Source organism: Apodemus sylvaticus, chromosome 2 (assembly GCF_947179515.1).
Source record: "Apodemus sylvaticus chromosome 2, mApoSyl1.1, whole genome shotgun sequence".
NCBI lineage: Eukaryota > Metazoa > Chordata > Mammalia > Rodentia > Muridae > Apodemus > Apodemus sylvaticus.
Window position 1 is genome coordinate 121,536,704 of NC_067473.1, and position 129,547 is coordinate 121,666,250.

The window sequence follows — 129,547 nt, forward strand, 5'->3', positions numbered from 1 at the left end:
GAATTAAACTATCTGCAGCTGGGGGAAAAAAAATCACACCCCTGCCAGTGCGCAAGGCAAATCATAATCACCTGCTGTGATGCAACCTCTTACTTCACACCTGGGATTAGATCAAAAACATATTCATATAACATAACTGAGTTTTTAAAGAAACCAAAATTCTCTCTATAATTGGCTCTTACCAGTTCTGTGAAAGAAGTAGATGGAGCCATAGAGTAATATGGTAACAAGAGATGAGCTTCCATTGTACTTGCTGAGTGTGGTCATGCACACATTAGGTTTCAGACTGAATTTTAAATCATAACTTGGCTCAAACACATCTTTGTTCAGTGGGAAGGGAGGTGGTATAGTGGGTAAGGCCATACACTGAAGCTTGGTTTGCTCGACTTCTGAAGCATTGGTTGGTTGTGCGATGTACAGTCAGATGTTGTGAAGAAGAATCATATCCTTTCTGGTGACAGTGACAGCTGGAAGGGAGGCTGTGTTCAGTGCCTCATGGATTTATAAATCATACATTGTAGGTGTAATGGTTTCACCAGATTGAGAAAGCTGCTACAAGATTAGACAGGCAGAAGATCCTAAACAGCAACCATAGCCTTTCCTTGAGGTGGGTGAAACTTTAGGAAGTCTTTCCTTGGTCTAGCCTGTTGTCTAGACCAGTGGTTCTCAACCTATGGGTTACAACCCTTTTGGGGGTCAAATATTAGCCATCCTGCATATCAGACATTTATATTTCAATTCATAACACTAACAAAATTACAGTCATGAAGTAGCAACGAAGTAATTTTGTGATTGGGGGTCACCACATCATGAGGAACTGTATTAAAGGGTCTCAGGATTGGGAAGGTTGAGAACTGCTGCTCTAGACATTGCCACAATCCATTAAGAAATGTTTCTTTGTTGTTGTAAACAATAAATACAAAACTACCATGATTTTAATCCCATCAGCTCCCAAGTTGCCTGCTTAACAACCTTTCACATTTCCAATTTGCCTCAAGTACTGAATGACTCTTGAACAGTCTAGCTGACTGCTTTGGTGACTTCTCCTGTGGCTATAGGAAAATTTGGGGTACAATTTTAGTGGGCTGACCATTACAACCATCACAGCAGGTACCATGGCAGCAGGCAGGTATGTGAGAGCTTATATCTTGGTCCACAAGCAAGAGACAAGAGAGCTAACTGGGAATCAGGAGGGCTTGTGAAACTTCAAAGCCCACCTCCTCCCCCCCAGTGACACCTTCTCCAACAAGACCACACCTCCTAATCTTTCCAAAACTATTCCCGCTCCTGGGGGCCATTCTTATTCAAACCACCACACAATACATCATTAGAAAATAAGTCATTAAAAAAAAATAAAGGAATGTATACTAAAATATGTGACACACCCATGTCGGCAGAGCAGGAGCTTCCAAAATATGAATGATTTAGTTGGCCTGTGTGTAGTAGAGGGGTGAGCGAGATGGGAGCTCAGACAGCCTCAAAGCTGCTGTTGAAGGAGAAGCAGGAGGTAAGAAGGTGTTGAGACATCCCCCTGAGGAGGTCTGGATAAAGCAGAGGAGACTGTAGACAAACCGGAGTATGGGACCACAGGTCTGAAGCCTGAGCAGACTCAGTATTTGAGGAGCACTTAACCATGGCATATATTCAGGGCAGAGGTGGAAAGGGGGTACAGAAAGTTAAGGGGAGCCCAAGACATTGTCCCAGAGACTTGGGAGGGTGCAGGAAGGGTGGTCACCAGTGCTTGATGTTACTGAAATTGAAAGACTCGGTTTCTTCAAGGTGTCTGCTGACTTTGGGAACAGGGGGTCTTGAGTGAGAAGTACAAAGGGAGACTGACAGGCCAGAGTCAAGTGGCAGGGGGTGGGGAAAGAGGCCCGAGCTGGACCTTAGGAGGTGAAGGGAAACAGTCAGCAGGTGGCTTACCCAGAAGAGAACAGCAGAGGACAGGACTGAAACAAGTCCCTGAAACCCTGCCCCCTGCCAGCCCAGGGCTCCATGTAGCTGGAGCTGAGCTGGGACACACGGAGAGACTTGGCTGTAGTTTCTGCCCGGTGTGACTGCTCACGATCTTTGAGCATCTCAAAGATGGCTTTTTCCTGTTGGGTCACCCAATGTGTGTTGACCCCTGTATGCTGGGGTTGCTAGGGGTACCTCAATGGCATGAGAAAGTCGCTCCTGGAAGAGCGTAAGCTGGGTTGGGGCCAGTGAGAGGTGCAGCTGCAGGAGTTTCAGGATCTAGGATCGAGCCACACACAGGGCTCAGCTCTGCACCAAGGGGGGGCATATCTGTGGGGTCAGCGTGAATCTGATTCCTAAACTCCAGAACTCTGACCAATAGTCAACCTGGAAGTTACAGTTTCTGAAACCCGCAACACAGACTGTTGCTTTTGAAGAAACTGGATGTCTCTTAGCGTTGATAACATTACCATGACTCTGTTACATTCTGTCCCACAGGCTCAGTCAAAGGGTTTACAACAGCTTCATACTTTTCAGCAACTTTTCTCACATTCAAACTACTTCAAAATAAAAGGTTTAAGGGGCTGGAGAGGAGGCTCAGTGGTTAAGAGCATTAGTAGCTCTTCCAGAGGCCTGAGTTCAATTCCCACAACTGACTTTAACTCTAGGTCCAGGTTATCTGACGCCTGCCGGCCTCTTTGGGTACCTGTGGATTTGCATATGCACACACACACAAACAGAGAGAGAGAGAGAGAGAGAGAGAGAGAGAGAGAGGAAGCTTATACTGATAATTAAAAATAAAATGATGTCTAAGAACTAAAATAATAAAAAGTTTAAAACTAAAATAATCCAGACCTGCCAATTTATACCTGTGATCCTAGATACTTAGGAATCTGAGGCTGGGGAATTACAAGTTCAAAGCCAGTCTGATCAACTTAGCAAGACCTTGTGTTAAAGTGGGAAAGGGGGCCAGGGAAATGGTTCAGCAGATTAGGATGTCTGATAACCCAAGTTCATTCTTTGGACCTGTATAGTAGAAGGCAAGAACCAACTTCCACAAGTTCTCTAACCTACACATGTGCACTGCACCCTCTTCAAATAAACAATTGATGAACACTAATAAATTTTTAAAAATAATTTTAAAAGGCAGGAGATAAAGCTCAGTGGTCGAGTGCTTGCCTGTTGTGTGTGTAGTGTTAAATTCTATCCCCATTACTGCTAAAAATAAGTCCACAGGCAGATCTCTTGTAAACAGGGCAGCTGGATCCATTTTGTTAATTCCTTTTTTGCCCCCAGCCTGACTTTTGATTACTAACATGTGCTTATTCTGCTGTGGCTGTTTGTCTAAATACAATTCATCCTCCAGCTCTTGGTCATTGTACTGGCTAGTTTTATATCAACTTGATACAAAGCTACAGTTATTTGGAAAGAGGGAACCTCAATCGAGAAAATATCACACAAAGATTTGCTTGTGGTACATTTTCTTGATTGATGATTGAAGTGGGAGGGCCTAACTCAGTGTAGGTGGGGTCAGTGCCTGGCTGGTAGTCCTGGGAGCTGTAAGAAAGCAGACTGAGGAGGCCAGGAACCCAGCAACAGAAATATAACTAAGAGAAAAATTGGTACTAGCTCATGGGACATTGCTGTGACAGATATGTTTTTTGGAGCACAAGCCTGGCATATGAGGTTTCAGATGGAAGTTTGAAAGTTTTTCAAAGGCTGCCATGTGATTTTTGTTTTGTTTTGTTTTTATTAAGAATTTGAAGTTCTCAAAAACAAACAAGCAAACAAACAAAAATCTGGGCAGTGGTGGCACATGCCTTTAATGCCAGCACTTGGGAGGCAGAGGCAGGTGGATTTCTAAGTTCGAGGCCAGCCTAGTCTACAGAGTGAGTTCCAGGACAGCCAGGGCTATACAGAGAAACCCTGTCTCGAAAAACAAAAGGAAAAAAAAAAGAATCTGAAGTTCTGATTGTCTGGGACTGAAGAATTCACCATGATTAACAAGAGGCCAACAGCACTAAAGTGAAAGTTAGCTTTGCTGAGACAATTGATGCTGGCCACTGGGGCTAAAGAACCCACTGTGGTTAAAAAGAGACCAGAAACCCTGAGAATCATAAATCTTGGTGTATTTACTGAGGGTCAGCATACAAAAGCTGTGGTCCAAAGTGGACAAAGCCTTACCCGATATGTGAGAAGGTCCCAGGTGATGCTGTTCTTAAAGCCATGAAAGGCCATGCATGGAGAGCAGCTGAGGCTTGGCACCAGGAGAGGCTGGAGAGGCCACAGGTAGGTGTGCGGCCTCAGTAGCACTGACAACCCTGAACTGAAGGGGTCAGAGAGGGAGGCTGAGGCTTGGCGTCCTGTGGCGGCATTAGAGTCACTGATGGGAGCCCAGACGAGTCACTGGTGTAGGTAAAGCTAAATTGTAGCAGAGCGCGAGAGTGTTTTCAGATGTTAGGACCATAAAACAGCAGCCAAGGACGGCTGCAGCTGTGGAGCAGAGCACTTTCGAGACAAGCTCCCTTTGGAGCCTAGTGATTGTGATTCCCCCTGCGGCCCCCCCCCCCCCATTGCTTTGATGTGATTGTGTCTGTGCTTGGCTTTCCCTTCTAGGTGTGAGAAATATATTTTACAGAATCCCACAGTTAAGAGACTTTGAGATTATGGAGACGCATTGGAGACATTCAACTTTTAAAGAGATTTTTGGATATTTTAAAGAGCTTTGGATATTTTAAAGAGACTAGATGTTTAAAGGGTTTGAATTTTTAAAGGCTGTAAGTCTTTTTAAAGGTTGGGATGTTTTATACGTCATTATGATAGTAACGTTAAAATGCCATGTGGGGACAAATAAGAATGGGCCTGGTTGAATGGTTATGTGTTTGTGTGTCAAGTTGACAAAGGTTAATTATGCTGTCTAGCATATTGCACCAACTTGACACTTTGGGAGAGGGAACCTTGGTTGAGAAAATGCCTCCATCTGATGACCTGTGGGCAAGCCTGTGGTACATCTTGGTCGATGATGTAAGTGGGCCCAGATCACCGAGTGGGGCTACCTCTATACCTGTGGTCCCAGATGGCACAAAACAGGCTGAGCAGGCCACGAGGGGCAAGCCAGTAAGCAGTGTTCCTCCATGGCCTCCACATCAGCTCCTGTCTCTAGATTCCTGCCCCGGCTTCCCTGCATGATGAACTACAAGCTATAAAGTGAAATAAGCTAAGTCACTTCCTCCCCAGGTTGCTGTTGGTTGGTGTTTTGCCACAGTAGTGGAAACCCTAAGACACTCATCTCATTTGGTCTCTGATTACGCCTTCCTCTTGTGTTAGTTACTTCTGTTGCTGTAATAAAAATACCATGACAGAGGCATTTATTTGGGTTGATGGGTCCAGACAGTTAGAGCCCATAATGGAGGGGAAAGCATGGCGGCAGGCATGACAGCTGGAACAGAAAGCTGAGAACTGAGCCTCGCCCAACAAGAACCGCAGAACTTCCTAAGGCTTGTAACTCTTTGTTATTATGTTTCTTGTTTATTAGGATACAATGTACTTACCATAAAACTTGCAGTCTTGACAGTTAAGAGGTCAGCTGCAGGCCATCAACATTGTATAGTCACTTTACCTTCCACCTCACCACTGCTGTTACCCACCTCTTCCACCTCCCCACTACTCCCATTGCCCACACACCTACCATCATCATCCATCCCCTCTGTCCACGGCAGCCACCCTCCACCCTCCACCTTCATCCTTGTGCAACCCCAGTGGCTCCTGTCCACGTTCAGGAATTTTTCATGTGTAATCTTTAAGGCATTGGCATGGCTCCTTGGAGAGACCTTTAAAACAGAGGCTTCCCCGGTTGCTATGCAGCTCCTAGGAAGCTCTGTGTGCACTGTGGGCCTGCCTGTCTCAGGCACTTGTTTCTACTTTAAGGTCATGTGCAACTCTGCCTGGACAGGCCGGCTCGCCTTTGGCATCTGCAAAGGCTTCTTTCAGGGTTCTCTGCTGACATTTAACTCTTTTAACCCTGTTCGAGCTTCTCATGGCTTGTGCCAAGCCGGCCATATTCTGTCTCAGTTCCTTGTATGCTGCTGCTGTGTTGATGGTGTTTTGTGAATTTTTTGCTTGCAGTTCTCTGAGCTTCTGGGCTCTTTGGATTTATGCTTTGTGGGCATTGATAAACACATGTACACCCTTGCAATGAAATACTGAACACACAGACAAGTGAGTGTTTATAGCTCCACAGCAAGGTGGACACGGCCAAAAGAGAGAACACATCCCATGAATTTATTTACATACAACATAAAAATGCAAATGACTATACTACTGATAGGCTCTCAGATGTCTGGATATAGTACAGACAGGCTCATCACAGGCACAGGAGTTTCTGGCAGAAAAGGGGGAGTTTTCTTCCTGGAAGGTGGTGGTTTAGCGGGTGAGCACATCAGCTGTTTAAAGTCTGGAAGCAAACTGTTGCCCACTGGTATTCTGAGCAGCAGTTTGCACAGCAAGCCAGCAGGGGGAGCTTTTCTTGCTGCTGTGGCTGGGTGGCCTTGTCCAAAGGCTAAAGTCTGAGGCTGGCCTCTGTCACTAAGGATGGTCCTGGAGTCTGTCTGGTAAGTACCAGCTGGTCCAGGCCAGGGATAACTGAAACTTGAAGGTACAGAGGTATCATCTTTAGTATTGAAGTCTTTGAATCTATTTGTGTATGAGTGTTCATGTGTGAGAGTGTGTATCTGTGAATGTACATTTGTGATGTATGTTTGCATACATGCACGTATTTGTATGTGTCTGAAGCAGAGGCTTGGTGGCCTGGAAGCACCTTGCAGTGACACCATGAGTTCTGCTTTTTGAAGGTGGCCACTGCATTACTGGATACGTACATGGCCCTAAATGTTAAATCTTCATTGGGAATTTGCACTATAAGCCATGTGATTTTGCATCTTGTTTTTGAGCCCGCTTTTTACATCATTAGACACCAAGATGAAACTCCCGTCCCTGCCCCATCTTTGCCTGTATGAGAATGCCCTTATCTTTGTTTATCAAGTCTTTCTATGTGATGTCTTATGTGTGCCTCAGAATAGGGGCAGAACTGGCAGAGTTTGGCTCTCTGATCCAGCATAGACTGAATGCATTTCCAGTCCAAACCTGTCAGGATTTCATAGAAAGTTGGGTGGCCACTCCAACTCTCAACTTAAGGGTATTCCTCAAACAGGTCCTTGGCAAAGGAGACTCCCACCCAAACCTGTTGAACCCCACTGGAACATGGCTTGGAAGTGAATGCATACTTACTGTATACATATACGTTGCATGCACACATGTATGTAGAGAGGTCAAAGGCCAAAGACCAATTCAGGTGTCATTACTTAGGTATTATTTTCCAGGAACTCACCAAATAACCTGATCTGCTGACCAGTGAGCCCCAGGGACCTATGTCTTAGCTTCCCTGGCACACATCAGCATACATCAATCACATCAGCATACATGCCTAAGCCTAGGTTTTTTTTTTTTTTTTTTTTTGCGGGTTCCAGCTATTGAACTCTTGCCCTCATGCTATACAGAAAGCACTTTCCTGGCCGTGCATCTCCTGGTCCCAGGCACTCAGTGTTTAATGTCACTTAGTTTGGGGTCTTGATCAGAATTACTATGGCAAATTATGATAACATGCAAGCTAACCTTATAGTATTTGCAAAAGGCAAAAAGCAGTATTTGCCCTTTGATGAGAGTTGAGCATGTTTCTACTTAGACACAGCAGCTTGGTTGCTGTTTTGAGCTGTACACCTATTCTACTCTGGTGTCTTACAGTGTGTCCTGGTTTCTGGAGCCTGAAAGATATATTGGAAGGGATTTATTAAGAATTTGGGTTATGATGCTGGGGGCCTGCAACATCCCGTGGTCTGCTATGTGCAGACTAGACACCCAGAACAGCTGTAAATCACATGCCTGAGACCATGGGGAGCCTGAGGTGTGACCTGTATCCTGAGCCAAAGATTGGAGGCATTTCTGAAATAAAGTGCAGAATTCCAGATGCAAGAATCTTGAGTCTGAGGACAAAAAAAGTGTGCTCCAACTGAAGCCAGAGCAAGCCTCTTGCTCTATGTGGGCTCTGCTGCATTCAGGATGTCCATGGATTGTTGATGGCCCCTTGTCAGGGTAAGGCAGATCTGTTGCAGACTGTCACCAGGTCACAAGTTGGTTTCTTCTTGAGAATCCTCTCAGGCCACCCAGGAAAAATGAACCTGATTTCCTCAGTCCAGTGAAACCTACACTTCAATCACACATCAAAGGAGTGACCTGACTGTGCTAGTTGTTCACAGTACCCTCTGTTTCTTTACCTCACAATGCCAGTCTGTTTTCATCTGTGATGTGTTCTATTTGGTGGTCCTGTCCAGTTGATGCCCTCTTTATCTTCAAAGGTCAATGACTATTTAGCTTCTCTTAGTGAGGGAATCCTGTTCCATTCTTGCAATCTGGGCTGATGAGCCCTCAAGACAGTGGTTTCCCCTCAGCTTTATGTCTCCATTCCAGCTGTTCCATGGCTCCCCTTTAGACTCCAGTTACAGACTATTAGGCATTCCTATGTCTCAGCCATGCTCTGATCTCAGACTCCTCCCATTAGTTTGACTCTCTTGGATCCTTTCAGGTTTTTGTTGTTTTCTATTTTATTGGATTATTTTATTTATTTGCATTTCAAATGTTATCCCCTTTCCTGGTTTCCCCTCCGGAAACCCCTATCCCATCATCCCCCCTCCCCTTGTTTCTATGATGGTGCTCCTCCACCCACCAAACCACTCCCACCTTCCCATCCTGGTTTAATCCTCCTTCCCTTGGTGATTAGAATTGTTCCTGAGGTGACTGTATTTTTTCCTTCAGTTCTTACCATGAGCTTACCATATGACTGTTTACATGTCCCTGACTGCTTGTTTACTTTGGCTTCATGAAGGGAAGTGCTCTACTTACTTTTTCTGTTGCTGTGATAGGACCAAAAGCAACTTGGGGAAGTTTATTTCAGCTTACACTTCCCGATGATAGCCCATCACTGAGGGAAGGAACTCAAGGCAGGAAGTGGAAGCAGAAACCTAAGAATGCCTCTTAGGATGCTCCCTGGCCTGATTCCTCTTCCAGCTAGCCATCTTATTAAGCCCAGTACCACAGGCTTAGGAATGGTGCCACCCACAGTGGGCTGGGCCTTCCCATATCAAGCACCAATCAAAATAGTATCTTACAGACAAGGCCACAAGCAAGGCCTGGGCAATTCCTCAACTAGGTCCCCTCTCCTAGGTGACTCTCTAGGCTGACACCTTGATAATACCAGGTAGGTTACCTTAGTACCTCCCTCTTCATCTTATCCTTTCAGATAGGGTCTCTCGTTGAACACGGAGCTCACTGATTTGCCTAGGCTGGCTGTCCTGAGTTCTAGAGGTCCTCTTGTCTCTGTGTCTCTTCCCCTGCACTGCTGATGCCCAGCTTTCACATGCTTGCTGGGGATTTGAACTCAGGCCCTACAGGTGTTTGCATGTTTCTTTGGGTGTATAACCAGGCAGTGAGTACACTGAGAATGATCCCACTGTAAAGCTTGCTTGTGGAGGTCTGACCCTTCATCTTTACAGCCTCCTGATGAAGGAAGGCCCTTTCTCAGGTCGGTGCTGGCTGAGGTCGCTGGCATTCTCCCCGAGTCCTCTGGCTGTATTGTGCTGTTCATCCTGCCTCTACTGGCCTCAGGGGACTGTTTTCCCACTGGCCTGTGGTATTTATGACTTTTGCTCTCCTAAGTGCTGTGCATAGCTAAGCTGTACATGGAATTGCATGTTGTTTTCGCCAGGGTAGTTCACAAAAGCTGTAGGGAAACTCCAAGGAGGCCTCTGTTACCTGCTATGTTAATGTATGATCCTATATTCCCTGGCAGCTGCTATGAGGGTAACCTGTGATAACTGTAGTGAGTCTGTCTCTCAGACTTAAGTTGAATGTCTCTGGCTTTCACATTTGTTTTGTATTTTATTTTGTCTTATTTTTGAGATAGAATCTTGCTATGTAGCCCTGGAACTTACTATGTTGCCCAGGCTGGCAATGAATTCAAGGCAAACCTCCTGTCTTAGCTTCTTTCAAGATTTACAAGCTTGTGCCACCATGCCTGGATATCTTTCAGATTTAAATGGGAGTTTTTCTCTCTTATGTCCCTGATCATGTTGCTTTAACTGGAATAGAGGGAAGAAAAGCTTTCTCTCAAAGTCATGAAACTAAACACGAGGTATATAGTATATACTATATACTAGGTGATCTTCACAGTATATGCTAGCAAGGAACACCACTTCAGTTACAGGTCTCATGACATGGCTTAGGAAGAGCAGGAAGAGATGGGCTTATGAAGGAATCCAGAGGGGAAGGACTTGTAGGACTCAGAGAGGAAGGTTTTATAGGATCAAGAGGCCATGCAGAGTTCTAGGAATGGCTGTGTAGGCATCAGAGCAGTTGAAGGCAGCAGGTGAGGACTGCATACTTCTGGGGCCGAGTGGCTGGACCCATGTACAGCCTACAGCTATCAGATGGTCACAGGAACAAATTCCTGCCCCAGGTCTTCTGTCTTCCTAGCCAGGTTTCACACTGTCATGGTCAGCAGGGGCCGGATACACTGTTGGGGATGGTAACAGCGTAATGAAGGCCACTTCCTGAGCCTGTCTGCTAGTGGCGTTGACCCAACATCTCTATCTCCCAACAACAGATAATTTTCAAGGTCATTTTGTCCAGTCCAGCTCTAGGTTGGTCTACAGTCAGATACAGCCCTTGGCCCCAAGGGAGGTAAATGGCAAATACAGCTTCAGGAAACCTGCTCTGTAACTCAGCCCTTCCAGAGAGCCACAGGCTGCAGCCTGGTCGGATCTAACCTGGGAGAGAACTGGAATGGCCTAGAACAGACTGCACAGCTCACTTCCATAAGGATAAGTGTGGTAGTTTTGAAGGAGATCAACAAAGGGTGATCTGGGAAAGTCCCACAGGGAATTGGACCCTCACTGGGAGTTGAGTGTATTGGGTAGAGATATCCTGGGTCAGGAAATGAGAAACTACACAAGCCAGCTTTACACATCACACTGACCAATGTGGAGGATGGGCAGTTTGTCTTCAGCCTCTTCAATATTTTGGGACTGAGATAGCTGGGATTTTCTTTCTCTTTTCCTCATATGTTGCTCTCAGCCCCTGGTATTTCCTATTAGCCATCTCTCCTCTAGCTCAGTGAGGCCCCAAGCCTCAGTATTTGCTGACATGGACATGATGACATCGCTGAACACTCCTGGCCCTTCATTTAAGTCTCTCAGGAGCACCCTTGAGATGAGTTCCTTAGGGGTCTTTGGGGGAAGCTGGGTCCAGAAAGGACAAGCCTGGTCACGTCATCTGGAGACCAAGCCCTGCTGACCAGAGTAGAATGACCTGAAAAAGTGACCCTGTGAGTGAGGTTCAGGATTTATGGGATCTCCCAGAGGACCCCGGGGCTCAGTGATACTTTGGCTGGGTCTTCCTCACAGTGCAGATAGCAGTCACCCACCTCCCCTACCACAAAGCGACAGGGTGGCTCTCATGTCTTTGAACAGCACAGATGCAAACCCTGATGCTTAACCCTTTAAAAACCCAGAGGCTTTAAAATGTGCTAGAGAGCATGCTCCACATCAGGCAGCTGGGGACAATGATGGCACATTAGGGTGAACTTTATTTTCACATTACAACTCACTTGGGAGCTTCAAAAAATACAAATCCACAACTTCACTCTTGTCTCTGGAAAGCCCTTTGTGATGCTACCAGCTGTCTCCCCTAAGGTATCCCATCTGTCACCAGTCCCACAGACGACCAGAATAACTCAGGCCATTAGTGAAGGCCCTAAGTGTATCCTGACAGTGGTAAACGGAAGTGTAGATACTCAGGGCCTCTGCCTCTTCTTGTCTCCCCTCTCCTCAGTCAAGGACAACAGTGCCTCAATGCCATAGCTGAATAACAGGCAACAAGGGACACCAGTATGTTAGTAGCTTATGCTTTCCAAGCTAGTTCTGCTGTGCGACTTGCAGGCCCAGGCACATTCTATGAAGACAGGTCCCTGGTCTGTTAAACAATACAGGATCACAAGGTCTCATCACCCTGACCTGATAACCTTTGGAGTAAGGAACTCAGAGAAAGCCTGGTCCCTAGAACCCACCCACAATCCTTGGCTTGTCTCTAGGACACATGGAAGGTAGCATGGGAGGAGCCCAGAGCCCTGGCTAGCCAGGAAAGTGCAGGAGACTGTGGAGAGAGGGAGGCCCCATTCCACCCCACCAGATAAATAGGGCCTTCCTTTGAGTTTGTTCCCGAGTGATGTCCCTTCAAAGGGAGTATGTCTTTTTCAGAACAATCTCAAGTTCACGGTTGACTTACCACTGGCTCAGAAGAGGGTGAAAAAAAAAAAGCCGGCATATTTAATGTTAGCACTCCAACTATTTGCCAACAGTAACACTGGTGTATTTTGTAAATGTACAATACAGAGAGCACAGCCCCATATGACTGGTGCCAGGTCACATGCAGCACAGTTCCCCTTCCTTGTCAGACAGTGTTCTTTAACTGAGGACAGACAGTGCGTGGAGCATAAGCGAGGGACTCGGGGCACTGTGAAGCAGGCAGCTCCTCGCCAGTTGGCCCCAGTCAGGTACACTATGGTGATCAGTTCTCTTTCTGTGTAGATGACTAAAGATGAGCCATGCTGACAGAGGATGGGGAGGCGGGTCGAGCCACTGTGACACAGAAGGCTGACCTCTATGTTGCAGGATTTGCTCTCTGCAGAGATACAAAGTGCTCAGTTTGCAGGTCTGCTGGTAGGTGACCTCGACGATGACGACACGAAGGGGAGGGAAATAGGTGACCCAAGCAGGCCAGCAGAGTGGTGATGGGCCAGAGAGGGCTCCTGATCTCTCTTGTGGTTGGGCAGGCCTCGGTGGCTCACAAGGTCCTAGACGCAGCCCACGGTCAGGCGACAGCTCCTTCCATTCTGAAAGGGCCTCTGCGCAGGCAGAGGCCACAGGCAGTCCTCGGGTCCTAGGCTTAGGAGCACAGCACTGGAGGCTGTGGTGGCTGGAAGGGCTGAAACTGTAAAGTACAGCCCATGGGTGACTCAGGCACAGGAACATGGGCAGCATGTGGCTCCAGGGGAGTGCATGGTGTCACACATGGAAGCGACAAGAACACAGCTGAGGCATGTGGGGCCTGGCAGCTCACTGGACCATGAAAGGCAGTGGGGGCTTCACCTGGCCAGGGCCAAGCACTCATTGGCCAGGTGCAATGATGACACAGGGGTCACGAGCACATGGCTGCATGGAATTACAGTGATTGCTGTTGCCACTCAGAACACAACACGGGACACACACACCGCCCTGGGCCGCCCAGCGCTCACGCCACCCGCCTGCTGGGGCTGGGAACTGGATGAGGGAGTTATGGAAGATGAGTGGTCGTTGTGTTGGGGTGGAATCCCTCTGCCACGTGGGCCCTGGGAGGGAGGACTGTGGGGGAGGGGAAGCGTGGCTCACCATGTACAGAGGGAAGGAATGTAGAACATGGGAGATCAAAGTTATGGCAGCCAGTACAGTGTCTAGGGAATCTGTGGGGCTGAGGTCCTGAGACAGCCAGTTCTAGACTGGCTGCCCCAAGTACTAGGATAGAGTTGACTGCACTTTGCCTAGTTGCTTACTGGAGATAACAGCAGTTATAATACTGGTTACTTAGAATAGTACTCTGTTAATAAAATAAGGGGCTATACAGAGCAGAGTGGGGATTAGACAGTCAGGTGCTGTGTTACTTGGCACAGTGAGTCATGAGCGTGTAAGGTTTCAGCCAGGCTAGAGGGAATCTCTTCGTATGAAAATATGGAAGGATCTGGGTTTGTTCTAGCGGGGTTTTTGGTCTACTCACACATGTATCTAGATTGACTTCCTGTCACCTAAGTGGCAGTCCTTAGGAGGTCCCTAGTGCTAGCTTTGTGGATGAAATGCTTATCTTCCACGCACAAACACTACCTATACAGTATGTATATATATATTTATATATTTATATATTTATATTATATAAAGTTTACTTACGTATTTTCATCACCCATATCAGGTCTACTTATTATTATTATTATTATTATTTTGCCCACTGCCAATAACAGAACATTAACACAGCCACTCTAGGGGTTGGTTCTGTTTTGTCTGACTTTTCTATCTTATGTTTTCTTTGCTAGGATGGGTTTTCAGATGTGTGTAGAGTGAGGGGCTGAGGGCTGACAGGGTGAGAGGCAGTTCCACTTCTCCTTGGTCAGCGCCATGTCAAGGCCAATGGTGGCTGAGGCCCAGCCTTGGGCCAAGGGAGGACTGGGGGCCAGGGCTAAGCCAGAGTGGGAGCTCTGCTCCATGGGAGGCAAGCCCACGGGCCCACCCAGGCCATGCGGGCAGAGGGAGTGGAAACAGTGGTGCCTTGGGCTGGTCTGAGGCTGGTGCCTGGTAGGCCTTTGTGTGCCTGGTGTGTGGGAGGCGGCTGCCTAGGCTGTCTACACAACTGTGCTGATGCCGCTGGGCTTGGCCTTGCTGCTGGTGGGGGGCGGTGGGGCAGGGGGCTGCCCATGGTGATGGACTGCGTGCCCTGCATGACCAGGGTGAGCTGTGGGCAGAGGCGGGTGGCTGTGCACATGGGCCCCATATGGGGGGTGCCCGCCGTGTGGGCCATGGTGGTACTGGTGGGTGTGCTGCAGGTGGGGGGGTGGGTGGTAGTGGTGGTGGTGGTGATAGGGCGGTGGGTTCTGCTGCGCATGGCAGTACTGAGAATGATGCCCATGCAGCGGGCCTTCTGAGGGCCCAGGGTGATGGGCATGAGGGGGTGCTGGGGGAGGGGCTGAGGGTGGGTGGGCCTGGGGAGGGGGCTTCCCTCTCCTGCTCCCAAACAAAGAACCCAGGAGAGAGGAGGAGTTAGGCACGGGCTGGGGGGGGCGAGATGGGCACTCTCGTGTTGAGGTCGCTCTCCGGCGCATGTGAGGACTGCTAATGATGGAGCCCTAAAAAGGAAATTCATAGAAACCAAAATTAAAAGATCTCAAAGCACACAGGCCAGACCAAGTTTTCCAAATTCAGAAGTCACCCACTGAACTGCTAGGCCCGAGGGTAGGAAGGATGCGGGCTCAGCCTGTGCGGAGGCAGCTGGGGGCTGGTCCTGATGGAGGTGAGGGGCATCTCCTTTCTGTGAAACAGCACAAGGATGCTTCTGCACATGCTGTGCTGCTGCCAGACTGAGACAGCAGCCCACATGACCGTAGGTAGGTGTTGTGAGCATGTGAGGCCAAGGAGTGGCAGTGAGTGTGGAAAAGGAGTGAACCTAGTTCCTAGAACATTGGTTGGGCCTTAAACTCTCCTGGGTCCTCTGCCCATGTGCGGGTCCAAAGGTGTCTGGGGCATCAGACAGGTAGGACCCTATAACCTTATCCTTGGGGGTGGGGTGGGGGTGGTGGCCTAGGACTTTCCTTGCAGCTGCCTGTTACAAACCCAGGAGGAGTAAAACATCTGTAGGCCGAGTCAGGGTGTGGGCAGCAGGAAGCAATGGGGAGTGGGGGGTGAATGAGAGCTCATGAAATCCACACTGACTCTTCCTTTCTCTCAGAAAACTCCTCCTGTGAACTAGCTAAGCGATCCCACTGTGTCCTGACCCCAAACACACAGCCAGTAAAACTCCAGGAAGGAAGCGATGGATGGCGGAGCAGAGGGACAGGAGAGTGGGGCTAAAACATCCAACAGTGAGAGCTGAGGATGAGTGAGGGGCGGGTGGCGCTTGCGCCCAGGGCAGGACCTGAAAGCCAAGACGATCATCATGCTCAGGGACCACAGGGCACAGGGGTTAAGTGGAATGAGAACACAAAATCCATACCCTCCCTCTCCCCAGCCCTTGGGTCAGAACAAGCAGTGAGAGGCATGGATGCTTCTAGGCAGAGAAGCTGCATGCAGGGCGGAGGCAGGCAGGGCGGGAGGGCCAAACCTGTGTCTCTGCAGGAAGGGGAGGGAAGAGCAAAGAAAGACAACATAGAAACCAAGGGTGGGTGACACGGGTGGCAGCTGGACCGGGTGGCGGGTGACACGGGTGGCCAGCTGGACCGGGTGCTTCCTACTTACTTCCATATTGCTCTCTAGCGATCCCGCACTGCTGCGACGCCCTCGCTTCCCTGCCCAGAACATGCAATACCAGAGGTTAGACACGCACACCAGGCCTGGTGCCACTGCCACCTGCCGCTGCCGCTGCCACTGCCCAGAGCTGGGGCTGGCCCATGTGTCTGCCAGGTTACGGGCTCGAATGGGCTCAGTGGGGAGGCTGGCAGCAGTGCAGTGAGGAGTTTTAAAAACAATGGTGTGAACAAACGCTCGGTAAAAGTGAGAAAATGTTTTTAAAACTAGGTCCAGCTTTGTACTGCTTATCCTGACCTGTGGTTTTAGGGGAGGGGTCTGATGTGCGGATGTGTGTACCACCACCTCAGACTTCTGCCTGCTCACCTGACTCAGTGCAGCCAGCCTCTGATGGGGTCTAGGGGTACAGCTTCTACAACAGCACAGGCCCCATGACCCCCAGTGGACTTCATATATGTATATATATATATATATGCATATCCACATGCATGTTCACATATATATATTCCCCTCCTTGCTGTTGGGGGTAGAGCAGTTGGTCAAGGGGAAACTGAGATTTGGGCCACTTGTCCTCTGGGGCTGTGGTTTGGTTTGTGCAGTGTGCCCTGGTTCCTGAGTACAATGCATTCTAAGTCCAAAAGTGTCTACAAGGACACAGCACATAGTAGGTTCTCATCAGAGTATGCTGTTTATGTCAAAGGGAGGTTGGATCTTCCAGTAGCCCACTCATGCCTCTCCTTGACTTCTTGCATGAGAATGGAGAGGCATGGAGCTGCGCTCCCTTCTGGATCTCCCGTATGCTTCTGTGGGTGTAGCACTGGCTACGAGTTGAGCGTCACTCTGTACACGTCGGAGGGAAGCATCATGGCAGAGACAGTGTTGGTGGGCACTGGAAGATGAAGAGGCTGCTTTGTGCCCCTCAGGCCATGGCCTGTCACCAGAGCCTGAGAGTGCTGCTCCTCAAAGGGCTGGACGACACTAGAGTATCCGGTGGAGACAACCATGGGTCTTCACAGCCTTGCCATGACCACTGAGGACCAGCAGTGACAAACAGGGGTGGAGGAGGAGATCTAGTTCCTTTGCCTACTGTCCCCAAGTCCCGGATTCATGGGAGAATCGGAGTCAGGGGAAAGCACTGCAGCGTGTAGATCAGCTACTGGGCTTCCCAGGGAGATGGCCTTTTCCTTTGGTGAGAAAAAAGGTTGCTTCCCCATTTGCAGATACAAAGAGGGTTCCCAGTGAGGTCCAGGGACAAGCAAAAGTAGACTTTGAGCTGCAAAGACACTCCCTACTGCTTAGGCTCTTGGACTCAGTTTCCCCATCAGTGATATGGGTATTTCCTGCCTCTAAACTGCTCTTGGGAGGCCAGGATAGTGTTGCACCACATAGACATGATGAGTGTCCCCTCTCTGCTGTTATTTTTCAAACAAGCTCTCAAATTCCTCATGCCTGGGGCTCTCCAGAAAAGACTGGATGGCTTATATCCTGCAGCTCAAACTGGAGCAGGGAGAAGTGATACTGCCCAGTGGGAGCTAGTTTCTTCAGTTCATCTTTTCCACTTCTCAGCTCTCTCCACAATCAATCACAGAGCTGGGTGTTCACTGCTGCACCTCACACTCCTGTTCAAACATTCAGGCCAATGAGAGCAAGGCATGCTGGGTACAAAGGCTCACCCCCTGGTCCACATGGTTCATCTGAAAGGGTCTCATATGGTCCTCAAAGCCTGGCTGCATTTCAGAGATAGGATGAACTCTCCCTGCATTCTGGCCCTCAAACCTCACTCACTATTGAGGACAATGCATTGAGTTGTCATGGTAGCTCGGGAAACTGAGAGCAAGGATTGCCTGCTCAAGGGTGGTAGCAGCGTACGGCATAGGCTTCAGATGCTAACTCCTGAACCCATGCTGCCCAGTCTTTGGCTGAACACCGTGCAGTAGGAGGTGAGATAGCTGTTCAGTGCCACCAGTTCTCATAGATGGACTGCCCTGGTACAGGATACGAAGCCTCTGGGATTCCAGGGATGACTGACCTCTCTGTGGGAACTTGGTGCTTGTCAATAGCCGGGTAGGCCATGCTGGGCACGGCTACTACAGCGTCTGCTATGACAGGCTCTGGCTCTTGTGGCCAAGGGAAGAGGACAGTCTTAGGGCTGGGTCTCCTTCCCTCTCCCAAAGGGAGGTGTTTATGGATGAGCCTGCCTGTGGGCCATCCCAGGTTCTTGCTGGGCTTAGGCCCTGTCCATGGTGGACAGGATACTGCAGATGAGAGGTAGCTGTTCTCAAGGTGCCCTACCTGACGAAGGCCTGCATCTTCATAAGAGTGCACCTGATTCTCAGCACCTCAGACTTTGCACAGTGGCAGCTTTGGAGAGTGAGGAAGATTTAGCTGCCTGTTGGGGTTCCACTGCCCAGGCCAAGCACCTGCCTCTCCAGGTACCCTGCCAACGTCTTCCAGGGTAAGCTGCTGCTTCACTGGGCATCACAGGTGGTCTTGGTCTGGACTCAGATGCCTAAGATCCCCTCTGAGTTTTTTTGTCCCTGGAATCCTTGCCTCTGAAATTCAGAGAACAGCTGCATCAAGAAGCTCCATTCTTGCAGGGATGCAGCCAGGGCATCCCCGAGCCTGCTGTCCTGGGCCTCAGTCACAACAGGACCACTGCACAGACTCAAACCATCCCAGGGCCCAAGCAGTTGAGTGACATGGCTGGGTTGAACAGGCCACTGGGAAGCTAGTGGTTCTCAACCAGGAGTGACATGACACCTGGCATTTCTGGAGATGCAACAGGTTGTCACAACTAACAAGTGCTGCTGGCCTCAGTGACCCCAGGCACAGTGCAATGGCAGGCAGTTATTAGCCCCAGAGTATCTCTAGTGTCCAGGTTGAGAAGCCCTCGCTTAAACCCTCATGCTGGTGGTGAGTGTCAGATTCTCACTATGGAAAAAATGACAAAAGCAAAGAAAACTCAAAAAAGGAGAAAACAATTCCTGAGAAATGAGGAAGCAGTATGAGGCAGAGCTGTGGTGGGAGGGCAGGCAGGGAGTGCCGGGCAGGCTTGGAGGGCCCCACGACAAGCCCAGGTCACACTGCTCCGTGCATACTGACTGGCTAGACACTTGTGGTAGGTAGCTAAGGGGCTGCTGCTCTGACAGCATCTGTTTCCTCTCCAAGGCTGCATGAGACTGAAAGCAGCGTCCCTAGCCTCACAGTACTCTCTACCTATAAGAAATCTTGGAGGCTTGTGGGTTCCTGCTCTCTGGGGTTAAGTGGCTGGCACCAGATTAAACCACAGAAACAAGGGAACATCGCTGACAGTGAGCAGCCTCTACCGTGGTTATCCCCACACCTGGGAGCTAGTCACACCTCCTGCAGCAGTGGCTTTGGGATAACAGAGGCCTGGGAGTCTCAGGAATGGAGCTCTATAGGAAGCAAAATCAAGACTGTAAGTGGCAAAGGGAGTTCCCAGCGGCTCAGTGGGCTTCGCTCCGCCTCATTCATTAGCACAGAACACACAGCAGCAGAGAGCACTTGGGATGCACCAGCCTGACGCTCGTAGCCTTAGAGCAGTTGGTGCAGGGAAAAGCAATAAGGACCCTGGGAGAAGTAGGGAAGTGGGGTGCCATCCCTGGCTGTCTTGCACAGACTGTCCTGTAGACACTTCTGTGTTCCGCTACCGTCCTGGAGTGCTCATGGACTTCCAAGAGCATTGCGTCGATGCCTGAGCAGCCCTTTCCAGCACCATGTGACTGCCTGTACGCTAGGCCTCAGTCCTGCATGCACCAGCTGGGAGGGTGCTTCTCAGCCCGGCTCTTACCCGCTTCTGAGAGGTCTCTCAGTGAGCTGCTGAGGGCGCTGCGCTTGAGGCCCTCGCCACTGGCATAGCTGTCATCCAGGCAAGCCCTGCTCAGTGTCCCGTTGCCTGACTCCTTTTTGAGGCTGGAGCACTGTGACATGCTGGGCCGCACGACACCTTTCTGCTTCTCGAGCTCCGCTGCAACAGAGCAGGAGGAACAGTGAGAGGCAGTGGCCACTGTTTTGGGCCCTCACTCCTGGCAAGAGGGAAGGAGATTCCTGGGAAAGCCAGGGCATGATGGCATTCTGGACAGCGCCTGGGGACCAGGCTGCCTGTGATAATGAAGACTAGCATTTAGGGCCCCAGAAGGTTGCAACTTGGGCTGGATGGAGAGAATAGCGGGCCACCCCTATTTACAGAGGCAGAGGTGGAGACAGTGTAGAGACCTAGAGCCAGGATCCTAGCAGTTACTGGGCTAGAGTATGAGGATAAAGATTAAATGGCATAAGCCAACTCCTCAGTGACCAGAAATAAGGGCCAGGCTCCCCAAGCCCATGGCAGGGGCAGGGGTGGGTTGGGGAGACAAAGACCTGGATATCTCATTGCTGGGCCTCCAGGAATCCTGGCACCAACCACTTCTGGACATTGTCATTGCCACAAGACAGGAAGGTTCCCTGGGAAGACCTCTTGGGACTTATGTGCTATGGAGTGCTTCTCTGTGTCTTTCTTGGGACTTACACTCTATCCTGTGTTTCTCCATCTCTTGCACTTCAGCGACAGACTCCCGTAGGTCATCAGTGAACTTCTTCCGGTCCTGAGGATTGGGAGCGTTGAAGTTTATTAGCACTTTGATATCTGCTCCAGGGACAGCAGACGTCAGCCGGATGCCATTGGGATAGTCTGCAGGGGAGGAGAGGAAGGGCTGTGGAGTCAGCAGTCACTATGTGGTTCACTGGCCAGAGAGTGCGGTATGCACTGGGATGGGCTCTGAAGCAGGCTCTGCAGAGGCAAAAACCATAAGCATGGCCTCTTCCTGACATGGGCAACAGCCTGGCCTAAGGCCTGTGGCCACTGCCAGGTACAAAGTCCTGGAGGACAGTGGCATTCTCAGTTTGAAGGGTAGGCAGTACTGTGTCCATATTACAGAGCAGGGGTTGGTCCCAGGGTAATGAACTCTCAGCTTCTGCATGTCATCAGCTATTAACTGAATGCTTCTCTTGGACATGTCGTAGATACACCCGCTTCTGCCGGTTAAAACCTGGTCCTTAGCAAAGTACCACTCCATTTGTCTAGTCTGAGTGGGAAGGAGTCTGTACCCAGAAGGCTTGGATCCCAGCTGAAGGTGACAGGGCCAAGGAAAGAAACATTCCCTGTCACAACCAACAGGTCCTAGGAACTCACACTGGTTCTCGAAGAGCAGGACCTGCATGCCGTAGAGGGAGAACGACTGCCGGAAGCTGTATGTCACTGAGTTCTTCTTCTTCTGGAAGATCTTGGTGACCTAAGGCAGCAGATGTGGAGCTGAGCTGCAGTGTTGGGATGAAGGCTGAGGACCCCATGCCACCTTGGCTGGCACCAAAGCCCAAAATTGCAGATAGGCACCCAAGGCAGGGTGGTGCTGGCCTCAGAGATCAGGGCTTGCTCTTTCAGGGACTGCTCCTAAGAGCAAAACTGTTTTCTCCAGGCTACCAGATAGCTGGAAAGACCACATGTGGGAGGCTCTCTGCACATGAGGACACTCAGAGCTGGGGCAATTTGTTCAAGGCTTTGAACCTTCATGTCTGAGTGAGGTCTCTGCCCTTCAAAGCACGCATTGTTACCAAAGAGACCAGATGCCAGCCAGTGGGGTAATTGTACTGGCTACCTTATGACATGATGACACACTAGAGTCATCTGAGAAGTACCTCAAGTGAGAAAACCCATTAGAGTGGCAAGTCAATGGGGCATTTTCTTGATTGAAGTGGGTGGTGCCAGCCCTGGGCAGGTGGTTCTGGGTTGTATAAGAAATGAAACTGAGGAAGTCAGTAGGCAGCATTTCTCCACGGTCTCTGCTTTGTTTTGGTGCCCGCCCTGACTCCCCTTCATGATGGACCATAAGTTAAGCTACACCCTTTCCTCATCACACTGCTTTTAACCACGACATTTTTCACAGCAACAGAAAGCAAAAGATGTGGGGCACTTTGCTGCCAGCTAGGGAGTGTGTGGCCTGCTGAGCAGGGCAGAGTCCTACATTGCCAAGTGGCAGTGGTACACACTTAGGAATAGCACACATAGGTTACCCTAAAGCCTTAGAGGTTTTTTTGTTTGTTGGTTTTTTCGAGACAGTGTTCTCTATAGCCCTGGCTGTCCTGGAAGTCACTCTGTAGACCAGGCTGGCCTCGAATTCAGAAATCCACCTGCCTCTGCCTCCCAGAGTGCTGGGATTACAGGCATGTGCCCCCACCACCTGGCTTAAGTCTTAGAGTTTTATGAGGCAGCAGAGTAAAGCCAGATATAGAGTCCTACAGTATAGAGCACTCTGGAGTCGAGGCCCCTGGCTGTTGACATGGCTATGAGTTAGAGTTTCTCAAAATCAGACTCTAGGCCAGTGCCCTTGCTCTGGCATGGTCATAAAGACATCGGGGGCCCCCAACACCACCTCAACACCACATACCACCAGGAGGTCATTGAACAGGAAGATCTCTCGCTGGTGCAGTCCCAGCTTCTGGGGCTTATTGGGGTCAGGAACTTCAAAAAGCCGGCAGTAGCAGACCAGCCGTCGATGGGGAAGAGAGAGCACCTGTGCAGGGAAAGACACCAGACCATGGTCACCTGTCCCCAGGGACATACTGAGATTCTTAGCTCTCTGGGCAGGACTTAGGTTGCATTTGCCATGCTCCCTTCCCATGTGTTCAGCTGGCTCCCTAACATGTCACAGAGAACTCAGTGTCAGAGTAGAAGCCATGTGTTCTGACTGCCCCACAAAATACCTTTACTTATCAGCCCTCTTTCTGCAGACAATCTTCCCAGAGTCCACCCTAGATGAGAAAACTGAGGCATGCAGAATTTAGAGTAGTTGGTGCTGCAGGACACTACAGAGCCGTACTCTGATTTGAATCCCAGGGACATTGCTCAAATCCTACTCCTCTGGTGCCGTCTGATGCTTCTAGATAGCCTGAGCCACTCTGGGGATCTGGCCAGGGCCTTGTCCTGTGCTTTGCACACATGCTGCTGTAAGTATTGCCATTGGGTTACAGGAGCACCCCACAACTGTACCATAGCCAACCTATCATCATCCTGGCTCTGGGCAGTCTGGGATGGTGAGTGAGTGAGTGAGTGAGTGCATGCATGCGTGCGTGTGTGGTGTGTGTGTGTGTGTAGTATGTTGCCCTGAGAGGACTGAGGACAGGTAGCTGGGCAAACTGGAGACTGCCAGGCATGTACCTGCTTGCATACTCAGGGACATGAGTAGCCAAACATGGGGAGGCTGGGGCAGTGGAGGTATGAAGTGTGAGGGACAGAGCTAGGGCAGAGCAAGAAATAATGGAGAGGGGAGGGGGGAGGCAGGAAAGCCCCTAGTGGCTATAAAAATGTCCTTTCAGGTACACTGGCTAGGTCCCAGGGTCAGCAGGTTACCCGCAGGTAGAGTCAGGACTCTGTCTGCTTGCCACTGTCACCGTCCTTGTATGGCTAAGATCTCAGGACCCACAAAGGTGTGAGGCTGGGTAACTATGAAATTGAGATTAGGCTCTCTCTGGAAATGAACGTGGACTCTGTAGCAGCCTGAGGCATGGCAGAAGAACTGTAGATTGGGGCATCAGAAGAGCAGAGTACTCACACAGCCAAGACCATGATGCAGGGATCCAATCTATAAGAAAAACAACACACAAGTAAACTGATGTTCCCAAAGGTCGATCCCCACCCTCCACAACATCAGCTTTCTCTTCAGCCACAAGGGTGCCCAGGAGTACTGCCCCCAAAGTACTGCTGTGGTCTCCTAGAGGGTCTAAGGGCATCCCTAGGCCAGGGTTGAGCAGGCAACAGACCACATGACACTGTGGCCCATTAGCCACTTGAGGGCCTAATGTTCTCAGGTAAGCAGCTACAAGAGGAATTGCTTAGAAAAGCTCCAGCCCAGACTGGGCCGGCCCTTGCAGTGGCGGCAGAGCTGACCCAGGATTACACTGAGGGGGAGGCACACTGCGTACCGGCTTCTTGCCCACGATGAGCTTCTCAACCTTCTGCACCTGGGACACGTGGTCCTCATTGGTCTTCAGTTCTCGCTTACGGATCCTCTCATAGATACCAATTAGCGTCTCCCGGGGAATGTCTTCACCGTCATCCACACCTGGTCAAGGGACAGTGATCAGACATGAGAGTGGCTAGGTTTGGGCAGTTATGGCTCCATGCAGCCTTGGGACCCCCGGGCAGACCTTAGATTCATATGTTTCTATCTGGAACCAGCAGACACACATCTTCCTGGTTTTCAGTAGAGCCACAGCCCTTGCAGGGCCCCAGTTTGGGTCCCCTTAAGTTCTTCTGCCAGAAGAGGGCTATGCTACTTTCTATAAGCTATGCCCACAGGTCTTTGTAAATATATGTCACCAATGAAGCAAAGGCCTGTGACAAGGCCACAATGGTCCCAATTCCTTAGAGGAGTGTGATACTCAACCTTTCTAATGCTGTGATCCATTATTACAGTTCCTCATGTGGTGACCCCCAACCATAAATTTATTTTGTTGCTACTTCATAACTAATTGTGCTACTGTTGTGAATCATAACGTAAATACTGGACATGCAGGGTATCTGATATGGGACCCCTTGAGGAGTTGGTTGAGAACTACTGGCCTAGGGTGTACATAGGCTATGCAAGCTGAAGTGTGAGTCAGGCTATGGAGCACTTGGAGCTAAGCCCTGTTTATGTCCCTTCCTAGCTCATACCTATAGGTAAGTGACCCTCTCCTGTGTTTGGTGTCCTTCGTATAGCAGGTCACCAAGGGCATCAGCAATACTTGGGCTTGTCACAGAGAACAAGAGAGACTCCTGGTATATCTATGCAACCTCCATGGAGCTGTGGCCAGTCATCTGTGATGATGCCATCCCATGGCAGAGGCCAGCTGTAACTGGACTACTACAACCACAAGCACATAAACCACCTTTTTTACTATAGTGAAAATTTAGGGGAACAGAAACCCTGAGGAGAGCAGGTTCCCTGTGGCAAACTTAGCCCCAAAGCCTACACACGACCAGGACTGTGAGGACTCAGGCCATCCCACCACAACTATCACTTTTATCCCTCCTCTCCACTGAGGAGCTTGTCTATGGAGATGGGACACATGCCAGCCTATGGTGGCATTACTGATTCCCTCTCAAAGGCTGAGAGACCCAGGATCTGCTCGGACATCTTACTGTGTGCCCCACAAACAAGGAGCACAGAGGTACAGTGTGATGAGAGAAGACACTTTCCACAGATGACCTTCGTGGAGGAGGTGTAGCATGGGGAGACTTTTCAAAGATATAGGCTGGCAAGATGGCTCAGAAGATAAAATGTGCCATAGATTTGGGGAGTCAGAAGAGAACAGACTACCCCAAAATTGTCCCCTGTCTCTTGGCCTCAGGACTGGGAGCTGGTTTCCTCCTATTGCCTCTGAAATGCTCTTACATATGTCCACACAAATACATAAGGTGTAATTTGAAGACTAACACAAGAATAGACAGTTTTTAAAGCAGTTTTACATTCGAGGAAAATTTAGCAAAAGACAGGGAGGTCCCTAGAGCTATACACAGCTTCTTTGGCAAGATCCCCAGGAACATGCTTTTTTAATGGCCATGACCTTTACCAAGTCTATGGCTTACACAGGAGCTCGGTTTTCGTGCTTGGCTTCCAATAGTCTTAGACAACTTGCTGCTCTTCCAGAGGACCCAGGTTCAATTCCCAGCACCTATCTGGTGGCTCACAACTGTAACTCAGTGTACGTGGTGCAGACATATGTACAGGCAAGACATCAATACACATAAAAATGAATATATTTTAAAAATAACAAAAAGCCCCTGATATTAGACTGTCACCAGAACAAAAATAACAACAATAACAAAAAACCCTGACATTGGCCTGTCATCAGAATTAGGCCATTGCCTCTAAATTCCTAGTTCCCTCTATCCTTCCTTCCCAAAGCCTTGTTCGGCCAACTTTTCTAGTGTTTCTCAGAAGCCACAGATAGGTTGGCAGGTGGCCTTCTACACTGGTTGCTTTCTTTTGACATGTGATCCTTATCTCCCCAGACCCACAAATGGTTTCTGTGTGCTGACCAGAAATGCTCTGTGAAGATGTGCCTGCATTCGCCCTTTCATTATGGCTCCTTGCTACTGCTTGGTGTAGTTATGAGTAAAGAAGCTCTAAGGTTGAGCTGCACAGATGGCTTAGCGGTTTAGAACCCCTGCTGCTCTTGCAGAGGACTTGGGTTGGATTCCCAGCACCCACATGGTGGTTCACAATCAGCTGTAACTCCAGTTCCAGGAAATCTGATACCCGGCATCTGACCTCTGAGGGCATCAAGCACACATGAGGCACACACACAGACACACACAGGTGAAGCATTAATATATATGAAATAAATTTAAACTGTGTTGCATGGTGACCCAGGAAGGTGTCAGTGCCTGTGTAACTGAGATGGCTACACTATATAACTTTCTTCTGGTGATGTATATCTAAAAGTGGAAAATCTTAAAATTTTAGCTAAAGGGAAAGACTGCAAGCTGCTAATAAAATCCCCTTTGAATATATATGTGCATCCATCCATCCACCACCACCCCCACCCCTGGGGTCTTCCTGCTACTGGCACTGAGCAATGTGCCAAGGAAACATGTGCTGCAGGAGTTCCTCCTTCAGAAAGCCCCCTGACTTACAGTCCTGTCCCCTGCCAATCTCCTGCCATGACCCTGGGCCCATCCCTCCCTCTGGTGCCCCTCTGAACCAAAGGCACACAAGTTTCTGGCTGAAAGAGAGAGGGCTAGAGCCGATGGTGCAGTAGCCAACCAGGGACTGGGGTGCTCAGACCTGCGCTACCTAGAGGGATTACAACAGTGGTCTTATTCTAAACAGCTGGTCCACTGTTTTGGGAGGTAGGGGGTGGGGAGACGGGGAGAGCCTTTAGCACCGTCTTGAAGGTAGCCTGACCCTCCTAGAGACTTCTTCCTCTAGGTAAATCAATTCTGGCTTTTCTACTAAGGGTCACATAGGATTCTGTGATGACAAAAATTGGTCTAGCAAGAGAGGGCTAGGGCAAACAAGGCTGGGGTCATCAGAAAAGGCAGCCACTAGCACCCTGGCTTCTGCCTCACCACTTGGGCCTCAGGAGGGTGTCCCCTGAACTTCTGCCTTCGGTCTCCCTCCTGGTAGCACAACTCCTTAGGAATCTCAAGCTTCCTTGGTCAACATGCAGCTCAGGAACTCATGCAATGAGGACTCTGCTCAGTAATCTTCCCTCCTTCCATAAGACCTGCAGGAGCCATTTAGTATGTATGGAGTGAGCTAGGGCCACTTCCCAGGGAATGTGGGGATACTCCTAGCCTTCCTGCTACAGTGGTCCTGCCAGCAGAGGGTGAGTAAAGACACTGTAAAAGCTTACAGGAACTGGAGAGCATTACCCAGGGGCATCCTCTACCTAGGGGGACAAATAACAGAGCCACAGTTGACAATCATCTGATCAAGTGTAGACCAGCTCTCCTCTTTAGATAATCCATACACTGTAGCCCCAGGGATGTTCTCACCCATAGCCAAAGGCAACACCTGTCCCCTGGCATTCAACATCCCTGCTTCCTGGACAGTACATGGGATTTCTGACTACTACCTCCATAAACAAATACCAGGCACAGGGGCCTCCCTTTCAAAATGCATCCATTAGGTAGACTTCCACAAAAGGCAGGTCCTCTCTGCCCTTGGAGCAAGTAGACACCGGCTTCCCTGTGGTGAGAGGCATGCGTGGCACAGGCTGCACTCCACTCTGTTGAACATATGTTGTGCTGCGCTCCCTGAAGGGCCCTGCGTCAGACCCACCAGAACCCAGATCTCAGGTACAAGTGTCACCTCTCAGTGTGTTCAAGGGCTCAGGGCAGAGGGAAATAGGGCTAGGCAGCAGTGTGTCCTGCTCCTGGCTCACCTCGGAGGTTCTTGACAAAGTCCTCTAGCTTCATTTTGCGCTCTGGCTTGACATTGGGGCTGTACATGTCTGTGTTGAGCAGGATGATGGCGAAGGCCAGGATGAAGATGGTGTCTGGGTTCCGGAACTGTCGCACCACCCCAGGGTTGCAGACACAGTACCGCTGGCTAGGAGGGCAGGAAGCTGGTCAGGGATCACCTAAGCCTTGCATTTGTGCTATCTGCTAGTCAACCCTAACCTCTGGCCCTGCTGCAGCTCCTCCCACCCTCATCCCAATAAGATTGCTGGCTGCCCAGAACAGACCTCCCAGCGCACCTCCCTGAGATCCAGTTCACCCATGGGAGGGCAGGTATAGGAGGGAAAGCTATGTCTCTCATTCTCTTGCCTGCAGTGGGGATGTCCCAGTAGGCTATCTAGAACCACAGGGAAGAAGCCAGCTTCCCTTCACTAAGGCTTCAGCGCCTGCCTGAGTCCTGTGCTGTCTGTCACCAGCTGACCCAGTGTGCCACTCACTTGTTGTGTCACTGGCCACCACAGCCATCCTTCTGACAGCCTCTCTACTGGAGACCTCATGGAAAGGCAGGGGCAGAGCAGATAATAGCATCTGTATGCAGCATAGCTATAATCCAGCCTTCTTCAGCCAGGCCCAGTTGAGTGCTGCTCCCTTCAGGAAGCTACCCTGGAGTGGTCACCTTCCACGTCCTCACTCCTCCTGACCCCACTGCTACAGCTGGGTAAGCAGTGGACAGGAGTCTATACTCAGCCTCAAGCACGGAGGCCCCAACATGGCAGGTCTGCACACTGTCCCAAAGGGAATGACTACAACTTCACTGTCATGTGCGGTATGGGATAAGTGGGCCCCTCCATCCTACACCCCTCTCTAATTGCTACTATTTCCCCCACCTCACAGGTAGGAGAAGGGAGGCACAGAGAAGTAATCTGTGTAAAGTCAAACGGCAGGGATTTGAAGAGTACCCCAGGTCACATGGCTTTATAGCTTATATGATGGGTCACCAGGAGACACTGTACGCCTGGGGATGGGAAAATGCCTCCAGAAAGCCAGCCAACCTTGAAACAGTGAGCAAATGCTAGCAGCGGAGACATTAACCTATGAGCCTCAGTTTCCTTATCTGAAAAATCAGAATAAGGTCTGTCCTTCCGAAGTACAACTGCCAGGAGTCAGGAGTCCAGCCCTGGGACACGGGGAGCCAATTATGCATGGACGGCTATCCTGCTGTGGGCCTGTACCCCTGCAATGCTACGAGGATCACGTCCCACGTTACCTCACACATGGCCTGACCTGAATGCTTCGATGAGTCGTTCCACTTTCTGAGCCTCCCCCTGGACGCGGATGTGTGCCTGGAACTTCCGGAGGGCTTCATCTAGCTCCATGGCAGAGAAGTCCATCTCGTCCACAACACAGCTGGAACACAGACGGATGGCCTGTGAGAGCAGCCAGGCCCAAGGAGGTGACACATCCAATTTTATCACATGGTAGGGACTGGACCTCAAAGAGCCAAGGGTTCTTTAATCTATGGGGACAGACAGACTGCCTCTGGGAAGCCTGCCCCTCAGATCCCCAGGCTTCGGAGGCATCTAGAAACGCTGAAGTTGTAGGAGGCATATGTTCTGTGCATGTAAGCCATTCTCTACCAGGAGCTCAAAGGTGGGGCTCTTCTCCAATAGAGAGAACAACAGGAGTTCATATATCCTCCCATAGGTACACAGTGGATGCCCATGAAGAGATAGCCCTCAGGTGCCTGACCAGGATGTGTACCCGGGCAGCAGTCTTTCGCTCATGAGGAGGGAACATGATTGGCAGGGGCCTCTCAAGAGGCAGCTTGGAGATTAAGCCACCCTAGTGTGAAGGAGCAGGGAAGGAAGGGAGACAGGTACACCTTTAATTCTGTGATGAGGCTGAGTAGAGAGAATGGGGTCTGGGAGGCATTTCCCAGAATGGCTTGGTGTCCACAACACCTCTGAAAGCAGCTGTACCTACAAAGCTAGAGTTTGTAGGACTGTTGTAGCATCATTAGACTGGAACTTGTCTCCACTCCTGGGCCCATCCCAGTGCCCAAGGAGAGCAGCAGACAGTCAGAATCTGAGCAATTCAGCTGCCCTCCAGGAGGCCTAGGAGGCGGGCTGGGGGCCTGGCTACTTCCTGAGGCCAGAGCTATTTTCTAATGGGAGGAGAACAATGCAAGGATTTCCTGAGAGCAGAAATCCAGTAGGTGGGGATGGGTAGTGGGGCTACAAGCTGTGGCAGTGGATCTGCTTTCCCTGCAGCTTGCTCTCCGTGCTGACTAGTGAGAGGAAGGGGAAGAAACACATGAGGACCCTTGGCTAAGAAGCATCAACCTTCTGCTGATGCTTGTTCTATGCCAGCCTCCACCAAAGCTTTCATCCTTTAAGTGTCTGGCCATGCCTATGTGCACATATGTAAATGCAGAAAGGGTTTCTGCATGAGTGCATGTGTGGGTGTATTTGCACCCAGGCCCACACCCTCAGACCTTGTATCCTGTGTGAAAAAGGCACAGTCCTGGCCATCCCTTACATGGAGAGGCTGGGGCAGTAGTCCTTGCCAAGCTGCCTGAGACCACAGTACGGGACACCTACTGCAAAACACCAAAACTGGTGACTGTTCCATCTCTGCTTCCTAGCTGCTGCTATCCCCAGCGGAGCATAGGGCTGAGTACATGGCAGGGATGACCATGTGTACCCTCCGCAGTCCTGAATTCTCCCCTGGGCTCAGCATCTCAGCATTCCTGCCAGTTGTAAAATCCAGCAGAAACAGGACTGGGGACCATCCTAGCAGAGGTAGCTAGCAGGCCATCTGCTCTGCGATCCTACTACTACCCATCAATATATGTCAGGAAAGAGACAGTGGAGAAACTCGGGGAGACAGTAAGCCCTGGGCAGCACTGCTCACAATAGAAGCAACTGGAGGATATCCCAGGAGCCCACCTCTCTGCTGCGCTTCCCACAGTCCAGTGTGACACACTCTAGCTTTCAGGGATGTGGGAGTGTGGTTGAGTGCTGCCCACTGGGGAGATGCGTTATGGGTCAGGCACGGGCAGGGCTTTTTGTCTATGTTGGATGAACAGTTGTCAGGTCAAGATGTCCACAAAGATGTGGGTCACTGAAGGTCGTATGTGATGGCAAGAGGCTCTGGGGATAGTGGATGGAGAGACTGTGAGAGAGCAGTGAAGTTTATATTAGACCCAGCTGGTTATATGTACCTTGCAGGGTAGGGATGTATGGATTGGCATGGGGTATTGTTTTGGGCAAATAAAACTGTGTGACAGCCAAGGGTTCAGTTTGGGGGGGGGGGTCTATTTTTTAGGCAGGTCTCTATACTCCTGGACTCCCCAACCTCAGACTCACCAACTGTGGACTAAAATAGTTGGAAAAAAACGAATTTTGTCCATGGTGAACATACACCTCGCTTTTGCCATTACTCACTAAACCTTACGGTCGGTATACACAGTCCACAGAGACGACTGGCGTCCTATGGGGATGATCAGTAACTTTGTTTGACAAATGAGCATTTTAGGATGTGCCCTGAGCATCTTGGGGTTTTGGTCTCTGCAGGACCCATCCCAGAAAAGCCCCAGCAAACAGCATGCCTGACACCATGCATGAGTAAATGTAGGTGATGGGGTATGTTGGGGACTCCATGGCTGAGAGCATTTTGTGCATGTGGAATGGGGCCCTGACCCCCCAGACTTACTCGAGAACATCACGGTTGAACTGCTTCTGCCGGTTTCCCAGGAACTCACCGATCATCTGGCGGCTGAGACCCTTGCGCTGCAGCAGGAAGTGGGCCACTCCCACTGGCGTGTCGGGCACGAAGCCACGCTCAATGAGATACTGGATGCCCTTCTCAGGCTTCCTGGGTGGAATGGACAAGAAGAATGCTCAGTAATGACCGCTTGACCCCTGTACCAGGGGTAGGAGTGGGACTTGTAATAGGTGTTCCATATTCTCTGTTTATCTACACCAGCCCCTGGTCCTTGATCCCTTCTATGCGGCATGGGTGCTGATTTCAGAGTTCAAGAATGACATCCTACCTTGTCTGGTTCAAAGCCCTTCACCCAACTGCCCAGATCCCATACTAGCACTGGGGAGGCCTCTGTTGGGGCTGGAAACATGATTCTCAGAATTACCTACAGACAGCAAGCTTGAACCACAGTGTCAGATGTGCTGCCTGTTCTTCCACACGGAAGCTGCTACTGACAGGTAACAAGTAGGGATCCTAACACCTGGCCATGATTACTGTGTGCAATCCCTGTGAGGACCCACCTATACCAATTCAAAAGCTGTTCCTACATATAGCTTAGCATGACACACACACACACACACACACACACACACACACACACTCAGCTGCATGACCTGCCTAGGTATAAGAACAGCTTATTCAAAGCTAGGGGTAGGAGGAGCCCCTGAGGGTAAGGGAGGCACACCAGGGCCTCAGCTTGACAGAGTCCCAGGCTTTACTAGGCTGGAAAAGCAGGAAGCAGCCTACAAAGACAACTATAGCTCTTCCCGGATGGGTTCCCTTTCTAACTTTAATGTATATGCGCGCATTCATCCAATATGTGCCTAGCTGACACCCCATAAATCTGGACCTTCCAGGGTGTACAAACAGAAGACTTACTGAGAGCTCAGTGGAGGAGGGGGAGGAAGAGGAAGAAGAGGAGACAGAAGACTGCCACAGTAAGGAAGGGGAGTTACCTAGAGGTAGCCACTGGGACTAGAGAAAAGGCTAGTAAGCAGGGGACTTACTCCTGCCTCAGCCAGAATTGGGACTCCAGCTTTGAGATTGCTGGAGGCCTGCTTCTGCTCCTCTTGCCAGATACTGCAGACTTGTACTGTAAAAGGATACCCCAAGTTATCTGAGAACTCTAAATTGTATGTCCTCTCATTGGCACCTAAAGCCTACAGTGAGTGACTGGCATGGCTCAGGGGGCTGGGAGCCTAAGTGGGAAGAGGCCCTTGAGTACAGCAGATATGATCTTTCAAGGGAAGTCCTAGGGATACTTTCTAGGCAGAGGCTGCAGAGGTTTCTAGGAGGGGTTGCAAGCTGAGGCCCACAGGCTGTCCCAGATGGGCTGGCAGTGGGAATTGGGGAAGGGGAGAAAAAGGGTAGTCTCATCAGATGAATGGGCATAGAGGCCTGCATGCTTGGAACAGGATGTGTAAGGGCCAGTTTCTAGAAGGTTCCTTTGGCTAGTCTGAGAGGATCAGAGCCAGGGTACTATACTACCAAATCAGGGGTGCTCTAGCACCCAGTCATTGAACAGAGGAGCAGAGGGTGGAAGACAACTTGGTTTCTGCTGCTGTGAGTGTATGTGTCTTTGTAAGCTTGTGTGTGTTGGTCGGGGGTACAGGCAGAAACGGGCAGGCTCATAATCCTTGACAACTACTTGTGACCTAAGCCCAGGGTAGGAAAGACTGACTCTACATGGATGTCAAAGAAAAGAGGAAGCCACAGTCCCTGAGGCTGAGGAGCAGGGATTAGTGTAAGCCACTTTGAGCTGTGGGTAGACCGAGGGGACAGGCTGTGATGAGGGGTAGCTTCAGGGCTCAATGACAGCCTCTAAGAGGCTTCCTGCAGGAGTGACTACCTCACACTGGCCTCCATGCAGTGGGACAGCCATTTTGCTGGATATGCATGCTGTATAATCCCTACTATAGACAGCCTTGCAGTTCTTCCCCCATGCTGAGTGAGGCAATTCCCTGCACTATGCGGACATGGTGGCCTCTATTCAAGCTTCCCTAGAGAAAGAAAGCCATGGGCCTGGTTCGATCTTTGAACTGTAAGCAGAGGGAAGGTTCTGGTTATACAGCCAGATAACAGGAAGCCTGGGCTTAAATCTCAGTTCCATTTACTGGCTGGGGACCCTGAGGCAAGTTACTTAACCCTTCAGGGACCTTTGTATCCTAGGAATGCCTGGGTCACCTGGAAAGAATGAAATAGGAAGTTCAAGCCGGAAGCTTCCATCAAGTCCCTGGGAACTGTGCAGGCTGTAAGGAGGGAACAGGCCAGGTCTGAGCAGGACCGACCAGAGGAACACCACAATAGCCTAGACAATGTATGGCTTCAAATGCATGGTTGGAGAGACTGGGACCTTCTGAGAAGGAGCTGCATAGGAAATTAGGAGGGTTCCTGGTAGAGGGAACTACTCCCTTTAGAGACAACAAAATGAGGGACCAGAAGAGTCAAGTTACTCAGCTCCAGGGTGCCCAGTTCTGTTGTCTTAGGAAGCTTCCAAGCCTCCCTGAGCCACCACCAGACACCACAATAGAAAGTCAGCTCATACTGTAAGGACCCAGCAGCAGAAAGTGTTGGTTGGCTTCTGCCTCTCTGCCTCACCGCTACTTGTGGGTCTGAATGGAGAGGTCTTTCTGAAACAGGCAGGTGAGCAGTGAGCTGACTCACAGTTCCACCCAGTTGTCTACTTCCAGCTCTGGCATGACTGCTTCCTCTGAGTCTAAGCATCGTGTTGATTCAGACTCAAGTGTGACTACACTTCCCTCCACTGGTCTCTCTGGTCTCCTGTCATTCAGCTACAACCTTCAGTGACACCAGCAGCTAAGGATGGCTCTGAGTGAGGACAAGAATGAGACTGTGAAGTGACCTTACAGAGCATGAATGTTCATCTGCCCTCCCACAGCCAGCTGCACAGGGCCGAGATAACCCTCCAAGACTGAGCTGAGCCCAACAGCAGCCACCCATAGAACCTTCTGGATGGCAGCTGCAGGCCAGGCCTTGGCCCCTTTGTCTCAAATTCTAAGTCCTGGGAAAAGGGACCCACACCCATTTTTCAATTGTGCCAAAACTCAAACATGGGAATACACTCCAGGTCTTGGAGTAGATCAGTGGTATAGATGATCCCCTTCTGCCTGGGGTTTCTGGATTCCTGCCCTCTCCTAGAGCTGCCTACCAGATGTGCAGCTGGGGCCTGGACAGGGGCCTGAGAACACCAGGAGGTGGCCTAGACTCCCTAGAGAGGCCCTCCCAGTTTGCCTCACTTTCTTAGCACTCCTGTTTCTTTTTTCTTTTTCTTTTTCTCTGGCTCTCTAATTGTGGGTCACCATGCAAGACTCTGCAGACCCCTGGAGGAATGCTCTGGATAGGTATCTCACTTGTTAGGGAAATATTAGGACCTATGTGTCCTGAAGGGTTCTCAGAAGGGGTGCAGGCAAGGGTAGGGCCTAGAGGGATGGCAGTAGTAAGAGAAGGAGACCTGAGACTCTTGGGAGAGTCCTAAGCAGTGGTAGAAGAGACAAGCAGAGGGAGTGAAGTCAGGGGGGAATGGAGGTCGTTGGATCTCATGGATAGAGACACAGCATAGTATTGGAACTTCTGAGGACCAGTGAAGGCCTGGCTCAAACTCCAGGGCCCTAGAGCAAAGCAGTTATAGTCTAGGCAAGGCTACCAGGGCTTGGGTTCTCAGATCTACCCCCCTGGAGGGGCCCTGGGATTTTGTGAACTAAACCTGGAGCTACCAGCCATTTCTGAGATCTAGAGTTCTTCCCCTCATCGATGGAAGGGCCCTAGAAAGGGAACAAAGGGCTCTAAGATTGGCAAACAGGTTATGGCTTGTTTACCTGGCAAAGTTACAGCAACTCAGAATCTCCAAGGCACCCTGGCCTGGTATCATGACTGAGTGAAGGAAGAAACTGAGGCTGAGTGCCTGCTTTTTAGGGGACAAGACAGGCACCAGCCAGGGCCTTGGAGTCTATTCCACATGGAACCTTACTGGATCCTGCCAGTGCCACCAGCTAGATCTCAGCTGCTGCAGCTGCCTTTGGGCTCTAGACTGTTTCACAGCTATGCACCTATCCTGATCTCCAGTAACCACATGTGGCTAGTGCCCCAGGAGAGCCAAGTTAATTTTCATTAGTTTTAATTAATAAACACCCCTAGGTTGGGCCTTCCAGTCTTGTGTCAGGCAGTATAGAGGGCTGTCTTTCCAAATTCATCTCCAATATGGAGGTGGCTCCAATTTCCCCAGAAGGCTCTCAATGTGTTGATTCTAAAATTCACGAGGAACAACTATCCATGAAGAGTGTGACAATGGAGGGGTCCTTGTCTTGAAATGTCAATGACACATGAGGGGCTAGGGAGACAGCATTCATACACACATATAAATGGGTACACACATTTGTGTCAGCACCTGCACACTCATGATACACACATGCACAGCAGATGTATGGAAGTGTAATGGTGATAATGAGGGTTGGTATATGGCTCAGCAGTGAACATTTGCAAATGGGTTCAGTCCCCAGCAAGGCAAAATAATTAGAAGAATAAAAAACAAGACATAAAAAGAAAAAGCAATTTCAAACACAAAGGTACTGATGACTACACTAAATAAAATTAAACATTTCCACTAGATAAGAGCAGTGCAGTTAAAGCTAATTAGATTCTTCACAGGGTCCCTTTCATTGTGTTCAAATTATATCTAGAAGAAAAACCCCAAGAAAAAGATAAGGAAAATAAATAGCTAGCAGGGGACACACTTATAATTTTGAAAGAGTCATCCTTTAGAAGGCCTCATAATGGCATACCCTAAAACGTGGCAAACACTCAACATCAGGAGGCCAAGGCAGGAGGGTCATAAGTTCAAGGCCTGCTGGAGCTGTACAGAGAGTCCCAGGCCAGCCTGAGCAATTTAGTGAGAGCCAGTCTTAAAATATGAGGTCTGGGGATGTAGTTTGGTGACAAAAGTACTTTCCCTTGGCCCTAAGTTCAAGACTTAGAACTAAAAAAGACTGCAGTCAATGAAGAGCTGACAGCAAGTCACCTGGAAAGTGTGCCATAAAAACCCACAGGACGGGGCTAGCTTACTCAAATCAGCAGAAAATGCCAGTTTACAACAATCCACATTCTGCCTGGAGGAAGTAGGGCAATACTAAAAGGAGTGGGTGGGGAGCAAGCACTGTCGGATTCAGGGGTGGGAAACAGGTATAACCCCTTTTAAACATGAACTTGACAGCTCTGATGCCAAATAACATCTCTACCCAGGAGCCTGGAATTCCACTCAACTGTTAGCCTGAGAAGGCACTGCAACAGATCATACATAGTGTCATGTTTCCAGAGACATAAAGAGGCTGATGCAATGGCCAAATAAATAGGACTCACTAGCCAGCCAGCCTGGCTAAATCACGGACTTCCAGGGTAGAGACTCCAACTCAGAATCATCTAGCATAGGCCAAAAGTGAAGACAGGCAGGTCAAGTAATAGCAATGCATATGTTTGTCCTTGTACTCTTCACATACCAAGCTTGTATGCTTACAGTCTGGAAGGAGGCGACATCAACGCCAGCCCTGTCTCACACATGTGGAAAACAGAAGACAGGCCCACAGACAATAGGACCTGGATGGGCTTAGGGAGATAGTTCAGTCATCAAAGAGCTTGCTGTGTAATTACAGGGACCTGAGTTTGATGCTCAGCACCCATGCAAAAAGCCGACTATCCCAGTCCTGGGGAGGCAGAGACAAGAGGACTCTAGGGCTCACTAGCCAGCCAACCCAGCTGAATCACTGACTTTGAGGGTTAGTTAGAGACTCTATCCCAAAACATAAGGTGAAGAATAAAAGACACGTGACACCTACCCCAGTCCCTACAAGCATACACAAAGGCCAATGCTGGTTGGTCAAGGAGATTGGTTTTTTTTTTTGCCTCCTGTACCCTACTGTTGTCCTCCACCATTACCCCCATTACCCAGGGCTGAGAGTAGTCCTGGAGCAGGGCAGTGTGTAGGAATAGTAAAGCCAATGTAGGACAGATGGACTAAGCAGGACACACTCGTCAGTGACCTGTGGGCTCTGGCTGTAGCTTGCACAGTGGAGGGTTGACTTCTACAAGCAGCAGGTCACAGGTAAGGGAAGAGGTTACAGGAGCTCCTCTCTTGGTAAATGTGAGGAGTCTAAGACTCAGCTCCTAGAGGCCTCAAGGAAGGCTACACACTACACCTTTCCTACCAGACCCCTCTTACCCCACTCCATCTGCACTAGGGAGCTCAGAATCATGTTATCCCAGTTTTGGAGGAGCTGCAGGAAACAGTAAGGTGTAGCTCAGATGTGGCTGGCCCCTACTGTGCCCCACTACCCTCCTGTGGCCTTTCTAGGAAACTACTAAGGTGCATGCTTGTAACCAGCAGGCAGGATAGTCGCATGCTTTTCATGTCCGCGACCCCCAGGGAGACCAGGCTGGCTTCTGATGACCCCAAATCCCAGAGGCCCGAGAGAAGGAAATAATGTGAAATCTCAGGTTAAACAAGAGCTGCCAAGGTCCCCTCAGAGAGTGTGCTCAGCCCTCCCCACTTCCCATGCTATTTTTGACCCTGCTAAGAATAGCTTGCTTTAAATATCCATCTCTTACCATGGCGTGGCTCTCAGGGCTCAGGGCTGCCCGCTGCACCTTCCCTGAGCCCCTCCAGAGCAGCCACACAAAGGACTCAGTCCACAGCTCCCTACCTCACCTTTTCCCCAGCCCCTACACAGACTTGCCAGCAGCTTGTGCTTCACATCAGCCCTGAACCCTGGCACTTGAGGCTGAGCCAGCTACAGGACGTGTGGACATGATGGGTAGAGATTTACCACAGAAAAGTCCCCATTTTGTTGTCTAGCCCACGAGTAAGCGGCCCTTGAAAGGAGCTGGGTCTCCTGGGATTTAAAGCCGCTCTAGTCATAAACACAGTGCAACATACTGCCTTGGCCTTATAAAGGCTGCCTTAAACTTCAGCCTTGTAAGAGTGTGGGTAGAGGCTCACAGTAGGAGAGAGGATGGATTCACCTCTTGCCAGCCCTGCCTGGGCCCAGGGGTGTGACTGTGAAAGCCCATGTGGGTCCTTCCTCCATGCATGAAGGGGGAACTCACTTGTTGAAGAGATTTAGGCCAATTCGATAATGCCTCTTACGAATGACATCATTGCTGAAAGCTGGCGAGTCCCAGCTGTTGCGGGTCTCCTTGTGGTACGTCTGCTTGCTGAGTGTCTGTTCCCGCAGGCTGTCCCGTGATGAGGACTCAGAGCTGCAGTTTATGGTGTCATTGGAGTTGGAGGTGCTGTTGATGCTGTCATTGTCCCCATCTGAGTAGTCAGACTCAGATTTGCTCTGCCGGTTGGCTGAACCATTGATGGCTAGGTGACTCTCAAGAGGTCTGGGGGGCCGAGGTCGCAATTCAGGTTCCTCCCGGGGGAGGCCTTTGGGGGGGCCACCGTGGGGGCCATGCTTGGGGCTGCCCTGCTGCCCACCGAGGCTGCGCTCATAGGCACTCTGCCTCTTGAGTGAGCTGCGATCCGAGCGGTCACTGAGTTCCACGGAGCTATCACTGGGGGGCTCAATGGTAAGCAGGGGCAGGTGCTCCACCCGCAGCCGGGGCTCTGGCCGCTCCAGGGATGGTGTGCTTCGGCAGCTTGTGTCTGTGTCAGCCTTGTCCTCTTTGTGGGCCAAGGCCCAGTAGTCCTGGACTGCACCCCCAGACCTCAGTCGCAGGTCTGACTCTGTGCTGGAAGGCCGATCACCAGCCTGTGAGAGTGGTAGAGGTGGTGATAGTTCTTCCTCATCAATGTAGAGGGTGACATCACTATACGAGGCTGTCATCTCATCCAATTTGCGGTGGTCCATGCCATGTAGACCTGGTTTGGGCTCAGTGTCCCGAGCCCGGGCTGTGTCTGAGGCTGGTACCTCCTCACTGTGTAGGCTGCGGCAATTGAGGGCATCATCAATGGATTCAGCCAGGGACTTCACCTGCCTGGAGAAGGCATCCTCCAGTTCCGTGATGGCATCTGCAAAGTCATTGGAGGGGGCTGGAGACTTGAGGGCTGGGTCACTAAGGTCTCCACATTCTGATGGCACCAGGGCCCCCAGCTGGGATCCATCATTGGTCACAGAGACCTGCTTTCCCTCAAAGTAGGAGCTGTGCACCTTCTCGGGGCCCTCGAAGGAGAACTGCATCCTCATGTTGGACAGCACAATGCGGCGTGACATGCGGTTCTCCGACATGGAGCTGCGCAGGCGCTCAAAGTTCTTGTTCATCTGGTACTGGCGGAACGCCGTCTGGATGGTGCGGGCTGCATGGCGGGTCACGAGGCGTCCCCCATACTTGCGTTCTAGCATTTCCACCTAGTGGGGTAAGAAGAGAAGAATGTGGGCCCTGGATGATGGCACAGAGATAGATACCTAAACTCTTTTATGCTCCATAGGGATGTAATCTAGGATGTTCTTACTGTATCCCCAAGTTGTTTAAAATAGCAGCTTGGGGGCTGCTGAGGGTTTTCAATGTCAAATGGGATAAGTGCCAGGATAAGATGAAGTTGGGTAAAGGTGGTGGTGGTGCACATATGCTGAGCATCCTAACACTTCTGGTCATAGAACTGTGGGCCCTGGATGTTTTCTGAAGATGCATCTACAAATGTCACCTGCAGAGCCTGAAGCATGAGCAGGTCAGAACCTTGCCAGGGGCTTGGCTTGACCCTGGCTCTGTCTCTCATCAGCTCTAGATGAGCCTTGGAACCAAAATGCTCCCCATTTCCTTGTCTGTGATGCAGGGCAGCAGTAGGACCCACTTTCTAGTGCTTTGGTTAGTTCATAATGGTGAGCCAAGTGCTTGGCATAGGCCACAGGCAGATGGCTAAAGACCTCAGCCCCATTCCTAGGTTATAGTTGTGAGGTCTCTGTCCTTGCTATACAGATGGCTGAAGTGCTAGGGGAAGACTGGCAGGGCTGGCTATCCTTTGCCCTATAGCTCTGAGTACAGATGGGTGCACAGCTCTGAGGGCAGGGTTTTGAGGTGGGAGGGGTGTTGTGCATGCTCTCAGGCACCTCAGCACAGCATCTCTCAAGAGTCACCCACGGCTTCCTGAAGTCTTAGGTCTCACAGTCTGCCCAGCCTGAGGGCTAATCCTGAGTCCCGATCCTGGGTGAACAGGAAACACACTCCTTCAGCTACAGACTGGTCTGTAGGAATCAGCAATCTGTTTCTGGCTGCTGGGGTAGGGCTTTATCTAATCGGGAATGGGGAGAGGATTCAGGTCCCCAGAAGGAGGTCAAACCCTGATTCCACCTGTCTGGCACTGTGGGCTAGCATTTCATCATGTTTGGCAATGCAAAAGGGTGACATGCAAGGTCCCTGCCCTGGGGAGGTAGGGAATATGTAAGGTTAGACAGATGCAGTCTGATACAGAGCACCAGAGACACAGAGTAAGGCCAGGACTGTGGTCCAAGTCTGGGAGCGGTCCCTCTGCATCCCATCTCAGGGGCTCCAGAGACAGCCACAGAGGTTCTGGATTTCTTTCTCAGAGATGGCTGTGCTGCCATATCAACAAGCAAAACTACTACTGGCTGAGTGGTCACTGAGTTCAGGGTCAGGAAGAGACCCAAGCTGATCCTAGGAAACCCTCTTTCTTCTCTCAATGCCCTGCCTAAGAAGGCCTTGGCCTGGAATCCCTGCCAAGGGCTTAGAGACACCAGAGTCACCAAAGTTTACTCCATGGCTTTCCCAGATGTCTGGTCCTTGGGGACTAGACCACCGTCCTTCTTCCCAAGTTTCCTAAGTTTGTGTGTACCGTGTTGGATGATGGCTCATTAGGGCAGAAACGGGCTCTGTAATGAGTCACCAAAGAAAGCCCCTCTCTGTCCCTCCCCAAAGGGGATTTGCTGACCCAGCTCCACTCTTTCTTACTCTTGAACTCATCATAGCTACTCTGCCTTCTGTTCTGGAAGTGACATGAGGCCCCGTCTATAGCTCTTACAGGACCTAGAGGAGGGAAAAGCAAGTAATCCTTGCTACCCCATGGGATGTGAGGGACTAGATCACACCCTTACACAGTTCTCACCTTACCGAGGGACTCCACTATTCCTGTTCTCAGATGACAGGGCTCATCTCTATGGGCTTACTTGCTGAGGAGTCTCTCAAAGCAACATGCATGAGAATCCAGAGGACTTGCCTTCCACAAAGCACAAGTGCCACCACTCAGACCTGAGGTCATTCCCTAATCTCTAGGCTGGCTTCTTGCTCGGAGACAGGGAAGGACAAGGGCAGAGGGTTGGGTTAAGGAGAATGTACCTGACTTTTCAGTGACCCTACCTTCCTCTCACAACTCTAGTGTCATTTATTCCTCCTTTCGCTTTGTTTGCCAGGAAGCTCAGTGTAGCATGGAATACGACATAGCTGCCAATCTTAACTCCTTTTGCCTGCTCCAACTCTTCCCTGCCATCTTTTTTGTATCTCACACACAAATACATAACAAGAATGAGACACCAAGGTCATTCTTGTCCCAGAGCCTTGCTTGGCATATACTGTTAGCTCTCCTCCAGATGCCCAGTTTTCAGGCCAGCTACCTTTATCTGATACAGCAGCATTCAGAGTCCCTCTACTACTTCCTCCAGAATTGTAAACCCCAGGGTCTGTGTCACCTCCCACAGTGAAAACATCTTAACTGCTGACTTGCTTGTCCATGCAGCCCAGGAATGTTGCTCAGGTACAGCAGCCTCATTGCAGGCTGTCCCCATCCTATTATCTGGCACGAGGGGAAATTTAGCTATGGGTGGAATGACGATGAATAGCTGCATGTTTGTGGCATGTAATCACTCCTACAGCCTGTATGCCGTCTCAACACTACCCAATTCTATTTCATGGTTCTGTGTGGATGACTTCTACAACAAACTCTTCAGGGACCACTCTAAATTTTGGCAGATCTGAGAAACTCAATGGAGGTCTGGCAAAGCAATCAAGAGCCACAGCTGTCAGGGAATACCTGCTACCAGTCTCCTGGTGAATCTCAACTAACAGGAAGGAGGGTAAGCATGTGAGCAGAGGGGAGCAGGGGTACCACCACAGGTATGAGAGTTCAAGACTGAGGGACGTCTGCCAAGAGAGATCCACCTGAGGGCACCCCATCATGCCCTGAGGAAGGTGGGGCTGCATAAGTCTAGACTTCTGTGTCTTCAAGAGCAGAGGCCCTTGGAGAGCAAATGGAACCAAGTGGTCCGCAGACAAGGGTAGGGGGAGAGCACAGCATCTGTGGGCAGTGGGAAGTGTCCTGGTGTTAGCCCATGGGGCTGCCTGGGAGGCATGGGAACCTACTCAATAGAACAAAGTCCAGGGCTATGGAATACTGACCAGATGTTCTGTTTGTTCCTACACATCCCAGCAGTTCAGGATCTCCTGAAACCTGGCATTGCCCAGAGACACAATCAAACAATAGGCACACCAGCCGGTTCACTACTGGGCACCTGCACCATGAGGATTTGCTCTGCTCACAGCAACCCCAAAAGTGGGTTAGGCCACCCGATCCTTGGGTCTGAGGCCCGAGGAAGAGTTGCAGCATTCAATGCAGACATCTTCTAAAGCATAGATACTGTGGAGCCATAGCCACAGGGGAATATAACAAGTAGCCCCCCTTCCTCAGGCCTTTCTTGGACCCTTAGAACCTCCATGGCCACCTTGGCTACCTGTGTCCTGGTGTGGGTGGGCTGTGACACTCAGATACCCCACACAGGCCCCATACCCTGCAGTGAGGGATATTGAGACCTACAAAGGCAAAAATTGAAGAAGACTCCATATAAGGCCCCAGAAAGGATGTCAGTGCCCCTGACCATCAGTGTAAATCGCTTCCCACATTTCAGCAGAATTGGGCTAGAAAAGGCCCTGAAAGAAGTGGAGGCAGGGATCCCCTCTTCCTCAGATGTGCACACCAGCTAGTATCTGGAACCTATCACCAAGAACATCAGGCAGCTGAAGCCTCATGTCATTTGGGAGACCATGGATAGTGGGCAGGGACCCCTGCCACCTACCTGCTTGTCTTGCAGATCTGAAGAGAGCTCATAGCTCTCAGAGAGTGACCGAGAGCGCTTGATGGCCTCCTCCTCAGCCTGCTTGCGCAGGACTGAGGTTGAGTGCTGCAGCCGGGGCCTCCGTGTGCGCTGTTGTGATCCTGGCCCTGCGTACAGCCCATAGGCACCCACTGATGTATGCTCGTAGTGGTCTGGACTCAGGCTGGAACCAGGTACCAGGGGACCCTGATGGTAGGCTGAGGGGCTGTCCAGCGATGTGCCAGTCTCACTGCTGGGGGCCTCGCCCTCAACACTGCAGAGGAGAGAAAGAAAAGACACATGCTGAATGGGAACACAGAACCTGGGGAACAGGGTGACGAAGTTTCCCAACCCAGGTAGCCAGGGCCCTACAGAGCCCTTTGTTCTCCATCTTCCTGGAACTTCTCAACAACTTTCCTGTTCTAACATCTGGTATACTGTACTGTAGGGCTGGCTTCCCAAACATATCAGCCCTCCAAAGACAGAGGTTTTGACCCACTGTGCTGATGCCCCTCAGCACTTAGAACAGAGCCTGGCAGTTCTATGTGCTCAGCATGTTTTAAATAAACAAGATCTTCACCTCTCCTGCCACTTGAATTAAATGTAGGGCTGGTTTTATGTACCCATATTCTTATAACCATATTTAGACAAAGGATTTTTTTAAAAATTATTTTTTCTTTATCTTTATCTTCTAAGTGTTTTGTCTGCATGAATGTGTGTCTGTGCCTGCATATCTCCAGGAACTAGAGTTAGTTATAATAATAGGCTACCATGTGGGTGCTGGAAACCGAACCCAGGTCCTTTGCCAGTGCAAGTGCAAGTGCTCTTAACAGCTGAGACATCTCTCTAGCTCCCTGGAGATTGTGTCATCAAAATGAAAGACATTAGGGTGGACCCTAGTATGACTGAACTGGTATCCTAGGAAGGTGAATGCAGGATATAGCATGTACAGGGAAAGACAGTTCGGCCACACCTCCACTGCAGACGGGCAGCCTCCAGAGCCTGCAGTTGAGGGCCTGCGAGTGAGGTCCACCTCTGGCACCTGTCACAGTTAGCTTAGGAGCAAACATGACATGATAAAAATATTTCAAATTTTAATACTCCCTGAAAAGAGGAACTGTAACTATCTCCCTGCACAGATGATGAAACTGAGGCCCCCCATAAACACTGTGCCAGGCACCACAGGCAGAAAATGGGTGCCCCTTCACCTCACTGCCTGTCACCCCACAGAGCACCTTCATGCCAAACAGGAGCAAGGCCAACTAATGGGGACAGAGGGACTGGCTGCTGACTCATCCTAGCTCTGGGCCTGGAACATTCTATTCTGCACAGATACTGTTTTCCTCTGCAGTTGCTTTTCAGTGTGGGATGAGGAGAAAAAGGAGACACTGATTTGAAGAGTTTCTAACATAAATCCTCATCCTTTGCCAGGCTTCCTGGCCCTGTGAGACCAGACACCGGGTGCTGGCAGAACTCTAAAAGGCCTGTAGTCCCTGGGGCAGGGTGGAGGGTCTCTCGAATGGACACAGAGAGAAGAAAAGAGAAGGGCCCCACCCAGGCGGCAGTTCTTTCCAACGTCTGCTTTTCAGACCAATAAGGAATGTCTGCCCTAAGCAGCCTGGCAGACAGGCTGCCCCTGCCCAGTTCTGCTAGAGTCCTGTTGTTTATACTCCAAGGCTAGAACAGACTTCAGACTTCAGGGGGTCCATCCCAGGGTGGGGCCTGTGGGAAGGAGCCTGATGCAGGGAGGACCAAGGCTGCCAGGGCTTAGACTCTGAGCACTCTGCACCAGGGACACCAACAAATCTCAGCACCTGCTTTCTGGCTCAAAGCTTAGAAACTGGGCTTCTGACTGCCTCTGCCTCCAGGGACAGACAATTGAACACCCCACCCCCCCAAAATGCCCCAGTGGATAAAGTATGGCAGCAGCCAGTTTTTGAGGAAGACCTGGATCAGGAGTTGGGAGACATGCCTTACCTGGCTCTGTCTATAGGTTTTGAGTAGTATTAGCAGCTTAGTCTAAGAAACACCACCCTTTAAGGTTCTCTGGCTACCACAGAGCCACTGGGATCTATGTGTGTAGGCAGAGACTGGTAGATCTGAAAATTCTCTCACAGTTTACTGAAGCTTTACATTACATGCTCAGAACTTCAACCAACTGTCATGAGGGGGAGTAAGTCCCATCAGAATTGGGACACACAGGGTACAGAACAGCAGCTTCCACTGGGAAAGCCCACCCTGGCTCTCTGACACCAAAGCTGTGCCCCACTTCACCCAGGTCAGCACACACAGGGATGTATGCCCCTAAAATGAATGTATCTTCCAGTCAGGGTCTACTTCTGTGTGTACTGAACTGGAGGAAATATAGCCTGTGCCTTTTGTAGGGACTTTCAAACCAGCTGAGCACTGAATCAGAGGTAGACAGGCAGTCAACACCATCCCTGGAGAAGAGACTAAAGCCCCTTGGTGGTCAACAGGCTACACCAGAACCACAGGGGTTTAAGTCAGAGAAGAATGGGCTAGGTCTGGTTCATGATGCTATCCTTGACCCTCAAGCCCAGGGTGGGGAGCAGTGGCCAGAGGGATTCAGTCTTTTGTCTGGTTCTTGAACAGCTTTAAAGGAAGCCATTTTGTTCCGGTGGATGGGGAGAGAGCAGGGTCTAGGCTGCCCGAAAGCCCAGGAGTGCCAGCCTACTCAGTAGGCCTTAGCTTGGGGCAAAGGAGCTAAGGTCAAAAACTTATCCCCCAGCTGGCTTTGCTTCCATGGGTGAGACATCAAAGTGGGTGCCTGCCCTGGAGGGGAGCATCTTCAGGATGGGCTAGGATGAAAGAAGTCAGGGACAGACAGAAGCTTTCTGGAGCTGTGTTACTGTTCTGGGCAGTTTGGGGCCAATAGGTTTTCAGATTGTGCTTGGGACAGATGGAGGGAGGGAGGGAGAGAGAGAGGGAGGAAGGGAAGAAGGGAGGGAAGAAAGGAAGAAGGGAGGGAGATAAAGAGGGGAGCAGGAGGTCTCTCCAGAGCTTTCCCTATGAGAAGGAGGGGGTATGGTCACCAAAAAGCAACTCATCAGTGCTTCCTTCAGAGACAGCCCAGCCTCACCCAGCTGGTATCACCTTCTTTCACATCTATGTGAATGGCAGCCCTGGAGATGTGTGGTGGGACAGACAGACTTTTGACAATCCAGAAAACACACACACAGCAGATAAAGGTGCTTGCTTGCCAGAGCTGACAACCTGAGTTTGATGCCCAGGACCCACACGGTAGAAAGAGGGCCGACTCTCCCCTAAGTTGTCCTATGATCTCCATACACATGCTATACCATGTACACACACACACACACACACGAAAATAAATGTAGTTAAAAAAAAATCTATATCTTGCTCTGCCACCACCCATGACAACACAAATCCAAAGCCACACAGTGTCAGACACCAGCAGAGGCTTTTCTTGTTCAGAGTGTTTCTGACTTGAGAGGCACAAAGACAACGCTCCTAAGTGGAAAGGCCCATGCTGCCAAGGCAATGAGCAAAGAGAGGCGGCCCCACTGCTGGGGTGGGCATGAGCAGGGCTGTCTCACTCTACCCTGGTGGACCCCTGACATGCAGGGAGGTATCCAGGATGATGGAGCTTCTTCATGAGGTTGGTTCAGCTCCACCACACATTCTTTTGCGGGTGCTGGAGGGTGGGCAAGTTCTGTCCCCTACTACAAAATAGTCACAGAGGCTCAGAGTGTCCTGGGAGATAGCTGTTTGTACTGAGATTTTTTTCCCCACTGTGCACTGAGTTTGAGGGGTACTTCCACTTATGATATATTTTTCCCAGAACATCACCATGCTGTAAGTGGATGGGTATTTTGTATGTCAGTCTCCACCCAGACCTGGGCTGGCACCTCTTCAGCCTTCTGAGCCCTGGTTCTGTGTCTTACCCTCCCTCTACCCAGGTTCATCTCCCTAAATCCAGGTCTGTCTGATGCGGCTGAACGCTTGAGAGTGTGTCTTTGTTGATACCCCTCAATTTACCACATCTCTTCCAGACTCCTAGACGACAGGCAGATCAAAGACTGGGACGAGATATGCATTCCACATCCCCGAGAATTCCTAACTGTTCAGTTTCTAGAATGTTCTATAGCAATTAGGTGGTTGTTGCCTGTCACATGTGTCAGATGTTCGTGGTTCAACATTCATTCTAGGCACATGCTAAGGAAAGAAGACCAACACACAAAGGGATAGATAAAAAGATTTTCACAGAGCTGTGGTCTCTAAAGCACACAAGATTAGAAATAAGTCTAGTAGCCCACCTAAAAGGGACTGATTGCAATTACTTTTAGACCCACACACAGGAAGTAACGTCAAGATGGGGATGATTTGACCTGACAGCTGTTCTTGTGAAGAGACCTGGAGAAGTTTCAACTGACTATAAGATTGATGTGAGCTGCACACAGCTGAGGCCCTGTGCCACAATTGACAGAAAGCCAGGAACAAAAAATAGCCCTGGGGCAGTTGTCTGATCACAGCAGAAGCCTCTGCATCTCAGAGCTAGGCTGGAGGTGGCAGACTTTTCATCTTACCCTTTCCAGCCCCCTGCAGACATTGCTAATCTATCACCAACTCCCTCCTGCTGATCTTGAGTGGAGCCTCAGCTGGGTTCCACAAAGATTCCCTATATTTGATCCTAGCTGGCATGAGAGATAGACCCTGTGGGTTAGACCCAAATTACTGCAAGCTGGGTCATCTGGGCAGGATAGGCCAGAAACATCCCCTCTCAGGGTATATGATCCTTTGCTTCAGTCCTAAAGGTTGATAAAATGATTTCTCAGTGGGAACAAGAAAATACTATGTCCCATGTAGTATTGAGAATGGAGGTGGTGGCATTCTCCTTCTGGAGGTATGTGACCTGCATGGGTCATCACCAGGAGTGGGAAATATTGCTTGCCTGACTAAAAGTCTCCCCAGCCCTATGGGACAAGTCTCAATCTGTAGCCTTTAGTTACATCTCTTGGCCTCTGATCACTGTGCTATCGTCTGATCTCAGTACCCAGTCCTTCTGGAGGCCTTGCCATTTCTCACCTGTACAGCAACTGGGTTGTGTGCATGTGTGGTTCTTCAGCAGATGGCGAATGAGCTCCCATGCTCAAGGAGGGGTCATGGTGACTAGGCAGGCCTGGTGTCACTATGGTCAGGGGCATGCCCTGCCCCTGAGCTCCCTTCCTATTTGGGGACTTCAGGCTGACTCAGAAGGCCAGCTTTCCACCCTCTGCAGTCTCAATAGTTTTTTCCTTACAAGAGATCGTCTGTTAGTTTTGTAGACCGAATGAGGCAGATATCATACAAGAAATCTCAGAGTCCCTGCTGCCCCAGTGCACAGGGCACAGGGTAACTGCTTACTGCTTTTCTGCTTGCACACTGCAGCTGTATGACATGAGTAGGGATTGTGGGGTCTCACTTTTCCATTCCAGTGCCAAAGAACAGAGAGTGGCTGTTGCTGCACATAGCAGTGTTGATACAGAGCCATCCTGCATAGAGAGGGTTCCACTCATAAAAGAAACACCCTTTCTAAAGGCTAGTTACTCTTACTCAATGAGGGAGGGCCCAGCTGCCTAGAACAACCTCACGAAGCGGACCTCTGAGGCCCTGTCTACAGGTCACAGAAAAAGTCTGCATGTCTGCACTAAAAAGCTCCAGGGGACACGAGGGACTCTGACTAGATCCCAGAGGCATCTAAATGCTGCATCCTGGATCTGGCCCTGGCTCTAGTTCTAGCAGTGTGTGAGTCTGGGTACAGGCCTTGGTCTTTTTGTCTTGGATGTCTCTAATTATGGCCTGTGAAGTCATGAATGACTTTTTCTCAAGAAAAATGTTAGACAAAAGTGGCTCCAGGCAACAGTGCTGGCATAGTAAAAGAAGGGACCTGCTGGTAACACCAGGACCAATGACGGCGGTGGTGGAAGAAGCTAAGGTCTATATACCTAGGAATGTTCCAGGCTTCACATGTAACTCAGCCCACTCTCCCATCCCACACAGTAAGACAAGGAAACCAAAATTCAGGCAGGCTGGCTTGGGCCCAGCTCTGACCCACATTCACTTGGTATTTCTTTGTTGAGAGTGAGGACCATTCACGTCTTACCTGAGATGAAAAGGCACTCACTGGTCCTACCCATACCCATAACCCCCTCCCCACATATACTGCCAATCACCTAGAGAGGACTTAGAATATATAACCCAAAGACAGCGATATGGAAAGACTCAGTACACTACGATGCTTGGGGAACAAGGAGGTGACACATCCTGGGGAACCACCCTCTTCAGAGCAGGCTGGGACTGGGCTAGAGGACCCATGCTGTCTGGGAGACCCAACTATGGTTAAACACTCACATTTAAGCGAACTTAGACCAGATTCTAGGCAGTCTGCTCCTGCCAGAGCCAAACAGCCTCCTAATATGTGCATGCCTCCTGTGGCTTCCCAAAATGAGGCTGGAGTAGGATAGGCCAACCAGTCCTAGGCTCCTCCATGGCTCTTAGCTGCTTGAGTGGCATTAATCAAGGTTGATCAAGGACAGGGGACAATCTTGGTCTCTTCCAGGGCTGGGGTCCCAGGTGCTCAATCACAGCCTCGGTTGGTTGGGTGGGCTTGTTAACACAGACCAGGGCAGAGTCTGGGGAGGAAGCGAGAGGGCTGTGTCCTCTAAGCATGGGTAGGGCTGGCACAGCTCTAGAGGGGAGGCTATCATATTAGATCTCAGTAGGGCAGTTCTGGAACCAAGGGGGCAGGGCCTATGTGACAAGTGGCAGGGGCAGAAAGGAGGCATCGATTTGGAGGGTTTGCTGGAGAGGGGTGGGCACTCACAGGGTTGGAAACATTAATGAGTCTCCTGAGTGGATCTGGTTTAGCCTACTCCTGGGTAGGCCAGAGCTAGCTTAGTCTAACCATTGGCACACACTGGCTTTCCATTCTGTGGCTCACAGAGGCTTCAGATGAGTCAGGACTTTAGTCATGGCAGTCCTTAGTCCTTTCACACTGGAATGTCCCCAGGCTGGTGTAGCCCCGGGAGCAAAGTGCAAAGATACAGGGATTGGGTAAGGGAAAAGAAAGAGGTGGGGGGAGCCACTTTGTGACAGGCCCTCAGCCCCATTGGTAAATGGTTTCTGGACAGGACTATGCACTGCTGGTGATGGAGAATCCTTATGGACCTGAGAGTCCCTCCTAGAGTGGAAGGAAGGTCCTTTAAGTCTGACCCAGAAGAGCTGGAGTGAGTAGAGGGTAGAGGGCAGAAAAGGAAGGTATTGACACATCCAAGGGGATCTAGGCAAGGGACCAAGCGTCTAGAGAGTCCACGAGAGATCAGAGTATAAGCCCCGTGCTCAAAGTTCTAGATGCAGCCAGGTCTGGAACATAAAGGCTATGGTGGTGGTGGTAAGGGCTATTGAGACTACAAGAGTAAGACTTAGAGCCCCAGTCTTCATGGGGCACATGGGCCCTGACAAACATTCAACCAACATCGCCAGGGCTCCAGCTAGGTAACCAGAAGCATAGCTCTCAAAATGAAAGTTGATAACAAGCACTTCTAACAGTGCAGACACTTCCCCAGGAGGGCTAGATGGAGGTGGAGTGGGGCATCAGGTAGCATCAGATTTCTGCTTTTATCCTGTTCCCAAGGTTGCATTAATGAGAACACAAATAATCAGAAGACCCAACAACCCAGCAAGGCAGCAAGGCAGGAGCCCTCAGAAACAGGGGTGGAGCTATATTCTACTCCTCCCACCTGCAGGAGGGCAGTTTATCCTCTTGGTCATTCTCTCATACACATTTTCCCTTGCCCATCTGTTGGCAGTCTTAAAGCAGAGCCAGCTCTGACCACTTGGCCTTTTCACAGAGCCTCTCCCATAGGTCCTACAGAGCCTCCTGTTACCTGCCCCCTCTCTATAATAGCAGTGATATATTGTCAAAGCATAGTTCTAACCACATGGCACCTCACCTCCCGCCTAGGTCTGGGAAATCATGCTATCACCATGACCCAGGAAGGCTCACAAGGTCTAGCCATGCCTCCTGCCCCATCTCCCCAGGACCCAAAGGACTACCAATCTCAGTTTAATCCCACTAAATCTCCTGGCTATTCATCTACAATCCAGCTCCTACCCAGGATCCTTTTTATATACTATTCTGAATGGCAGCTGCAGGCCCTAGTAGGGTGAGGAGGAGGAATGGGAGCTGGAGGTATTGGTGGGAGACTGTGGCTAAGAAAGAAAATGAAAGATTAGGTGGGAGTCAAGGTACTGGATGTCAGGCAAGGCAGTGATTCTGACACTGGTACAAGAGACAGAGGCAGGAGCAGCTTCAGGAGGAGTTGCCAGAAGCAGGGCTCTGAGCAGGACTGGGCTCTCTTTGGCCAGCCAGCTGCATATTCTTCCACACCACAACAATCCACAGCCTGAACTCTACACTGCGCAGCTCAGGATCACTTTGGCCTATGTTTGCAATACAGAGTACGGTCTAGGACTCATGTTTTCTGTGGCCAAAGCATCCTGGGCACTTGGGAAACCTTGGGGGGCTACTCTAACACAATCCAACCATCACCTTCATGGAGATGGAGCCTGGCTCCAGTTTCACAGTCTTACAGACATGCTACTGGTCCCAACTGGAGAAAGATACTCTGCAGCCCTGCTCCAGCCCACAGCCTGTGGCATTCTCTGACTGCCTGCACCAGACTGCCAGAAGCCACCTTTATATATGTAGAAAAATATGGGTCTCCAAACAATGGGCTTTTCAGAGCAGTGGCTATTTTTAGAGCTCTGCTTACTGAACTAACACTCAGCATTTCCCCAACTTGTCAGCTGCTGCCCAGAGCCAGGCAGGCGGCAGGCGGCAGGAAAAGCAGAGGTCAGGATCTAGGGGCTTCTTGAGCCATTTGGGAGCCATTCTGGTGTGCAGACACAGATATCAGTTTGGGATTGCCCCAGGCTAACAGAGTCATGGCCAGCAGTCGGCCCATGTGTCCCACCCAGTTCAGCAAGAAACCTGCCCTCCTGACAACAGTTCCATAGTCCACTGTGCTCTGGGTTGGAGTTGTATATTCAGGATTGAATACCAGCTTTTTCTGCTCCTTAGTTTCCCTTCCTCATGTAGGGCAATGCTGCTCCTCTGTGACAATACAGGAGTTGGTGAGAGTGTCTGGGAGCCCAGAGGGCAGGCTGAGCAGGTACTGTTTCTTCAGTGTCCTAGGCAGCTGACCTCCCTGTTCATCAGTCCATCACCATAGGGAAGGAAGAAAGGGCTCCGTGTCCCTTGACCCAGACCCCGCAGCCAGGTTCTCACAGTGTCCTGTCCTATCAACAACGTGTTCTAGAAGACTGGTCATCCTTCTGGCCTCTGAGACAGCCCTCCCTCCCACTGTAAGCAGGAGTGGGTACATGGGGTAGGGAAGTGGGGCAGAGTGGACTGTCCCCTGGCTCTGTTTGAGTGGCTTGCTCCCATAGAGTTCTGAGCATCACCCTAGGCTTTGAGCCAGCCCCAGACATTGCAACCATCTACAACCCCATCAAAAGGAACACAAGGGTCTGGCTATACACAAACAGTCCCTAACCCAGGGCCAGGGAAGGCCTGGCACCCACGTGAACAATGCAGGTGTCTTGGGAGCCTAGCCATGAGAGTCCTATCAGCAGCACACAGGAGTGAGGAAAGTAACACCTACAGTTACCATTGCTTGGTCTCTCCCCAGGAGAGCATCATTAAAGGGCAGAGGTATCCATTTGCTCAAAGACAACCCCAGTACCCAAACAGGGCTGGGCATAGCAGGTGAAATAGATAATGAAGCTGATAGTGAAGGACTTGAGTAAGTGAGACCAGCCAACCCAGAGTCCAGTGAACAGGTAGGGTTAAAGCCACATGGAGGTCAGAAAAGACAAGGATATGGTTTGGTGCATTCTCCCTCCCCCACCCACTGTCTCTCATGGGTGACAGTAGGAGGGAGGCTTGCAAGTCACACACAGGCTAGGAAGCTACATTGTGGAAATGCCATAGACTCCACATAGGCACAAACTCATAACATCATAGTATAGTTTCTGGGGCTCAACTCACCAGGTATGGAAGACAACAATGCAGAAACACCCTTTGGGACACACTGGGATCAGCTTTAGGGCCACTGAATCTGCCCTGGCCCACTTCTCACAAATCCAGGATGCCTATAGAAGTTATGCCTTAGCAGGCCAGACAAAGGCAATAGAAACAGAGTCCCTGCCTGACACAGGCTGGCCACCCACACCCTCAATTGGGAAGAAAGCCAGCTGGCAAAAGGGACAGGAGGCTGGGGGGGGGGAAGGGGAGCAGAAGCAAACACCCTGCAATCAAGCCCTGCCAGACCTCAGTCTGGCAAGGTGTCATTCACACAGTCACCACTATCATTCTGCAGAACACCCCATCATGCCTGAGGATGCTGCCCCACATCCCAGGACAAGAGTACCAAATAGGCCTAAACTCAGGAAAGCTTACATTAATGGTCCACTGTGGGCAGTCTTTCCAGAGGCCAAGGCCAGGATAAGGGTAAGATCTATCCATGTGGATAGGCTGGGCAGTCCCTGCTCCTAGGAAGGCTCTGACAGCACAGGGCTCTTATTCCAGAACAGATTGGCAGTATGCTGTGTGGTCCCCCATGATGTTTTATCTTAAAAATTAGAATAAACTAGGCATGGTGCTACATGCCTCTATCTCAGAACTTGGGAGTCTGAAGCAGAAGGATCACAAGTTCAAGGCCAGCCTGGGCTATAACAGTGAGCTCTTGTCTCAACCAACCAACTAACCAACCAACCAACCAACCAACCAACCAATGGGTAAACCAAATAAACAAAGGAAAGCAAAGAGTAAGTTGACAGCATTTTAACATCTAGAGACTGGATACAACAATTCTGACTTCTGAGAGGGGACAACCACTAAGAACCCAGCCACCTGGGCCTACAACCCAGGGGTGGAAGCCGCAGCAAGCTCTAGAGTGCTTATACTCTGCCACAGTCCCCACCAAGCTCATCACTTACCCACACTAGCCTTCAACTCTTCTCACACACACCCTTCCTGTCTGTTGAGGAGATCTGTGTAAGGCTGAAATTCAAGGGCCACTCCTCATTCCCAAGAAGCCTCATTTACAGGGCAGAGTCACCAGGGCAGAGCTCTACAGGGATGGTGGGGAGTTGAGGCCTTGCCCTCAGTGGGTCCTCAGAGTGTGATTTTGATCAAACTCCACAAAGGTCACCTCATACTGACCACAACCCACTTATAGTAGGTCATGAGAACCACTATGCCTCTGTCAAGATAGAATGTAAGAAGTCACCAGATGGCAGTATTTACTTCAAACCATCAGGGTGTCTTGCCTTGCCCACTGAGAATGTCAGCCTTGGTTTAGGATGACATCTCATGGCTCCAGAGGTACCCAGGGCTGAGCTGGTGAAGTGCTGCAAGACCTGAGGCAAGTGACCACACCTCTCTGTGCTCACATTGGCTGGTACCCCTAACTACTGGGAACATGCAGTCAAGCAAAGACAAGCCTTGCCAACAATAGCTCCCACACTGGGCTATCCAGCCCTATGCCACTGACTAGAGAAGGGCACAACCCTAGGGCTCTGGTTCCACTTGTCCAAGGGAGAAAGGGGACATGAAGAATGCTCCTGGGCCACCACCCAGCTGAACCCTTGATGCGCCTGCAGCCAGACACATCTTGGAGAGTTGGGAAAACTCTGTTCACTTCAAATCACCCCCTGCTGGGTCCAGGGGCAAAGTTCCCCACAGTCGCCCCTATGTTCTTATCTAGCTCTCCCCCTCCCCTCTTCTTGCTTTCACAGACCACTCCCTGCAGTCCGCCCTCTGCCAACTCACCCCAGCTAGCAGGGCGGCTCTTGTTGGTTTTGAATGCACAAAGATGACCAGAAGCTTCCGACCCTGGGGCTTGCTCGGAAAGATTTTTCAGAATACACATACACACACAGAGCCAAAAAATCTTCCCGGCTGAGCCAAATTAAATACAGAGTCCTCTAGTTATTTCCATACGCACAAAATGGACTTAAATAAAGCAGCTCTCTGTGGTAGGCTCCAGCAGACAGGGCCAGGCTGGGCCCAGGGACACCCCAGGAAGGCCGGGGGGGGGGGGGGCACAGGCTGGGCAGGCAGCCCTGGGGAGTATGGGCTGCGCCAGGGAGAAAGAAGCCTGTATGACAGGCAGCCTCTTAGCCTACCCTGCTGCCAGGAGTACACAAGTAGATGGCAGACGTGGGCAGAAGGAACAGTAAAGTATTCCTGCCCCACCTGTCACATGGGCATTCTACCATAGTTAGCTTAGAACTGACACACAATGACTACTAGCACCTACAAGGAGAAGCACCTGGATATTGCAATTGGTAAACTTCTAAAGACACATTGGTCGTCTTTCTTCCCATTTTGTGGAGGAAGAAACCATGACAAAGAGCAGTGAAAACTTAACCAAGGCCATAGGCTTCCCAGAAGAAAGGGGGACTGCGTCAACTGAGATGTAGACCACCTCAAGACTAGGCTGTCTCTTGTTCCCTACCTAAGTCACCTGAGTCCCTCTGGGGCCAGCCCACTACTGCTTGCCACTCAGGGCAGAGCAGCCATCAGGACCTTATATTGTGTTTTCAATCCCCTGAGATCTTCACATGACTGCAAGCCCAGAAGGGCACTACCCATGACTCTCCACATCACTGGTACACAGGCCCTCTCCCAGTGACTACATACTCTTCAGGCAGGGATTATGATCACAGATCAGGAACTGGGGTCTCTGTGGGCCTGTACTTCTCAGCCATAAAGTAGGAATACCGGTCAGGTGCAGTGGCACATGCCTTTAATTCCAGCACTTAGGAGGCAGAGGCAGGTGGACTGTACACACAGAGGTGAGTACAAGGCCAACCTGTTCAACTCAACGGTGAGTTCCAGGACAACCAGAGCTATGCAGTAAGACCCTGTCTCCAAAACAAAACAAAACAAGGTGGGAATGACTACACAGGGCTTAAAGATGATACATACACCTACAATCCTCAACTGGGGCCTGAAGGCGCTTCTGGGAGTCTTGTCCCTGCATCACACCCTGGCAACAGGCGAGAGGTGATGAGCAGGAGGAGGGGTCGAGGAGGGGAAGCACCGTGTGGAAGCAGCAGCATCCACACCCAGGATGGAAGTGGAAGTCTGACCTAAGAATGCTCCCTGTACTGAGACAGAGCCAGAGGCAATTTGGGTCTTTTCTAACCAAACTTGATTGAGTCCTGTCCCTTATGTACCAAGAACGGATGTGGTAGGCATCAAGGTTAGTCATAAGACATTCATAATAATGACAGCAACTAACATCTGAATACCTTCTATGTGTTTGGGACCTATTACTATATCCTAGGCTCCAAACATAGCACTGAGAGCTAGCCAACTCCCAAAAGTGCAGGTCAAGGGAGGTGTCAGGGAAGCCTTAGTGGGTCAAACTCAGACAGCAAGGGGCTAAGGGGCAGTAGAGTTGAGAAGGGAACAGAAAACTCCAGGACTTGAGCTGTAGGTGCCCACTGGACTCCCTGGGAGAAGTGTGGTGTTAACTGCTGGGATGAGGTTGAACGGGAAACAATGGAGAAAGGAGAAAGGGGCTGAGCAAGGGCTGAAGACCCTGACACTGAACCGCAGCATGTCAAAGGAAACAACAGCTAAGCTAAAGGGAAAAAGGAGACAGGCAAAAGTCACAGCCTGACTCAGCACGCTGCACTCATCTGAGACTCAGAGTGAACGGATCTCATGGGAGAGGCCAAGAGCCCATTTCTGTTTTGTTTGTTTTTGTTTTTTTTTGTTTTTTGTTTTTTTTTGTTTTTTTCCAAGACAGGGTTTCTCTGTATAGCCCTGGCTGTCCTGAAACTCACTCTGTAGACCAGGCTGGCCTCATACTCAGAAATCCGCCTGCCTCTGCCTCCCAAGTGCTGGGATTAAAGGCGTGTGCCACTACTGCCTGGCAAGAGCCCATTTCTCTGGTCTCACTCTCAGAGGTCCTCAGGTGACAGCAAAACCAAGTCTTACACACAACTGATGAGTGAGCCCCAGCACAGCCTCTTCCTAACATCAGGCATCCCAAATGGGTCAGGCATCAGTATATCACTAACTAGGAGCCAGCCCAAGCCCAAAGTTCTTAGAATAGCCAACATGGCCAGGGGATGTGCAAGGCACCCACCCCAGGAATGGCATATCTCTGAAGCCAGGATAAGGGTGACCATGAGACAGGTCCCAGATTAAAAATCAGAGGAATTTGCTTGAAAATAGTCAGTAGTAATAAGATATATATAAGTAATAATATATATATGTGTGTGTGTGCATATATGTATATATATATGCACACACACATACATACATGCAGGCAAACATATATACATACAAATAAATCTTTAAAAAATTTTTCTATATAAAAGGCTAAGTTAAAGGATTTGCTATTTACATAAGGACTCTTGCCCTCTGAGTGCAATTTGCCTCAAAACAGAACAAACTCAAAAGTACACACACTTAAGCCCGGACTGCACAGAGTGGCTCTCAGCAGGCCAGGGCATATCAGCAAAAAGCCATTCTCCATTCCCAATTCCACCAGGACTTACTCTTGGAGACCCACTGGGAAATTACACCATGACCCAGTGTGATGACTGGACTCAAGCATTTGAGCAGGAACCACAGAATGTCTAGCTGGCATTGAACTCCCACTACCTGCCCGGACTGATTCAGCTTTCCCTCTTGTTATGGTGAGTAGAGAGTTGACCCTATTCTGTCTTGAAAGTTATAGGTCAATCCTGAAAAACAACAGGTAACTTTCTGCAGCTGGCAAATGGGTCCAGAAAGGCAAGACCACAAAGGTACCCAAAGTTCCTCTATCTTCTGCAAAGTGGCAGTGCACCCCAGCACCCATTCCATGGGTGAGCTCAGAAGCCCTGCACTGTCAATGGGGCACTGGGTGAGCCCAGAAGGGTCCTGTGCACTGGTCTCTCCATAGCTGCTACTTCTACCCTTCTGACCATCTTCACCCAGGGTTCTAAGCCTGTATGCCATATCCCCATAGTGCCAGAGGTTCTCTCATCAACCATAAATGTTTGCCTATACAAAGCAAAATGCAGTTCTTCCATCCAGCCTCAGTTTCCCTGCCTGTAAATTAGAATGATGGCAGCAATTCCACAGTGTTCATGGGCAGTTCCAGTGTGTGTGTGTGTGTGTGTGTGTGTGTGTATTTGACATTAAAAGGCCCTGGAGTGCAGCTTCTGTTGTTCTTATTCTGTTGCCTGGACACATCCTAGTCACAAGCCTGAGCTAACATCACACCCACTAAAAGTTATTGGGGTTTGTCTAAACTCAGCACCCTCTTCTTTCCTGTTGTTATAGACTGGGCACCTGTTGTGTGCGATACCCATGTTGCCTCTGCCTGCACAGTTCGCACTGACAGATAAGGCAGCAGCAGCTCAGCACAGTGAGCACTTGTCCCAGTAGCACATCTAAAACTGGGCAGATCTGGGACTCTGGCCAGGTTCCTCCAGCTTTCGTTGCCATCCCCTAGCTACTGACATCACTTCCAATCTAGGGTGTTGGTAGGGGTGGTTAAGGAGTTCCTCTCTCATTTCTCCCTCTAGGACTGAAGCTAAGCCCTGAGCCTGGGCCTCAGATGCCAGAACACACTGGACCAGAACCACCAGCGTAGCTCAAAGCTCCATCCAACACAGGCTATCCACTAAACCCAAGGCCCCAGAGCCCTACTCCATCTGCCTCTGGGCTGGACACTCTCCTCAAGGTCTGCAGTGCCCAGTATCCCTGGCTTTCAGAATCTGCCTCATAGAGCATGCAGGCCAAGCCCCCCTCTTCACCCTAGCTGAATGGCAAGTCACCTTGCTGGGCACACCTTCCAATCTGTAGGCAAGGCAATTTCCTTTCATCTTTGCAACTATTAACAGCACTAAAAGCACAAGAGCCTGTGGACCTTCATCACTTCCTACTGGTCTGCCCCATTCCCACTCTGCCTTGTCAAATACACAGCAGTTCTTGGGCCTCTCACTGCTATGTCTGCATCCCTCCCTCTTTTAAAACTAGTTTTCTCCGTGGCCAGAAAGTGAAATTAATTGCTCCTGTCCAGCAAGACATTTTCCCTGATCAGGCAACACAGTCCTGTTTTAGTGTTGGGGAGCCACACCAGCCTGAATACTCAAGTGTCACCACCTGTCAGCACTGTGCACCTCTACACACTGGCATGTGAACTGGTGTCTCGTGTCCTCACAGCTACCCCTCAACCACCTGCCATCATCTACATTTCTTAAGTGGGGAACAGAGGTATGAGATGTGATTAAGTCCCAGAGACACCAGAGAGCAGAGCTGAGGCTACAGGTCAGGGCACAGGTGGGTGGTCCAGTAACACCAGAAAGGCTGTGGATCCTCATCTACAGGCGAACACAAGGGTCTTCACAGAAATGGAAACAGAAAGCCAAAGGGGGAAATCAACAACCAGTGAGAGCCAGGCCTTTCTAGGTGGCCTTCTCCTGAGGGAGAGGTAACCTTCAAAGCCTATTAATAAACACACAAACAACAATAACAAAACCCATTAGAATAAATGACAACTATAATCACTGCCTACTAACAGCTTAGTGGGACTACAAGCTCTGGTCCAAATGCTCTGCCTGCTTCTGAGTGCCCACACCACCCAGCTTCCAGTCAAAAGAGAAACAAAAGTACCAGGCACTTCTTTTAAAGAGGGTTTCTAGGAGAATACATTTAGGTTGCTGACAGAACCCAGCCCAGCCTGGGCAGTCAGCAATTTGGGGGAACCCTTTCTGTGTGTGTGCCTGAGAGGCTGCTCCCAGCTGGGGCCTCTTCTAAATCTTCCAGTTTATTAACCATCCTCCTCCCCTCCAGGGGATTAAGTTCACCGCCCACAGCCATCTGTCCTTTCATGTCAGAAGCCATGGCTTTCCTCACTGTGTGAAGCCTGCACTGGTCCCTCAGTGAATCAGTCAGCTTTTGTCCCTGGCCCCCAGGACCATACAAAGCTAGAGCTGGGGCTGCACACAGGATTAAAGTTTGTTTGTTTGTTTGTTTGTTTGTTTGTTTGTTAAGTGCTACCTACATACCCCTGGTAGAGTCCAGAGAAGTCATTCTTCTGTGGGGAAGGGGACACCAAGAGAGCCTGACACATTGTCACTGACAAGGGAACAGGCTGGAGCACTTGCAAAAATTTTGGAAATCTAGACACCAGGGGATACCAGATCTATTTACACTAGTGACATTTTGCCAGACATGAGTTACCCCAGAGGAAATAGATCCTGGCTGTGGAGCACACAGGCCCTGAAGCCAGGCAGTCAGGGTGCAAATCCCAGCTCAGCCCTCCCTGGCTGGGGATTCTGTATGGCTTCCTCTTTCTATCTGAAATGAGGGATAGTACTGTACTCCTAATTGAAAACACACACACACACACACACACACACACACACACACACCACTGCTATGCACAGCCATGTGGCTATGCTGTGCTGACCTTTGAACAGAAAGGAAAAGTGATTCCAGTGAGACTCCCAGTTTTGTAAACAGGAGTCTCATGAAAGCTCTACAGAGTGCCTTCAGTTCAAACTGAGCTGTCACTGTGTCGAGAGACCTTGCACCAAGAGAACAAAATGTGAAGGAAGCCACTTCCATGATGAGCAGAGCTGTGGCCACGTTCAAATGGCATAGACAAACTCTAAGTGAGTGGCCTCATAGAGTATTCCCACGTAGGGTCCTCAAACCTTCAACCTAATACTGCTCAGCCAGAAGGGCCAAAGTGACAATATAGAGTAACCATGGTTCCTCTAGCACCTCAAGGTCTGGCCACAGAGGTACTCAGTAAATGTCATGGGAATGAAAGAGCACAGAAGGGCAAGCCTGGGCTGAGTACATCATGGGCCAACCTCTTCCAGCTCAGGAGAGCAAGCCATCCCTGTTCACACTTGTATTCCTGGATACAGTGGTCAGTGTGATAACGGGGCCAGGTGCTGTGATCACTCAATAAGGGTACCGCTATCAAAGCCAGAGTTGGGACAGGCCCAGCTGGCACCACGCCATATTTTCCCCATAATTGCCATCAATTTTCTCTCTGCAGCAGCTCCCGCCGTGGATCAGCCAGATCCTCTAAGGCCACAGCAATTAATTCTTGAAGAGCCTTAATGGCCTTTAAAGTCATTAGGATCTGCTTTTGAGGACTCAGGGTAAATCTCACTCAACAGCCTGAGCCTCCTTTCCCCCCCAGACAAACACACCTCTCCCAGGCCTCCAGCCATGGCACAGTCCCAGCCCCTAGAGCTTGGTGGTTGCCTTGCCTCTGTGCTCACTGGGCGGATATTTCACACGTCATCATCATTCAAAGGAAATTTACAAAAGAGGAAGGAAGAAAACTCAGCGGGTCACTGGCAGCTGGGAAGTGCACAGTGCTGACTTGGACAAACTGGACAGCAGACTGGAGGCTCCAGGCTGACCAGCATGGAAGGCCACCCACCCCCGCAAAGCCCCTGCCAGGCACTACTGTCGTGCCCATCATTAAAGGGGAAACTGAGGCCCAGAGGGCTGTAGTAACTTGAATTAACTCAGAAAGTGAGCTGTGAGTTGAAAGGATTTGTCTCCCCAAGCCATCTTCCTGATGCTCTTGAGATACTCTGAACTCCTGATACTCTAGCAAACCATGATTCCACATCCGCAGAATATAGCCAGATAAATGTGGCTATACATGTGCACACACACATTCACAAACACACACACACACCCCGAGGGCCTGTCCAATCCCCTCCACCAACACCCATCTGCCCAGTCATCAGGCTATTATTCAACCATGCAGCTGTCAGTCTTGTCTGTGTTTTAAGCCAAAGCTGTGTAAATATTAGCACAACTAGTTCATAGTCCGACTTCCTTGAACGAAAACCTAAAGTCCTGGCAGGGGCCTCCAGAGGCCTAGCCTCCATGCCAACATCTGGGCCTGAGGCTCTGGAGCTGCTGTGGTCCAGGTATGGCCACTGGGCTCTCTGGTTTGGCTTGTGTTCTTTTAGAAAAGAAAGGTAAACAATCCTGTGATGCTTGTTGCTGTGGTGTGGGAAAACACTGAAGCATCAGGTGGCCCATGCTATTCAAGAAGCCTTTGCATGCAGTGGTGGCCCTGTGGTTAAATCTCCGGAGCATGCTGGCTCCTATCCGAGTTTAGCAAGCAGGTGAAAGGACTTCAGGTAAGATGCAACAAAAGGGGCATGCATCTAGCTCAGCCTCTGCAGCATCCACTAGTCTCTCCAGCCTTTTTCAGGCCTTCTTAGAAACCACATTGTGTGTGTGTGTGTGTGTGTGTGTGTGTGGCCAGAGTGCCCATTTGCTCTGTGGCTGATGGGCTGCACCTGAGCAGGGTTCCTTGATCTCCAGGACACCTGGCACCACTGTGGCCACAGAGCAGATGTCAAGTGGCAACCCAGAGCCAGGGTCTAGGCAGGAACCCCTGCAGCTGGAAGAGGGACAGAAATACAACAGAAGCATCCATGAACTCACTAGCCAAAGTGGCAACACTTGGAGGTTCTAACAGAGAGAAAAAAAATCCCTTATCCCCTTCAGCTCCAGCGAAGAAGAGATGTCGTCAGACACTGCTAACCCATTTCTCATGGTCATGCTGTGATCATGGTCACCCCTAGACTGCTGGCTGCATGGAGACTAAAAACACAACTCTGAGCTACATTCACTGCTGGGCCCCTCCCTGGTCTCTAGGGTAGAGACTAGTATACATACTCCATAAACCACAGAACCTTAGTACTGACGAGACTGAAAGTACAAACTCCTTGCTCTCTTGCATTATGAGGGTGTTGGTACCACCAGGACAGAAAAGCAAAACACTGGATGGGACAGCTGAGGAAGTGTGAAGTTGAGCACCTGTGGGATCTGTTGGTGAACCCCAATCCCAAGCAATGTCTGCAATTCAAGACAGATGGTCCCGCAGCTGCATCTTGCCTGGCTTTGGCCTTAGATGTTGGGAGTACTGGCTTTAGGAAGTGGGCCCCCTCCTCACAGTCCACATAAGCTTCAGGCCCAGAACTCCAGCCTTGAGGTACTGCGAAATACACTCATGTTCTCATTGCAACTGCTAGGCAGGCTTTTAGGAAACTTTTAAAGATTAAAAGGCTCTAGGTGGGCTTCCCCCCCACCCCACCAGTGGCCCAGTCCAATTGTCAACAAATCCCCTTAGCCTCATACCACTGCTCACGGAGGGGGCTGCAGACAGCTCAGGGGCAGCTGTGCTGCAGAGCAAGAGGAAATCAATATTCCTAGCACATACACACACAGTCTCCCTCTCACCATACACCCGGGCCTAGGGTACTCAGACAGCCTGCCATAGGTCCCTAAAACCAAGACGGGCCTAATCCTCTGAGCCATCAGACTCCTTTCTGGACCAGGCACAAGCTTTACTCCAGCATGTAAACAACACCCACCCTCTCAGCCAGCAGCCCATTCACATCTGTAGTTGGTCAAAAACAGCAGCCACAGAAACTCCAGATACCCTAGCACCGGCCCAGGTGGCCTTCCAGGTGTGTGGTATCTAATACATACATTTTACACACACACACACACACACACACACACACACACACACACCTGGAGTACACCCTTGCTGGAGTGTCCCTGACAGAGTAGATATATAAATGTAGATAAACCCAGGGTTTCCAACAAACAGACTTGTAGGAGAGGCCCCCTAAGCAGTCTGTGCACTGAATTGAAACACAAGACACAGGCAGAACTGGGTAGCCTCCCTGACACAGACTCCTGGCCATTTGCTGTTTTGTCCTTTACACAGATACCCAATCTAGTTTGCCACTCATTCTCACAGAACTGTCCCTACAACAACCCACTTTTCTCCTCACTAACAGAGACCCGCTTCTGGCAGGCAGGCTAGGCGCCCTGCCCCGACAGTTACACCCATCCCTGCAGCCCCCTTCTGGCACCCACTTGCAAGATCCCCTCCGCTGGCAATCCCACCATGGCTGGGGCCCACCTCCTCCCGCCGGCCTCCGCCCTTCCCTGGCCTTACCCGCTGTCAAGCTCCAGCTCCAGCAGGGACTGGGTCCTCTCTGAGTTGCAGTGCAGGCACCACATGACGACCGCCACAGCAGCGGCCCGGGCCGGCTCCCAGGGACCCAGGCCGAGCCGCGCGCCCGCGACTCCCCCCGCGGTCGCCGGACCCTGGGGCTGATCCCGGAAAACCCGTCCGCCCACCACGCGCCTTTGCCGGTCCCTCCTGCCCTGCGCCGGCAGGTTCACGCAGCCCTAGGCCCACGAGTCCAACCACCGGCCTGGCGCGACCCTTACGCCGCCGCCAGCCAGGCGTAGCTCAAGTCCGGCCGGAGGAATGTGGTCGGGAGGGGGCGGGGCCGCAGGGGCGGAGGTGGGACTCTGATGGGGGCGTGGCCAAAGCCATGAGTTCCGGGAGGAGCGAAGATTCTGCCCTGGTTCCCATAACATCAGAATCCCAGAATCCCAGGCTTGCTATACCAGGTGCTGTACTGGGTGTCTTCCCCACTTGTAAGCGCAACAGGTAGAACGCGCTGAAAACCTCGATGTGCGCCAATCCCGACTGGCTTCAGTGTACACAACTTTGCATCCCCAAATAGCAGAGCAACAAGTTCGAGGACTCTGGCGCGCCTATCCCAAATCTGGAGGAAAGAGATTTGTTTCTCTCGAAACATAATCACACACCCTTTATAGCCAGGGACATGCTAGAAGCAATAATGACCAGCATCATAGAGTACTGTACTGGTAATGGGGCTAGTGGGCAACACTGTAAAGTGTTACTCCAGGCCTCATTCACTGATAAGGAAACTGAAGCTGGCTCTTGCCTTCTCTCCCCACCCATCAAGCTCTCACAGTTGGCTGATCTCTTGTATGTTTAACTTGCTTATAACACATAAGGCAGGCAATGTACCAAGTACCCACACTGGTGGAATGTTCACATATAAAGAAGACATCCAGTCTGAACACCCCACCTGCAAGACCATTTCCTAGGGGGAGGGGGGAAACTGCAGGAGTCACTAACATGGGGGCATCTTGTATCCATCTATTGACAATGCTGTTCATGGTGACACAAGTCTGTGTAATTCCAGATCCTAGGAGACTGAGTCAGGACTGAGTTCAAGACAAGCCTAGGCTATACTGTGAGACCTATATCCAAAAATCAACAAACAAATAAAAAAACAAAAACAAAGCCCAGAGATTCCAGAGTGGGAAGAAACACTTGCATATGAGATCCGACAATACCCTAGGGTCTGTCTCCCATAAAGAACTCTTGTCATCAATTAGAAGGCTGATTTTCAGCAAAAGGCAGAGGATGAGAAGGACATTTCTACAAAGAATATATATCCAATGGCCAGAGGATGACCCTGAAGGATGCCTGGCACCAGTGGCCTCTAGGAGTGAAAGTGTGAATACCATTTCTCATTCACTTTGGAAGGTTACAAATGTTCCCAGGCACAGACACAGTGCATCTGGAATTTGCTTGGCTAGGGTAAAGTAGGGAGGTATCGGGAGACAAGACTGCAGTAGCTACATATGGAGAGGCCAGAAGAAAACTCCCAACTCTGTCCAAACTGCCCTCTAATAATAAGGTGATACTAAATAGAATCAAGGGGATCTCCCAGGCCCAGCCTTAGGAACTTGGTAGAAGCATGCTCCAGTCTCACCATTCAGATCCAACAGGAATTCTAGGCCAGGGCAAGTAGCTGACCAGGCTGGTCTGGGCAACAAAGTTCTGGCTGAGATTTAGATGGGATGAGCTTTCCTGTGAGCACGTGGGATGATGGTGGGGTGACTCCTTGGAAACTAAACTCTATCTTCTGGCTTCATCTTCCTGAATATAGTCTCTCTCTCTCTTCCTGAATATAGTCAGTCTCTCTCTCTCTCTCTCTCTCTCTCTCTCTCTCTCTCTCTCTGTCTCTCTCTCTGGGTGTGTGTGTCTGTGTGTCTGTCTCTGCGTGTCTCTCTCTCTCTCTCTCTCTCTCTCTCTCTCTCTCCAGTAACTGCCTGGAAGATTCTTAACAAATGATAGTGACTGGGAAGGGGGAAAGCCCTGGTTGGAAGACACAGGGAATGCCAACTTTTCTACAGAAATGACTAGCCCAGACAGAATCAGTCCTCACTCCTGTCATTTAGGCAAATTTATTAGTCCCCAGGGTCTCAGTTTCCTCAAAGTGTTAGTTCATGAGACATCGCCTGCCCAGCTGATTCAATATACTGCTTAATTTACCCAGCATTAAGAAAGAAGCCTTCACTCTGTCCTCATGAAGCCTCAATAAGGGGTCACTGTGGTAACAAGTATCCCCTTAACATGGTGTTACTGCCCCTAGAAAGATCACAATGATGAGACATTTTAGATCAGGCCTTGAGAAATAAGTAGGAGCTTATTTAAGGGATGCAGGAAACAACAAAGTCATAAAAATGTTTAGTTCTACACTTTGGGCCTGGGTTTTAGTCCTGAGCTGATTGCTTTGGTCTGTTTTACATACCATAATCCAAACATATTACCATCCTCTTGGCTTCTGACAGTCTCCCTGCTCTCCTTGGCCAGACATGTGACATCCCAAGCTGTCAGGGTGAAGCCCAGCTCCTCTGTACATCTGGCTGAGGCTCATGTGGCCTGGCTATAGGCCATCTCTCCAGCACTGCCCCATTCCCCCTCCTGCCTGCCTTGCCAACAGTAAGCAATCATAATCTTCTTACTGCTAAGCTTTACTCATTCCTAACCCTTGTTCTGCCTGGCTCATGACTGAGACTTTGGGGTTCAAATTTTATGCCCCTTCTCCAACACAGCCATCAGAAGACTATCCCCTAGTTCAAATAGTTCAAATCAGAACCTCTCTCTTTGACTCCAGTTACTCTACTGAGCCCCCTCCTTACATGAGTAAGTTATGTTATAGATGAGAGGAAGGGCTGGCCCTGCCCTTCCTGCAGCCATCCCTATGCCTACTCAGGGGAGCCAGGGTCCCAAGGTACCTAGCAGCTACATATATCAAGACGTTTCTCTGAGCCCTAGATTCAGCATGCTGTCTGTCTTTGTCTTAATAAAGTTTTATTAGAAGGGAGCCATGCTCGTTCACTCAGGTCTTGCACTAACTAGCTAAATAGTTGCAAGGGAGACGTGTCTTCTGTAAAGTTATCCAGCCCTTTCCAAAAGGATCTCAGATCTCCACCAGGAGACTTACAGTAGCGCTAGGCACTTAGTAAAATATGTCCACCCAACCACACCTCGTGCCTGGGCAGGAACTACCAAAGTAGAATAGAAACACTGTGGTGGAAGAGGCAATGAAATTAGCAGGCTAGATCAGGTATTCTATGCATGTGACAGCCTGATCCTTATTCTCAGAACTGAATCCTGCAATGCTGCTTGACCCATCTGTGGAAGCCCACACTGACTAGACGGTGGCCATGGCATTGCAATGCTCTGGCAGAGGTGGTAGTGACAGGAGCATTAGAAGATATATGTGGCATTAAAGGACGAAGGCCATAAAACATGCTGTGTTTAGTCAGACGGGACATGAACATACTTCCATGGCACCGAAGTCACATGACACTGAGATTGTGCTTGCTTCCTGCTAGACTGGGATGAACCCAGGGCTTGGAACATGCTAGGAAAGCACTCTGCCACTGAGCCACACCACAGCCCTCCCAGATCTTTGTTTACAAGAGACACAAGGAAGAGTCTGCCTTGGGCAGGGAACCAGGGGATCCCAGAAAGTCCTGGTCCTTGCAAATGGTGGGAAAGAGGAAGAGACTTACACCGTCTGATCTCTGATAGTTTTCAAAAAAATTAATATTTACTGTTATTATTTTTAGGGGTGTCTGTCTGTCTGTGTGGAGATAAGAACATATGAGTACAGGTGCATGTAGAGACCAGGAGAGGGACTGGATCTCCTGAAGCTAAAATTGCAGGTAAGCTATGTACCACCTGACATGAATGCTGGGAAATGAACTCAGGTCCTATGAAAGAACAGTACAGGCTCTTAACATTGAGCCATCTCTCCAGCCTAGTTTTACATTTTGAAATTTTAAATCATGTTTATTACGTCTAGCACAGCAAAGAATCAATCTGCAAAGGACTAGAATTAATGCTGAATGACCTCAAGGAAGGTCTTTAAGCCCACCAGAGCTGGTCCACAGAGACCCCAATTATGGCTGGCGCTTGAGTAATCTCTAGGACTGCAGTGAGGCTCTGACCTGGCTTTATTGTGCAGGTTTCCAGGAAGATCACCTGGAACATCTTCATAAACTCAAGCTGCCCCTTCCTGCCTGTTAATCATTAACGTGTGACTGACCACTCAGTTGGAAACTTCCTATCACAGCTGGGCTCTGTGAGGAAGGGGAAGTGGCCTTCCCTGAGCCTGAGCCTGAGCCCTCATGTATGAGCAGAGAAACTTAGGTACAAATGGATAGCTGTGGGCATCCAGGACTGTGTGGGCATGTACTAGACACACTGTCATCGACATAGGCTTTTGACCACACGGTTCACCAGTATCACATTGCCTTGGTAGCACAGTCAGGGACCTAGACAGTAGGGCGATAACCCAGAGTGGATGACTTTAAATCCTCCATTCTAACTCAGCATGGAGTGTCACTTAGGCATGTGATTTGGCTGCAGAAAAGAAGGTATACAGAGCCAGGTTGTATCACTACAGCTCTGGTCCTGGCTCCTTGAAAGGTTGATGCAAGAAGATTGCCTGCACCTTTGAATCTGAGACCAGCCTGAGCCATGAAATGAGACCCTGTTTCAAAAACAAACAAATACAGATCACCCAAACTAGGGTGAAAGACAACAGAAACAGACCCAGAGGTCTCTGTTAGGGAGCCAGGCAATATGTCCCCCAGGACAGAAACATTCACAGGTAAACAAAGGTCTTTCTAACAGGGGCCAAACTTCCCATTTCAGAACTGGAGTCAGTTTTCACAGAAGAAACCTACATATGGGGCCTGGATGAACTTGAGAATAAGGGGAAACTCAGAGGCTCTTGCTGTGCAGCCTGCTGTCCTGGCCGGATGAACTGCACCTGATGTCCTGGAACCCAGGGGATGGGCTTGTGGCTTCCAAAATACAGCCATATGAACGATAAGTCTTTGTCCAAGGGCAAAGGAAATGGCTCAAAGCCAGTCTTCCTGCTGGACGAAGGGCCCAACCGCTTGAGGAGGAAATGCAGCCATCCGCTACCTCTGTCAGCCATCAGCTGTCTATAACACACACACACACACACACACACACACACACACACAGTACCTCACATATCTCAATTCTAGGGCCCATAACCTCAGCAAACAAGCAAAAGTACTCCTCACTTTAGCTCCTTGTCCTAGACTGTTTTTTCCTGGGGGAGTGGTTGAAGGAAGCTACATCAGGGAAAGTATGGATGATCTCAGCCCCCCTCCCAGCCCCCATGTTCCTCACGCCCATAGCATCTTCAGCACAAAGGTACCTGTGAAGTGGAGTAGTGACCCTACTGCACAGAGCCAGGGCCAACACAAGGGTGACCCCTGGAGCCTGAAAGCTCCTTCCTTCCTTCCTCTACCCTTACCTCTCCCCACAGGGCAAGAACTCAAAAGCAGCACGCATGGCTAAGCGAATAAGCACCCTTTCTTCCCACAGTGGGGATGCTCACAGCTTCGGTATGGTCCAAAGCACCATTGCTTTAGTGTGTGCTCTTGGATCTTGGACAGGTTGTTCGGTCTCTTTCCTTCTTCCCCGCCTCTCCTCTTGGCTCCCAACTGTGATCTTAACCATGAAGCTAGACCCCAGGTACTATGTAGATGCATAGTGGACTAAGTGTACTATGATCCAGAAGAAAGAGCTCTGGGCTTGGCAGAATTAAGAGCAAAAGTAAGTGAGGAATTTGAACCCAGGGTTGGTGTCCCAAGTCTGTGCTTGCTAAATGTTCTGTTGAGCCTTCATAGCTAAGCTCTGGAAGCTCTTTCAGGGGACTGCCTCCCTCTGGTTGATTATCATATAGAGACAGGTCAGACTCCTGCTCTGTCCCTGCACTGTGCTCATGGACAATCCCTGATCAGTGTCAGCCTCCTCCTCCTCTGTAACATGACAACCTGCACCTCAGAGTCTCAATAAAAACTCAGAAGTTGCAACACCCCCCCCCCCCATGTCTGGGGCGCTTTGCTCATATATAGTCTACTCCCTTTCCTTTACACTGCCACATTACCCTGCAGGGAAGAACGGGGCCCCCTGGTAGCCAGCCCTGCCAGACCATCCTGGAAACTCAGTTGGAGTCCCAACAGAGGTCACCCTTACCTTTTTCTTCACTTCCCAGCTGCTAGTACCTCTCTATGTTTCTTTTTTCTTTAATATGTGGGCCCTCAGGTCAAGCCAACACTCAGAGGACCTAGGGGTAAGCATTTCCAGGGAGCTGGGACCAGGGATAAGTTTGGGTTTGGATGGAAGATGAGTGACCAGGAGACCTCAAGGCAGCACCCATATGCTCATACGCTGAAACTTCCTGGGGACCCTCTAGGATTCAGCATTAAGCATGCCCCATCCTATCTCTTATGAACCATCAAGGTTCATAAGACAAAGGAAGATTACTACAAGTGCAGGGACAGCTTGGGCTATATAACAAGACCCTGTGTCAAAAACAGAAGAATGAATGAATGAGTTCACCCTGGTCCATAATCACCATGCTTAGCACTTGTCTACTGGTGGTCACTTCCACCAGAGTGACATTCTGAAACTGTTGGCTCACCTCTGTTCCTGGGCTATAGAAGGTGATCAATAAGTATTGTTGAGAGATTCCTTCACCCTTCTATACTCCGAAGATTCTAGAAAAGCCAGGTGAAGCAAAAACTGCTCTTCCTGTGTGTAGTGTGTGGGGAGGGTCCAACATGAAAGGAAGCCTGCTGGTTGAAGTTTATAAACAAGACAAAATAAACGGAAACCATGGCCACTGTTGGCATGGATTTCTTTCCATACAGCTCTACCTAAACAAGGGCTCGCCTGCCTATTAAAGCAGGCAGAGAAATAGAGGGAATCTAGAAAACATTATCTGGAACGCTGCAAGGTTTTGCCCTCCTGCAGACCATTCCATTTGATTTCCCCACTGCAGAACAAGCCCGTTTACTCCTAAGCACTGAATTCACAGCCAAGAGCAGCTGGCTGGGTGGTGCCAGGCCTGGGCCTGGAGGCCTCAGCTTAATGAATAGATGTGTTCCTTTATAACAAGGGCTGGGGCGCCTGCCTGGCAAATGGATGCCATTAAGGGCTCCCGAGACACCAGCCGCTCTTAAGTGGGTTAACATTCCCCCTGCAATCTTCTCTATATAATTGATTTAAACAACACCTTCTTTTGTCCCAGTGGGGAGGAAGACTTCGACCAGTGTGACCCCAGCACACTGGCTGGGAGTGACTGAGGTGGGATCCCGGGAGGGTGGAGGCACAGTTCACATGAACCTGAAACTGATCATGCATGCTGCCTGCCCCAGCATTACCTCCACCTGCTCCAAGGCAGGCTCTGCCTAGGCCTCTCAGGATGCAGATACAGGAGCCCTCTGGAGCCTTAGGCTTGCCTGGGTGAGAGCAGTGGAGTTTTTGGTGTCAGCCAGTTCTTTGAGTTCACATACTCCTGACAACAATTCTACAACACGGGGCTTGTTTTCAAGTTTGATTACAGAGGCCTCGGCACCCAAAAGGTGAGTTTTCCCTAAGAAACACACTTGTAAGTGATGGAGCCCACCTGAAGCCAGTAAGGTGAGTCCCACATGCATGCTGGATGGAGCTCATCCGCACTGCAGCTGCCCAGCTACCACCAGGATCATCTTTGTCGAAAGCCAGTTTAACAGCTCTCCTCAAGCAGCCCTCGGCACGAGGTGCATGCTCACATGTCACCACTGCTGCAGAAGCCTGCTCTATCTTGTATAGGCCAGAAATGGGCAAGTGGAGAGAATCCAGCCGACGGAAGGCTGCTTGCTCATCAGCCATTCAAAAAGAAAGATGCTTTCCACGCCTGTTAGGGGTTGACCTTTGAGAAATCTTGCTAAATGAAGAGGAAGCAGAAGAGTGCTATGTTGAGAGAGAAGAAAGTGAGGTTGGAGGTGTGGTTCGGAGATGTAGCATTTGCTTAGCATGCACAAGGGGGGCGGGGAGAACGTTCCATATACTGCATGGCAGAAAGAAAACAGAGAGGGGGTGTGTGTGTGCTTGGGTATGCAGCCTGGACAGTGGTTAGCCCTGGTGAGGAGAATATGACACAGGTGGGGCCTGCATGCTCATGTGCATGCTTTGATAGCCTTAGGTGCAGAGCATATAGTATGCATATGATCAAGAAAGGTAATTTAGCCTTTCTTGGTCTCAAAGCAACCAGAAGGGTCGAGAGAGCAGTGGAAGGAGAGTGACTCCTCCAGGTGTCCCCTGGTATGGAGTCTGCCCACCTGGAAGCTCACCTGTGGCCTGAATTTTACACTGTCAGCACTCTGCTCTGTAAATCTGAGCACACACCACATACTTTAAGAATTGGTGCAGTCAAATATGGTCAAAGACTCAGTTTGGGCTGTCCAAGGCAAGTGAGGTTGACAGGGGCTGGGCAGGGGAGACCTCCACCTCCCATATCCACTTCAGGGAGGAACTGGGTTCTGCCCCAGCCCCCTGCTGCCCCCTGCAGGCCAAGCCTGGGAGTAGCACTCAGGGCCCCAGAAGTATTGCTGTCCTAGACAGTACTGGTTTGATCTAATGCAGTCCCTGAAACTCTCTCAGCATCCCCTCTTCAGTTTATGGAGAAACTGAGACCCTGGGAAACCAAATTAATTGCTTAAGCCAGTTTTGCAGAGCTAGAATTTAACCATAGGCCCGTTGCTGGCCGAGGAGAAATCTCAGAGCTTTGCAAGCATGTGGGCCTTGGGCTAGTGAGAGAGCTGCCCAGAATACACTAAGGGGCCTCTCAGATCCTGCGGCCAGCATCTTCCAAGTGACACAACCCACAGGCCCTTCTGGTCTCTATCAATTTTCATAGTCAACTGTAATTTATATTTAACAGCAAAGACATCAAGAGCTGGGCCCCCTGGAGTGCTGGGAAGGCAATTTAAACTTTCCAGCATCTAGTGTTTGCTCAGCGTACCAGCCACCAGCTGTGTCACCTCAGAGACTATTTCCCTGGTTACTAGTAATTCACACTGAGTACACCATACAGTCAGGAGAGGGGCTGGGCTTGCTGGGTTGCCTTCCTGTGCCCACACCACTCCATCCTTGGAGGACACTAAGAGTAGCTTAACAACTGAGCCATCCTGGCTAACTAGCCTGCCACCCATCCATCCCACAGGCCACGGACAATGGCTACTTTCCATTACTTGCATGTTCTCTTTTTGTGGCCAGTCAGCTATACACTGCTGTTCCTAGGGTGCCCTTGTGTGTGTCTGAGCCTCTGTGAGTGACCATCCATCCATCTTCCACACACAGGATGAAAAATGAACAGGCAGAGCCAGCACTACCATCATGGGTGTGCCTTCTAAGGTGAGTATTCCTCCAGGAGACCCAGGGTAACTCTGACTCTCCAAGGACTGGATGGACTGGGGCTCAGACAGGGCAAAACACCCGAAAAAGACCCAAGGTCACACAGTACAAGTAGTACCCAGTAACCTAAGAGCCACAAGTATCTCCTTGGCAGGGCTGGGACTGCTTGGGGCATATGGCTGAAGGCTAACCAGTTAATGTCTGAACAAGCAAGAGTGGCCACAGGAGGCATGGGGGATGGGATAGGCTCAATACCAGTGGCATCAGCTTGGGACCCCTTTGAAGGAGCTGCCCTCTTTCTAAAGGGCATACAGTGCCTTCTAAACCATGAGCCAAGTATGTCTCTGCAGCATCTCAACTTATGACTAAAACAATAATAAATATAAGCTAAATTGTATAAACATATAATTATAAATTATAAAATAAATATAATACAATATAAATATATAAAAATAATATATAAATGTAAACAAAGCCAATAGGAAACTGAGGTTATGGCTTCAGGGCAAGACACTTAACCGTGTGTGTGTGTGTGTGTGTGTGTGTGTGTGTGTGTGTGTGTATGTGTGTGTGTGGTGGGGGGAGGGTGTGTTCTGCAAAAGCAACAACAAACAAAGGAAACAAACAAACAAAAAAACCAAAGCTAGGGTATCTAAATGCTTATGGCATGTGACCTCAGCTAATCTTGGCCATATCCCATTCAGCAAGCAGTGGAGACAGAAAGGTTAATTCCCTGGCCCAGGGTCACACAGCTGATCCAAGCAGCGCTGGGCAGGGTACATAGGTTCTAGAGGAGTAAGCAGGGCTTGTGTATGTGAGACAGTGGGACCAAAGCTCTGCTGCAGGACAGAGCTCTTTTGGAAAATGATGGGAAGACCAAGACAGGAGACGAAGGAAGACAAAACAAGCAGTGCCCCCATCTCCAGCCCCTGAGCCCGCCCTTTGTGTGTGCTGGGGCTCAAGCCCAGGCTTCTGCCCTTTTTGCTACAGCAGATACATTTCAGGTGAGTTTCAACTGTAGAAAAGCAGAGTGGGAGTCGGCACAGTACAGGAACAAGCAAAGTCACGCAGCCAGTCGAGGGCTGCTCTGGGGTGAGGCTGTAGAGGGTACAGCCAGAAAGAGAGGCATCTGGCACCTGCCAGCTCTGCCTTTGATTCCTGGCTCTGCCATTTTCTAGCTGTGCAACTTGGGCAAATTAAGGTCCTCTCTGAACTTCAAGCCCTCTCCACATAGAGGTTACAAGAAAGGTTATGATAATGATGTCTATGTCCTAAGGGCCAAGTAAGAAACAGCAGGCTGTACAAGGTGTCAGACGCTGTCTGATCTCATCGCCACAGTCACTGTTGAAAAATGGGGGGCTGAGGAACTGGGCCATGGCTCAGCCACAGAGCACTTGCTTAGCATGGGTGAAGCCCTGGGCCCAACTCCAGCACGGCACAATAAAGATGAGGGAATAATGCTTATATATACTTGCTTACATAAACATGAAAGTTGAATAAGACATGAGAAGCTGAGTCATGACAGACAAGTTTAGAAGAGAGGGCCAGGCAGCTGGAAACCACAAGCTTTGCTATAGTCCCCAACGTGGAGGGAGAAGTAGAGGGGACGGTCCCCCTTGTCCTCTGGTATATTTTGAGTACTTAACCATGTAAATAAACATTACATATGTGAGAAACACAAGGCTTGAGTAAAAGGTTCTCATGCAGACTGTTCTTTATGTTTGAGGGAAACTACTAAGGTGCTACCTGGAATTCTCCACATCCTCATCATGCTCAAGAAGCCAGGCCCAGAAGAACCAGGAACCAGCTCTGGACAGTAGCCTCCAACCACTGACCACGAGGTGGCAGCCTCATTAGAGCTCACCCCATGGGTAGAGGCCTGGGAGGTCTGACTTCAGACCTTCTCTCCCCCTTCCCTTGAGGACATCCAAGTATCTGAGTATGATCTCAGATGGCCTGCAGAATCTCCTACACATAAAGAGATGCTGAGATTCCAGGCCAGCAGCTGCCATGGTGGGGGGTGGGGTGGGTGGGTGGGTGGGTGGGGGCTCTGAGCCAAAATGGCCTGGTTTGGCTGAGCTGAACTCACAGATGGAGCCAAGGCTGGACCCTGTGAGTGGCTGAGCACTATCTATCTGGCTGTGATTCCCACCATTCCTGTTGGTCCCACGTTGAAACAACTATCAGGGGTCCTTTCCTTATCAAGTACCCTTAAATTTTTAATTTTCTTCAATATAGGCAAGTGATACTCAAACTTCTCAGTCTTAAGCTCTTTTTTCATATTGATTTTGCCCAGGCTAGCCTCAAACTCACTCCTGACAATCCTATTGCCTCAACCGCTCAGGTGTTAGGATCGTAGGCTTGTACCACCATGCCCATCTTTATTGAGGATCTGCAAATTGTTCATGAGGGCTATCCATATTTACCATATCAAAATTTAGGAGACATTCTTTTAGAACAAAGACAACAGTGCCATTCCATTAGCCAACACGGCACATAACCTCCAGAAAATTCCACTGAGAGAAAGCGAGGTGAAAGAGACTGACAGCAGTTGTTATTGAAATTATCTGAACTTACCACTCCTGGGATCATACTTGAGAAACGGCTGGCAAGGAATGTCCTCAGCCGCAATGAAGTCCATATGGCCTCACCTATGCCTGGCCCCCACTAACACTTAGGTCCAACCTTGTCTTGAAAGGGCTGAGTGTACTCTGGGTCTAAAGGCAGAATCAGTGGAGAATCCCCCACTCATCTTGCCCACCCCACCCACAGCACAATCTGAGCTTCTGGCATGTAAAGTACGTGCCCCTGCCAGGTGCCTTAGATTCAACCCGAATGTGCTCAGCTTGCAAGAGGCAGTGCTGGGGTGCTGGACCAGGTCCCCTAATGCTGCAACTGAGGAGGAAGTCCTAACCATGGTCACCAAGTTCCAGCAGGAGGGGCAATCTGTCCTCCCTGTGCATGATAGAATGTCATGACATCTAGCACTCCCTGCCTGACACCTACCTGCTCACTCACCAGGGCCCTTGTGCTCCCTTTCTTGTAACCAGCATTTAATCTTGAAGTCTGAAAAGCTGAGATCTGAACCCAGGCACTGTGACTCTAGCTCCTGAGCTCCACTGCCTGTAAGAGGGGTTCCAACAGCTGTCTCCATCTGTCTCCAGGACAGACCCTGGGGAGAATTTATATTGGCTTAAGAACATAGCCAGAGCACAGCTGGTGGAACAATCTTCAGAGGGGATGAAAGACAGGCTGTTGATAACTGCACTTGCCCCCCCCCCCCAGGTGGTGTGTAGGGGAGGGGCAGAGAAGCCTAGCACCACTGCTGGGGGCTGGTGCCACCTGCTGCCTTGCTGGAGAACTGCATCTTGGCTGGTCCAGCCTGGAGAATGGTTGAGCCCAGAGGACCTGACTTACCCAAACCCACCTTAGGTTGGACAAACTGCCTCAGCTCCTGGGTGACCTGTGACAGAACATGGCCCTTTCTCCGGATAAAGATAGGCTGCCTGTGTACCTGTCACTAGGCTCAGCGCAGATTTAGTGCTACTGGTGGTAAACAAGTTTTTGTGGGTGAAGTGAGTTATGCTGGCTCATGTGAATCTCTGTCCACATCCTCACTCTTGGAACAGACATAGAGGCAAGGGGATTTTTAATGCTTAGGCTGGACAAACAGAGGGCTGGAAACTCCACGGAGTTGCCCTGACCAGATGCACAGCCAGGAAGGGTAAAAGCAAAATGCTGCACAGCTCTTTCTGACTGGAATTCACAAGGCCCAGGGTTCTTTTTTGAGAACTCACAGGACCTCTTCAGGTGGACACAACCCTCAGGCCTAGGGCGGGGCAAGAGTGCAGGCCTCCACTGGCAACTGCCCTCATGTGGGTATACAAACTCAACATGTGAAACCTGAAAGAGTTTGAGGCTCTAGCCCATTGAATGGCAGTGAGCTCTGGTACCTGCCACCCCTCCCAAGGCCAACTGTTTTTCCAGGCGGGAGCAGAGAGTCCAGGTGAGGGCTAATTAATATGTATGAGCTGTGACCCCTCGCAGCTACCCGAGGTGAGATAAAGCCCAGACCCAGCCCTCTCGGGAGATATGGAAATGTCCAGAGATAAGAAGCTAGCCTGCCCAGAAGTCACAAGGCCAGGCTTAGCTTTCTTTGCCTTTGGCTTCCTCTTGGTGTGCCACAAAAGCCTATAAGGTATTTATAAGCAACTAAAAGTTGGATGCAAATAACCCCTACTCCCACATCACACTTCTCAGTCTTGGTGGCTGAGGTGACAATGTACAGTTTGCTTGGTTCCTTAAGGGGACAAAGCCTCCATGGATTCCTGCAGCTGTCACAGTCTGGGCACCCCACTAAGTCAGGAGCCTGGAGGACAGTCACCATAGCTGGCTCAAGGTCACACAGTGGCCAGCTGGCAGCTAGGCTGGGCCAGAGCCAGGTCCCTAGGCCTCAACTCCAACCCCCACTCCAAACCCAGAATCATCTGGTGATGAGGTAGGGGGCTAGTCTCTGCCCCCGGGGCCTTACTGGGCACAGAGAAGTCGTTCTTTCTGCTTACAATTCCTGCTGTTTGCCCCGTGCCAGGCTGCAGCCTCCCTCCAGCTCTGCTGACGAGGACAGTCTGGTGCCAGAGTTTGACAATCTGTGTGCCTTCTGGAGGGAGGTGGCTACCAGGGGCCCAGTTCCGAGCGGGTGGACACAAAGTCACAGCAAGCTCCCAGGGGTCCTTTAGAATACACCCGTGGTGGCTGATCAATATATTGCTGACAGACACCCCAGAATGCTTTTCATACTTGCTCTGGGAAGGGACGTGCGCACTCTCCTCTGTACACTGTCCCTGGGTGGAGTTCTTGACCATAATCTGTACTTCCTAGCAAGCACTGGGTCAAGAGACATGCACGTAACACAGAAAGCCCCAGAAGAAACGAGACAGGAGCTAAGAACTCCAGAAGACTAAGGAACCTCAGTTATTGATCTGTGAAAACAGCCTAGAGTGACTGTCTGAGGGGTAAAGGGGTCAGGGCCGGGTCTCAATGTACATTCTTCATCATCGCTTTTCAGAGCCTCTGGGTAATTAACAGCAAGACAGGTACCACTGTGATGTCTATAGTAAGATGCCAAGTCAATCCTAGCAGTCTAGGCTAATTGCACATTGTAGGGAGGGCTGTGCATGGCTGAATGGGATCCCAGATGCTAGCTTTTCCCTGACTTTCTTCTCAAAACCTTGGGCTCTCTGCACTGGAGTAATACAGTAATACTTTTGTCATACAACTCAGGAAACCCTCTGAGGACCAGTAGCAAAGCCACTGGGGACATACAGGTCCCTGTGGGTATGCCTCTGAAATGCTGGATGGCGTTGGGTACAGAAGAGTATCTTGGAGTTTCCATACCTGTGAAATGTGTTCTTCCACACTTTGTAAGGTAGGAGAAGAGATGGTAATGAGGTCCTTAGCCCTTCCTCCCCTCTTGTGGAGGTGAAATAAAGGCTGCTTTTTTTTTTCCCCCTTCTCAGCAGGCTTTGTCCTATCAGCCCAGGAACTGACCACTGATCCAAAATGGGCTCCAGGGCCAGCCTCCCTCCCAGGGCAGAGCACACATCTGAGAAGAGGATTTAGTGGGTAGAAATCTTGTACCATGTACAAGCTCTGGCAGGCAGGTAAATGCAGAAGGCTGGAACCTGGGAGTCACCTCCCAGCCTCCGAAACCCCTAGATAAAAAGAACCTGGGATGGGATATTTCAGTCTCTAGATAGCACCCAGAGCTGGGCGGGGCATTACTTTTCCTTACCTGGGTCCAGTGCTGGGTGGGGCCTCTTGTGGGGAGGTGGCCACAGTAGCCTCTGTGTCCCTGCAGCTGAGCTTTTCCAGCCCTCTGCCCAGTCAGAGACCAGCACGGGTCATAAACCCTGAGCCCCCCCTCCCCCTTAATCCCTCAGTGCCAGAGTCAGCGCTAGCAGACCATGTGACCTGAGGCCCCAGGACCTGTTTGGCAGGAGCAACAGCTGGTGGGTGGGGCGGGGAAGGGAAGTGTCTGCTCTTTGGTCGCTTCAGGCCCTTTTCCCCAGCAGGGCCCTATCACCCAGAGCCTGCTGCTGATTCTGGGACCACAGGGAGGGGAGAGACACAGGCTGGGACTGAGTGCAGCCTAAGATTGCCTCATCCAGAGATGCTGAGCTGCCTAGGAGGTCTCTGCCAGGGGATCTTACTGTACACATTTCCATTTCATGTGGAGTTGAGTCCTACTGTGAAAGGTGGATTGTGGGTAGAACTGGATTCCTCAAATGTGTGAGAGTTCATCAAGAAAGATGAGGATGGGAATTGGAGAAAAAAAGAGGAATTGAAACCATAAAATCCCTCCCAGTCCTCATTAGAGGGGATGGCGGGACTGCTGAGAGGGATCGATGATGGTCTGACAGTATACCTCAGGAAGGAACAGAACCAGAATTACCCAAATTCAAATTCTACAAATCAAGGAGGACTTGAAAACACTGAGGCAGGGTTGACTTTAACCCTTGCTTCGCCAATGAGAAAAGGTGAACGAGTAAGCGGAAAAACACCTAATTAGGACCAAACCCAAGTTCTTTTTACTTATTTTTTCTGTAATTGTACATTGTTTTTGTGTGACAGGAATGGGAACAGACATGGCCCCAAGCTGGGACTCAGGGCTACCAAGCAATAGTGGAACTCATTCTACGCCCTCCTTTCAGACACATAGCTTTGCTCCTGGTGACATCAGCTCTGACAGTAAAAATCTATCACACTTATCATTCTGTAAATGTGGACCTGACATTGCTTTAGACCAAATGCCCAGGCTAGGCCCAAAACCTGCCCCAGGTCAGTGTTGCTATTTGGACTGTGAGGTTCTCGGTTGTTTCTGTCATCTCCCCCAAAGGAAGTAACTAGAAACAATTGTAAGACACGGCGTGCTTGCACAGAATTACCCTCCTCTGTGCATTTAGCTGGTGGTCAGTGTGGTCATCACCCCAATGAGAAAGAAAGCCAGGCATGGCGCTGCAACTTGATATCTCAACGCAGGAGGCAGAGCAGGAGGACTACTGAGTCAAGGGTCCAGCCTGGGAGATATATATATATATATATATATGTAGTGAGTTCTAGGCAGCCTGAGCCACACAGCAAGATCCTGTCTCAAAAAGCCAAAAGTTGAAAAAAGAAAAAAAAAGATAGATAGGCTAGGAAACTGAGAGCTGGATCTAACACCCCACAGGATTGCGGGCATGGACGGCTATCTCCATGCCCTGCCTCTGAAGTCTCATACATCCAAGTTCATCGCTTCTCAGTCCCTCTTGTTGCTACTCATTCCCACCTCTTGTAACTTCCAAACTGTGCTGGCTACTTTTATGTAGCCAACTTGACACAAACTAGAATCATCAGAAAGGAGAGAAAATGAGAAAATTTTCTCAACTGAGAAAATGCCTCCATAAGATTTGCCTGTAGGCAAGCCCAGGAAGCATTTTCTTAATTAGTGACTGATGTGGGTGGTGCCACCCTGGGGTGGTAATGCTGGGTTCTTTAAGAAAGGTCAAGCAAACCATGAGAAGTAAGCCAGTAAGCAGCAGCACCCCTCCCTGGCCTCTGCATCAGCTCTGGCCTCCAGATCCCTGCCCTGCCTGAGTTCCTGCCTTCACTACTTGTGGTGATGAACTGTTCTATGGCGCTGAGAGTGAAATAACCCTTTCCACTCCAAGTTGCTTTTGGTCATGGTGTTTCATCACAGCAACAGTCACCCCCACTAAGACAGGAACCACTCTTTCTCTTCGGCCCTTGTGTACTGTGGGGAAGGAAGCCTGGGTGACGATAGGTTAAAATGAGGATGCTTCTTCAGCTTGGCTCAGAAAAGGGCTTGTGCATAGGAACAAGATGGGCAGCTCTAGGACCGTCAGACCTCTGAGTTCACTGGTAACAAGGCCACCAGTTGCTGCCCCTGGATGTGCTGTAAGGTACTAACTTTCCTTCCTGGTTTGTTTCAGACCAAATGCCCAGGCTAAGCCCAAAGCCTGCCCCAGGTCAGTATCTGACAGACCTGCAGGTGGAAAACCCTGATCTGTGCCTTGCTACACTGAAACAGCCTCAGGATTCTTGCTATCCCCTCAATGTTCCATAAAGCCCTTGGAGGAATGAAATGCAAGGTACAAAAACATCATTGGTGCTGGAGCCTCGGAGTCAAATAGCCACCCCCCAGAGGGGGTCATCAAAGCCCATCCTATCTTATATACTAGGGAAAAGAAACTTTACTTTCTCGGGTGTTTCTGGGTACATCTCATGACACAACTTCTATTAGCCCCACACATTAGGGACAGGCACCTCCTGTGGAGGAGGAACACATGCAGACAGGCTCCCTTCTACCTAGGCAGCAGGAGCTCACCAGCCTGTCTCCACTGTCACACACAGCCTGCAGAGACCCATGTGGGTCAGCATGAACCCTGAGCCTCACATGTACAACCATCCTGAGGGAGGTAGGGTCCCTGAGGGAGTCCTGGCCCATAGACTGGCAGACCACTGTGGTAACCAACACACACACTTTTGAAAAGACCATTGGATAGAGGTTGGAGGCAGTGGGTTCTACATTCTTCCTGTTGGTCTGCAAAGGTAACAACATCATTGTTTTAAGATGAAGCTTCCAGAACCATTGTGCAAGCTAATAGACTGGGTTGCAGTTGGGATGGATGCTACCTCTGAGGACCCTGTGACCTGTCTGTCATATAGTAGGTGCCTAAGAAATCTTTGCTGGGCTTCAACTGCATGCAAGGCAGGAGGGGAAGTCAGAAAGTTCTTCAGAGTCATTGAGAACTTGCCTGCTCACCAGCTTGCTCTTGCTGTGATAGCCTGGAGTTGAGACTGAGAGCCAATGTACCAACATCAGCCTAAGGCCACTGTATCCTGCCATAGTAGCGATGGTGCTCTGCAAAGGACTCAGCAGAAGAGGCAGAAGTGACAAAGAAGAGGACACAGAAGAATAACCAGTTTCTAGTTGGCAGGAATAGGGGGCTCATTCCTACAGGAGCCAAACCAGGGCAAGGTATGTGAGGGGGACAGAGGGGGAATCAGTGAGAGGTCACATCAAGAACTGTTCCTGTCTAGAAACATGTAGGGGTTTAGATCTACTATATGCTAGTGTCAGAAGGCTGGCATAAAGGTTAGCTGAAGATAAGTGGGATCAACTTTCCAGCCATAGCCTTGTTTACTTATCTCCAGACACTGGGGAAGTAGTCTGTCATAGGACAGCAGGCAGAGCAGAGCTGGGCAGGGCAGCCATAGTAGTGAGTGCTATGGCCCTTTAAGTAGCCTTGAGACTAGTGGCAACTTTAGTCATAAGACCTAAGATTACTTAATGTTTGCAAGCTGCAGGAGCCAGAGTCCCTTACAAAAGGGAGCATTGGTCCCTTCCTTTATTCCTCCATTGCACAGACCTCTGTGGTGACCTCCAGTCTCATGGCACCTTCCCCATGCACCAGCTACCCAAGAATACCTGGGGTGTTTGGGAGACAGGAGCAGGCCCCTAAACCCTGAATGTGCTGTGTGACCTTGGACATGTCCCTGCCTCTCTGTGTCAGACTCTTGGGTATTCTCTCCAGCACAATACTCAATGACAGGGCTGTGGGCAATGTGGCACATTGAACCACCTCTTAGCCTGTCTTTTCCAGCACTGGGAATATAGAGGGCAGGGGATGCATCTGGTTTTCAAATTCAACTCCTGGGTTTTTATGGGCAAGTGAGTTTAGAGGCCTGGCCACCCAGCCAGTCCACAAGGAGCAGAGCTCAATGCTGGGGGCAGGGAAAGGTGACTAGATGGCCATGCTGGTGCCTCTTCTGGAGTTGGAGAGGGGCTACACTGACTGGTCAGTATGAACAGTCAGGCAGATGCTGGCCATGAAATGAAACAGTGTCTCAGCAATGTGCACAGCCAGACTCCTGATCTGACCACCAGGTAGAAACTGAGCATGCTCAGAGCAACACACACAACTGACCAGGCAGTGCCCACTGCTGTCCTTGGGAGCTTCATGAAGTGGACAGAACAGGAGTGAGGGGGTGGGGGACACACCTATTGTCATCTCTCTGCTCAGTTTGCTTCAGTGACAGATCAGCTGTGACAGTTTACAGCTTGGCAATTTAGAGTGGGTACTACCAGTAGAAACATGAAAGGGGGCTCCCCTGGGACTCCTGGAGGTGTGGGAGATCCTTGTAGACCTCTGCTGACCAAGCTTGCCAAGGCACAGAAAAAGGACAGCTGCTGTGGTCAGAATCGGAGTGGGATTTCTCACACCGAGCCTCACCCTAAGGTCCCAGGCCCAGGCTGTCAGAAAGGAATGGGGTTTCCTTTACCAGCCCCCAGCAAATCTCACAACCCTATACTACAGCCTGCCTCTTGTCTCCTGCAGTACCGGGTCCAGAGGTTTCACTATGTCCTGCCCCTAAGCCTTGACTCTTGAACTTATTTCACTGGGAGGGACCTACCAGGAGGACCCCCCGAGACCGAGATCTAGCAGGAGGGGCTGCCCGAGGCCACACAAGCAGGGCCAATTTTGGATCAGGTCCCTCTGGCCCAGGCTGCTCAGCCTGAACTAAGCTTTCACCCACTCCGGGGCGCGTCCAGCAGTGTGGAGCAAATTCCTGAGATGCTTCTAACTCCCTCCCGCCCGCAGGCTTGAGACTGGGAAGCGCTGGCGGGGTTTCTCCAGGTGGAGGAGGGGGGAGGGGAAAGGAGGCAAGGGTCATAGCGAGACCCCCAGGCTCTGTCCCAACACAGCAGGAGGCACTGCATTGGCAAGGAAGGCGCCCGCCCCCACCCAGATCTCCAGCACCCCGCTGCTCTGTCCGCAGAGCGCAGAAGCTGTTCGGCCGCGTCCTTCCGCTCGTCCCAGGGGCCTCCCCGCACCGCCCCGCTTGCAAGGCCGGTGGCGCCGGGTCCCCAGAGTCTGCAAGCCCGCACCGCGCGCGCAGGCGCGCGCAAAATCACCGCGGCTCCACTAGCCCGCCGAGGTCCGCATAGCCCGGCCCCGCGAGGGGGGTCCGAGCTCAGCCGGTCCGCTCCTACCTCTCCGTGCCCGCAGCCGCCGAGCGCGCGCCGACCCGCCGAGAGCGCGGCCCTTATGTGTCGGGCCGGCGGGGCGCGGGGTCCAGGGGCGCACAGATCCGGAGCCTGACCCCGCGCCCCCGCCCGACGTGACCTTGGCGGGGGTCCTCTCTCTGCCTGGCCTCAGTTTCCCCCTTCCGAAGGTGTGTGTGCGCGCGCGTGTTTGTGTCGGGGGGCGGGGAGGACGGGTGCCGCCCCAACAACGACGTCACCCAAGCCCGGGCGAGTGGAGGGCGCTGGAGGCCGCGGGGCCGCCGCAGTGGATAGGCCAGGTGGCCAGGCACGCAGAAAACCGGTGCGGAGTCATCGGCACGGCGGCACCTTTCCTTTCTCCTACGTACCTCAAGATCCCCCAAATCAACACCTAGCCAAAAAGCAGCTGGGGGCCCACACTCCCTGGCCCTCCCAAGGAGAACCGCATCCCCTGCGGCCAGTCTTCTTTCTCCCGCACTCGTACACAGTTCGCTGAGACAGTCCAGGGAGGACAAGCCACTGGTTCCAGAGTCGCACTGTGTCCGGACTGCTGAGGTTTATCAGGACACCACGCCCCTCTACTTCCCCTCTAGGACCCCATACTATTCTTTTGGGCGAAGGAAGGGGGAAGGATCCTGGCCTGGAGGCTGAGTCCTTCATCCTTCTAGCGCAATGGACTCGGCACCAAATAAATACTTATTCAAGTAGCCTGTCAACTGTCTTTGAGAATGGGGTAGGGGAGTCTGCACCGGGAACCCTAAATTTGGGAAAGAAATAGATTGGATAGGGGAACTGACCCTGGGAGGGATAGGAACAGAGAAGGTGCGCGCGCAGAGCTGTGCCTAAGAAAAATACAAGGATGAAAAAGGGTTGCCAACTGTGCAGTGGAGAGCAGAGGCATGGGGAGCACACAGCAGCCCACCCTGAAAAAGGGGCTGTCCTTCCTAGGCAGAGGCCCCACACCTCCCACCAGGTGGAGCAAGGGCGCCAAGAGCGGGTACTGCATCCAAGCAGCGCCCCCTGGTGCCTAGAAGAGGCGAGGCAAGCTGCTGGAAGGACAGGGCTTCCACGGTCCAGCCTGGAGGAATCTGGGGAGTGATGTCATGTGAGAGCAGATGGGGCTGGATAGGCTGCCATTAAGCTGTGTTGACCTTGGGCAGGGCGCTTCCTTTTTCAGAGACTCTATTTTATTTTATACTCTGCTTTTTTATTTATTGAGACAGTGTTTCACTCTAGCCCAAGCTTGCATGGAACTATGTAGCCCACACTAGTCTTGAACTCATGACAATCTTGCCTCAGCCTTCCAAATTCTGCGATTACAGTTATTAGCTCCCATGCTAATGCCCAACTCTTTAAGAATTTTCTAAATCTTAAAATATTGGGTATTGATAACAAAGCTAAGGGTCAATCTAGAGCCTAGAATGTCATTCCTGCCCCCTGACAATCATAAACCTAAGCCTTGTGGCCCTCTCCTGCAACCCCGGTACTTGGGAGATTATTTTTGAGACCTTTCTCCACATGAAAAGTAAATCCATGGCACCTCGCTAGTGCCCATAGCAGGGTAGTAGGATGGGCTCACAGGCCAAGGTGTGAGTCTTACCCTCCCCCAAACCTAGTTATCTCTTTGCACATTGTTAGAGCAATGGACTATTGTTTTAAAGACAATGGAGCCTGTGCTAGCCTGGGACTCCCTTAGAAGATCAAGCTAACCTAAAACTCACAGAGATTCTCCTACCTCTGCCTCTCAAGTTCTGGAATTAAAGGTGTGTACCCCCAGGCCCAGCCTACTGTACTAGTTTAAAAACATATTTTTAAAAGCAGCCCTTCAAGGAGGAAGATTCTTGTGTAGTTTTTTATAACTAATATTGCTGGCATAGAGATCAGTTACGGGGCTGGTAGGAAGGCAGGTGATAGAAGATAGGCTCTCGAGGTCTGTGGCAGTTGTGTGACCTCAGCCAGGTCTCCATCACCTCTCTGAACCCCATATAAGCTGTAAAGCTGGAACTGCTGGCCTCCCCATCCTGCTTCCTTCAGGACTGCTGAGCAGGTGGACTGCACTGATGTGTGGAAGGTGTGCAAAGGGCACTGTGCAGAAGCTTCATTCCCAGAAGCCAAGAAAGCAAATGTTGATATATTGAACTGTATCAAATTAGACTATATAAATGGAATCAGAATACCACAAACAAGGTAAAAAAAAAAAAAGACAAATGGCACCCTGAAACAATGTCTGCCACACATAGCACAAGTTAATGAGGAAAATGAGAAAAAAAAAGTTAATTTCCTTAACACAGAAAGTGTTCCTTCCAATCGATAGGATGACTAACCCATTAGAAAACAGCCAAGGCTATGAAAGCCACTCAGGAAAAATATTCACTCCTGCTTGTAATTAAATGCACATTAGAGAAATGCAATCAAAATACAATTCAATTCACTTGCTTTAAAAACAAATACCTATTTGGGGGGTGGAAAATGGCTCAGTGGTTAAGAACACTTGCTGTTCTTACAGAGGACTCTTATAGAGTTTGGATTCCAGCACCCACATTTATCCCTTGCTTGTCTTTGTGTCTCAAAAAGTTGAGTACAGACAGTCCCCAAGCTATGATGTTTCAGCTTACATTTCCCTCACTTTACATGGTGTCATGAACTCAGTGATATATGGGTGAACACACTCCAGACTTCAGTTCTGGTCTTTCCCTGAGCTGGTGAGATGCAATCTGACTATCTTCCAAGATGTTGGGATGGGGCAATGAACAGGTATCCCATCGGGGTTGGGGGACTGGACACCAGCCCACTGTATACAATGGGTGCTGCCCAGCTGCAGAGTCAGTCTGCAGGTATACTGACTGAATTTTCCACCAAACATTTTCAGTTCATGATGGGTTTGTTGGATCTTAAATATCCCTACACCCCCAAGGCCTGTGTGAAACAGCTTTGGCCTCTAGGGTGACAGTATTGGGAGATGGCTGAACCTCTACTCTTTGCATCTTCTTTCTCAGGCCTTGACTAGAAGCTGCTTCTGCCTCCTGATCTTGCCATGTAGGCTGTGCTACCATGGTGCCAAGCAACCACGGATGAAAACCTCTACAACCGTAAGCCAAAACAAGATATTGTTATAGTATTGGAGGGCTGGCCTGCATGCTTATGTTAAGTATTTGTACCTTTGGAGGTAAGAGGGGGACACAGAATATCTGCTGGTCCCTGCATATACTACGTGTGACAAGGATGAGCCAGGGAAGGCACAGACACACCCTGGGAGGGGTAAGGCATGTTGGGAACAGGAAAGAGGAAGACTGACCTCCCACTGAAACATTCTACTTACACGTGTGTATGTTTATGTACATATGTATATACATACATATATGTATAAGTATATATCTCACTATATATATGCATTAATGTTTTGGGTTTTTTTTATCCTCTGTGTAGCTCTGGCTGTCCTCAAACTCAGAGATCTACCTGCCTATGCCTCCCAAGTACTGGGATTAAAGGCATGCACTAGTACACCTGGCTTGGATATATTGCTGAGTTTTTTTGTTTTTGTTTTTGTTTTTTAATCTAGTTGCAACTAATAAAATTCTGGGATTAGAAAGACAACTCAGTGGGCAAGAGCACTTGTTGCTCATGAAGAGGATCTGGGTTCAATTTACAGCACCCACATTGTGACTGACAACCATCCTAACTCCAGCCCCAGAAGACTCATGCATGCCAGGCATACACATAGTGTACATATATACATGTAAGCAAACACCGATACACATAAAATAAATGTGAAAATTTACAAAAAAAAAAAAGCAATTTCTGATGTTGGGAGGTAAGGTGTCTAGGGTCTGCTCTGACACAGGCTTGGGGTGATTGCCTATGTGACCTCAGTATCGAGGGTGCCCCTTCTGAACCCTACAGTTTGCTCTACCAACTGAGCACACAAGACAAATACCTACCTCACATTGCCAGTTTGGAACCTTCTCAGCAGAAGAGCTAACTGGGTGTTGAAAAAGCCCCAGAGGAGATGGGAACAGCAGAGCTAAGGGTCAAAAGACCCAAGTGATTTTTTGAGATTTCCCCCAGCTCCCTCGGGGTCATTCCTATCTGCTTTTCCCATGTCCATATCCTGCCTGGAAATACTTATTTTATGTTTCCTGTCTGGGGTTACCCTGGCAACAGCTCTGTCATCTGTCTGGGCTGGAGGTCAGTCCTGTGACATGGGACAGATGACCAATCTGTAGATACCATGTGGGTCTGATATGTTTGGGGCAAAGCCTCATATTGGGCAACCAAACCTACTCATCCAGAGAGTGACCCACCCTGGATCCTCTCCTGCCCTGCCCCTTCTATGTACAGAGGAAGTCGGGGAACGGATAAGAGGGAAACCGCAAGACACAAAATAGTGTGTTCACAACAGTGCAGACGCTAGCAGCACAGGAAGTGTGTGTAGCAGAAACCATCCCATCCCTCATTTCTCTCCACCCTCACCTTCCCATCATCAGCAAGCATGTCTGTGCCTTCTTCCTGTAGTTAAAGCAAGGCACTCTTCAACCATTCCAGCCCCAGTCTATACTTTTAGCTCCTTATTCTATGCAGTATTGTCCCTTATGTAGAACATTTTCCAAAAACTGACTCTATCCTATTCATCTCCTGCTCAGAACTCCTCTACAGCTCCCTGTGCTCTTGGGGTAAACAGTTTCCTCACCCAGTCCCATCTGCAGCTGCTCCTCGGCAGTCAGGCTAAACTTAATGGCTTTGAGCACATACTGATGTGCCATGCTACCATGTGTTTGTCCAATGTAGTCTTCTGCTTTATTCCGTATGCAAAGAAGTCTTCAAAATTTTTAGAGTCCAGTTCACGTAAGTAGCTCAGAGAACAAAAACACAAATAGCCTATAAACATACAACACACAGATACAACTTCACCAACAAAGACAGAGATTGCACAATGGTGAAGTACTGTTAGCTTCTGGCACATGGGCAAAACTTCCTAAATATTTGTTAGCTGTGTCCAAACCCATTAGAACCAGCTCCAAAGATATCATCTCCTCTACACATCATTTTCTGGGCCCCTACTGTGTCCAGCATTTCTAGGACACCGGTTTGGGCAGAAGGTCTACAGAGGACAGCTATCGATAACAGGAGCTAAGCAGCCACACTGACCAGCTAAGGGTCTGCCCACCCGATGAAGGGCTATGGGGTTAGGAAAGTGCCCTTCTCATCCCACACAAACCTTGCAAAGCTGGCCTTAGAGAGGGCAGCTGTGAGGCTGGGGCAAGGGTGCAGGGCTGGCGGCTATAGCAAGAGTCAGGCTCAGGGGCTCTGAGGAGGCATGGCTGAGATGGGGGGGGGGGGGCTGAGGCACAGCATGATGGCAGACATGGCCATATGTGTGCAGCACGCAGGACTTTCTGTTACTTGGTACCTACTGCATGTCAGGCAGGCATTGTGCTAGGCTCTACCCACACTCTGTCCTCACAGTGCTCCTAGATGGTGATTCCACATACACCCATAGAGGACAATGGCAGGCCATGGCTTTCCTAACTAGGCTCTTTTTATCACTCTTTGGCACTTCTGTTAATTTGGAGCATAGTGGATGCGATGGCATGGGACGCTTCCCTCACCTAGCCTGAACTTTCCAGCTAGCTCTCTGCCATGGGACTTTCAAATGTAAGAGTATGGTCTGTGAAGCCCCTCTTGAATAAGCATCACTTCCAGTGTTTAGCCCTGACACACTGGAGGGTCCTATGATAGGCATGTGTTCAGAACAAGGGTAACAAGACTGTGGTGGAGGGTTCTGGGCTAGACACAGGGCCTCTAGCATGCTAGGCAAGCATTTTGTCCCCAGACACACCCCAGCCTTCAAACTCTCTTCCTTCCTTCCTTCCTTCCTTCCTTCCTTCCTTCCTTCCTTCCTTCCTTCCTTCCTTCCTTCCTTCCTTCCTTCCCTCCCTCCCTTCCTTTCTTTCTTTCTCTGGAGAGTCATCTAGATAACCTCTTAAAATGGGATAGGGTTTTAACACCATGAAAATAGCATTTAAAATCTGTATGATCAGGTCAGGAGTGTGGTTTAGTAGGATTGTTGCTTGCCTAGCACACACAGAGTTCTTGCTCTATCCTCAGTCAAAAAAAATTAAATTTAAAAAACAAAAAGCCAAACTGGTAGTGTAAACCTATAAGCCCAGCCACTCAGTTCAGCAGGCTGGGACAAAAAGGTCCCAAGGTCAAGGACTGCCTGGGCTACGGGATAAGTGAGGGTAAGCCTGAGCACTTCAGTGAGTCATTGTCTCCAAATAAAGAGGGTTCAGTGGCAGGGTACTTGCCTAGCATCTTCCAAAGTCTGTTCAACATCTAGTACTGTGAGAAGAACAAAACTGAGCACCGTAAAGTGAGGTGTGGCTTTGACGGGGTGCTGAGGTAATTCATTGGCCTTTGCTTCTTCCCCGTGACAGCTGGCTGACTATATGCAATAGGACACTCTGAACACTGACCTCCTACTGCCTGGTTTGTCTCAAAACAATCAAAGATCTGAATGGAAGACAGACAGCTCCAAAACTCTTAGATAAATCACAGGCCTGATGTGAGTTAGGCCATTATTTCTTGAACAGCACAAAAATGCAAAAAATTAAATAAAAATCAGTAAATGAGACCTCATCATAATGAGAAACTTTTGCCTATCAAAAAAGTAAGAAGGACTGGAGAGATGGCTCAGTGGTTAAGAGCATTGGCTGCTCTTCCAGGGGTTCTGAGTTCAATTTCCAGTAACCACATGGTTGATGCAAAGAACCTGATTGGAGCAAATGCCAAAATAAAAACATAGCTTGTATAAACTTCTGGACCGTGGTGATGCTGAACTGTTGCATGTCTTGTTCTTAGGGAAAAAGACTGGAGTATTATTTAGGGGGTAAATGTGACCTCACAAACAGAGCTAAGAGTAAAAAAAAGATATAAAACCAAAACAAGATTTGGTGACACTTTACTAATGATGACTGGGGTGAAAGGGACATGGAAGAAGCCTGCCTTTGTCAAATTATTCTCAAAACTCTGCCTTAAGATTGTTTGCCTGGGGCTTTAGATCAGTGGTATAGCACTTGCCTAGCACAACTGAACCTCTGGGTTATGGCCTCAGTGCTGGAAAAGTAAAGCCAAAAAGAACAGGGTAAGAGCCGATAAAGTGTTTTATCGAGAAAAAGTGCTTGCCACCAACCTGACAACCTGAATTTGATCCATAAAAGTTGTCCTTAGGTACACTATGGTATGTGTGCATGTGCACACACACACACACACACACACAAAATAGATTTCAAATTAATTAATTAGTTCAAAATAACATATTATCACTCAAAATAATTAATTCAAAATTCTTACAAGTCAAATAATTAAAGAATAAAAAGATACTGCCAGAACTCAGCTAAATGGTGCATTGCTGCAGGGAGCTGCACTGGCTTGGTGGTGAGTGGGGAGGGTGGGGGGCAGGGGTCTCCCCTTATCACTCCACTCATCTGATAGATCCCAGTGAAGACATGGCCAGAGGCCAGAGGCACATTTCTGGCTGCCTTCTGTGTACAGGAAAACTCATTAACCACACACACACACACACACACACACACACACATATACACACACACACACACACACTGCCCTTCTGATGCTGAGATGCAGCCCAGTTGGGGAAGGTTGTGTAGCAGGAAGAGAATATGGGTACCCCACAGCAACACCTTGTCCCAGACCCATGCCAGCCCAGCATCCTTCATAGTAGTGACTTGTATCTTGACTCATTTCTGTCTCATGGCCCAAGATTATAAGGAAGTCAAATTTTGTAAGATTCTCCCAGTTGTTAAGCCCTGTGAGGGCTGTTGGTGATTTGGTCGGGGTTTGTTTCCCAAAGGAGCACAAGGTAGACACTTGGTTCCCTTTACAGCAGCACTAAGAGGCGTAGGGACCTTTGGGATTTGGTAGTTAAAGCATAGCTCTAGAAGAAGTTAATGTTCTCCCGGGACTGCAGGTATCAGAAATCAGTTTGTTCTTTGTTAAGTGAGGTCCTTGGCCTTTCTGCAATCTGGCCAATTTTTATCCACCACATTGTGACCAAACTGAGGCCCTTAACCAGTCACTGGCCCCATGATGCTTGGATCTTCTACTTCTAGAATTCTGAACTAAATAAACCTCTTTTCTCAAACAAACACCCTTCTTTTCTTTATAAAGTATCTCATTTCAGCTATTTGGTTATACCAATCCAAAAACAAAAACTCTGCACAGGAGAGTACATGCACAGGGCGATCTTCTGGCTGATATAGCAAGAACTCTGTCTGTGAGAGCAAATACAGAGTTAGCTAGGCCACCAGTTAAGTAAGGGCTAAGGACTGAGGTGAGACGCCATGTGGCAGAGCAGGATCAGGAAGTGGCAAATGACACCTCACCGCCCTCCTTGCACAAAGCACAGTGACCAACCAGCCCCAGCTCTGGCCTCCAGAGGACCCAACAGAACCTCCACCCTACCATACAGCTGATGCTTCTCAGAGATTCTAGTTCCTGGAGGTTTGGGGATTCCCAAGCTGGGAGCCTTGACTTATTTTAAGGACTCTTGCATCCCATATGTACAGCCAACACTGTGACAGACCAAACAAACACTGCTTTTCACATGCTGACATCCTTCAAACCCAAACATACCCGCTGCATTGCCAGCTGCAGTCTCCCTAAACCGGGGCTTCAGTTAAGCTCTATGGGAGGGGAGGGGGCCTCTCACAGTTTCCTATGAAAAGCAGCCAAACTCCTTTCCTGGAAAAGCCTGGAAGGCAGATGGGAGGCTCACTTGCTCCATTGCAGGGCAGCAAAAGATCAAAGGGAGGGTTTGCTTTGGTGGGTGAGGCCAGCCACAGGTGGGAGGCTGCAGCTGAGGCTCTGGAACCCTGAGGAGTTTGGGAACTGGTAGCCAACTTGCCCGCCCCCCCCCCCCCCCCCCCCGCAACCAAACCTCCAACAGACCCAGAGCCCCTTCAGTCAGTGCCCAGGTAGTCACTCTGGGGTCTAAGTGGCCAGCTCAGAGCCTGGGTGGTGATGAAAGCATGCAGTCCAGGGGCCAGGGCTGACAGTCAGTGCCAAGCCTTTCTTCTCCTTCTATTTCTTATCATGTGACTCAGAAACGCAGGTTTTAATTTCATCTCAGTTAAATATCAATGTAAGACTATTGGCTAACGGCCTGAGTGGTTGAGCTGAAGACACTGAAGAGTGAAGAGGCCATGGAGGTGAGTGGCTCTTACATGTTCTGGCCATCCTGGTGGGGGGCCTGGGGTCCCCTCCTCTCAGCAGAAGCCGCAGCACCTGGCACTGACACACCTCGATGGGCATCAATGCTGCAGTGTGGGACAGCACACAGAACAGACATGCTAAGGTTTGAGTGACTGAAGTGTAATCTTACCAGGATAACATTTAGTTTTGTGAACGGAACTTGCAGAGCCTGTGTGACACAAGGCTCCAGCAGCATCCTACTGAAAGGCATCCCATGGCTGCAAACTATGGCCACAGATCCCCCTCCTAGCACCCATGTCTCCCCATGCTGGGAGCTGGCCTGCCCTACAAGCCAAGGTGGAGCCAAGGTATAGAATGTGGTAGAAGTTTCAGTCACAATGGATCCCTGGGCTAGGTCTGGGAGCTTGCGGTACATACCTCTCTGCATGCTGCCCTACGGCTGTAGATTCAGAGGCAGGGGCTTGCATGTCTTTAGGAGACCACATAGAGGGGAAGAGGAGATCTGCATGGGAACTGAGAACCCATATGGAAGTTGACAAGGAAAAAGGTCTGAGATGGCCTAGACTTAGTTGCAGGACCAGAGGATAGGGGAATAGTTTTGAGTAAAACAAAATTTCTAGCCTCCCCCCCCCCCAAAAAAAAACCACCACAAATTGCTCCATACTCCTAAAGCTATGTTGGAACCCTAAGCACTAAGCCCAGGCAGGGTATATCTCAGTGGCAGAACATTTACTGGGCATGCTCATGACTCCAGTACCACAAAAAAATACCCCACCAAAAAACACACGGTGGGGAGGTGGATCACAGGATACCTCCCTACTTCATCGTCCCTCACCCAGAAGCAAAGGATTCCTTTATGGACTGTCTTCCAACCCCACTCCCTGCCTGTTGTCTGTCTCCTCCCCATCCTATTCCAGCCACTGTGGGCTCCACTTCACACTCCCAAGCAAGACTCTCAGTTTTGGTCTGGTGGACGGTTTCCACCTGCCTGCTTGACCTGCAGCTGATGTTCTGGGAACTCACCCCAGGACATAGCTCCACAAGTCCTTTTATGGCAGAGAGTCTTCTTTCCTCTCAAGATCTGAGGTATAATAAGGGATCCAAGAGGCTCTGCTAAAAGATACTATCTCCGACCATGTTTGTTGTCTTCTAATCTATTTGGCCTTCCTGGGAGACCAGCAGAAACTGGCAGATCCCCGAACCCACAGACCCCACACCCCAGACCACTACTATTTCAAACCATAGTACCACCCATCTTGTTACATAGCAACAGTTAGCACTTGAGAATTCACCACTGACTTCCTGTGATGCCTATGCCAGGGCACCTGTTTGTAGAACTGAAACCCTGAAGCATGGGCTATGCTTTGGGCCAAGAGCAGTTTCCACAACCCCAGGGAACTCACAACTTTTCGAACAAACCATAGAACCACACAGTCAGAGCGAGAGAACTGGGGAAGATGCTCGAATTGTTCTCTGAGGGCAGCTCCAGCCGACATGCAGAATTTCTGATGGGTAGCAGCCTCATGGCCAGCTTCTCCTGGAGCTTTTCAAGTGAATGACACAATCTGTGTTCTAATGGGAATCTCTGCTCATCTCAGAGATGAAGAAACAACCCAAGAGGCTGGAGACCCTGTCCACAGTCATTCTTCCAAAATCCATCCTCCTCTGAATGTGACATTTCTGGTCTTCCCTGAAATGGTAGACACCCTTCCAGTTCACAGCTGTGTGCACGAGAAGAGGCCAGAAGAGGTGGGGGATAGTGCATCATTGGTCCCTGATTTCTGACTTCATGAGCTTACAGGAGACACTGACCACTCTGAAGGGAGCTGCTAGAAAAGGGGTATCTTCCAGGCAGACCAGATGGATACCAGCTCTGGGTCAGGTAGGGACTAGCTCTCAGAAACTGCCCCAGGGCTTTGTCTTCTAGCAGAAGAGGGAGAGGCGGAGCTACCCCTGCAGCCAGAGGGAGGGGTGGAAACAATGAGTCTGGCTTGATAGGAAAATACTAGAGTCTCTTTCTAAGTCAGTGTTTGGGACACACATCCTTAACCTCAAAGGAAAGGTCAGTTCTGAATTCCAATTCTGATGCTGCTACTTCCCAGAATTTAGAAAAGAATTCTGGCAATACACCTGGCTGCCTCAGTTTCCCTAGCTGCAAAACAAGGTCAAAGCTGGTCCTGGCAGTGTGGGCCTAGAGTCCAGCCACTTGAGACACTGAAGAATCACAAGTCCAAAACTAGACTGGGCTACAGAAAGGGTTCAAGGCCAGTCTGAATAAGTTAGTGAGACCCTGTCTCGAAAAGTAAAAAGAGATACTAGGTAGAGCACTTGCCTAGGATATATAAGGCCCTAAATTTAATCCCCACTGCTGAAAAACCAAAACCAGACACCAGTAAAGAGATGTGCTTTGTACCTGTGCTTACAGGATTTGCTGTGAGAAATCAATGAGGCATTTTTTTGCAGCTTGGCCTCAAACCCAAAGTAATTTTCCTCCTTCAAAAATTACAAAGCATTTGTTAAGCCATCAACACCTAGGACTCCAGTGAAGCTGTGGCCAGACTAGTCTTACACAGATGACAGCTAGATGCACTGCAGGCAGGGACAGGGTGTGATGGTAGCTCTAGCCCATCCTGGCTATGGACAAGCTAATAGAGAAGGATGGTTTGAGCTCAGAAAAAAAGGTAGAGGAAAATGGAGACAGGACGAGGAAGAAAAAAGAGCCAGGCCTGGTAGTACAGGGAGGGCAAACGGACTGACGGGAATCCCTGGGTTCTACTTTCAGCACTGTAAAAAATAAATAAATAAATAAAAACTGGGGCTGGAGAGATGGCTCAGCGGTTAAGAGCACTGACTGCTCTTCCAAAGGTCCTTAGTTAAAATCCCAGCACTCACATGGTGGCTTGCAACCATCTGTAATGAGATCTGATGCCCTCTTCTGGTGTGTCTAAAGACAGCCACAGTGCTCTTACATATAACAATAATCTTTGGGCCAGAGCAAGCAGAGGTCATGAGTTCAAATCCCAGCACCCACATGGTGGCTCACAACCATCTGTAATGAGATCTGATGCCCTCTTCTCATGTCTGAAAACAGCTACAGTGTACTCACATATAATAAATAAATAAATCTTTAAAAAATAAAAATAAAATACACTGAAAATAAACCCAATCCCAGGTTCTCCACACCCTTTCTGGAGGCCCCCTACCCCTGCCCTGCCCCCGCCCTTCACTTCTCCCTAGTGACCCAGTGGGTGGAGTTCCCCGTATCTCTGCCACGTCTCAGAAAGCAGATGAAGCAACAGACTGAAGCTGAGGCTGAGCTGACCGCCTCTCCCTGTTCTGGGTCCCACCCCTTACCTCATCCTTTTGGCCTGGGGCTTATCATGCTCTGCTTGTTTTAAGTACCCAGCTTGCCCTTCTCCTCCTCAAACACTCTCACAGGACCTCTAACAAAATGGTTCCCAACTTTCCTAATCCTGTGACCATTTAATACAGTTCCTCATGTTGTGGTAACCTCCAACCATAAAACTATTTTCAGTGCTACATCATAACTGTAATTTTAATACTGTTATGAGTCATCATGTAAATATCTGTGTTTTCTGATGATCTTAGGCGACCCCTATGAAAGGATCATTCAACCCTCAAGGGTTCTTGATACATGTTGAAAAACCCTGCTCTAAGTGATGACTGAACGAATAACTAGGTGACTTCTCAAAGCCCTTCTAGCTCTGGTCTCTCGGAATATACCCCGGGGGAACCAGCTGAGAACAGACGTGCAGTCTTTGAACCCTCAGATCCTGTCCAGCAGAAGAACAAGCCAAACCTTTCCAGGAATGCCACTTTTTGCCATGTGGGGAGGTAGCAAGGGCTACATCCTAAGGTATTTGTATGGGCTCTGGTTCCAAACTGTAACTACTGGGTTACCTCTAAGAGAATCCCCCTTATCCTCAACATAAAGGCAGCCAAACAGGCCCCTTAGCGTGCAGATGTGGCGCTGCCTTGGGAAGGTCATCCTAAAGTGCCATAGCTGGACTCTCTTACAGCCTTGAGCCATGCATCCAAAGAGGAGCCGGGATTCATCTAGAGGACTCTAGGATTTCAGCTCTGGGATTTCTTGTTGGACATAAATGCCCAGCATTTATGACACAAACTGCTTCTCAAAGCTAGGCAGTCTTTTCAGACCAGTTCTCAACATGTCCAGCAGACCCCACATGCCAAATAGTACCACATGATGCTGCCAGTACCACAGTGAGGCAAGAATGGGGTACAAAAGTACAGCCCACAGTACCTGGCACACAGGCTGCTAGCCACAGCCATGGCTCTTACTGTGCTACAGGAGGCCGGCACCAGGGAGAAACAGTGGCCTGTCCTAAGTATATGACCCGGAGGGAGGCAGAGCTGGGTCAGGTGACTTCTGGAGTCTATGTTTGAAGAGGAAATTTGGTTGTTTGTCTTCAGGGATGCTGACACTGAGACTGATCTCCACTGGCTCCCTGGAGGATGGGTCTCCACACCCTCATTACCTTCCATCTGGGGCTCCTGGGCCAGCCAGGCTACCTCCCCATCCCTGCAGCTAAAGTGTGGTCCTCTTCCAGTCTGTGCTAGGGGAACAAGGGGAGCACTATCCAACAGTGGAGTGCCTCCAGATTCTGTGCCCAGCCAGCCATCCCCCAAAAGGATACTGCTGGAAGTCCCTCTGTCCTTAGAACCTGAATCCCCAGCTGGCCCTTCAGGTAGTACCTTCCTTCTTCCAGGACTTAGGTCCCCTGTGACCACCCAAGAAGCCATTCCAAACCACAGTGCCACATTTCACTCTACAATCTGTTTTCTGAACTCCAGATATTCCAAGAGGAATGAGTTCCACTGCCCCCACCCCCACACACCATTCTGGGCCCCACACAGAGAGGATGCTTAGGAGATATTTGCTAGGTACATTGTTGGCCTGATAACAACTCACTCAGCTGAGCTCCTGAAGCAGGAAGGTGGCAGTGAGGAAGATGCTTAGGTACCCACCCTGACAGGCAGGCAAATCCATCTGGGCCAGGTACTGATTAACTTTCCTCATCTATGCCAGAATGGTTATTAAGCCATTTTCCAGATAAGCTAACCAAGGCCCAGAGAAGCAGAATGACTGGCCCGAGGCCACTCAATTTGCTCAGGGCAGAATGGAATCTAGGGCCAGCTTTCTTTCTTTCTTTTTTTTTTTAATTGAATATCATCTTCATTTACATTGCCATGGTAAAACCTTTCCCAATTTCCCCCCTCCCCAAAGACCCCCAACCCCTCCTCCCACCCCCTGCCTCCATGTATATGCCCCTCCATCCGACACACTCCCATCCCCCCCACCTCGGTTTCCCTTTGTTGGGACCTCTGTTGAGCCTTTACCTGACCAAGGACCATTCCTCCCACTGATGCCCAGCAAGGCCTTCCTCTGTCACATTTTTGGCTGGAACCATGTGTGCCCCTTGGTTGACAGTTCAGTCCCTGGGAGTTTTGGGGCATCTGGGTGGCTGAAATCACTGTTCTTCCCATGGGGCTATAAGCCCCTTCAGTTCTTCTGGACCACCCTCCAGCTCCTCCATTGGGGACCCCATGCCCAGTCTAATAGTTGGTTGCTAGCATCTGCCTCTGTATTTGTAAGGCTCTGGCAGGGTGGGGCCAGCTTTCTAGGACCTACGCTATCTCCCACTCTGAAGCACAGAGGGTGTGGCCCTTGGAGTCTACCACCCAAAGAGAGGAAGAATTCCAAGTGCTTAAAGGCCTAGGCACTGGGCCAGAGTCTTTCCGTGAGCCCCTTTTCTGCTCTGGGAAGAACCACAGTTCAGTTTTGCAAATGCTAACCTTATGCACAGAGTAGCTCAGTGACTTTTTGTAGATCACATAGTGAGGCAGTAGACCACAGAGTAGTGGAAGCCCTACCAACAGACTTTCCTGTGTGATGACAGGAGAATGAAGTACACTGAGGTTATTGCCTCAGTTTTCCCTTGGGTACTGGAGGTGTGGGTGGGGTGACCACTGACAGGACATGAGCTGATTAGGGAGGCAGGCCTCTCACCTTCCACACAAGGGCTGAAAGGGGAAGTGAGTGAGTAGCAGTTTCCCCATCTCCTCAGCCCCACCCTGCCACAGCACCTGCTGGGTAGCTCCTCACTGGAACTAGTCTTCCAACCCGGGGAAACTCCCCCTGAAATGTTTCCAGTATCATAACCCAGTGTTGCTGCAGCTTCTAAGTTGGAAGCCTCAACTTGGCATTTTCCTCCAAGACTGCCACAAGGTATAACAGTCCAAATGTCCACACAGTCTGTAGCTACACACTGCTGGTTGGATATAAAATATTTTATGTCCTCAAGGAGACAGTGGGAGAAACTGATAAGCTTGAAACACTGCAGAATAGGGTCCCTGAAATAAGACATCAGCATTAACCTAGGAATTAAGTCAGCTTGTGGAGGAAGACTGGAAGTCTTTATTTGGGCTTCACAACTAACAGTATATATAGGAGAAAAGACCTATACAGACAGGCGAGGCAGACACTACAAAGGACATCATCAGGTTAATAAGCCCATCTCTATCCTCAGAATACTTTCCTTTGTTAATCAGCTATCTCTATGTCAACTTCTAACCACCAGTCCCTTGTACAGATATTCCTCTGTCCTGGGACACAAAAGCCTGTAATCTGGTGGCATATAAGCTCAGAACTATAGTTCTGTATTCCTAAGCATCTTTTCCCAACCACCACAGGCTTTTTGATTCTCTGACGTCCGTGTCTAACTCTAAAGGCACTGCTCTCTCCAGCATGCCTCCTCCTGGAGGCCAATGAGATTTCCAACTTGCCTATGCTGTTTTTCCTTTACCTGTAATAAACTGCCCTGAGCTTCCTTTTGAGTCTTAACTTTAAATTCTTTCACTGTAAGATTAAGAGTCCCCAAAGTTACCCCTGTTCCTCCAAGTAACACTAGGACCTCTCCTCTTTGCCACAGAGTCCTGCCTTTCCCCAGGCCAGGGTCTCTCCAGCTAATCTATTCTCTGGCAAGTACCCCTAGGCATCCTGGGACACACTGTGAATTGGGATGAGTTCACTGGGATCAGGCTGGATCCAGATAAATTGTCAAAGAAAAAAGGGGTAAAGAAGCTAGGTTTTGAGGATCAAGCTAATTGGGACCTGAGGCCACTTGCTAGCTGTAAACTTTCAGTCTCCCCCAAGCCTAGGTTTTCTTATTTATAAAATGAGGACATCAGGAGCTAGAGAGATGGCTTAGCGGTTAAGAGCATTGACTGCTCTTCCAAAGGTCCTGAGTTCAAATCCCAGCAACCACATAGTGGCTCACAACCATCCGTAATGAGATCTGATGCCCTCTTCTGGTGCGTCTGAAAACAGCTACAGTGTATTATATATAACAATAAATATATCTAAAAAGGGGGGGGGGCGCGACATCAGATTGCACTTTGGACTGATGGCAAGGAATGACTATGTGTGCTATCACCAGGCCTTCTACGTCTGTAATTGATCCCATAAGATTGTCAGTTTTCAAGAACTTGCCTACTTGTCCAGTCTCTAGCCCAGGGTGTCCAAACACCCTGGTTTTATATTTGGATTAAGGGTCTAATAGGAGTCAGCTTATTCCAAGGCTGAACAGAAAACCCAGGGCACTCATCACAAGGGCCAGACCAAGCAGAGGCTATCATATGAGAAAAGCCTCATCCAGGGTGATGAGCTGCAGGCAGTGAAAGAAAGGGGAAACCCCAGCCACTGCACACACAGGTGGAACCCTGAATTCATCTGTACCAGGGCCTCCTGGAGACAGAAGGAGATAAACAGCCAGTGTGGAGTGACTTGTTCTTTTTTTGTTTGTTTGTTTGGTTGGTTTTTTGAGACAGGGTTTCTCTGTATAGCCCTGGCTGTCTTGGAACTCACTCTGTAGACCAGGCTGGCATTGAAGTCAGAAATCTGCCTGCCTCTGCCTCCCAGAGTGCTGGGATTACAGGCGTGTGCCACCACCGCCCGGCTGAGTGACTTGTTCTTAAGTCACAATGGGAAGGACACTGGCTGCTTGCTTATTGACCCTTAGAAGAGGAGCCTAGCACGCTAGACCTCTAGGCCTCACCAGACTTCATTCTGGCCTTAACCTAGGTCCTCAATGTCCCCAAGGCACATGTGACTCCAGAGGGATCATTGTTTTCCCTACATCACAGTGGAAGATCCTGGCCTTCCATCAGACCTGCCTTCAACACCACTTTGTCCCGGAACCGTCCAAAACTTCTTCCCCAGCACCCTAAGTGCCTTAAACATCTACCTTAACATCCCAGAAAGGGCTGCAGCTTAGGACATAGGGCACTGGCTGATTTCTTTTTATTCTCAGGTTTCTTTGACTCACTGTGAAGAACATCCAGGAGTTTACATATTGGAAACTCTGCTTTCACTTCAGCATTTGCCAAGCATTAGGCCTGACCACTACACAGGCTAACCTGGTACCTACCTCAGGACACTGGGCTGAAGTCCAGGTTTGCAAATTGGTAACATTTAAGGACTCTAGTTCAAATTGAGACCCTGTCTCCTCTTGGGAACTAATAATCCAGGTGTTTACTGCGCTGTTGTCATAGCATCATCCCTCATATGCCCCTGGTTGTTATACAATCCTAACTCTGGGGTTGACCTCATTTCCCAGATAAGAAAACTGAGGGTCCCAGAGGAAACTGAGGGGAGCTGCCTAGGCTTGCTTACCCTCTGTGAGGTGGGTCTCAGCCATGGAACATACCCAGTTCTTCTTACCAGCTCCCCTTATCCCTGATGGGAGAAGACTCTAGGAGTCAATTAGTACACTGGATTTAAACACCCTGGTGCTCAAAAGCAAGTATCTGTCCTTTGTAACTTCAGCTAAGGCCTTTCACTTCACCCTTTGCCAAGCTTGGCTGTCTCCAGGCCCTGGTTTCAGACCAATTGTGGCTGCCTTCACTGCGGCTGTTGACAGAGGTTCTGTAGTTGGCCTGCCGGGAAGATATTTCAACACAATCCTGAACACACACCTGTTCTGAGCATGATGACTTCCCTATATGTCACCTTCATGGGTGACATCCTAGCAGCCACCTGATAGCAGTCAAGGCCACAGGACCTAACCAAAGAATGAGTTCCAACCAAATCCAGCCCTGGATCCAGATCTGCAGCCCATTCTCTACAAAGGGCTGAGGAACCTTCAGTAATAAGTTCGTGGTGCAAGGGGTCAACTTACAGAGTGCTAGATAGAACCTTGCATATAGCATGGGCCCTCTCTTTATAGCCACATCTGGAGGCCTCTCCTTTTCACAAGGATGGGGACAGAGCCCAGGCTTTGTACCTCCAGGCCAGTGCAGGGCTCCTGACTTAGTCCAGGCTAGGCAGCCCGTCCTGAGATCTGACTGGGTTCTAAGGAACCTGCTTCCTTGGTTTTTAATGCCCAGGCCAAGCCCCTCCATCGCATCAAAATGTAACACAATTGTTAGCACTCCCCACCTCCCCCAGGGAACCCCTAGAGAGTCCCTGTGGAGAACTCTGACTTCTTCCTCTGGCCTACTCACAGCTCACCCCTTCCTCAGCCCTGACTGCCCTCTGTGGCAATTTCCTCCTCATCCTCTCCCCTCCCCCCAGGGCAGAACAAACAACCTTATGGAGAAAAGTGCATTGCTCACTGTAGCTGACTTGTCACGGGGTGATGACACTGAATGGAAGGAGATTGCTAAGGTTTTCTGAACACGTGCCACGTGCCAGGGACGCCTACACGGAGATAGCCTGCCTCGGGGTGAACACAGCAGGCAAATATGGAAAACACCAAATGTTCCAGCTGAGCCAGTCACCAGATCCTGCTGCTCCTGAAGCAATCGCCCCTTTACCTTTCAGTTTTGTGAACCACTGAAGCCTCTCTCTGCTTAAGCCTGTTCCGTCTGGGCGTTTTTTTCTCACTTGGAAGTAACTAGGTCCTCATGGCAAGAGGCACGTAACAAGGTCATATAACCAATAAACCAGCAGAGCTGACACCCTGAATCTGGCTGTTAACCTGCAGCCTGACCACAGCCCAGCATCCTACTTTGTGTGCCAGCTGGCAGCAGCTCAGTGCCCCACTTGCTGGACTCAGCCTGGACTCACCTTCTGCTTGGCCAGTCCTGCTACCTCTGTCCTGGAGCTTCCGGAGTCATACTGGATTGAATTTGGGGCACAGGTTTGTTCATAGCAGCCTAGCCCAGGAGGGACCATGAAACAGAGCCCATAAAGAGGACCCCTAATACACACACACACACACACACACACCACCAACTGGCCTCAGCAGCCTCATGACCAGGAGGGCTTTCTCAAAAGCAATGTGGGACCATCAAAATAAAACTGATCCTACCATCCCGCCTTCCCTCATCCTGTGCCACCAACCTTCTCCGATCCATCATGTTGCTCTGTTAGTTTAGTTCCGTTTGAGGACCCTATGCCAGATGAGCAACTAGTTAGATCAAATTTATCACCTTTTGCTAGTTCTATAGACAAGACGAAACCTTAGCATTCAGGAAGTACCCAATAAATGCCTGAAGTGAGATTTAATAAATTCAAGTGAATAACGTGTAAGACACTTTGCTTAGAGTCACAGTCACCAAGTGCTGAAAGTCTCCTGGTCCCACTTGCCTAGCTGACAGAAGAGTGAGGCAAATGTCTGAGGTCCTTGGTACTTGGCTGTCCTAGCTCATAGTCACATCCTTTCTGACCTGTGCTGGGAAGGTCTTTTGGGCTGGACTGACATGGGTCTTAGGCACAGGAGCTTGTATCCACCTTGAGCCCTGCAGTCCCACAAAGGCTCTATGAAAGAGCCCATCTCTCCAGGATCCCTGGAGTTATCAAGACACTTTTTCTACCTAAGCTCCAAAAGCAGCAAGGGCATCCTTACTCTCTCAGCCCAGCCTCCTCTACCGGCCTGGGCTGCAGATGGGAGTCAGCCCTTGGCATATGGAAAAACAGACCCAACAACAGGGGAGTGATGGAACATTCTCTCCTTCCCTGGCACCCACACAGAAGCCTATGTAGAAGAGAAGGCCTAGAATCTAACAGGGTTGCACTCCAGCTCCCAAATGACACCAGACAGATGTCCCCACATCTCTGAGGCTGGCTTTCCATAGGACATTGAAAGCCTCCCTCTGAGGCATCATGAAGCTGGATGGGACCTGGGAAAGGAACTTCCTTTAGGATGTAGATGAGTTCAGCCCCACCCCCTCACCAAAAAGTATTTCTCACAGCACAGCACTACTCAGGGACTTTTCCTTCAAGACTCTCCCAGTCCCAGGATCTGAGAGCCTTGGGTTCTTTCCTGGACTGGCTCAGAAAGAAATAAAGAAATGAAACAAGTTGAACTGTGACTGGTCCGGTGGCTGGGGGTGGGGATGAGGGTAGGGTATGTGGTACCTGGAGGAAATACTCAGGGGTGTGGGGCTGTCCAAGGCAGGATCTTCCCAGCACTGATTTCCCTAATAGGCAGGAACCCTAGACTGGGCCTGACAAGGACTCCTACTCCAAAGTCTCCAAACTTTATGCTCTGAGAAGTCAAGGGAGGGTGGCAGTAGGGACATAAAGTGTATCAAGCCACGAACCAGGAACTCTGAGCCCCTAAGGGACTCAGTTTACTTGGCTATGGAGTAGGTGTGGCCAAGGTCTCTTTCTCGGACAGCTGTGAAGCACTTGTACAAGCCTGTAGTTGGGTAGGCCAACAGCCCTTGTGCAGCTCCAGGCCCATGCTAGCTTACGTCCCTGAAGAGCTTTCCCTGTAGTTCATGCTGCCCTCAGGCAGTTGTGGGGAAGCACCTGAGTTCCAGAGCCTGGCTCAGACTTTGTCTCTTAGGCAGAGAAAAGCACTTGCTCAGAACAGCTCCTAGAAACTGTGTGAACCTTCACAAGAGGTCCCAACTACTGACCCCCTTAGATGCTGAGAGTCACCAGTCCCTCACAGGCTCCCAGATGAAGCAAGTGGTACTCACAGTGTCACAGGGGAAGACTGGAGATCTCCCTGGAGCCAGTGCCTGACCTGCCTCCTCGGGCCCTGGGGACGAAGGACCTCAGGTCCTCCCTACCAGGGGACCGCCCCACCCACAGCCCTGACGTCTAGTCTAACTTCCTCTCTGATCAGTCAGCATCCAGAAAGCTCCACCCTGTAAGGGGGCCAGCACCCTGGGGCCTGCACCCACACTGTACAAGATACTGCCCAGAGGGTTCCTTCAAGGCTTGGGCAGTTCAAACAGCCACACTGGACAGACAATAAATAATGCAGCTGCTCTCTGGCCAGCCTCCTGTGACCTATCTCGTTTCGGGCCACTCGAGTTTCGGCCAGCCTGCTTTGTTCAGAATGCCAAGCCCCGACTGGGTTTCTGGCCACGTGGGTACTACAGTCCCACTGAGGGCCAGTCTGAGCCTGCCTGACAAAGGCTAAGTAAGGTGGCTATCCTGAAGAGAATGCCCTACTTACTTTGAAACCAGTTTGGGACTAATTGGGATTCAGGGGTGTCATTTTGCCAGAGCAGTGTGACCATCTTCATTTTCTGGGATCAGGAGGGTTCTCTGAGGCTTCCATAAACTAGAGACCCTGCCCCCACACAACACAATGTGGCTGCATTGGAGAAGCCTCTCTATTACCCCAGCTGGCTGTGGCCATCTCCTTAAGGCTACAGCCAAGCCCTGCATCCAGGGGGGTTTCACCTCACACCTCAACCCCCACACTGCTGCTCTGATGGGGAGGGGACACAGTTGCCCCGTCTGAATTCTCACTGTAGCCTGCACTGTCTCCCCTGAGGACAAATGTCTCCTATCTAGACAATGGCCATCATTATTACCATGTGTCTCCCTCCCTGCAGTGGTCTCACTTCTTCATGAAAGTGGAGTGATTGTCTAGAAACCTCAAGTACAGTTTCTCTACCCCCAAACTATGCACGTCCTCCTGAGGAGCTTGCCCCGCCCACTTCCTTCCTCACTCCTGCTTGACTTCCTGGCTTCCAAGTTCATCTGTAAACATGCAGGTGGCCTCCGCCTCAGGGTCATCATAGGTGGTGTGCCCTCTGCCCAGAGGGTCTTCTCCAGCTCACCCCCCCTGGTCAATTCTATTCAAGGCTACCTGCTCAGACCACTTTCTCTTTTCTCCCCTTCATGACGTAGAAGCCCATTTTACTCAGTGGTAACTCATGTACTTCATCCAGTTAAAGTGAGTCCATAGATGCAGTATCTCCAGGCCTGTCACCACATCCTAGTTCATATTGTCCTTGCTTCCAAAACAAGCCTGTACCTGTTTCTCTGTGGGTCTCCATGGTTAGGGCAGCCCCCACTCTGCTTTCTGTCTCTGTAGAGATGTCTGTTTAGGAACTTCTGTGAACGGAGTCAACACTCGGTCTTCGTGATGGCCCTCTTTCACCTGACACAGCTTCCAGGGTCAGCCAGGCTGTAGCTGGGGTTGAGATTTTACTCTCTTTATGGCTGATGGCATTTTACTGTGTGGGATCGCCACATCTTGGGTCCACTTTATCCTGATGTAATTCCTAAAGAAATTTTTGGGCTGGCTCGCTTGTCATTGTCACCTCTCCACGTTTGCTTTTGGGATTGTGACCCCCACCTGATGACAACATCACCTGTCTTGTTTCCTGCCTCCCCCATCTTTCTGCTCCCTGAGGCCTGGATAACTTCACTGCTGCAGTTAAGCCCCTGACATATACTGAGCTGGCACACGGTAAGAACTCAGCAAATGCTCTGTATCCTGATAGAAAGGTGTGTCCCCATGTGCAGGGGCCACTACTGGCCTCTCCATCCGAGAGCTCTTAGAGTAAGTGCTGCCTATATGGCTCATCAAGAAGGGCCATGAGCAAAAGGAAAAAGGTGGGCCTCAGGCTCCAGTGGCCCCCCTTTGCAGAGTGAATGGTGACCTTCTTAGAGCAATGTTGCCTGCTACCTGTAAGAATCTCCTCTGAGGTTCTGGTCTGACACCTTGGTGGCCCAGAGGGGATTGCACTTGTGTACTGAGATTCAGCAGGGCCTAGCTTGGAGCACATCCCTACCATCCAGGGAGTTCCAAGCCAGCATGGGCTATGCAGTAAATATATGTCTCAAAACTAAAGACACAGCAGAGGGGTGGACAGTGGAGCATTGCAGCAGGGGTACCTGCAGGGCTGAACCCACGTGGGGATGAAGAGTACCATGGGTTCAGAAACAAAGGAGAAAAGGAGGAAGTGGCTCCACTCTGCCTCCAGTCTCCTTCTGTGCCCCACACTCAGCCGAAATCCTACTGAAGGGCACAGGACTGCCTAAGCCATGTCCAGGAAGGGAGGACTCAGGTGAGTTCTGGCCACTGTGGTCTCATCAGGATGCGGCAGCAGGTAGGTTGGGGGTCCAGAGTACAGAGCCAACCACCCAGCAAGGAGAAGGAGCATAACAGCAAGGCAGAAGAGAACTGCAAGTGGGAGAGAGGTTCCCCTTGTCATAGGTTCCCCGAGGCAGGCACAGCACAGGATGGGAAGAAGACAGGCTCACGGCCTCCTGTGCAGGGCACCAGATGGCTGATTGTCCCAGCAAGCTCCTGGGACACTTTCAGGGCCTAGATGCCATCTGCTCCCAGCCCTCCTGCCCAGAGACAGATGCAGCAAGAGGGGAGAAGGCCTGGACAGGTCTGCTCCTCTGATGCATCCTAGTCAGCACTGTGTGTCCAGGGGTAGCCTGGCCTAGGAGATGCCACTGCCTCTTGAGCTTTCAAAGGACAAACCCATTCTTGCCCAAATATACCAATATGTGACAACCATTCTGAGCCTGAAGAAGACAGGCTAAGAATTCAGTCTGATTGGGGAGAGGCTGAGATCTTTGAAGAATAAGCTGACTGTTCAAGTTTGCTTTCCATTATTGTGATAAAACACTCTGAACAAAAGCAACTTGGGGGACAAAAGGGTTTATTTGAGTTACAGCCCAAGGTAAAACCAGGCACGAACTGAAGCAGGAGCCGGGAGGCAAGAACTAAAGCAGAGGCCATGGAGGAACACTGCTTACTGGTTTGTTCTCACCAGTTTGCTTAGCTACTTTCCTAATACAGCTCAGGCCCACCTTCCTGTGGCATCAATCACAGTGGGCTGGGCCCTCCTTATAATAAAGAAAATGCCCCACTGACAGGCACAGGCCAACTTGATCTGGGTAGTTCTTCAACTGAGGTTCCCTTGTCCCAGGTGACTCTAGTATTACATCAAGTTGACAGCTAGAGCTAACTATAACATAGAAGTTATGACCCAATGGGAGGCATACTGAGGATATGGCCTGTGGGGGAGCAGGCTGGGAATACAGTCTTATAGGGTACAGGCAACCCACAGAGAAAGGGGGCAGGACTGAGCACTTGCTGAAGACCACTTAGAGTACTAGTCACCAGAGGAAGCCAATTAGGGGACAGGGTTGTCAAAACAAAAACAAAAACAAGAACAATAGCTGACAAGTGACAGCTACAGGTACCTCTTCACTGGGGCCGGGCTTGCAGAGATCCTGCCATGCATGGCCTTCCAAATGTCTCCAATGCGATTTTCACAAGTCTAAGCCAAGTTTCTAACTTAAGTGGGCCCCTCCTGAGTCTGTGGTCCCTTTTCTTTCTCTCTGACAACTGCCTCAGCCCTGACTGAGACTCAAGCAAAGGCAGGGAGAGGAAGCAAGTCACACCTCTGCGCTCCACTGACCCCATCCACCACAGCCCACTGCTAATCTTGCCCTGGAGCTTGGCTCAGTTTGCCTCTCCCTGAGTGTGGAAACAGCCTAGCAAAGTCCAGCTACAACCAAAGACAGATCTTCTAAGTGTCCAGGCACTGACCCCAGATGGTCCTGTACCCCTGCTGTCCTGCCTAGGAACCAGTAGGAGGAGCCAGTGTGGCCCTCACAGAGACCTTGTCTTGGAGCCTTGAATCCCCGTGGCAGCTAGCCAAGGCCAGCAGCAGCAATAGCTCTATGTACACCTCATGCTTTTCCAGATGTGAGTGGGATCCAGCCAGGGGTGACAGGCTCAGGCGAAGGGGAAGCTGAAGACGCAAGTGGAAAAGTATGTGCTGTCCCATCACAACCCTCCAATTTGTCCCCCAGCAGCTGCCAGCTCTGCCCTACCACAGATCTGTGGATTTGGGTCTCCCCTGGCAGCCTGGGGTTCGGATTGCCCCAAAGCCTGCTTGGGCTGGCTCACTTCATATCTGGCTCTGGGGAGTGGCCTCAACTTTCTGGGTATGGGAGGCAGGGGTCTGGAAAGAACACACTAATCCTGAACAACCCCACCCCCACTCATCCCGGCCCATCCTCCTCTGCTAAGCACAAGACGCGTGGTACCTATGGGGGCTGAGTCTAGGACTAGGCAAACCCAGTGCAGGTCAGTGCTCACACCAGCCCAAGCTGTTCTTGCATCACCAGTGGGGAGGTGACCTCGCATCAGCGCCAACTGCCAGTGGCCACAAGCATTCCCTGCCTTCCCACAGGGAGTTCTACAATGTTCCCATTCTGTGGATGAAGAAACTGAGGCACAGAGTGATCACTTGTATAAACAGCTACTCAAAAGTGCAAGACACAGGGTCCTCCTCATGCTGGCCTACTATATCCTCAAACAGGTCTGAGGGTTCTCCAGTGAGACAACCTCTAGAAACTCCAAGAGAGAACTGCAGGGAAACCTATTGCAGTTGGTGTGACCAGAACATAGGGGGCACTTGATGGGTCCCTGCCTGGCCCGGCCTCTGAGCTACCCACCCAAGGAGGTCCATCATGGACCAAAGCAGGGAAAAGTGGCCAGTGACTCACTCCAGGGCTGGACTCTGCCTCTCTGTTCCCACAACCAGTTGGCATCCTTGTCCAAGCAAAATGCCTCTCAGTGTTGGCCTGGAAACTATAAATCTGTCTGGGCCCAAGGCCCAGCATTCAGGGCTCTAGACAGTCTTGCCTTGTAGTAGAGCAACTGTGGCTACTGTACATGCGCTTCTTGTTAACGTGGGAGGGAACTGTGCAGCTGCATTTCCCCTTTCCCCTGGGCTTCTAGGAAGCTCAGCAGCCTTCATCTCAGCAGAAGAAACCCAGGTACTTGAATACCTGTTTTATTCAACATAACTGTCGCCATCATCATCAACACGACATCTTAATCTGAATTATGCTCTTTTTCACTACTAGTATTTCTTATGTGTTAGCACAAGTATTTTGTGGAGGAAAGAAGGGGGTAGAAAAAATGGAAAAGAAGAAATAGAAGAAGGGAAGGCGAAGGGACAAGCAGAAAAAAAAAAGAGACGAAGAAGATGGAGGAGGATAAAGAGGGGGATTGTGTGCAGCTGATGGACCAGACAGTGAACCTGGAAAGAGAAAGAGCCCTTTATAAAACATTCCCTTTAGGTAAAACGCACACTGGTAGGAAGAATTCAAAACTCACAGGCACATCCCCTCTGGTGACACTTTTAGGTCCCCCTGCAGCAAAGTATGGACTTTGGTCCCATCCTCAGAGGAGAATACCCAGCCTTGCCTAAAATCCGTGGCTTCCAGCCTTCTGCTCTAGGCAGGTCTTATCAGATGTGACAGAAGGTAGAGTCCAGCCCAGGTATCCCACTCCTTGCCTAGGAGAACCCTGTCCTGAGGTGGTCTCTCTCCAGAGGCTCTTAAAGCTCTGCTCTGCCTTCTTCCCTGCTTTCTAAACAGGGGCACCTTCCAGGCACCTCCCACCAACCTCTGAGGTGATGAATGTAACTGTGGCTACAGGTAATTACACTCAGCACTGGCTGGTGCCTACTGCACTTGGGTCACATTTAATCCTCACACCAATCCTAAAAGTGGACAGGCCGATTCACGGTGGTGGTGGGGTTGTCAGTGTGCATACAGATCTAAGAATACCTAAGCCTGCACCCCACTCTGGACTCTATTCTGCACCCGATTCTGGACTTTACTCCTGCCATGGGGTGATGTAGAAGGTGGAGAAACTGTCACTCACTGGACATGGAAGGAAAGAGTACCAGCCCTGTTCACCCAAGCATAACAGGCTGGGGGTGGGCACCCAAGTAGCACTTCAAAGCCAGTGGTTGTTACATAACAAGTGGCACCTCCAGTGGCCTTCCCTTGGGGGCAGTGGCCAGCACAGGCCCTGATTGTTGGACCACTCTCTTCCTGCTTCCCTCCCTGCCACTAAGTCCACACTTCTCTGGAGGGTGCCAGGTTCAGCTTTTCTGCCTTCCATCCCTGTTCCCTCCCGAGCCACCAAACCACGCAGGTCCCTCACCTGGCCCACTTAAGACAAAGCCACCTCCACACCCTGTCCCTGGTACCTGAGGGTCCTCACGGAGATGCAGTACTTCCACATGAGGCCCCACACAGCGCCACCATCACCCTTCATGCCTGGATCAGTGAGGTGCAGTGGCTGGGGCAGGGGCCTTGCCACTGCCCTGGACCCTGGGCCTCCTCCCAGCCAGGGGATGGCTCTTGTCTTGAGCTCTCAGGTCACTTCCTTCTTCATGAGGATGAAAAAACAAAGGGTCCAAAGACAAGGAGAGGGGTGGCCCTGACTCTCCCAGGCCACAGCAGGTTCCTGGCGGAGCTATCCCAGGCTGGCCTCTGTTGCTTCTGGAGGACCGACCGGAGCTCCAGACCCTGGCGGCTGAGCGTCCCTCACACTCCAGACCCCGTGGCTTCAGCACAACATTGAGCCTGCCGCCTGCCAAGAGACAGGGGGTGGCAGAGGGCCAGGGGAGCAGTGAGTCACCGGGGCGGGATGAAGGGGGCGTCCACTGTGAGGGAAAGTCGTCGTTCTGGGAGCCCAGGGGCCGTCCTGTGCGTCCAGAGGCCAGGGTGGGACTGGAGAGGCAGAGCTGAGAGAGGGAGGCTGTGGAGGCAAGGGCGGGCCCACATCCTCCACAGGTCCCCAGAGACCTAAACCCAATACCGCCCAGTGGCTACAGCCCTGCCCACAGAACTGAGAAGGGTCTGCTCTGCCGCTGGCTCCAGAAGAAGCCAGGATAGAAAGGAAAAGAAGACCAAACTGGGACTGTGCTTCGGATAGCAGCCTGCTCCCAAGGACTCCACTGGACCCTGAGAGATTCCTGGCTCCAGCCAGACCATGCTTTGTTACCGGTTACTAGCTGTGTTCTTTCTTCTCTGGCCTGTGTTCTCCTAACATACAAGAGCTCTAGGAGCCTGATGCACAAAGAGGGATTCCCAACAGGTATGAGCAAAACCATCTGCTTTTTTTCCAGAGCCCATAAAGCAGATTTCAATAGCTTTGTCAACCATGTACAGAAACTAAGGCACACAAGTCACAGGCCTGGAAAAGGGACTGAGCCTGAGCGCCTGGCACTAGAGTCTGAACACCAACCAACCTTCTATAGAGCCACGGATGAGGCTAGACCCCTCTGGGGAGTGAACCATGGTGGGGCTGTGCCCCTGGGGTCTTTCCAGACTGGGGCTCAGCTGGAGCCCCACCCACCTGACAGCTGCTCAGGGCCTGGCCTAGGGCTGGCAGCTGGGGCTTCCCAGGCAGGGGCCCCTGGGGACAGTGACTCACAGGCTACAGCCCACTGGAGGGCCTTTTTCCACCCTCAGCCCCCAGGAAGACCCCAAAGGGCAGGAGGCCCATGGCCTGCAAATAACCGTCCTGTCCAGTGGGTACCAGAGCACCAAGTCTCTGGAGGCTCAGGGGCAGACCGTGCTCTGCCTCTCTCGCTGTCTCTAGGCTCTCACTTTGTCCTACACATATCACAATCCCGCCTTGATTCCAGACTGATTCCCACAGCAGAGCTCCAGCAGATACAGACTGTCCTTTCCCCAAACTGAGACCAAATGTTTGATCTGAAAACAAGATGGCTCTCAACAAAGGCTGCTCTGGGGATTCTAAAAGAAAAAAAAAAAAAAAGAAAAGAAAAAAAAAAAAAAAAAAAAAACCTCTTCTCCTTTGCACCACAGGAAGCTTCACAAACCATTCTTACAGGCCCTGTAAGACATCAGGAGTCCAGAAAAGCTCTGGCCAGGCTCTGCTGAGCACCAGTGAAGGGAAGCTCACTGCCCTTTAAGGCTGCCCACCCCTAAGGAGCCCGTGACCTAAGGGAACTAAGACAGAGTTCATGGGCTCTTCTCGGCTGCACTCTCCACAGCACACACAACTTGTTGGGAATGCTCTACAGCTAAGTTTTCTTGGGGCCTTGTCGGGTAGGGACTTTTGTTTTTGCTTTCTCTGTCTCCCACCTGGGCACTTGTCTCTGCAGGGCACCACCTGTGGATTCTTGGGTTAATATAACAACACGTCTCCTCCTCCCTCCCCTTCATCCTTCCTTTCCATTCATCACCAATCAATGTGTTCGTCATCTGTTGATTTCCCCTTCTATCCATCTCTTCATGTGCTTCTCCCCTCTCCTTTCTTTTCCTTCCCTCTACCATCCACTCATCTATCCATCATCTTCCCATCAATCCATCCTCCATGTACTCATCCATCATCCCTCTCCATGCAGTATCCATCTACCCACCCATCATTCTCCCATCCTCCATCCACCAATCATCCTCTTATTTGCCCATTATCCACCTATCAATCATCCACTCAACTATCCATTGGATCATCCTCTGTCTATCTACCTACTCTCTCTCTATTCATCAATGTATCCATCCTCCATCAATCCATCCACCCATCTTCCATCCAACACCTTCGCATCCATTTACCCATCCTCCACTTACCCATCATCCATCCTTCTATCACCCTCTCATTCCTCCCTTGATCCAGTACCTCCCTCTCTCCTTTGCCCCAGGCCAGCCTCTGGTCCATCCACTGACCAAGAACAAAGGATGTCAATTGCCACAGCAGCTTCCTCTTCCTTCTGAGCTTCCTCCCAGCCTCCCAATTAGTACTCTGTGTCTCATACAGTCTCCAGGTTTGCATCCACAGCTAGGAATAGCTGTGTCTCTGACAAATTTGAGTCCCTGTGTTGCCCAGACTGCCCATCAGGCTTGACTTTCCTGTATCTCCTAACCTCTTAGCTCAGGTGCAGATCCTGGGCCCTGGGAATACTTCACACCATGGACAGTAGTTATTACCTGGGGGGAGGGGTCAGCTATTAGTTACCTGTACCTTATACACCCGCTCTGTAGCAGATACCAGCCAGGTCAGCTACCCATAGGACAGTGCAGGAAGCATTTTGTGCTCCAGAGCTGGTCAGGCACAGGATATTGTCGGGTACCAGAGGCCAGAACCCTGTGGAGGGCTGACATCAATACCCTGAGAAGGTTGGGCCCCACCGCATTCTTCTTTATGTTTTGTTCTCCTCCTTACCATGAGTTCTACATCTGTCCACTTTACAGTCAGTAAACTAGGCCTAGAATGGGCAAGACCACTACCTCCAAGTTTCTCTGAAGGCTGCTCTTTTTTTTCTGGCTTAGGGGTTGCAGGACACTATTTAAGAAGCTAAAAGTACCTGGGGGGGGGCAGTCAGGCTGAGACTGTAGCCATAGGGGAACTTAATAGGTCTACCAGAAGGCGCAAACTCAGAAGCCACATCCAACACCTCTGTGAAGGGGCCATCTTCCTTCCTTCCTATTTGTTGGGGATGGTCCTGGCACATGCTTTGCAATTGAACTCCACCCACAAACCTATATACACCACTCTTGTCCAGTTCTTTTCGTATCTACAAACACCTGCCTCTCTGCTAGGGAACTGTGCGGCACAGCAGCTGCCACAGGCAGCACCCAGTAGCATGATCTTGGGCATGCTGGGCTCCCTGACCAGTTCTATAATTGCCCTTCTGGGCAATTGGTAACAGCCCCCCTCTCAGTGCAGGGAAAGGGACCCAGGGATTGTGTGCACTCTACTAGGCTATACCCTAGCCCAGGCATGTTTGGGATGAGGAAACCGAGGGCACACACTAAGATATTCTGACCACAGATGCCACCCCTGCCCTGCAGAGGCTTGTCCCTGGGAACAAGACAGACTCTATACTCACCTGGTCTTCCTTGTCCATATCTGAGGTACCTCGACTCTCTGTACCTCAGCTTGCCACCCCACTGATGTGTGGGTGCAGGAATCCCACCATCCTGGCCGAAAGGCCACAGAGGACAATATAGAACTGAGTGACCTTAGGGATGTGAGGTAACCTCTCACTGTTATGGTCCTGGGCAATGTGGGCTGGAACGGAGTGTGCTCCATGAAAATCAGTTGTTACAGGTGACTGAAGATTGAGGGAGGGTGGCACTTTAGAAGGAGTGCTCCCTCCCTCCTCCCAAAGGCATAGGGAGTCACAGAACAGTGTGAGGTAGGGAAGGAGGGCAGGTCTGCATGGAAACTCTGTGGACAGCTGTCCTAGCCCTCAACCCTGACTCACATGGCCTGTGGAGTCACCACCACCCAGGCACAGAAAATGTTTCATTTGTTCCCTGAGGAGTGGTCAACACTAGGAACTGAGCCTAAGGGCAGGAAGAAACCAAGCCAGGGAGGATGATGGGTAAGCATCTTGCTTAGAGGGTGAAGATAACAGAGGCGAGTTTTAGGAACAGGCAATAAATCTTCATTTCCATTCACAGGTCTAGTGACCCCATAGTGAAATAAACAGCTAAGTTGTCACCTGCATTCTCTGCAGCTTCTCTTCCTTTAAGACCCAGGTACCATCCCCCACCTCACCCCACTAGAAAGCCAACTCTATGGAGTGCCTGGGGTCCTTCTGTGCCACTGCACAACTGATAACACTGGGCAGAGAGAGCTGAGGGTAAAGAGGAGGCTATGCTTCAGTTCCTCTTGCCCCAGCATAGCAGGTAGCCCAGAGCAGTGGCTAATGAGAAAGTGACAGCTGAATGAATGAATGAGCAGTTCTCTCACTTGATCCCTCTGCCTTTCATTTTGCCAGTGAGGACACTGAAATCCAGTGAGGGGACATGACCTGGCTAGCATGGATCCAGGGTGGGGTCTAGAGCCAGGGCCTACGCACCATCTGGGTAGGCTATTTTCCAGCTGTTCCCAGGGGCCAGACAGGCAGGAAGTTTGAGGACAATTACATGGTCAGATGGAGTTTTGTTACCGGGAGGAAGGGGGCGCATAGACAGCCATGAACGTCCAAGGGGGCTGATCCTGGGCCATGGTCACTTGGTAACTTGGTAACAGAACCTCTTCCTGGTGTCAGGACAGAACCAGAGTCCAGGACCAAGTGAACACACCAGCGGCTGGAATCTGGTAGGCAGGATCTCCCATGAGTCATCAGTGGAAATAAGAGCTATCTCCTCTGGTTCTCTCTATTGTCTGTACAGGGAAATACACCATCCCAAGCAACATGGGCCCTAGCCCAACTTTTCTCTGCTAGGTGTGAAGGCAGAGAGACTCAGAGAGGTGCTCTGACTTGCCCACAGTCATACAGCAAGGACATTGCAGATCTAGTTGCTGAGCTATACAGCCATGAGATCCTCAGGTCTGAGACCTTGATCCTGTCATGCTGCTGAGCTATACAGCCATGAGATCTTCAGGTCTGAGACCTTGATCCTGTCATGCTGCTGAGCTATACAGACTGAGATCCTCAGGGCCTCTTCTCCCCGCGGATCTTCACCCACAAAACAAGGAGAATGATGAATCCAGGGACCTTGTAGGGACCAAGGCAAGAGGAGAAACTGAGGTATAAGCATCCTTCTTAAGGGTGAATTAGGGGAATCTGACTCCGGAGTCCTGCACAGACCCTTACGCACAGTTTCCAAGCTGCATCAAGGAAGTTAACAACAGTACATAGAGCGGCAAGGGAGCTGGCCTTCCCAACTGAACAAGTTTATGTTAAAAAGAAACTTTACCTCTCTCCTTGCAGTGGAAAAACTTGTGTTCTTGCTGCAAGTAGAAGGTTACCATGAAAACTAGAAGGCACTACTGAGTTTCAGCAAGGACGTTCCTGCCAGCAGGCTACTGGCTTGACTATGGTCACCTCCATGTGCCTCGGACTTCCCTGACCGTGCCATCCTTATGTGCTACCGACTTCCAGGACCACGACACCTCCATGTGCTGCTGACAATCCAACCACAACCGCCTCCTCACAGCACTGCCTATAGGTAAGGCCACACACCTTTTGCTGACTAGAGAGCAGCGGCCAGCCTGAGGTGGGGGATAGGATCATCCTAACCTGGCTCAAGAGCTTGAAGTGCCCCTGTCAGGTGGCTGAGAGGGCTTAGTGGGAAACTCCTCAGTAGGGCAGGACACATGGCGAGCGTGGGACCAAACTCCAGACTCCAGACTGGTTACCCTATACTTTGTTTCTAGAGCTAACCTCAGGAAATAGTAGACAAAAGTCGCAGGTGCTAAGTAAGCAGGTTAGGTAATGTGTCAGGGTGGAGAAGACAACGAAGAAAACAAAGCAGGGTAACATAGAAGGGGAGTGGGACAGTGGCTTTCTATAGACATGCAACTCTATACATACTATGTATTTCTACTACCTTAGGCAGGATAACGAGGGAGGCACTGGAGCTGGGGCCTAAGGGAGAGGAGGTATGAGGTGCAGGGCTCCTGCTGTACCTAGAGTAAGAGCAGATGCTACTGGCCCCTGGAGCTCTATTCTTTGCTGTGAGCTTTGTTAAGTGCAGATTTGGGAAAGTTGCATGAAGGCTTGGGACTAAGCTCTGGGTGCTTTCTCACGGCTGCTCTCCCTGGGCAGTGTTCCAGCCATATACTTTACTAGGGGGCTTTCCCCCCACCCCCTCAAGCATATATAACCGTTTGAAAGTAAGTCAGTCACCAAGACCCTACAGCTGTGGAGTGTCTTTCATAAAGCAAAGACACACTAGGACATAATCACAGCAGGACATCAGTACTGATTCAAGGAGGCCAGCTTCTCTTCAAGTCTCAGGAAAGCTGCCAGCTGACCGAGTGACCCTGACCCCCATTTCTGATTTGTCTGCCATGCATACAAATATTAAAGGTGGCATGCATTTGCAGTGTGGCCTTCCAAGGAGAACAGTCAGTTGATCCTAATGGGATGGACAGCCTGACAGAGGGGGCCCAACTTGTGTGCTTTGTCTTCCTGACCCTGCAGGACACAGATAGGTCAGCTCAGGGCTAGCAAAAAGGTGAGGTGGGGCCACAGTGGAGCCTTTATACACAAGGAAAATGTGCAGACCCCTAGAGAAGACCAAGCACCCTGACATCACATCTATCATGCATCACTGTATTATACATACCTCTATATCGTGCATACCTAGGTACCACATAACCTTATACATACTATACATACTATGTATTTCTATATACCACTCACCAAGATGCCTCTCATGATCTGAGCCAAGGGAACTGAGTTTGTCAAGTATACAGCCTACACCATGGATCTGATCACATGTCACTATCAGCCCTGCTGGCACATGAGGCCTTCAGACCTGGACACTGCGGCCTCTTCAACTGTTCCCATTACACAAGACAGGGTGGTGAGACAAGCCACAGCTTGTGCTTGCTTCAAGCCACAGCACTGTTTATTTGGTGGTTGGGTATTTTGGCATTCTCCTAAATTCCATATTTGGGTGAACGTTCCACCACCTCCCTGATGCTTCCACACACAGAGCACGTGGACTCTCTACTGGTTGGGTCTGTACACGTGTCCTGTGCTCCACAGCCTCAGGATAGGCTGGGATTAGGACCTCATGCCCACTTCACAGAATAAGACAGAAGCCCAGGACTGGTTTAGAAGGACTGGACTATGGTTTGAATGTGTTTCCCAAGTTAATGTCCCCTCCCCAGAGCCATCGTGTTGGGGACTAGAAGTGATGTGGTTCTGCAGGCCCAGCCCCTCAATGGAGCACACTGTCATCCTGGGGCAGGGTGTCTTAGGAGTGTGTTCCTGAGAGAAAGATGAGCCCCATTCTCCCTCTTCCCTGCCTGCCTGTTGTCTGCCATGAGGTAGGTACTGGAAGTGATTCCTCAACCTTGGGCTTCTCTCTTTCCAGGAGTGTAAGAGGCAAATCTCTATTCTTAATAAATGATGCTGCTCCAGCACAGCTGAAGTTGACATGAGAAACTCTTTTTCTCTGAGTTCTACAGAAGTTCAAACCAAGGTGCCAATGGGGCTGGTATAATGATTCTGGACTGTCCAGGATAATTATATCTGTCTACATATGCATATGTCTGTACCCTTGTGCATGCTTGCATGCGTGTGTGTGTGTGTGTGTGTGTGTGTGTGTGTGTATACATCTATCTATCTATCTATCTATCTATCTATCTATCTATCTATCTATCTATCTAATCCATCCTCTGACCTATTTACAGGATTACAAAGCTGATAAGTGCAGGCCCCAGAGTCCGTGTTTCAGTCAGCCTCTAAAGGCAGGAAAATGATGACATCCCAGCTAATGTGCAGGAAGGCAAGAACCCTTTACTGAGCCTTGTCTATTAAGGTCTCCAACTGACAAGGCAAAACTACCAAATAAGAAAGACTACCTGCTGTTTTTGACCCACAGATCAGATACTAACTTCATGCATTGTACCCTTGAAGGTTCCTCTAAATCCTCCTAATGTAACCTTCTGGTACCTGCAGCCCAGTGCAGTGGGCACAGCCAACTCTCACAGCAGTGTACCCTGTGTGCAGCTGTGCCAAGTTTCCCTATGAGGAGATGAACTGAGGTCCATCTTCATCACCCCATCTTACCTTAACGTAAGGGTAAGGTAACCCCTTACCCTTAAAGACCTGATTTCCAAGCCAGGCCTCACTCTGAAGGGTTTGGGGTTATAACTCCAATACAAGAAGTAGGAGGATGACAATTCAACACACAGCAGGCCCGCAATAGGGGAAGGGCTCTCCTTCTGGGCACAAGCTGGGCATCTGTGCTGACATGATCTTCCTGATGCTCAGTTTAGCAGTGAGCAAAGGCAACAAGTGTCTCTTGTGGTAACGTAGGGAGGTCTTGGCCAGCAACAATGCCCCCTTGCATCTGATCTCCCTGAATTCAATACCACCTTTCCACCTCACTACCACAGGAAAATTGCCAACACAGAAGGCAGTGCCAGAGCCTGGCCTGGTCCAGAGTGTCTCAGACCAAGAGCTGGTTCCACATATCATTGGGTAAGGTTAGAGAGGCCAGGAGACCCTGTGTTCCCAGAGGACATAGGTTACTCTCTCCACCTTGCCTGTCTTGTATGCCTTCACCAGGCTGGAGCTGTGTTAGCACAGTTTTTCCCGGTCCCTGTCAGTTTAGCCAAATTGACTCTGCTGAATTTCCCACCTGCCTACCACCCCCATCTGACACACACTGGCCAGAAGTCTGGCCAAAGTGCCTGAAGTGAGAGAGCAGCTGGCCAGAGCCTGAAACACTGTACACTGCCCTGTAGCAGATACCTTCTGCAGAGACCCACTTCAGCCCTCATGAGAGGATACCAGGTATCTGGAGGCTTCTTTCTGCTTCTGTTCCTGTGCATGGGTGGTGGGACACTGCCTGAGCACCCAAAATCAAACTGTCCTGAGACTTAACCACCCAAATGGAGGAACTCAGCTGTGCAGGCCTTGTCCAGAGCTGGGAGCCTGTACTTGAGTGTCCAGAGTGAAGTTTCCTTGACCTGGTTCCCAAGCATTTTTCCAACTTCCTGCTGAGTCCCTGAACTCCCAAGCGGCTCTATGACCCACTGTTCCCCTGCCTGTGTTCCTTCTTTTCCCTTGCTTTCTTTACTCTTTTTCCCTCCCTCCCTCCCTCCCTCCCTTCCTCTCCCCCCCTCCCTTGTCCTTTCCTCCCCTCTCCCTTTCTTTCTTTGAGACAGAGTTTTCCTGTGTAGCTCTGGCTGTCTTGGAACTTGCTGTGTAGACCAGGTTGGCCTCAAACTCAAAGATCCACCTGCCTCTGCCTCCCAGAGCCGAGATTAAAGATATGCACTACCATACCTGGTGTCTGTGGCTTTCTTCATAGCTCTAGCAAGTGTCCCATTCACACCCTTGTTCTCAAATCCTTCCCCAGGACATACTGCCCTTACTTGTGAGCCTGCTAAGTCCTCTCCCAGCTCCCAGCTCTGCAGTATAACTCAGCCTCTTCCCTTTCTTGAAGGAAGTGACCTCTCTCCTCAGTTATCACCTTGGTTTGAACTTAGAACCTCACTGATAAGAGAACCTGAATTTGCTGAGGACTAACTGGGTCTCAGGTACCCATTTCCTTTCTCCCCTCCAGCAACCTTCCTAAACTTTTTTTTTATTATTCGATATAATTTATTTACATTTCAAATGATTTCCCCTTTTCTAGCCCCCCCCACTCCCCGAAAGTCCCATAAGCCCCCTTCTCTTCCCCTGTCCTCCCACCCACCCCTTCCCACTTCCCCGTTCTGGTTTTGCCGAATACTGCTTCACTGAGTCTTTCCAGAACCAGGGGCCACTCCTCCTTTCTTCTTGTACCTCATTTGATGTGTGGATTATGTTTTGGGTATTCCAGTTTTCTAGGTTAATATCCACTTATTAGTGAGTGCATACCATGATTCACCTTTAAACCTTCCTAAACTTATTTCAGCTTAGGGACCTGAACATCATGGGAAGAAAGTGACTTGCTATTATCACCATGGTTGTCTGTTTCCAAATATTCCCAACACCTGCAGCCTACCACATAGACTCCACAAGAACCCTGATCCAGGCCAGGAGATGCAGAGTCTCAATACCCTCCCACAGTGGGCAGGACCTTATGACAGTGCAATGTGATGCAGGTGTCTTCTGAGGTCTGGACACACAAGGTGACAAAGATCATACTGGGCTCTTCCTCTTTGTCACCCCATTGCACCACTTTCTAAGGCAGTGGTTTCCAACTTCTCTAATGCTGCAACCCTTTAATACTTCTTAATTCTTAATGTTGTCATCACCCCTAACCATAAAATTACTTTTGTTGCTAATTCATAACTGTAATTTTGCTACTGTTAGAATCATAGTGTAAATATTTTTGAAGATAGAGTTTGCCAAAGGAGTTGTGACCCACGGGTTGAGGACCACTGCTCTAAGGTTGAGGGAGCCTGGATCACAGGGAAATAACCAAATAGGCAAGAGAGGGGTGGGGATGAGGTCAGGGATGCCTCTAGGAATCCAACCCCAGGTCTCAAGATGCACCAAGGGACAGTAAATAGAGCAATCTCTACTCAAAAGAACCATTGGTTTAAACTACTAGGTTCTGTGTTTATTTGTATTATAGTCACAGCAACTACAATATTACAGTGATCCAGGAAGTGTTAATTGGCAATGGGTAATAAATAGCCTGGGTAAGCTGATGGCATATGACCTCTGTGACATCAGGAAAACAAATCTCTCTGGTCTCAATCTTCTTTCTGGCCTGAAATATGGGGAACCAACCACATTGCTTTCCTATTTTCTTTCTGTTGGATTTGGGGTGGAAGCAAATAAAATTTACTTCAGAGACAAAAATGTATCTCTTTCTTTTCTTATAAGTTTAAAAGAATTTATGTGTATGTGTGTTCAGGTGTACACATGTGTGCATCTGTTTGTCTACATGTGTATGTGTGTCTGATAGTATGAATGAGAATGGCTTCTGTAGGTTCATATATTTGAATGCCTGCTCTCTAGCTGGTAGAAATATTTTGGGAAGGATCAGGTGGTGTGGCGTTGTTGTAGGAGGTATGCTACTGAGGGTGGGTTTTGAGGTTTCAAAAGCCCATACCAGGCCCAGTCTGACACTCTCTGCTCCCAATTAAAAGGTAAGATGTATGCTCTCAGCTACTGCTTCAGCACCATGCCTGACTGCCTGCTGCCTTGCTCCTGGCCAGAATGGTCATGGACTCATCCTCTACAACTGTAAGTAGGTCCCTAGTTAAATGCTTTCTTTTGTAAGTTGCCTTGGTATTGATCTCTCTTCACAGCTAATAACTAAGACTGTGTGTGTGTGTGTGTGTGTGTGTGTGTGTGTGTGTGTGTGTGTATACCATTGCCTGTGGATTCCAGAGGAGGATTCCAAGATTACTTGGAGCTAGAGTTATCAGCTATTGTGAGCCTCCCAACATAGGTACTTGGCATCTAACTCAGGTCTTCTACAAGAGTAACAGTACTCTTAACAGCCAAGACATCTCCTTAGATCCCCTTTATTTTCTTCTTTGTGGTCCCTACCTACCCACTTGCTATGAAGTTCTGGGCATAGAATCCTGGCCTTTGGCATGCTAGGCAAGCTCTCTGTCACCAAGCCACAAGTTCAACCCAGCAGTATTCACTAGACAGGATGTCACTCACTGAGGCAGCATAAACACTTAACGCCTACATCTCAGTGATGGAGAGTTTTTACCATCAAAGGACTTCATGGATTCTCATGAGCCTGCAAAGCACTCAGCCTGCCCTACTCCTGATAGACAGTGGGAGAAAAGACCTGAACCTGGTGAGCAGCAAGTGCTTATGTTCCCTCCAAGCCCTGCCAGAACCCTTTTCAAGCCATGCCCAGGAGCCCTCTGAGCCTTATATGGTGTCCATGGCTGGGGAGCAGCCTTAGAAGTTAGTGTTCTGACTTGTAAAACCCAGGCTTCAGGAAGTAAGTGGACAACCAGTATGCTGTGAGCTGGTTCTACTAACCATTGTGTTTAGAGGTCAAGGTATAAAGCCAATATGTAACAGGGTAGGAGCCCTTGAGGTTCCTTTCCTGGGGAACTGGAACACCACTTAGAAGCTTAGATGAGTAAGTGACACTACACCACACTGTTGAATGCTGAGAGACCCATAGGCAAGTCCATACCACTGACACACCTCTTCGTCTCACTCTTCCTCTTAGCTTTTACAATAAAAGCATCACAAGGCTTCTAATACCCTGTTTAGCAAGAATGTGGAGCCAATGTTCACCCACATGCTGTCACAACCTCTTTAGAAAGTGACCCTGCTAAGCCCAGCAGAAGGCTCTCACTCACATACTACCATGTTCACATCCACAGGAATGCCACAGCTCAAGAGCTAGGAAACACAAGAAAGAATGACTTGCCGCCCTGACTATAATAACTTTGAACATGCAGCTATTTGTGTAACGGAATCCAACACACCAACACAGATGAATGGAGGGGGACCATGCACATGATGAATCTCACTAGCGAAGTGTTGAATGAATGGGCTGGGGTTAGAACTCAGTGGTAGAACACTTGCCTGGTGCGTATGAAGAATTTTTTCCCCAGTATTGAATAAATAAACCTTAAAAGACTGAATGCACAAAGCAAGTTACAATTTTTTTTTAAAGACAAGGTTTCCCTGCATAGCCCTGACTGGCTTTGAACTAACAGATACATCCCTGCCTCTGCCTCTGCCAAGTGCTGGGACTTGAATTAGCCTCCACACCTCACAACTAAGAGTGACTTGCATACCCACATTCAGTGGTACTGTTCATAACACCCAAGGCAGCAGCAACTTCTGTGCCCCCCCCACACCCAGTATATAGAAGCAAAATAGGGTAGAAACATCCAGTCAACTGAGCTTTAGAAAGGAAGCAGCTGTGGCACATGGTAGTGCAGACAGACCTTGGAGATGATATACCAAATGAGATAAGTCTCTCAAGGACAAATATTTGAGGAGGGGTCCCTAGAAATAGAAAGTAGCACTGTGGGGCCATGGGGATGATTTGGGAAATTGGGGCACATTCTAGGGATGGCTGATGGGGATGGCTGCACAAGTGTGACTATGTTCCCCAGGGCACAGTGAGTTGGTTACCATGGTGGCTTTTACTAGGCTCAGTGGTGCACATCTGTGTTCCTGCAATGGAATGCTGAAGCAGAAGAGCATTTTGAACCCAAATCAGGGTCTGCTCTGGCAGCATGATGAAATGATGAAACTGTTTATTTGTTTGTTTGTTTGTTTTTGAGACAGGGTTTCATCATGTAGCTCTAGCTGTCCTGGGACTCACTATGAAGACCAGGCAACCTCAGACTCACAGAGATCTGCTTGCTTCTGCTCCTGAGTACTAGAATCAAAGCAAATAGCAGAAAATACTGTTATGTATTTCAAGTTTAAAATGTGGAAACCCATCTTATATATTAGGAAAGTCACCAAACTGTGCCTGGAAATGCAGGCTCCTGACTTGAGGTTTTGTTGGGCTCTGCATCTAGGATATAGGCAGGATGAGACTTGAGAGGCTGCACAGGGCTATCCTATGCCAGAGGACAGAATGGTCTTCCTTTGTTTCTTCTGTATCTGGTTTATTTCATTAACAATGCCCTCAGATCTGGCCAGCCAGAGTACTTGGGAGAAGGTCCTTGCTCCTCTCATGGATAAAGAGTCTGTAGCTTCCTACTCACAGCAGAAAAAAAAAAAAACAACAAAAAACATAAAGCATAAAACAAAAACAAAAACAAAAAACAGAGACATTCCTCAACGGTTCCGTATGATTTCTAGTTAAAGAAGTCACAAGTTCCAACCAGACCCAGCCACTGGCGGGGCTCCAGAATCAGTCTACATTAACTTAAGACCACTAATGAAGAATAATTAACAGCTTCAAGGGAGCCTGGCACACCCTGTGTTTAGAAGTGGTTAATTATGCATTGTCTGCACAACACCCTTTTCATACTCTTTAAGTTTTGGGTCGCAGTTTTAAACAAGGAAATATGGCACCAGGCGAAAAGCCAAGTGGCTGTGCTCAGAGCCTCGTGAGGAGAGCCCCTGGGGCTGCACCGCCACTTGCTAAGCCTCACTAGATACAGAGCCTCTGGCACTTTCATGCACCTTTTCATAGTCCCCAAAGAGCTGCTAGAGGTGGGTTTAGCAGACCTGGCCACCTTAAGAGAGCGCCCAGCAGAGCATCATAGAATGAGAAAGAGAGTTCCTAAAACTCCTGGACAAGCAGGAGCTGACCGCATCCGAAGTTCCTGTCCATTTTCATGATACACCATCAAGGTTGTGGTGAGCAGTGGACAGAAAGAGGACAAACCTGCCATGGGCCTGGTGCTCTGCACAGTGGATAGCCACCAGCACTCAGTGAGCAGCACAGTAGCTTCTCTGACCCTGCTCACCTTATGACTATATTCCTAACTAGCCTTGTAACTATAGCCGAAGTATATCCCGTGTCTCAGTTTTTTAACCTAGAAAGTGAGATGTGCCCACATCCCTCTGCTCAGGTCAGTGCCTTCAGTGGAGAGTCATATGCAGCAGGTGTCAGAGCCCCAGCATTTACATCACTGTCCTGCCTGTCTTTGTAACCACCTCCCCATGCTTCCTCCTCACCTTTAAATAGTCTATATAGACAAGTGCTGTCCACTGCTGACAACCAAATCCATTGCCTACTCGCAGGCATCGTTCAGATGTCATCAGTAAGCCTTCCCAGCTCCTCCTGAAGGCTTCCTCCATGCTGCAGAGTCTTGCAGCAATCCCTGCCTCAGATTTCAGGCTCGTTAGTGGGTCTCCCTTGGCAGGCTGGGAGCCCTGAAGGAAAGGGCATATGCACTGAATAAGAACCTGCCACATAAATAGGTGGGAGGGGCTGCTGTTGGCTTGGTCTTTTACTCTTGGACCATGTGGCCCTTACTGTAAACTTGGGTTTGCCATAGCCAAGATCCTTAGTGGGCTCTCCAGTGATTGCAACACAGCATCCATCCCTGATGATGTCAGGTGGCTTTTCTCATGTCCTGGGGACCCTCAGTTCTTTCAAAGTCCTTAGGCTTGTCCTGTGTTTTTCCAGCAAAGCCCTTCAGACATGCTCCCCACTATAAGAGGTCACTTCTGGAAGGTCCACTCAGACACAGACCCTCTGTTCTGCCAGGGCTTTGATCACATGCTTTCTACAGCTGAAAGAATCTGTTCCTCTTCTTCTCTACCAGACACCAGCATCTGCCTGGTCTGAAGATAGAGATAACTGAAAAAGTCTGTCTCAGGACAGAGAGAGCTGAGTTTTAATCCCCAGGCCACATGGACACAGCTCTGTGTTTGGGTCTCACATATCTCAGCTTTGTGAATGGCTGTACTACTGCCTTTTGGTTTTTCTGGCTGAGATTAACAACAGAGTATACTGCTCCACCCAATTCATTAAGGATCAAGCACAGGTGTTCCTGGGCACACAAGGCATTCAGTCCTGGAGGGCCACACATAACCTAAGAGACAAACGTCTCTCCAGCTGCACGTACTGTGTGTGCTGAGGCCCTGGTGTGAGCACCTAGAGCTCATGTGGCCGGAGTAATCAGATGCAGGACGGGCCTCACTGCTTGGCACTCACCCAAGTATGGAGACTTCCTTTCTCTGGTGGTTGTGGGACCCTCGGCACCCTCTTCCAAGAAAGCCCTCTAGGAGTGAAAGAAAGCAAAGCTTCCACACTTTCCCAGAACTGCATGCATACTAATGACCATGATCTTCACAGAGATCAGGAAAAAGTAATTCCCCCAGAGGAGATGAAATAGTTTGTTTCTTGAAGCTTGTAATTACAGCCATTCAGACGTCCCTGCCATGACCACATGGCACTCTACTGCAGGACACAGCACGAGTAACTTGAGCAAAGTGTTCATGGAGACCATAAATAAACACACACACACACACACACACACACACACACACAAATACTTTATATATACTTTCCAAAGGTATAAAGACTCACAATCCCCCACATACACATACTCATAGCCATTCTCATACATTAACACACACACACACACACACACACACACACACACACACACAGGCTTTCAGCCCCTTGCAGTCCTTGTCACTGTAGGAAGCAACACTCAAATCCCACTTATTACAGTTGTCAGGTTCAAATCCCTGCTGATGGGGAAATGGGCTAAAGGGGAAACGTGGCCTGTCCCAGGTGGTACCTGAGGGAAGATGCTCAACTCTAGTTCTCTGACCTCTGGGTCAGGTGGTCCCCAGTCTGCCATCCCAGATCTGTGCTGACTGGAGGAATCAACCAATTCACTTGTCATAGCAACTCTTCTACTGGAAGGAGTGTGACTACAGGCCAGGGCTACATTGTTGCCTTCCTGGGAGCCAGACCTGTTCAGCACATCACTGGCTCCCTGGGTTGCCACAGCAGTAAG

At 50.0% G+C, this 129,547-nt stretch overlaps 1 protein-coding gene across 5 annotated transcripts; it reads right to left on the minus strand.

Moving 5' to 3' along the window:
- Positions 1–12,368: 12,368 nt before the first annotated feature.
- Positions 12,369–113,476, minus strand: Iqsec1 (IQ motif and Sec7 domain ArfGEF 1). Of its 5 annotated transcripts, none has more exons than XM_052174318.1 (14): positions 112,944–113,476; positions 43,845–44,136; positions 38,926–40,172; positions 31,762–31,923; positions 29,332–29,454; positions 28,032–28,198; positions 24,081–24,220; positions 23,711–23,740; positions 22,547–22,672; positions 21,295–21,394; positions 20,632–20,793; positions 19,915–20,091; positions 16,095–16,144; positions 12,369–14,989 (listed from the first exon to the last, which is right to left on the minus strand). In XM_052174318.1, the coding sequence occupies exons 1-14, from the start codon at positions 113,009–113,011 to the stop codon at positions 14,489–14,491; spliced, it is 3,345 nt and encodes a 1,114-aa protein (XP_052030278.1). In that variant the 5' UTR covers positions 113,012–113,476; the 3' UTR covers positions 12,369–14,488. The 5 variants fall into 5 exon arrangements, with proteins under 5 accessions (XP_052030278.1, XP_052030283.1, XP_052030279.1 ...); XM_052174323.1 differs by lacking the exon at positions 112,944–113,476 and adding an exon at positions 106,644–106,727; XM_052174319.1 differs by lacking the exon at positions 112,944–113,476 and adding an exon at positions 64,922–65,247.
- Between the last annotated feature and the right edge of the window lie 16,071 nt (positions 113,477–129,547).

Coding starts and splice junctions, on each gene's coding strand:
- Iqsec1 (XM_052174318.1), bottom strand. CDS start 113,011: ATGAAGGGTGATGGTGGCGCTGTGTGGGGCCTCATGTGGAAGTACTGC. Junction 28,199..29,331: donor CGACTCATCGAAGCATTCAG/GTCAGGCCATGT, acceptor CTGCCCTCCTAG/CCAGCGGTACTGTGTCTGCA. Junction 20,092..20,631: donor GGAGAAACACAGGATAGAGT/GTAAGTCCCAAG, acceptor GCTCTGTTGCAG/CGGAGCTCGAGAAGCAGAAA.